The 144179-nt window shown below is 44.6% G+C and overlaps 1 protein-coding gene across 1 annotated transcript; it reads right to left on the bottom strand.

The window, feature by feature from the left end:
• Window positions 1-554: 554 nt before the first annotated feature.
• STT3B (STT3 oligosaccharyltransferase complex catalytic subunit B) lies at window positions 555-94603 on the bottom strand. Its single transcript, XM_074984397.1, has 16 exons — window positions 94039-94603; window positions 49454-49562; window positions 46090-46377; window positions 43363-43428; window positions 35941-36040; window positions 23346-23444; window positions 22432-22578; window positions 19216-19264; window positions 14663-14817; window positions 13717-13928; window positions 10906-11093; window positions 10160-10331; window positions 7093-7266; window positions 5766-5879; window positions 4768-4980; window positions 555-2235 (listed from the first exon to the last, which is right to left on the bottom strand). Exons 1-16 carry the CDS (start codon window positions 94323-94325, stop codon window positions 2155-2157), a joined length of 2454 nt encoding a protein of 817 aa, XP_074840498.1. The 5' UTR covers window positions 94326-94603; the 3' UTR covers window positions 555-2154.
• Window positions 94604-144179: the final 49576 nt, after the last annotated feature.

Consider the following 144179-nt stretch of genomic DNA (forward strand, 5'->3'; position numbering starts at 1 on the left):
AAGCTCATGACCTCAAATTATTTTGTTAGTCTTTAGAGTGCTACGTGACTGCTGGTGGTTTTTTTTTTTCCATTGAAGCAGTAATAGCATTTCTGGCAGTCCTCCCATCAAACCAACAACTTTGCACTTCTGGAATTGGAGTAGTTTGTGACCAAGGTATGTAGAACAACCCTTGGAGAACAAAGGCTTCAGAGCATTGTACAAGCAGGCCCAAGCGTAACCTGTTTGCTTTTCCAAGTTCACTAACAGAGGCAAAAACTAAGTATAGAATTTTTATATCAAGCAGACATCTTATGTTTCATAATGGTCAAAATTTTCCTTTGATATCCTCTAGTGAACTCAATGCAGACACTATCATTCTACGTGATGTTATACTGTGATCTCAAATGTATAATTTCACTAAAGGGATTAAATTACTGGAAGCCTCTTTTTAAAATGTAGGATTGTTATAGATTTGATCAAGCCATAAACTACATTTTTAATCTCACCTAGTCTGAGCACCCCTTGAAAGTCAATTTGGTACATACTAGTAGAAAAGCTTCAATTTTTCAAGTTCCTTTTAAGAGTAAAAATGACAAGACATCTTAACACAAAACTTGAATTAACTTTATTTTCCCTATAGTCAACAACTGGTCTGCATTGAGCTTTAAAGCAACAAAGTAAATGAGATCTCAAAGGGTCAAATCCAGAAATTTTAGTTTTGTGAAAATGTTACAGCTGTAGTACTGGTCTGTAAAAACCATTAAGCTCAAAACAAGTTTATAAATCAAAAATATTCTACATCTTGGGAAAAAATCAGCAGTAACATTCTCACTGAATATTGTAAAATTTACATTTTCTTCATGAAAGGTACATACTATTCTGCATTTTACACCAAGACTTTGGTGTAAATTTAATTTGCTTATACATAAACGACTTGCATCCGGTGGCAGCAAAACCAACAGCAAAAACCCTCGCTTTCACTTTTTATTAAAAGAATGAAAGAAAATGTTCAAGTCTGTATAACGTTTCCTATAGCTGGAAAGTGAACATGTTCAATCTCCATTTATATTTTAGTGCATTTAATTTGACAATTGTCACTTTTAAAAAATATAAAAGAAAGCAAATAGCACTAAAGTAGAAGTTTCATCAACTGATTAAAGCACCCCAAATAAAAATGCAGAGAAAAAACACAATCCTCCTCCCCTCCCCCGAAACCCTCACCTGCCCTCACAAAAAAAGGCAGGCCAGGGTTTATAAACACTCTACCTTTCCTAACAGCCACAGAAAGGGATTTTTGTATACTTGTCAACTTTTTTAATTTAAGAAAAGCTCCATTTGTTTGACTGTGTAAACATTTCACTTAACTAATTTATATCTGAAACATCAGCTCCTACGGTGCTCAGTAGCATTCATTAATGTTGCTTTAGATTTTCAGAAGGATGCAAATTTAGCCCTTATATCTACATTATTACAAGACTTGTGCTGTGTAAGGCAGCAAGACTGTAATTGTCTTTTAAACAGAAGCAGCTTCTTCAATTTAAACTGCATTATCCAATTACTGTAATATGTCCAACTATCTGTGAAAATGTAGCTTGCCTCTTATAGTCCAGACAAAAAAACCTTAAAGCAATAGAAAAAGTACGTTTAATGAAACCCATGTAAATAAATACAAGAAGGGAAAGTACTCTGAGTTTTCTAATAGCTGAATTACAAAGATCTAACATAGTCTCGTTTTTAAAAAGTCAACATGTTGAAAGAAACTAGGCATTGTAGAGACATCACCATTCCAGTTTACATATTGCTTATTCAGCTGAAGTACTTTAAAAAAATTGACAAGTATGCATGTGCCAAGGACCAAATTAGAGGGTTCTTTGGTGCAATCAGTCCAAATTCTCAACAGATTTGAAGGATAATATGTACCAATAAAAAAAAAAAAAATCTGCTGCTAGACTTGGACAGCAGGTCTGTCTTGCTTCACATTACAAATCTATAACAGCTGTTCTCAACAAGCCAACATTTTTTAAATCAGACATTGCCTGAAAATTTTGTACAATAATCTGGACCAATGATGGTTCTGTACCCTCATGTTGTTGTGAAACATGACTTGAGCTAAAGGCAAAGACTGGTTATCTCAAGGACAACTGCTTCGTATTAGCACTCAGAACAGTGTATTTAAACTGTCTTCCTGTTGGGTCTCTTGCCTTTCTTTAAAATTAGTTTATTCTTAATGTAGCCCCGCTTCCTTTTGGTAGTCTAAAAAGAAAAACAAAATACATTGTATTAGTTAATTATAATTCTCTAGTATTTATACCTTCATGCTGTGCTTTTCAGTGTTTGATCTTTGGACTTTTTTTTTTTTTTTTAAGTTAAGTTTAGCTAGTGGACCTAAACTACTTCATGTTGTCCTTTTATTTTAAGATTGCTAAACATGGCAGACTAGCATCAGGGTACTATCTTAATAAAACCCAGACAAACCCAACATCCTCCCTCTGATACAGTTATAGGAAAAGCCACTAGTTGCAAGACCCACAAGTCCATCATGCATAACTCTGTCTCCACAGCTGTAGTGATGCCAGGAAGAGCAAAGTTGCTATTCAGCTTGATTAGGGACACAAGAAGCAGAAGTGACACACACACCAGTGAAAAATATTAGTCTCAAGCTTGGTAATGAAAACTTTCCAGAGACCTGAGCATTGGTAATAGTTTTCATTGTGAAGGGGATGACACAGTTAAATAACAATGTATCACCCACAGAATTGCAGTTTGGTGTAAACAGAATATACAAACTTATGTCCTATATTACTTCTGTACTGTATTAAAACAAATGATGCTGTCTGTATACTTTCAAAGAATAAATTAACATGAACATTTAAGAGCAGAGTAAGAGTTCTAGCCTTTCTGTCCCCCTCAATCAATTATGGAGCCTGAGTTGAGTCCTACAATGACTATAACTGAGCAAAGAGAGCTACTTTAACTTAAACAGTTTTCAACTACAATTTGAAAGTAGTTAAATTCAACTATTATTGAATAGTTTAATTCAACTATTTGATGTTCCAAATGTTAGGCTTATTTAAATGAAGGGACAATATAGTAAGAGTTAATTTCACTGTATTTATATCAGGTAGTTAACTCTATGGGGGAAGACAAACAGTGCGCATTTAATTTGATCCAAAGGGCAGAATACAAACTGCAGCTGTTCCTGCCCATTTTACGTGCAATTTGCTTGTCGGGCTCCCCTGCAGACCTCTCTCAAAGGGAAACAGAAGCTTACCCATTAAGAAGCTGAAAGGCAGAGATATTGACTGTAACATTTAGAGTGCACTTTCCATTTTACCAACTGATATGATATATACACATATTTATAAATAAATTCATCTACTACTGATGGCTGTGTCACTGCACAAAGTTTAGGACAGTATGAAATCTATGTTGAATTTACAGGGATTTATGCGGAGAGAAAAATTTGCAAGTTGGAGGCTAGTCAGTAAGATACTGCTTACGTAGTTGCAAAAGGTCCTTTATGTCTCTGTTTTAGATTCTATCTAAAGACACTCACAGCATTATGCTGCCCCACCATCCTACTGGAGTCATTTCCACAGGATGCAGAAATTACATATCTCACTCAAATACTGACTGGGCTTCTTTATCCTGTCATAGCTTGACTGTGAATGGGTTGCTCAGAGCTTAAAGGAATACAGCTGACAGAAGTATGGTCAGATTTATCAACAGAGGACATGAGAAGCTGTCAGATAAGAACACTGTCAAAACTACAACTTAAATGTCAGTTATGCAGAGTGCAAACTGCAACTGGCACTTTATAATAAAGTTTAAGCTGAAAATCCTAGAGGTTCTAGGGCCATTGGCAATAAGGCTAATTCAAAATACCTTAGCCTTAATTATGATTTCAACTCTAAAGGCAAGTTACCAATTATATTACAAGTGAAATGGTTCAAAACAATCCTCTCTACCAATCCAATTAGTCTAATTGGACTGTGCGTGGACAAAGCATGTTATAGGCATTGGTAAAAATATGTGCAAACTCTTTATCCATAATGTATCTTTAATAATCATATATTACACACTAATTTAAGACTAGTACTATCATTCAGTTGACAAGACTTGCGACTATTACCTGAGATAAACCTCTGCATTTTTAAGAAATAATCACAGGACTTTCACTTTTTTACCCTCCCAAACACTCCACTATGAACACACAATACACAAAGACCAAAATGTGAAATGTGTGGGGTGTTTTTTTTTTTGTTTTTTTAATAAAAAGGAACGTTTTAAGTGAGATGTTTTCAAAGAGTAAGAAGCCAGACACTTAAGTTCCATCAAACAGTTCAGATTTAATTTATTTCATACAAAAATGTCATTTTGAAATTTCTAGGCATCACTATTTACAAGCAGGGTCAGAAAGCAGCCTTCACATTACTTTTTACTTGGTGAGCCAGCTACTGAAACATGACTGATGTACTTTGGAGAGTATACTTCAATTTACATGAAGCTGTTTAAGATTTGTAACAGCCAGTGATGCAACCTATTGCCAATTTAGCAGCACTGCCAAAAAAAAAAAAAAAAAAAAAGCCTTGTCTTCACATGCTCACAGGTTAAGTAGACAGTAAGTTAACAATTACCAGCAGGCAGGTCTGATATTGGAGAGTAATATGAAAGGTATTCATAAAAAGATCAGGTTTGCAGAAATTTATAATTTACCAGCTATGTGATTTATTGTTAAAAACAAAATATTATGTTGCCTCTTGAGTTACTTCACTGGGAACCCACCTTCTTTGACAAATACTTCTGTTTTGGTAAAATGTTGGTTACTCTAGGTTTGTGGTCCAATGTCTCTCTGTTGTCTAGTTCTTTCACTTTGTATATTCTTACAAGCCAGTGTTCTGATGTAAAGGCTTCCTCCAAATGTTTAAATTTTATGTCCTTGTTGCCAATCTCAGCATTGCGTGTGCGATCAAATCCTGGAGGTGTCCGAAAATCCAGCTATAAAGAATGTTACACATCAGTTTGAAAAAATATGAAATACATTGTTGCTAACTGAACTGTGATCCACATGTAACCATTTCCTCTGTTAGACCTAAAAAAAATCAAGGTGACAAGAGTTTTCTTGGCCTTGTGTCAAAACTCAAAATTAAATAAAAGGGGATCTTAGTAATAGCACAACCTCTTTTCTCAATATATTTGCAGTCTCATGAAATCAAGTTTCATCTGAAGTGATTCAATTCTATACTTCAAATTACTATTCTGTATTATATTGGATAATTAAGAAATCCCAGCGCAAATCAACAAATGGCAGATTGAGATTTTTATAAATACTGGTGATGAACAACTCCTTCCAAAGTTGATGTGATCTCATCTCCCAGGGAAATGTATTCATTAGTGGTAGAAACTGGAGACTAACCAACAGAGGCATGCATCTGATGTACAAGTTCATTTTAGCCCAATCAAAATATATGGTTCTGAAAAGCAATTCTGCAACTCTCTACCCCACATGGCCGTAACAGACAGTGTAAAGGGTGTCAAAAATAACAAACAAGAGTTTTTTCTACACGCAAAATGTTTTCAGTATGATTTAAAGTAAGTGTAAAGAGCTATCAGGATCCTATGCACTTAGGCCATGACAAACACTATTGAGGTTTTAATAAGTGATGGATAAATGACAGAGTGACTCGTGCTGACTGTTGAGCAAGCAAACTATATATGTCTGACAAGAGTTGAAAAATTCTTGCAATTTGTAATTAAGTGAAAAAGTTTCAGATACCACTAACCTGCATTTCTCCAAATCGGTAATAGGACATTTTATACATGAGGCAATTCAGCAACGTTGGAGAACCTGCCTTGTCTACACGAAATTCTCCCTGTGGAGTGAAGTAATCACTTTCCTAAAGGGGAAAAGAACAAAAAACGAACAACCAAGGAAGTCTTAGCTCTTCCAACAAGGCCCAAACTGATGGGATTTGATGTCTCTTCTGTATTTTAAACAAATACAAGTCCAATTTTAAACAAAGTAATGCTCCACTTTAACAGAAGCATAATAGCTGTGTAACTTGAGGCAAGGTGGTTGTGTAAATAAGTTTTACTGAACAAATTTACCACCCCCTTGTGTTTGCCAACCCAGTTCTTTTATGCAGATGTGTAAGCTTCTTGTTTTTGCAAGTATTTCCATAATAAACAGTTCTTGGAGAATGCCAATATTCCAATATGTTCATCATAATAAGGTGTATAATTTAATCAAGCATCTACCAAAATTTCTACTAATAATTATTCTGGAATAACAATTAGGTGTGTATAGTTTTGTGATATAAGTACAAACTATATATGCTGTATATACAACACTTCAAACATTTAGGAAATGGAATTATTGATTATGTACAATAATAAACATCAAGCAAAGGCCTGCATTTACTGTCCCTGGATGCAGGTGTGAATTTTAATTAACCAAGCAGATTTCTCCCTTACATTGGCTCACTTTTCAACATTTTAGCATTTCCTTTTTCTACAAAGACTGGTGCTTGACTCCTGCAGTATTCAAGCACTGCAGAGCTTGAATCTTGATTTAGCAAATGTGGTTATTCTATAAGCTACAGTAAAAGTAATATTCCTTTACACTTTTATTAGTCTGTGGTAATAGAAATTCATTTCTTGGAACTGTAGCATCAATATGGAAACACCAGCTCCCTAATAGTATCTATTTTAAAACTTTCAGAACATCCCTTTGGCCATTCAGTTTAAAGCTAAATGGTCACAATGTAGCCCACACAGGCTATTACAGTAGATATCTTGTGCTTTCAGTAATGGTCTTTAGACCAATAGCTTAATCATGCTAAAACATGTGAAGTTTTAAAAATGACTGACTCTTTCAAGAGCACATATACTAAAAGACACTGGACTATAACTCATTGTCATCCAAATGTAAAAGAACCCAATAAAAAGTAAAATATATAGATTTCCCCCCTTGTGGTACAGTCACACCAGAAGAGTGACATTTTAGTTAATGATGGGATTCAAGATGAGACTTTACCATAAAAATGGTCCCAAAAATACTATTATCTAGCAGGGAACATTCTTAGATTTGTTGTTCATATTTCTACTTACCCTGATATCTTTCGGATGTTCTCCCTCTGCTATTCTCACCATCCACAAGAACTTGTTGATATCATCACCAGAGTAGCCAATCACACCACCAAAAATAATTAAAACATAATCCACATCCAGACTCCTCATGATTTCATATGCTGCTGTCTCATTTGATGACATTGCCTTTCCTACCTGTAATATTATAGGCACAAATATCTTAGTATCTGCACAATTACTTACCAGCAACCTTGAAGACCAGTCCTCATGTGATGTAAATAGCTGTAGCTCTACTGAAGTCCATGGTACTACACCACTTCACAACAAGCTGGATTTCTCATCCATAACATGTATTTAGCATTCACAGGCCTTGTTCATATCATTGCATATACGGAAAACTCACTACTCTTCCATTTATTTGCCAAAGGAAGAATCCAATCCCCATAAAAATATTTTATTCTTCACAGGAAAAATCAGTGCCAGCTAGGTCAAGCTTTACAATATATAGGACAGTTATTATACACATTTTTTTGCTCACCTAATGATTCTTCAAGCTACAGTTGAACTGCCAACAGAAAAAGGAGATGCTGTTTGGCAGGATGGTCCAGTGCACAATATAAAACAATTTAAAATGAGCTGTGGTAAAAATTCTCTTGATTTTTAAGTTAACACACAACTTAATTTCCCATGTTCACTTTCAACGTAGTCAACATGTTCAAATCGTCAAAAGGCAAATGTTGCAGGAGAGAAAGTGTGCGTGTATGCGTTTCTCCCTGTTTTCCATTCGCCACCATTAGATTTACAAGGTGGAGCTGTTTAGGTTTAAAAAAAATCATAAAAGCAAGCTCTTAAAGATAAAACACTACAGATAAGATTTTAGACAAAAGATAAAATATGGGGGAGAAAATAAAGTTTATTAAAACAGAGCCAGAGTCTCACATAAGTTATTTTCCAGCAAATTTAGAAAAACAGGATGGAGATATACAGAAGATTCACTTACGAGGTCAACACCCACACCACTTCAATTTACTGCTGAGCTTCCTAAATGTAAAGTATAGCAATACATCTCTATAATAGACATTATGGCTATCTCTACACTTGCAGGCCTCTTTCAAAAGAGGCATGCAAATGAGGCACAAACTTGCATATCTGACAACTAAATTTGCATATTGTTTCAAAATAGCTTCTTTCAAAAGAAGAAAACCAGTACAGACACTGCTCTTTCCAAAGTAAACCCTATCTTGCAAAGAATCCTTCTCCCCACCCCCCTTTTTTTTAAATGGGAAGGATTCTTTTGAAGGTGGGTTTACTTTCGAAAGAGCAGTCTCTACACTGGTTTTCTTCTTTCAAAATAAGCTATTTCAAAATAATATGCAAATGAGGTGGCAGATACGCACATTTGTACCTCATGTGCATTTTTGATGTACCTCATTTGCCTACCTCTTTCAAAAGAGGAATGCAAGTGTAGACCCAGTAACTGTTCTACGGGCAAATTCCTTATGTTAAAATTTAGAGAATGTTATGATTGTAAAGTCAATCACTTAAAAGTCAGGAAATGCCAGAATTAAGGTGACCACACATTACTTTGGCTTCCAGATGCCTATACATTATGATACAATCTTTAATTACATAGTCACACACTACCCCTTGTTCAGTTAATGGTCAGTTATCTACTCTGTGGACCCAAGCCTTCTCCCTCTCTCCACAAGTGTTCAAACTCTGTACTGAATACAAAATGATTAATTTCCATATAGCCATTTCTATAGTGCTCTCACCATCATATCTGATTTCTTCACAAAAAGTGAGTTTGTCTTCACAACACCCTTGTGAAACTGGGCAGTATTATCTCCATTTTACAGGAGGAAACTGAGGCACAGAATGATTACAGCCAAAAATGAGTGTAACAGATTAAGAACTGTCTAACCTTTTGGAACTCAAGAACAGTCATCAATGGGGAACCATATAGTGTGGATGTTTCCATCTTCCTCACAGAAATTGATATTAGGTCTGATGCTAGTAAACATTTTAATCAACTATCTGTAGTAAATATAAACTTACTGCTGATAAAATTTGTGAATGACAAGGACTATCAGACTGGTAAAGAATGCTAACGGCATAAACAGTCATATGAAGTGATATAGATTGCTTAGTAAAATGTGTTTTAATACAGTTAAGGGCAAAACAGATACCCAAGAACAAGGAATGCAGGCCACACCTACAGAAAGGAAGATTGTGGTAGTGACTTTGAAAAGGATTGCCAGTCTGGTCCCATGTGTCTCACACTGGACATCCAGAAAATGAGGAACATGTAATTAGTTGTCAACTATGAACATTTTTATTCAGTGACATTTCTTGCATCACATGGGCGCTACATGGTAGACACAAGGATAGAATCCACATGGTACATACAAGGATAGACTCCACATTCTCTACAGTAGCAGGAAACTTCCATAATCATAAAGTTATTCTTCCTTTTCCTGCAATCCCATGCCTCATTCACTCCATACCAACTACTGCAATAAATGTCTCTTGGATTACTGCCTCAGCCTCCTTTACTACATAATCCTGATACATACTCTTATTTGTCCATATGCTGTATAGTCAGTGAAGCAGGGGTCCAATGGGGAAAACCAGCATGTGATAATTTAAAGATTGTATCATAATGCATGACATCTGAGTTGGAAAATCTGAGCCCAAAACAGTTAAAAGTGAAAATAAGATCTTATAATGGGAAATGTCAGGCAACCTTAAGTATAAACAGTACTACCCTTTCCACCTGTAATCACAGGGTTTAAGAATTCTGCTCACCTGAGACACAGAAAATTTATATTAAAACATTCTAATTATTTAATTTAAATTATTATTTAATAATCTAATTATTAATCTAAATTATTTAATTTAGAAAGCAATCTTTCACACTGGGGTTGTAACGTATGCCAAATTTTTTTTTGGTCTCTTCCTTCTCCTATTCTATAGCAATTATCTTAAAAGTACACTATACATAAATAACTTACAAATTGTTTTTAGAGTAAAAGTCAGTCAGATATTTTGATGTTTTTAACTCAGACTATAAAACCACCTTTCTTACCAGGGCTATGTGGCTGTTGTTCCAGGTATTGTTATCAACTAAAGTAGTACGATTGGCCATTCCTGCTATCTGATAGCCATAGTCCCACCAAGACATTACTCTGGCATGTTCATCTGTATTTTGTCGTAGCCAATAGTATGCTTCTCTGAAATCATCCAGGATGTTCCGAGTGCTGAAAAAGAAACATCAGTTTAGCCTAGAGTCAAATTAACATGAGCAACAATTTAACAACTAGGTGACCACTGCTTTGTGGAGATCTTGTGTGTCATTTTGAATCTATCTGCACGCACAGACAATATTTCTGAAGCAAGTTTGCTGAAGACAAGCACTCAGATTAATTAACCAGACAACAGCTGGCTAATCAGAAAACAAAACTTCTGAAGGGGTGACAAAACTGTATTTTGAATAGCATATTTAAGTTCAGCATTTACACACTTGGATGAACTATGTGCATTGTTTACATTATCTGTAAACACAACTTATCTTACAAATCGTTTTTAAATTAAAAACACAGTACTTTAATGTTTTTACCCCCGAGTACACAAAAATAGTTTACCACAGTTTTTTGGGGGCTGGGGGACTAGAAATTAAACATTTAAGTCACATCTGAGATTACAGAATTAGAATAAGGGAAGCAGACCGTGAAGACAAAATAACTCAAGATACCAGTCCCAAGAGCCCATCAACTTTTCTCTTTAAAAATGTATCTTTAAAAAATTGCTTTCAAATATGGAGTATTTTCTTACCCATCATGATTGTATGAGGCCAGGACAACACTAGGGCTGGAGTATGCATTGCTAGTTACCCAAGTACAGTGGACAGCAAACATCATCAGTAACATCAGCATCAGCATAGTAACAATACTCTTAATGTTGGGGCCCAGTCCTTCTTCTGTTTTCTCCTGTTCAGATACATGTTTCCTCACTTTACCCGCCTAAATTAATAGAAATAAACTGTTATAATAGCTTAGATATAAAGTTGGCAATGGACCAGATCACTTTCTCTACCTGCCAACTCACAATTTCATGTAAATAAAAAGATCAATGATGTTCTCCGAACCTGAATATGTAAAAGGAGATTTTTACATTCAGTGCCATCTAAAAATGGATTTGTCATCTAAAATCTTGCTTAATAGCATAAAATGCTCACATCAGATAAATAAGTTAGAACTTTGCTGAGGTGACAGTTGAGTATAGGGCAAAGAGGTGAAAACAGGCCCTCTATAACTGAGAAGAGCTACAAAATACAATTGTCTGCCATTGGTAAGGGTAGTAGAAGATATTCCTTGCAGTTAATAGCATGGGTTTCTGAACTATGCCTCAGAAAAACAGGAACCTCTCTGGTGTGTTCTGGTTTGTTTTAGATGTGGGAAAAAAAGGAAAGAAGACACCTAGATACTTTTTGGGATGGGGTAAAGTAAAGAAGTGGGTAGATCTGCTGCCAGGAAAAAAAAGTAAAAGTAAGATAACCAAGTCTCCTGTGTTAGAATACACAGGAAATTTATGTATTTTTGAAGTTTGTTCCAGGTAAATAACTCCTGTGAGGAAACAGACTGAGCAGTAGGAGATTAGAAGAGCAACCTTAACTACAGAGTCACTCTCACTCTGGGGACAACTTATACGTTCAAGCCAGCAGCTTTACTATATGCACCTTCATGGCCCCACTGTATTCCAACATTTTTATGGCTGACCTACAATAACATTTCCTCAGCTCCTCTCCCCTAGAACCCCTTCTCTACTTACTCCACACTGATGACATATTCATAATATGGACCTATGGTTTGGAGACTCTTGAAAAGTTCCACAATGATTTCAACCATTTTCAATCCACCATCAACCTCAGCCTGGACCCAACCACTGAAGAGATCCACTTCCTGGACCCTACAGTACAAATCAACGATGGTCACACAAACACCACTCTATACCGGAAACTGACAATTATGCTTACCTACATGCCTCCAGTTTCCATCCAGGACACATCCACACAACCCATTGTCTATAGCCAAGCCGTAAGACACAACTGTATCTGCTCCAATCCCACCAATAGAGACAAGAGCTTTATCAAGCATTCTTAAAATGTAATTACCCACCTGGGGAAGTAAAGAAACAAACTGACAGGGCCAGATGAGTACCCAGAAGTCACCTACTTCATGATAGGCCCAATAAGGAAAACAACAGAATACGACGTGTCATCAGGTATAGTCCCCAGTTTCAATTGCCCCCAGTGCATCAAGGACAACCTACAACCTATGCTAGAATACACTCCCTTGCTCTCACAGACCTTGGGTGACAGGCCAGTTCTCTCCTACAGAAAGCTACCCAACCTCAAGATACTACTCACCAGCAACCACACATCGCCTACAGAAATGCTAAACCAGGAACCTACCCCTGCAACAAGTCCCATTGTCAACTCTGTCCACATATCTATACAAGGGACACCATCACAGGACCTAACCACATCAGCCATGCCCTCAGGGGCTTACATATCTGCACATCCACTAATGTGATATATGCCATCATGGGCCAGCAAGGCCTCTCTGCCACGTACATTGGACAAACCGAACTGTCTCTGCACCAAAGGATGAATGGACATAAATCTGACATCAGGAATTAGAATGCACATAAATCTAGAGAAGAACACTAACCTCCCTGGACATTCAATAATGGATTTTAAAGTAGCCATTCTTCTACAAAAGAATTTTACTGCAAGATTACAGAGGAAGACATCTGAAATGGAATTCATTTACAAATCTGACATGTATAACCAGGGCCTGAACAGAGATCTTAACTATCTCATGCATTACAAGGGCAATTTCCCCACCTCTGAAATTCACATGAATGGGACACATCCTACCTACTTTGCTTCGTTTACTCGCTCTGCTACTAGTGACAAGTAACCCTCTTTATTCCTCCCTATCCCCCCACTATATAAACCCTAAATTCTGTTTTTCCATTTTTTTTTCTTTTTCATTGGAGTACTAGTGATGAGCAAAGTAGAAGATGTAAATGAGGTGCAGATTAAAATATCGGGTGCCTCATTTGCATATTCTAGAGAGATCTTGCTTCCAAAAGGAAACCACTCTTTTAGAAGACCCTTCTGCTGCAAGAGACCCAGTCAGCAGCCTTCTGCTTTTTCCAGTGCTGTGCCTCCCAGCACAAGTTTATAGTTTTATCAAACTGTTAAGACTGATGTCAGTGTATTTGTTAAGTCCAAATCTCTCGGTACTTTGCCAGGTATCAGAGTTAAAAGTACATGAAACTGAAAACAGACTGAAATCCAGTAAAAAGCATTCAGAGTATCTTAAATTAATAAGAATACTTCACACATGTACAGGACTTCTTACCCAAGAATCAGCAGTCCTGCAAGGGCCTGTATTCATTTCATAATGCCTTATTAGACTGCAACAATCCTTGAGGAAGAAATGAAGCCTATCAAAGCTGCCCACCTCAGATGATAATGCCCCTTCTGAAGAGGACCAATGAAAGATCTGTAATGCTTACTATAATAGAGCATCATATAATAGATGCATCATTAATGCCTCAATCTCCATTGCTCACCTTGTCATACAGGTTGCCTGGGTTTCTTTTGTCATCCTCATCGCTGCTGTCTTCTACTGGTGGATTTTCCCTCTTCATATCATCACCCAAGTAGTGCTCAAACACATTGGAGAAAGCAATTGCTGACAGCATACAGACTACTGGAGTCAAAGTCAACATCAGACGAACCATCACACCAGCAAAGTAAACAGCACTGATTGCATACAGAGCGACTGCAGAGACAAAAGTCCACTAATGATATTCATAAAATAACTATCAGCTATCCTCAGAAGAAATCATTAGGTCATTAAATTGGCCTCAGAAATACAGCTAATACCCCCTAATTTGAAGCAAATATCACCAAACCACTTCAACATTGTTTTGCCAGCACTGATATAATATAAATCCCAACTCCCATCCCAACACAGTTATCATCATAGAATACTTTTACAACAGCAAGAGCACTTTTCACAAAAAACCTGTCATTATGCACGTCATAAATATTAACACTTCATTGTTTATGGAAAAGGAGATCTACAAGGGAAATTATTCGAGAACTTCACTAGTTTAGTTTGGAAAGATTGAGATTCACTAATTACATGAATTAAGTATTAGCTAAAAAGTGAGGTTCCCCACCCCATACTTTGGCCCCTTCTATGTTGGATCAAAGCTGCAACAGCAGTAAAGGGTCCTGAAAGCCCAGGTTTTGGCAGGTACATAGTACCGTATTAAGAACGTACTGCCCTCTTGGAAAACATTTTATGGTCTCCAGTAAATCAAATTGCTATAAACTGTGTTCAAAATAACTTAATAGGAAACTTCGCAACTGCCTTTAGCCATCATTTTTTAAAATTTCTTCTAATGCAAAATGCATACCAGCTTTATTATGGGATTCAAAGCACACCAAATGAAGCAGAACTTCAATGAAGACAAGACTCTAGAAAATAATTTTTGAGTATCTTCTTACCAAAGACTCTTTCATCATTGATGTTTTTGATACAAAACCACAGCCCTGCTGGGAAAGTACACACGAGAATATGCAGATCAAAAAAGAAGGAAACCCATGTTGTAGGCTGATGCTCAGACACAGAAGCAATGATCGGGATGTGAATTTTCGCATACCTTGTTTAAAAAAAAATTCAGTTCAATTTATTTTGAAATGATGAAGTTGTCAAAATTGCATAAATAAGAATTTTAAAGCAAGTATAAATGTAAGTGTTTTAATTTAAAATATTAAGACTTTATTCAGAAGAAATTTGAGGTACCCTTTCAACACATAATGGTTCTCTATCTTATTATATACAGGAGAGAGACAGCTTAGGGTTAAAAACAATTATGTGCCCAATACTAAGGAGTATTTCTGTGGTATAAAATGTTTTGTTCTGTCCTCTGGCTAACTGCTAAATTAAATTCAAGAGAATCACAAACTCATGCTGCTGAAGAAGTTATATTTAGTCTTGGAAATTCATAATTCAACTGACCAATTGATTGACTTGCTGCATGTCCCCTCAAATCCTTGATACTGATGGTTTCAGAGATCTCCCCTTCCCGTTTTCCCAGTGCCTTAAGTTATGTTAGCAACCAATATTAGCCTTTACACAAATAAGCCATGTAGTTGCTGGGGCCCTACACCCATTTGGGCACTGAAGCTCTGGCCTTGTCTACATTTAGAAATTACATATGATAAATATTCAGTGCAGATTAGGTAAAATTGCATTTAATATTACATCTGGTAATTGTGGTCCACGCTAGTGTTAAACACTACGACTATGTCTACAATAGAGCAATGTCGACAGAAATGTTACACTTCTGTCGACAGAGAGCAGCCAGAATGGCGGGTTACTCTATCGACAGAACAGCCAGCCGGAAGCACAGCAGACAGGGATTCCCAGTGTTCTGGAAGCCCTGTCTGTCAACAGAGGACACCCCGGAATGTCCAGATCAGCTCTCTGTTGACAGCAACTGTCGACAGAGGTGTTCTGACTCATGGGGGAGTGGCAGAACACTGTCAAGAGAAGCGCTGCGCTCTGTTGATTTACTGTCAACACAACACCTTGGGCATGTGGACACTCCATGGGTTTTGTTGACAAAACGCTAGTTTTGTCGACAAAACTCCCTACCAGATGACATGATGCTGAAAAGTCTGTCTACAAAGATAAGTCGTGTTTAATATTGTGTTAGTGTGTCTGAACAGTATAGTTTTCAAATGTGGACATGTCTTCCCGTTGTCAGCTTGACGCTATACAGCTTGCTTCATTTGAGGGCACCAAAGAAAGCACGACTGTTCTTTATATATGCTTGAGTCTATGTTCTAGCTGTACCAAGGGCATAAATTCAATAGACTGTTCTAGCTGTACCAAGGGCATAAATTCAATAGACTCAGTGCTCCGCAACCTGTGTGCCATGGAACACTGGCGTGCTGTGAAGCGGCACTTTGTGTGCTTCAGAGGTGACAGCCAGGAGGGCTGTCCACTGCTCTGTGCATACGCCCCACTGCTTGGTGGGAGAAGTGTGTGGCTGAGGCTTTGGGGTGACTGTAGCGGCAGCCGCTTTGATGAGTCACTGACACCGAGTTAAGAGTCGGGGGGAAGCTGGGGGTGCCTGGTTCTGGAGGAGGGGAGGAGCACTGGGTTAGAGGGGGAATCTGGGGGTGCCGTGAAATTATAAGGAGTGTTGAAGTGTGCCACGAGGTGATAAATGTTGCTGAGCACTGAGTCAGAGTACAGCAGTTAAAATGTGGCACAAGTTATGATTGTGGAAGAGCCCACGTTGCTGGTAGCTTGAGCTATTGTGCTCCACCCTGCAACACCTCAGAACGTAAAGCCTTTGTTCTACAGAGGCCCATGTGAGAGTAAGTATGTAGTGTGTATGTTATCCTATAACTGAGGAGTGTAACCTCAGAATCTGATCATGCCAACTGCAATCAGATTGAGTGCATACACCCACCATGATTAATAAAATAGGTCACCAATAATTAAGGGTTAATTTGGACAAGCAGGGCTTTTGGAAGCACAGTCAAGTACAGCAGGCAGGCTTGCACTCTGCTAATTGGAATGGGGGCGGGGGATGAGAGTTGTCAAATTATGAGATAAAGAAAATAGGTGGATGGAGGCCTTAAATTTAATATAGAATAAGGGTGCCCAACCTTTTCCCTCATCAGGGGCCACACAGCAATTGTGTGTGTGTTCTGGGGAGCCCAAAAGAAAATAGCCCCAAGCCACGCCTGCAGGCTTAAGCCACCTCAGCCCCAAACTGCCCTCAACCTTATACCCCCCTGCAGTCCCAAACTGTACACTGCCCACCCCCAGGCTTAACCCCCCTAGCAGTCCCAAACCGCTCTGCTGCTGGCCCAGTGCCCCAGCTGGGGCTCATCCCCACAGGGCCAGAGGTGGCTTGGTGCTCCAGCAGCTGGGGCTCTGCCATTGGCTCTGTACTGCAGCTGCTGGAGCTCTGCCACTGGGGCCAGCAGTGGCTCCCTACCCCAGCTGCTGTGGATCTGTGACAGCCAGCCCTGGGGAAATGGGTCCTACCATGGCAGCTGGCCCTGATCAAGCTGGTGCTGTCACGGTAGCTGGCTCTGTGGGCTGGATTCTGGTCTGTGGGCCGCCTGTTGGACACCCTGGTATAGAAGCTTATTATGGCTAAGACGGGAATGTTTTGCTGGTAAGTAGTTGATTGAACAGTGACCCAGCAGGGGTCATTATAAGCCAGATGTAGGGAACCTATGGCTTGCAGGTCCAATCCATTTCCAGCTTACTTGAATCCACCTTATGGAAGGAACATCCTTAGGATTTAGGGGGTGCCATGCAGTGCTATTAAACTGGTGCCCCTATGCCCAAAGGCAGCCAGAGGGTTGGGGAGTGACAATTTTTTAGAAATGCTGAAGATTATCACAACACATTTTTAAAGCAAATTTTAAACTAAAGTATTTTAGATTAACACAGCCAATTCAAAAACTGATAGTATATACCTGTTAAATGGCTTCATTACCACTTAACTGGCTCTTTCACAGGTTCCGTGTTCTGCTGCTAAGAGATCTGGCACACTTTTTCACTTTCAAGTTAACTAGATCCTTTCTGAAGAAAGCAGAGCCACAGAACAGGAATAGGAAGAGGGGGGATGGGCAGACACTAAGACCCAGTGGTGCCCTTCACCACTGTGTATGGATAAGGCCAGCCCCGCCCCTTAGCGAGGCTTGGGGATTCAGCCTGTGGTGGGATGAGCTGGTGGACACAATCCAGCTCTGGGGCCAGTCTTTGAGCCTTGTTGCCTAACCCTACACCACAGGGGCTGGACCACAATTACCGCCTCACCCCACTCACAGGGAAAGCCCTGAGGTTGCTGGGAAGGAGGTCAATGAGTTTTGGTTTGTTTGGAGGTTTTTGTTTTTTTTTCCTTGCTTCTCACTTGTGTGTGGTCCCTGACTGATTTTTCTGAGTCAGTGATCCCCAACCAAAAAAAGATTCCCCACCCTGCTTTAAGTATGGTGTTTTCCAAAAATCAGTTATAAAAAGACTTGATAATAGAGTGAACTTAGAACAGTTCTCTAAAGCTACCCTAAGAGATGTCTTCCTGACATTCTCCCTGGCAGGGAAGCAACCAGTCATCCCTGATCTAATGTTGATTACACGATAACATCTCATATTTTAGGTAATTATTTGGGATGTCCCCTAGATCTACTGCTCATGTACATTTGTGCTCAAATCTAAAACAGTAGTTTTAGATAAGTCCATGATTCTTTGTATCAATCTTTTGACAGTTGGAAGTGCTGCGCTGCCTGTGATTTATTCTGACACCACCTGGAGTGAAAGAGTTATATTACCATTGCTTTGGCTCTGAAAACCCTGGATAACGTGTATAAAATATTTTTTCACAAGTTTTACTCAGATTTACCATTGGTTTAAGTGATTGTAATTATTTCATATAACATTTTCAAGCACTGAGTCTTAAAAATTTTAAAATACACACATATGCACAAACAGAATTATTCACACAGATCAGACATATGCATATAGAAAAGCAGGTGACTGCAAAAACCTGTGTGTGGTGAGAGAACTCATTAAAAATTTACGTACATTTTCCGCAAAGTCTGCTTAATCTGTACATATAGCACAGGTGTAACTTAAAGGTGTTCCGTTTTTTAAAAAATCTGTCTGCAAATATTAATGGAACATTCTTAATACCACCATATGTTGCAAACTCATCTCACAAATTTCAGCTGCAGAATTTTTTGGTTTGTTAAAAAGGGAAGAAAGAATCTTGATAGTTCTAAAATCATTGTCAGCCATCTACAATCATCTAAAAGAGGGGAACATGTTGAAGAACACCCTCTCAATTGTCAAGAAGGGAAATACTCAGCAAAACGTCAATCTTTGGAACTACATTGGGCACACTATCATGACTGCCACATACTTTGTAGAAAATTCATTTCATGAGCCTTTATTTGCGTATAGTGGATTGAGGCGTTTGTTTTATATTTCAACAGGGTATCTAATGCATAAGTCCTTGATCCCTACTTACCCAGTGTCCCACAGTGAATAAAACCTGCCACTCCATGGAGCAATGTAACCTGAAAAAGTCAATGAAAAACTGCTCTGCTTAAATATTTAATGATAATGATTTGGCTTTTTCTTCAGATGTCTACAAACATTTTTTAAACCAAATATTTAAAAAAATATATGTGTATTTTCAGGACAGTTTTAATCCACAGAATTATTTCAGTGTGAAACAAACTTAGCTATGATAAACAGTCTATATGTATAACTCGCATAATGTATAATTCTCCTCCTAAGGAACTAAGAATTCTTAGCCTTGCATGAATTAACACTGAACTTATACAGTATAGTGTTTCATCACTTACATGGCTCAACAAGTAAACAAGAAGTGGGAGCAGGGGGTTAAGATACATTTTCCAAAAATAAAGCAGTCAATTTCCAGTATATGGAGGAGGGAGCCAATCAAAATAAAACCAGAACAGATTACCTAAACACTTTCTTTTTTTCAGTATCTCAAACTGAAACTTGCAAATTACTGCTGTTCATAAACCACCAAAATTTCACCTAAAATTTGGATTTCTGTAATGCCAGCACCGAAGTATCTACATGTAACAGTGAAGGCAAAGCTACTCGAACCCTCCAATAAACCTTTCTGAACACGACTTTACAAAAAACAACCAAGGATACTGTAAATCTCTAAGTTAAAAGAACTTTAAAAGGTTCTATTTTATTTTTTCTTTCACGTCATGTTTTAATATTTCATGTAATGAAATCAGATAAGTATTAAACTGAAACATTAAAAAACAGAATATCATATTTTTAATCCATGTACGCACAGAGTAGCAAGAAGTTCTCTCAAGTCGGCACTTCAACTAAACATACCCAATTTGAAATTTTAATCTCTTATTCTAGAACAGGAGTGGTGAGGGTAAATCTGTTATTTTCTCCTAACCACATCTTTTATTTAATAGTATATTTACATAGTTACCCTATCTTTTCAATATTTAATATACAGAGATGATCTAGTTTTACTATTATACTGAAATATACTGTAGCTTCCCACAGATACCCCTTTTCTCTCTGCAATTTAGAGATACAATTTAGAAACAAAACTTCAAAACTGAATACTCCCGAATGCTTTGAATGTTAAGATCTAGGCCCCACAGCTCATGCACATCTCTTCTACTTTCTATTATAACTAATACTCTAAACATTTTACTTTCAAACACCAGAGGCCAAATTTTGTTATTGTATATTGGCCTAAAAATTTCCACTGAGGTAAGTGGGAACTGTCCATGTTTTGGAAGCATCTGATAACATCTATATTTGTTCTTTTTTTAAACTTTTTATCTCAATAGCAAAACAAAAAGATTGCTGCTATAACTTTGAACACTAAAGTCAACAACATTTTAAAACTATAATATAAACTCACACAGAAGTTTTACAAGAGAACAATACGAAAATCAACCACAGAAGCAAGAATGCGGTTACCCTAATGAGGTTTTGAGTCTTAAGGAAAAATGCATTTCAAAGAATAGTGTGAGGCTGGCTTTTAAGGTCAAAGATACAGATCCTTGAGGTTTTTTATATGTTCAGTGAAACCAGGATGATAAGGGACTTGCTGCCATATTTTTCAGAATTTAAACGCTTACCGAAAAAAATTAAAAAGTAACTGGCAGTTATGGTTGCTGACAGAGCCTCAAAAACATAAATGGAGTCTAAAAGATGCTATGCGTGACTTTGTAGAAGCTGAAAAAATAGCATCAGAGATGCCCAACTGTACATTCATGCCACTGAGTGCTACCTCAGATATTCAACAATATTTCAGCCTAAATAAGCAGGCTTGGGAGACACTGCCTACCTCCCTCTCTCTCTATTAATAAGATATGCCCAAGGATCATAGCTGGGCACCTCAGGCACCCCCAAAATGGGAGCAGAGCTCAACAAACCTAGTGGAAGTCAAACACAAAGCACCTATCAGAGTCCATAAGTATATGGACTCCAAGGAGAGGGAGTCAATCCCAAAGATCTCTGAAGGTCTGCATGACCATATTTTGAAGATCTGTACAACAGATTGTGAGCTGCATCACTTGTGAGTGGATCTTATTTTTTGGGTAGGGCCCAGCAGAGGACCACGCTGTTCTGACAGACATTATCAAGTGGACCCTCATTTTTCAACTATACAGTACATCACCTCTCTTCCACTCTTTCTTCCCCAAAATGATTTTTTTATCTGTTCCTTTTCCATTACTTGAGATAGTTTACAAAGGCAAAGCATAATTCACAGTATAAAACTAGATTTTGACTTTCCTTATACAAATCTGAACTTCTATCTTCAGTGCAATGTGAAGTGAAAAACACACAGCCTTCACAGAGTGCAGGTACTTGCTCGCCTCATTTAACATCTTCCAGAAGTGTAACAGAAATGATGAATTAAAACTTTTTCTATTAAAAGCAAGACAACATATCTAACACCCACTATAGTCTAAACAGACTTCCATTGATCAATTGTAATTTCATCATGCTAATAGTCTCTTTAGGCCTTAGTTATCTATTTTAGGTTCAAATCTGATTGAGGTCACAAGTGAATTTGGTGATCTTATCCTAGCCTATATCAGACATTTGGTCACATCACAAAACATCCTGCACAGGAGTCCCACCCCAAACTTGGAACAACCTTCTTTCTTCTTCTTTTTTTTTTTTTTTTTAAAAACAGGAGAGGCACACAGTTCAGTGGCACGCCTCTAGTAAGAAACACCTGTTCACACAGGCTGTGTCTACACTAGCATTCCTTCTTCAAAAGAGGCATGCAAATGAGGAAAATTGAAACATGCAAATTTACATACCAGGCACCTCATTTGCATAGTCTTCTTTCAAAAGAAAAACAGTATAGATGCAACACTTTCGAAAGTAAATCCATCTTCAAAAGAACCCTTCTTCCCATTTTTAATTAAAAATGGGAAGAAGGGTTCCTTCGAAGATGGGGCTTTCTTTTGAAAGAGCCACTTCTACACTCCTTTTCTTCTTTTGAAAGCAGACTATGCAAATAAGGCACCTGATATGTAAATCTGCACCTCATCTGCATGCCTCTTTCAAAAGAAGAATGCAAGTGTAGACAAAGCCATGCTGTTCAGTTTTACTCAGACAAGAATTACCCCTACCCACTCCAATTTAAAAAAGATTCATCACCTTTTATCTTCTCTTTGAAGTACACACTCAGTTCTCATCTGAGGTCTCTTACCTGTATATGTCAAATAGATGACACTCAGGAATACAACACCAGCAGCTAGTGACACACCCAAGAAGAACAAGGTCTGGAATTCTTGCTTCGTTAGTCTGTCTCTCAAATACTGTAAAAAGGCATACGCTTGCAGCAGTGCAAAAACACCTGGTTAAAGAAAGAGGAATATTCTTGTTTAAATTCTCCAGGAGAGCAAGTAATAGCCTTGGTCAAAGGATTCCACAGCTATGTCTACATTAATACTTTTATCAGTTTAAAAAAAAAATGGTCAGGATGGCAAAAAAAGATCACACCCCAGACTGACAAGCTTTATGGACAAAAGTGCTGCTATGTTGGTAGGAAATGCTCTCCTATCAACACAGAGAAACTATGTGGGAGACCTTGCAGTGGCACAGCTAACTCTGGTCTCCTGAAATCAGAATCCTAGGTGGTCTGTATCTTGAGACAAATGAAAGAAAATTTTCATACAAGAGGAGCTGAATGAAAAATTTAAACTATGAATACGAAAATGTAAAATTCCCTCACCTAGACTGGATCGCACTACTTCAGAATAAAAATTTTTAAATTTATAAGTTCTATTCAGGAGAAATATCCCACCTGCCAAACACTCCAAATGCATCACTGCTCGATGCTTAAAAGCCACATTACATTCTAAATTGCACTTGATCTAGTAGTAAACACAACTGTCAGATTGAGAAATGATCTAATTCAATTAACTCACACACAATAGAACATAATTTAAACTATTAAAAAGGCATCTCCTTGCTATGTACTAAACTGGAACATATCTCATCCTTATTTCTTCTTAATGTCATACATAGTACAAGACAGTTAAACTTTTCTACTACAAATTTATGGTATTTGTTGATGCATGAAATGTTTTGGAGATATTAAAGGATTTTTAGTTTTCCTACCTGCAGCTGCCATGTGCTCACTTGTTCTAATTGGCTGAAAGCCCACAAAAGGTATCTGCATGGATAATATTAGGCCCACAATGTAGAAAGTGCTATATGCTATAGAAGAGAAAAGGGGAAGAGTCTGAATTACTATACAGCACATCCAAAAGCCCTCAATACATCTCAAAAATAATTTCAGTTTTCCCTTTATTCCCATCTGTAAAGTCATATAATATAGTTCAACTACAGCATTAAGGTATCTGCAGTATTGGATTTATATTACATGCTAAAGATTTTTTTTTGTATTTACCCTGAAGATATATTAGCAAATTTCACAACAGAAACAACAAACATTGGTTAACAATGGTTAAGGAAAAAACAAGGAGACCACTGTTACCAATTGCATCATTGTGTTTCTGCAAAGGAGGAAAGTCAGAGTGAATTTTAATCCTTTAGTATGAGAGGTAAATTAAATTAACAGTTCATCTACCCAAAATATGCTATAATTTTCTTCTTGTCTGCCCTGCCTGCAACAAAGAACTGCTATCTGCAGGGTAAGTGGCATTAGAAGCAACAGAAGATGCATTCCACATGAAGAGAATGGAATAAAGGGGACAAATTAAGTACATATAAAAATGAATGGCACATTTAATGTAAATCAGCATATACATTTGCCCCTCTCTTACTACAAGAGCAAGGGACATTCAAGTAACTTGAAATGTAACCAAAAAAGAGCACGACACCCCCACACCTCATGCAGGTGCACTGTTTATTAGCTTTGAAACTCATTAAATTATGACGTACTGGAAGTTCAGAATTCAGTAGGATGGGGGTGGGGGAAATTAGCACTTGCATGGGCAAAAACATCCAAAGTAAAATTATATATGAAGGGAATTCATGACATCATGCTTCAGGATGTGAGCCAACTACTGACTGAAGAGATTTGGGAGAAATTATGAGCCAGTTACTTCATCACTGTTCACTATAATAAGGCTTCTTACATGTTTCCATGTAGCATATAGTACTGGCCAACGTCAGAGCAGTAACTCTGAAATAGCTGTATTACAGGCCAGATGTGGTATGACAATTTCTAAGTAGGACTAAGCTCCTGCTTTTAAGAGCCTACTGGAATGTGAAAGGATTATAGATTTCATGATCCTAGAATATGGCATTCACTGTAGATGCTATGAACCTACTGCAATATTAAAAAGCAGGATCATAGAGCTATTTTTAGTTTATAGCAGCCTAAAATTTACAGAAAAAAATATATGCAATTGTAGAACAATTAGCACAACAGGGCCTCAATTTTAGCTGGGCTCTCTAGATGCTCCATTGATACAAAGAAATATCATTGTCAAAGATGAAACATCAAACGTAGCAGAGAATAAAAAGCGGTTAAAACCCCATTTACCTGAAAACAATAGCTAAAACACTTGGCAAAAACTACATTAAGAAACAGGTAAGACTGAAAATACACATTTGTAATATAGGGTAAAAAACACTCAAGATACATTGTACCTAACAAGGGACATGATAGTTTTTAAATACATGAAAAGCTGTTATAAGGAGAAAGAGCAAACAATTGTTCTTGTTAACATGTGGAAATAGGACAAGAAATAATGGGCTTAAACTGCATCAAGGGTAATTTAGGCTGGACATTAAGAAAAACTTCCCAACTGTCCGGTAGTTAAGCACTGGAGCCTTGGGAGGCTGGTGAATCTCTGCCACAGGAGGTTTTTAAGAACAATATAAACAAACACCTGTCAGGAATGGTCTAATTATTACACAGTCCTGCCATGAGTACAGGAAACTGGACAAGATGACTTCTCAAGGTGCTTTGCAGACCTACATACGTGTATCTCCAGAAGTAGGTAAGTACGAACTGCTTACAAATCATTCTTTTTTCCCTAAATTAATTCTCCCTGCCCTTCCCAAAGTAACTGAACATATTTCACTATTAAAGTGTCCATAACTGAGCACAGCACTCTAAAAGTACAATCCCACCAGAGTCATATGAAAATGGACCATAGGGCTCATTTCCTTTACCTATGGTAGCAATGCCTCTAGATATGCAGCAGAAAAATTGCAGAGATTAGAACCTCGGAGCCAATTTATTATGCATTTGTTACGTGTCAAAATTTCTAGTCCTCAAGGTACCCTTGTCTATTTCTGCCTTTTCTAGTACATGCACTACTTCAGTTACATAATACAGTAAACCCTCAAAATGTGTGATTTCAAGTTGTGCTTAACTCACATTAACGTGAGTTAAGCACAACTCTAAATCCTACTCCCCCCAGTCCCAGTTCAATGCACCTGGCCCAGCTCAACTCCCTGCTCTGGTTCCAACCCCCCACAAGTGGCTCCAGTTCAACCCCCCAACCCTGGTTCAACGCCCCTCCCCAGGTGGCCCCAGTTCAAACCTCCCATGGCCCATCTCACCACCCTGGCAGATCTCTGGCTCAACATTCCCGTCCCCACTGGCATGGCTCCAGCTGAACTCCATCCCTGCCCTCTCCCCCACTCCGCAGCCCTAACCCACCCCTGGCTTAACTCTGTCTCCCTCCCACAGTTCCAACCCACCACTAGGCTTAACCATCCCCAACTGCCCCTCCTACCCCCAAACACCAGGACTTACCTTTCAAAAGGAGCTCCAGGTACTCCTGCTGTTTCCCTGCCTGCAGAACGAGTGTTCTGCCAAGGAAAAAAGCCCCCAACGTACATGAAATTCGAGTTATGCGAGGATGCATGGGAATGCAACCCTTGCCTAACTCAAGGCACTATTGTAGATACATTTTTTCTGTATTTCTTCTTTCATTGACCCATTTAATGGAAGTCACATGTAAGCTGCGTCTACACGTGCACGCTACTTCGAAGTAGCGGCACCAACTTCGACGTTAGGTGGTGAGACGTCGAAGTCGCTAACCTCATGAGGAGATAGGAATAGCACCCTACTTCGACGTTCAACATCGAAGTAAGGACCGTGTAGACGATCCGCGTCCCGCAACGTCGAAATTGCTGGGTCCTCCATGGCGGCCATCAGCTGGGGGGTTGAGAGATGCTCTCTCTCCAGCCCCTGCGGGGCTCTATGGTCACCGTGGGCAGCAGCCCTTAGCCCAGGGCTTTTGGCTGCTTCTGCGGCAGCTGGGGATCTATGCTGCAGGCACAGGGTCTGCAACCAGTTGTCAGCTCTGTGTATCTTGTGTTGTTCAGTGCAACTGTGTCTGGGAGGGGCCCTTTAAGGGAGCGGCTTGCTGTTGAGTCCGCCCTGTGACCCTGTCTGCAGCTGTGCCTGGCATCCCTATTTCGATGTGTGCTACTTTGACGTGTAGACGTTCCCTCGCTGCGCCTATTTCGATGTTGGGCTGAGCAACGTCGAAGTTGAACATCGACGTTGCTGGCCCTGGAGGACGTGTAGACGTTATTCATCGAAATAGACTATTTCGATGTCGCAACATCGAAATAAGCTATTTCGATGTTGGCTGCACGTGTAGACGTAGCCGTAATGAGTTAATTGCTTTTTCTTTCAAAAATATACTTACCAGATTAACTTTTTCTGGGACCCTAGTTCCTGTTGCATTCTCTAAGACTTTTCAATCATCACCATTCGGGTAATTTAATAGTTGTTTAACATGTAATTTTCTTGCGCTGCACCTGATAAGTTAGGCCATGGATAAATGCCCTTTTGGATGCATTTTTGAAGCATAATACTGTCCTCTAACTTAAAAGTCAAATTTCACTATGTTCCCTTATACCAGAGCAGTTAAAGGCCCCATACTATATATCTTCAGTCATTTCCAATTTCATAATAACCTGTCCAGGAATTTTTCTGCAGATCAGATTTACAGGAGATGCATTAATTTTTCCTCATATGTCCAAGGTGACCATCTGTCCTGTTTTCAATGGGACGGTCCCGCATTTGGCACGCCAAAAAGGTGTCTCAACTTATTTTATAAAATGGACTAATTGTCCTGTATTTGCTGTGCAGGTGCAGCTGCCTGCCAGAGAGCATATACTGTACATCAGTACATGCTCTCCAGAACAGAGGCAGCCAGCAGCTTAGCTACTTTCCCCTTCCCCGAGGCTCGGGGGTGAGGGAGCGCACCAGCTGCTCCAGCCTGGCCACTTCCCCAAAGCTCAGGGAAGGGGCAGAGGGAGCAACCTGGCCTCTCCATCCTGGCTGCTTCCGCAAGGCTTGGGGAAGAGGCAGAGGAAGTGAACCGGCTTCTCCATCCCGGCCACTCCCCAGATCCTCAGGCATGGGGGTGGGGAAGCGCTCACCCCCCATCCCGAATGTGGCATGGGAGATACGGTCACCCTACATGTGTCCTAACCTGAAGTATTCTGTCACTACAGTCTTCAATACACGCTTGTACCTCATTGGCTTGTCAAATCCTTGCGACATTCTTTTGCTCTGCCTTCTTCCTTTTCTATCTCTCATAAGACAGAACCCATAGCATAAACATTCCATCTGTGAGACTTCACCTTAAGTTTCAGCTATGCTCATCATGAAGTTCTTGTCATAACTGTCACTTTTAGCCCACCTTGCTTCCCCCACCTTCAAGTGTACAGACCTTTAAATACATTCTGGAACACCTCTATTGTTGATAATCAAAACTGGAAATAAATGCTCGTGAAAGTTCAGTTCCTACTCTCTTCTTTGTCTTAGTAGAAAGCTATGTCTCCTGGTTCTGAAACTTGGAAATTGGCACCTTAAGGGAAAATGGTGAAATAACAGCCACCTAGCTGGTCAGAGAATGTTCCATATGCATTGCTCTCCAATATGGGTTGCTAACTTTATTCTGCATCAAGGGGTTCTCCAATGCAATTTGCTGCTTCAACCCTGGCTTCAATTCTCTAGATGTTCCTGAAGTAATTTTTGATTAGAAACACTCTTTGTATTATCTGGGTGGTTGGCAGTAAATTGAAGTTTCTGTGAAATTTTCAAGATAGGAGAAGAAATGACATGAAATTTAAAGTCTGACAACTTGGGGGCAGCACTCTGCCCATCACTTCCACAATATTCTGAATCATGTTCTTTGCTATTGCTACAGTCCCAATACTGCAATAAGCTCAGCAAGGACAGATTTCTAAGCCAACACAAAGCTCTACTGAGTTAAATGAGGTTTCAGCCATGTACAGCTCACAGCAGGATCAGGTCCTACATTTAATACCAGTATTTCAGTAGCTCCTAAGAGTCCTGCTCATGAACTGATTTCTCACTATACAACGCACTGGACAGAAAATTAGCTACAAGAACCAGATGCAAAAATCAAGATTACTTAACAACCTTTTATTTCTAGTGGCTTCCTATAAGCATGTTTTTGAGCTGTTGGCCTGGCTACTATCTGCTAGATCAAGGGAATATATTTTTTTCCCTTTAATGCTCAATTTTCAAGGAACTGTGATAAATCATTCATTATTCCATGAAAATTGTAGCAACGCTGCCATCCTGTGGAACAAAAGTAACTGATGCTCATCAGTGCATTTTATATTTGTGTGTTTAACTCAATATAAACAGTATAATTTTTAAGCCTGCTCCTATACTGTTACATTTTCTGTGTAATTGTTTTTCTCCCATTTTGTTTATCTCCCCAGTAGCTCCCTCACCAAAAAAAAAAAAAAAAAAAATTGGAATGGGCAAAAAAAGTGTGACCATCGCAGTCAGATTCTCAGTTTCCCAGAAGTGCATAAGAATTCTAGAAAGAGAAAGGAAAAATCCAACACACAGTTTATCATATTCTAGTTTGATACTTTACTTCTGTGGTGTCCAGCTTCTGCTGTCCGTTTGTTTTATGTGGCGAACTGGACAGCGCGATGCAGTGAAGCAGCTTGGTAAAGCCACACATGCAGAGCGTCCTCTGTGCACGCACACACCACTTGGTGGGACAAGCACATGGCGGCGGCAGTGGAGGCAGTTCCTCATGCGGTGGCTCGGGGAAGTACAACAGCTCTGGTGAGTCACCAGAAGCTTGCATGGGTGTGTGTGTGTGTGAGGGTGTGCACCTGGTTGCAGGGTTTGGGGTAGGGTTCCTGGCTGGGTCTGTGGGGGATGGCTGTGGTGATTGCTGAATTCTATTTTGGACACCACTGGTTTAGTTCATACTATTAAATTCCTACAAGTCCCTTTATGCTCTGAGGATCCCACACCCAATTTTTAATTCTAACTTTATTTAATCTTTGAGTTCCAGAATGGAGACACTACATACTCTTGTTTAATCTGGAAGTGACAGTTACTTCCCTATACCAAAGTCATGGTTTGATCCAGATACACATGAACCCTATAAACTCTGGGATCTTAAATACATAATTTATATATTAAAATTGCAAGATTAGACACCTTCTCATTATGCTTATGCCCTACACAGCTACAAGTATTTAAAATGTATACCTACCAATCTTCTTGTGTAATAGGGTTACCTTGGATCTCTCTAGGCAAGTAAAGCATTTTTAAAAGATCAACAGATCAGACTTTCATCTTCCCTCCCTGACCCATAGCCAATGGCGATCTTGGGATGGCAAAGGACAGGTGCCACCATGGCATCTCAACCACTGGACTGGAGACTTGGAAAGCATGGTAGAGGTATACAGCTAGATCAGGGATGGGCATGGCTTTCTTGCCCAACGGCCACATCTTCTAGTAAAATTGTATGTATGGTATTGTATGGTGGGCCATAGGCACATGGCTGAAGTGGACAAGGGCCTAGGAGGGTGTGCAGACTCAGGCTTGGCAAGTCTTACCTCAATGGCTCCAGGTTGGCAATGCAGCAGGGTTAACCCTGCCTGCCACAATTCTGTTCCCAGCCAATAGGATCGGTGGGGGTGGTGACTACTGGCCAGAGCAGGCACACAGAACCCCTGCCTATAGAGTCTGCAAATCATATTTTTCTAAGAAGTGATGTGGCATTACTCTTATTTTCTTATAAAAGGAGTCTTATTAAAGTACTTTTTCGGGCAGGCCTTTGGGAAACAACAGCAATGAACTGAAAGTCGTACAGTCAATGCTCAAGAACCAGGATTTTGGATTTTTGCTCAACTTGCATTAATGCGAGTTAAGTGCAAATCAAAACATGCCCCCCCACCCCCTCCCCAGCTTGCACACAGCTGCTTCCTGTGCAGTTTCTCCCAGCTGGGAGAAACAAAGCCACAAGCAGCTGTGTGCCCCCCAGCTGGGAGAAGCTGGGTGATGTATGTGTAGCCAGACAGAGCCCCCCCGCCCCCCCGACCTTTTGCTATACTCCATCTTGCTTTCCTTAGGTGCTTCAGGCATGAAAGGGTTAAAAGGAACGGCCCTGTCTTGGAGTGCATGAGAGTGCAGATGTGCTTATCTCTTAGCACGAGTCTTTGATACTCTGGAGCAAGAGCCAGACTGACCCTGAATGGGCCGAAACCAGACAACAAAGAACAACAGACTAACAGACCGCCAGGGCCTCAGGCTGCCCTTGACTGGTACCGGTGATACTGGTGATTAATACGCCCACTTGGTCCCAGACAGAGAAATCTTCGGCCCCTTAAGAAAAAATGCCCTAAATTGTTAAATTAACTCTACTTCACAGGTGCTAACTAAGCCCTTGAACTCCCCATGAGAACCAGCATCACGGGACGATTTAATTCAATTGGCGCCCTTTTAGATAAGGAAGCAGCGTACGTGACCCAAGAGGTATAAGAGGAGGGTCTGGCAGACCCCTTTTTGAGCTCCAATTACCTTTGCCTGCTGGACAGGAGGGTTATTGTTTCCCGAGGTCCCAGGGGACGCCCGCTTCCTCGAAAAAAGGGAAGACGACTTCTTCCCAAGGGATTGAGAGAAGACTCTGGCCACGTCACATTGGTAATGCAGGGGTGAGAATAAGACCTGCTAGGTATTTTACCTCTTGCTTTTGTGCGCATTTAACAAGTACAGATCTATGAATTAAAGTGTGTGCTAGCTACTTGTAATCAAAGTATAAACCTTGCAACCCCAAAAGCTTAACTCGTTAGTTAAATAAACAAAGTAATTGATTAAGTGGTAACCTGACTCCTCCTGTTACTGTGGAAACCAAAACACAAAACAAAGAGCCCAGCTGCTTTTCAGCTGTAACAACCTGGTCACCGGTGAAACGTGCTGAGAGCCAAGCGTTGAGTCGTGCTCCCTCCACGGAGCAGGCTCTTGGGGCACCCGTCAGCCAACCCTGGCTGCCCGCTGAGAAGGGATTTTATCCTAGCAGTTGAAGTCTCGGGTGCAGGAGGCTCTCAGTGCAACCTTGGGGCACCCGTCAGCCAACCCTGGCTGCCCACTGCGAAGGAACTCTGTTCTAGCAGTAAAAGACTCGGGTGTTTAGGACCCTGGGGCATCCGTCAGCCTGCCCGGGCTGCCCACTGCAAAGGGACTCTGTCCTAGCAGTTGAAATCTCGGACGAAAACAAGGGCATAGTTGGTATCTCACTTGACCATTGGCTAACAGCGTGGCGGCCCCCCCCCCCGGCCCACTTCTCTGAGCTGGGGAAGCCAGCAGCTGGAGCCGGCAGCTGCACCCCTTCTCACAGCCACGGCAAGTGGGCAGCTGGAATGGCAGCAGAGCACTGGAGAATTCCAGGGATCTCCCCAACCTCTCCCCACCCAATTTACACAATTTGATTTCCAGGGAGGTTGCCCAGGATGCCACCTCCGCGTAAATCTTGGGATTATTGTAGTTAGATTCTTAGCTTTGGCCATATCTATATTATGGTACCATAGTGCTGATGGTGCAGAAATTTAGCATACATGCAAAATGCAGAGCACTATCCTGTTACTGCAGTAAGTTCCACCTCCCTAGGTCACACGGTTTCTAGGTCAATGGAGGAGTTCTTCAGTCCAGACATATGTGTACAGGGCGTTTAGACTGGTACAGCTCGCGTGCTATAGCTATGTGAACCCAAGATTTACGGCACTACCCAACAGGTCTTTTTCTCCTCCTGCCTCAGCATCTTTGGTGACCTCCCACTACATACAGTATGCCAGCCTTCTACTAAAACATTTACATTTGTAATACAACAACTTCCTTTATGAAAAAGATGTGAAAAAAAACTATAGAAAAAAATTTCACATCTGAAATACAAATGACAATTCTCATTTCTAATGGCATACACGCAATACTCTAAAAAGACGTCATTAGTTATTCTATTCACAAATCTGTACATTTTTTAATCATGACACCAGTAGCCTAAGCTGAAAAGTAAAAGGTGTGGCCAAATGAAAGCTTCTAATACTATAATGCAAACGTTTCCAATCATTTTTAGCAATTAACCACAAAACCAGCATATACATGGATCAAAAAATGCAGCCCTTAACTAATGCTGTTTATCCTGAAAAAAATGCCCCATTAAAATTATGTTGTCATGAAAAATGAGATATTACATAAAACTTGGAGTAGGGAGGAATCAATACTTTCTCTTATTACTTTTCTTACCAGGAATTTTTACAAATTAAATGAAGTTTACACCGTTCAGTGTTTTAACATTTAAAACTACGTTGCAAAGAGACAACTACCCAGAAAGATCACCTCTATTTTAAAAAGTTCTCTCATTTTGTTAATGGGACGAGCGGTTTTGCTAATTGCTGCAAAGCCAAAGATACCAGATGAGAAACAGAACTGAGTAAAAACATGCAATAAATTTACTAAACTGAATATAATTCTAAAAATACACTCTCTTCTAAAACTATTGTCAGTTTACAAATTACACTCTAGATCATGGTGAAGACAGTAATACTAGACAGCTTTACAGCAGATAAAGAGACTATGCCCCAAGTTAGCTGAAAATTGATTGTTTTAATAACTTAAATTAAATACATTTTTAAAATATAAACGTATCTAATGAATCATTCAAACAAAATAAAAATATTCAATCAGAACATGGATGGTGATTCAGTTCAAGTTTTAAAAAGGGAAACCACTGAATATATAAATGCACATGGAATCAATTTGATGAAGTGCTAAACCAGCTTCTGATAGTAGCAGCTTCTTCTGCAGGTGCAGAGAGAATATTTTAATTTCAGTTTACTCAACAACTGTTCAATGATTAGATTTTATACAAAGCTCAGATACAGACTTGGGGAAAAAATCTGGTTTTCCTCTTCAAATCTATGAGCAGAAATGTGGTGAGAAAGATATATATATATATACATACATACATACACACACACACACACTAGTTCAAAAATTGTGAAAGATTTGCTGACTAGAAACAATGAGTTCAATCCACTAACAAATGTTACTGTCTTTCTTGAATAAATCAGTTAGTATTTAAATTTAATTTTCTTCCCTTATGTATCTTGCCCATTTAATGCAATTCAATGAAAAAAATTTAAAATGCAGTTTTTGTGCATTTTAACTGAATTCCAAGGTTTATCCAAATGTACCTTGACACAAACAAGGTGTAAAAAAGGTATCTAGTAAGTAGAAAATGACAAATGACTCATTTTAATATAATTAAGTATGTAAAAATTAAAAAGCTACATAAATATATGTTAAGCTTAACTTAATGTGCAAAAACAGCATATCTTCCTGATCAGCAAAAAGTACCATCAAATTATAGCAGCTAATGAGAATAAGTTATCTAAATCAAGATTTCCTGCTTGGATTGATTTAAAATCAATCCATCTTGCTATACCCATGAATATAGCAGTATAAAAAATTCAAGATATACAGGACACGCTTTTTTTAGTTCATCACTAAAATGTATTGATTCTTATGCTGGTAGCACACAGAGTGCTAGAAATTGCCAGGAGGGAGAACCCCTGCTCCAAGCAACAGACAAGCCTACAATCCTCCAGCTAAATTTTAAATCAAAATTTTAATATTTATTGCTCAATGACAAACCATGAAAACACCCATTAAGACCAATACATATAAATTTGTTACTACTGTCAGATGATTTACATAAAATCATAAAACAGATTGAAGCTCTCTTACCTGGCACCCTCAGGTCCTGACTGGTACCAGATGAGAGAGTTAGATGGAAGGTCAATATTTTCTAGCACATTATCAACACTTCCCCTGATTACTGGGCTCTTAGAAAACATTCAGGGGTAAATTACAGCTAAACAACAGCACAGAAGTCTGAGAGCTAGGACTGGTGGCTGTAAACAAACTTTATAGGACCGTGGGAAACTTGGCCACAACCATGCTACATGGTTGTCCAGCTAACTAAAATCATGCTGGATTATGAAGTTTGCCAGATGAGAGTTCCAGATTAGAGAGGTTCAACCTGTATAAGTGCCAAACCAATCAATGAAATACTCTCTAAACACTAGTTACACATACTTGAAAATGGTGGCAAGGTTCTCCTCTCAATCCAGTGCCTTTTGAAGGATTCCTTTGGATTTGACTGACTCCAAACCAGTGGCAGTGGAGGGATGAATCTATTTTTGCGAACCCTCCATGTTTTTCACGCCCAGAGATCAGGAGCCAGCTTTGCTCCACCTCTATGCACATGAGTGGCAAAAGAGCTGGAGAGAAACCCACAAGAGCAGGACCTGGAAGAAGGGCTAGAGGCCACTGAGGATATTGCATGAGATTATGTTGGCTGCTGAGAACCAGGTATGACTCCCTGGTCCAAATCACTCCTTCCTTTCCTGGGGAGACTGGAAAAGGACTAGGTGACCAGCATCCAGTGGGGAGCATCAATGCACCAGCCACTTGGGGTAGGACAGAGACAAGGCATATGTGGAGCACAGCACTCAGTGGGCAATGAAGTTCCATAGGAATAGCAGTAGGAACTACCAGGATACTCCTTCTGAGCCTGGAGCTGGCTGTTTCCCCACAGTCTCAGAAGTTCTCCTTTCTCTCCCTCCACCCCACCCACACTGGGATCATTCTACCCTTCATGTTTATGCTCATCTGTTCTTTAGATCTTAAATTTACTGCTAAACTAAAATTATCCATTTTTTGGGAGACCTCAGAAACCTTCAACTGAGAATTTTCTCTGAAAAATGGTGTTTATCTGAAGCCTGCATACAAGGCAGTGCATCCATTTCTGTTCCTTTTCTACGGCCAGTCTGAGCCACACTAAAGGTCCTGCTTTTCAGAGAGGAGATGCTCAATATTGAAAACTGGGATCTTTTCAGGAGTCTTAAATTGTGCAGCTAAAAACTTTAGTCGCTTTTTCAAAGTCTGGGCAATAACCAAGATTTTATTTAAGTACAAATTGTGTGGAATGCTGCTGTCTCTTGTGAGACACAGCATATTGTAATAGATTGGTTTTCACTTTTTTTCCTGGATAGCTTTAATAAAGCCATAATTAAATGATACAGGAAGTACAGACACATGAAGCCTCTAAAAGTACTATGTAACTCAGTGATTTTCCCCTTCCCACATGGAGTTTGGAAGGGAACAAAATCTAGCAAGGAAATACACACTTGAGAGTTTTGAAATATTAACTACATATAGCATCCTTTTTTTTTTTTTTAATTTTGTAAGCAAGCTAATGGATACACAGTCCACAGCCAATATAAGACTACTTCATATGGATTTTTTAACTTCCTATTTAGTGTAAAATATATTAAGGTCAATTTCACTTAAGGCCTGCCAAACAGAACAGATGTTAGTAAGAATGGAACAGAAATCACTTCTCAAATAATTGATTTTAGACAGGCAGCTCACCTATGTAGACCCTCCTACTGTATCTCTGCATCAAGAGCAGCACAAACACATGCAGTGGAATAAGGTTGATGATGAAAACATAGCCACCCCATGCAGAGACCTATGGAAAAAGAAACTGTAAATTAGATTAACTATAACTTGAGAAAGAGTGGAAAACTAACAGATTCCATTTATATACTACTTATTAACACTATATCATTAGATTCCTAACAATTTTTCATTATTAAATACAGGCTTTATATGAGACTTGTTAGGTGATAACTGGTGTGGGATGAAGAGAGACTGTGTGTATTAGTGAAGATCACAATGGCTATAAAGGTTTGCAGGCGCTGCTAGAGAAGCTCTCTCAATCAGCTCACCCCTATATAACTTGCTAAGATGGTTATAAGTCCAAATCTGTCAAATTAAGATCTCTTTGCTCAAGTATCAGAGAGGTAGCAGAGTTACTCAGTATCTTCAAAAACAACAAGAAGTCCTGCGGCACCTCATAGGCTAACAGATATTTTGGAGCATAAGCTTTTGTGGGCAAAGACCCGCTTCATCAGATGCGGTCTCTCTCAGCTACTTAAATCCTGGATTCCACAGGAAGAAGGAAAGCATGCCCAATTAAGATTTTTTCAGTGCAATACTTTGTATTTAAAAACAAGGTAATCATTCTGGAAAGGTAGGTATCCTAAGCTATAGTGATAAGTATCAAATAAATACTACTAATAAATGGAAATAACAATAATGGAGCTTGAGAGTAAGAATTAAATTTACTTTTTGAAAGGTAATTCTTAGGGTCAAATTAACATTGAGCTAGTCATTATATGCACTCTAATTGAGATAAATATTGCCAAATAGTCAGTTTGAAAAAATTTGCATAACTTTTCAGTCAATGCTGTCGCTATTCCTCTTTTCAAATGAACTATTTCCTCAATTTTCGCAATGCAGACTGAAGTTTACTACCCCCCACAATAGAAATTTTTTACCATTTCATTATCAGCTGATAGTTTAAAGAACACTGATTTAATCAGTAAGATAATATTATGGTGAGGGTACATTTATGTCCAGTCCTGAAGACCGGATCTGGAGAACAGTGCATATGAGGAGCTTGATTAAAACCTCAGAAGCAGTTTAAGTTTCATTACTTCTTCCACAAAAGGAACAGCTACAATAAACTCTTTCAGATCCAACATTTTATTATCCGGAACACACAAAACGAACAACAATTTAACTATAAGTAAATTTTAGTTACGTTTTCCATAAGTTCAGCATAATAAAAGTAAATACAAATAAATACAGTAAATACACTATGCTCATCCCTCATGTAACAAGTACTTTACTTACGAGTACTCGTTAAAACGAGGGAGACACACACCTACCAATGTTCACTAGACAAGTGAACTTCCCCCGCTCATACAAGTCAGCAGCCCCACAGCTGGCTCCCCGCCAGCCACTGGGTCCCTGGTGGGGAGTGGGGAGGAGTCCAGCAGCCCCATGGCATTTCCCCAGCCCACAGCTCCCCACACCACACACCCAGGCTGCTCCCAACACCCACCCCATCCTGTTCCTTTCCAACCCCCCCGCACCCCACCCCAGGTACCTCTGGTGCAGCCAGGAGGAACAAGCTGCCACCTCCTCCACCCAAGCCGCCTACAGGTTTTAACTCACCCTCCCACTCACTCATGGCCCCAAACTGCCCCCAGCCTTCAACCTACTCCCAACCCCAGGTTCACTTACTTTTCAAAAGCAGTGCCACCTGCTGCCACTCCAAGCACTTGGAACCAATCACAGTCTTTTACAAGTATTTTAATAGGAATTTAGCGTTCCTCTTAGAGCTTTTGCTTATGAGCAAAAATTTAGGAACCAATTGTGCTCGTATAGCGAGGGATGAGTATAAACGTTTACCGTGTACAATACAATGGTTGCTGTTAAATAAAGTACTCTGCAGACATATTTGTTTTTTTCTTAACATCTAATCTTGCTTTTCTTTAGTGTTATGCATTGCAAGGTCTACCTCTCTGCTATCCAGAATATTTGAATGTCTGGCAACAATTCTGGTCACGTGGCTGCTGGACATGAAAATTTATATTGCAAAGAATCACCACAAGGGATAATGCAAGTACATTTCCATAAAATTAAAGAGTTTGTACTTACTAATAATTTTAAACCCTGGCCAAATTTTAGCCTGCAACTAGTTTAGTAGGTCTCTTAAAGGAAAAATATGCAATATACCTTCTCGTTCAACTCCAGCATTGTAACCTCAAAATTTTACAGTGCCTTTGAAACAACATATTTCTAATATCAGCCATACATATCCTTGGACACTTATGTGACATTCATAGGTAGATATAGCCAGAGATTTTGCTGCCCTAATCACACTGAAGTGTCTTACTTTGCATACTACCACTTTTCCACCCTAACGCAGGGGTGGGCAAAATGGGTGCAGGCATGAAATTTCATAAGTGGTGCACAGCACGATCAGCTGCTGCGGCTCAGGCTCATCCATCTAATTAAAAATATTGAAATATGTTACTGTTTTTATGTATGTGCATTCACATTTATATACCAATTAAAGTTTTTACAATATACATACTTATTTTCTCATACCTGCCCCAAATTTTTTTTCATGGGAACATAACCAAAATTTCCATTGGTTTGGCTTACATTACACCGGTGTGTTTCTGGTGGGGGGCAGAGGGGTGTGCTAACTGCCGGGATCAAATGTGGGCCCTGCCGTAAAAAGTTTGCTTATCCTTGCTATAACGTGTGTTTAATCCAAAGATGCTACTCAACAAAGAACAGCGGCAGAATCTGTCACTCATGATTTACAGCAGCAAAAATGTGTTACCAGTCTTTCTGTTATTTGATTGAATTTTACCATCATTTAAAGAAAAAAAAATCTTCAATTAGGCTATCTGAGTATGGTAAGAAAACTATCCTATACTAGCATAACTAACCCAGGCCAAATTCATACCTGATTTTATATCAAATGGAAACATGTACACACACCCGGTTTCACGATCAGGTTACCATAATATGAAATAAACGTGCTTTAGAGACAACTGGCCTCTGAAAGAGGAAGTTTATAGCCAATATTTGATTTTAGACCATCTAAAAGCATCTAATGCTGAAGTTTAAAGGGGGTTTAGGCTGCTCTCTACCCTCCTGGGGGAATTCTGCACCAGTGCACAATACAGAAATTAATGTGTGCACAGAATTTCCTTCCCCCCACAAAAACGGGCTGCAGTTCTGCTGGCTGCTACATACAGAAGACACTGCTGAGGGATGTGGGGAGTTACAGGATTCTGGCAGCTGCAGTTTCCAGCACCCCCTGAAGGAAGGAGAGGGATATGTTCTTGAGAAAGATGGTACTACAGGACATAGCCCAGGAAAAATGGACTGTGACTGCACCTGGAAGCTCCTTTTGCTGAAGCGCATAACAAGAGCGAATACACATAGATATCCATTTGGACAACTGTTGAGATGAAACAGGCAGACTCTTGGACTGCTCTGTGAAGGACATGAAGATCCTAGGAGACTTGCACCAAAGCTTGTGCGACTGATGTAGAAAGCCAATGCCCAACGAACGTCCAGAGTGCGCCACACCATACGCGCAGGATCAGAGTGCAGCTTCATGGAGAATGCAAGAAAGAGGATAGGTTCCTTGATGTAAAATGGAGAGGAAACCATAGGAAGAAACCTCATATGAGGACAAACAGACTCTGTCCTTGGTAAACACAGTATAAGGAGGTTCTGCCATGAGAGTGGCAAGCTCTCCTGGCCGATGTGATGGCAACTAAAACCAAGACCTTCATCGACAGATGGAACCAGGAACACGTCACCAGTGGGTTCAAAGGGCAGTTTCATGAGGCAGTTGGGTACATAGTTAAGCTCCCAGATAGAGACTGGAGGATGTACTGACAGGAAGGCGTTTGGTGATAGATGAGGAAGGCAACCCCATCCTCCGCTTGGTGGAACACTGACAATGCCATGGCATGCAGCTGGATAGTACTGAGGGGTAGGCCTGACTCAGATGCAGCAGGTAGCCAAGGAGGACAGGAAGGGGTGCATTGTGAGGAGGAATGGGATGAGTGGCCCTGACGGTGATAGCGTTTACGTGAGCACCAATGAACTCTCAGGACTGCAAGGGTTGACGTGTGGGACTTCTCGTAGTTTATGTAAAAGCACAGACAGAGCAAAAGGTCTGTGGTGGCCATCACCATGCAAAGAGTCTTTGGGAATTATGGCCATTTTATGAGACAATCGACCAGACAGGGAAAGATGATGACCCCGTGACAACGCAGGTGGGTGGCCATGATTGCCAGAGTTTGAGAGAACACCCTGTCCTGTGTTGTCTGATGAAGACGAGGAATGGTGCAGCGAGGAATCTATCCTTACCTCTGAAAGGGAATCCTCAGCCCCAGAGTGCTGCAATGGTGGATATGTTGCCAACATGGTGGGCTGTGGTGACATGTGGTGGTTCATAGACACCATGGATGATGCCAGCGGAGCATGGGAGCAGAGGCAACTGCACCTCCCAAGGTGACCGGGCATACAGGAGCTGGTTCTTGAGAGTGCAGGTAGTAGAGTGCAAACCATGGTGGTGGTGGTGGTGGGCCTTTGGTAAGCCATTGTAGGAGGTACGTCTTCCCAGTTGGGGCGTACAGAGCTGGAGTGCAGTGTTAACACAACATTCCTGTGGTCAGAACCATCACCTCAGGTAGGTGGTTTGGCCCCCGAGCTGTGGGAGAACCCTGTGCATCTAGATGAACGTGGGTACATGGGCAGCACTAGGGATAAGGTACGGCAAGTGGGGTGGTGCCGGGGCCATGTGAGTTCTTGGTGGCGAGACTCCACTATGCCATTTAGATGATGTATTGTGCTCTGGTGCCAGGGGCTTTGGTGAAGTGGTGTCTTGGTGCTGCTTCAGTGCCATCTAAACTGCCACATGCGTAGTGGACTTGCGTAGTGCCAAGTCCGGTGCCTCGTGGGAGTCGCACAGAGGCTTGGAACAGTGTTGCTTGCACTCAAAGTCCGGCACCAAGGGTGGCGTCTTAGTTTTTGAGGACCTCTTATGCCCAGGGTAGCAGCAGCTGAAGCCAGTGGTGCCGATGGCGTAGGAGATGCTGAATGTCGGCAGCTCCACTTTGAGTGCACTCACTTCAGCTGTGACAGTGCGGCGAACATTGCGGCAGTCTTTTCAACTGGTACAACCTGTGAGGACAGTGTCTGAGGTCAGGAACGCTACAGAGAAGGGCCCACCTTCACTGATGGAGTGCTAGCTGAGGTAGAAGGATAAGCAGCGTCCATACCATTGGTCTTCCATGCTGGTTTCTCAGCGGAGGGACACTCTGGGGCCGGTAGCTGGAGGCACTTTTTGTATAGATAAGTCTTGAGCATTTTGGCTCAGTCCCTCCTGGCTCTCACAATGAGGCTGGAGCAATGGATGCAGGACTGGGTTTAGTCACCCTCACCCAAGCACTTGATATAGGAGGCATGGCCGTCAGAGGCTGACACGGCTTCTCCGTATGTTGCGCTTCGCTTAAAGCAGGGGTAGTCCAGCATGGCGATGACAAAGCAACTTTTTTGTTATTAGAACATCTAAGAGGAGAAGTAACTTGGATAAAGGTAGATGAACACTAAGCTAACTCACTCTTTTTGTCTTTCAGAGAGAGAAAGAAAAGCTCCATCTGCAGCTGACAGTGGCAGAGAAGGAAGTGAGGGGCCCATGCCCCGGGCCTATCAGATAGCATGAGGAGACATTACTGCGCATGCGTGTTGCAGGAAGCACAGGTGTACAGTGCAGGGCTGGAGTCCCCTTTAGCCCCAGAGCCTCCCTCCCCTCGAAGCCTCCTCCACAGGGCCAGGGCTGGAGCCCTGCCTTGGCATTAGGCCAGAGCATGAAGCCCCCTCTGTGGGACTGGGGTCAGAGCCTCCTCCCTGTGAGCCTCCTCCACAGGTCCGGAGCCATGCCTTGGGGCCTGGCCTGAGGGCCAGATACCTCCACTGCATGGGGCTACAACATGTGACTGGTGCCAGGGCTGGGGCTGGAGTTCCCCATTCCTCCCCTGAACCCTCTCTGTGGTGCAGGGCCAGAGCCCCCCTACCTTCTGAGCCTCCTCCATGGGGCCATAGGCCCTGCCCCCCCAACTCCCAGCTATGGAGCCACAGCTCACTTCCCCCAACCCTGGGTGCCCCTTCTGCAGGGTCAGGGCCAAAGCTCCCCTCCCTCTGAGCCTCCTCTGTGAGGCTGCAGTCAGTGCTCCACCATGGAGTCGGCTGTGAAGTTGGGGCTGCAGCTCCCCTCCCAGGAACCCCCTCTGCAGCATGGGGCTGGAGCCAGAGCCCACCTCCCTGAAGCCCTCCCTGTAGCACAGGGCAGGGATCGGAGACCCTGGACCGCTCCCACGCTGTAAGCAGGACAATTAGTGACTTTAAAAAAATATCACCAGCACTCAGGCTATACGCAGAGGTCAAAAGGTCAAATTTCAACACACTGCTTCAGAAAGGTTGTCGACCCCTGCTCTATTCTACCTGAAAAGATTTTTCCACCCTGCAAGAAACCCTTCTCACCACAGCATCTGGTCCCACTCGAGTCAACCCATTTCCTTAAAAGGACAGTCTCTACTACAAAAGAACTGCTAGCCTTTTTGCTGACAGACTTTCTCCTCTGCCTTCCTCCCAATCTTGCAGAAATTCCCATTTTCATAGAGTCTCAGATTTTTAAATCCAAAAAGTAGCATGATGATACTTTCATCAGACTTCTTTCATAACACAGCTCACTAAATTTCACCCAATAATACTTGCACTGAATCAGCAAACTGTATTTGAACTGGAGCACTGCTTTTAGATTCAGTTTTAAAGACTTCAATGGAAAGCTGTGCTAGACTAATGGCTAATAATTCTTACTTAAAAATTCATACTTTACTTCCAATTTAATTTTTTTTTTAATTTCAACTTTCAGCCATTAGATCCTGTTACACATCTTGGTTACATTAATTACTCTCCTAGTAGGAGTTACCTTCTTCCAGTGTACAAACTTGCAGGTGGTGATCCAGTCAGCTCTTGCATTTCTTTGACAGATTAGATACATTTATCTCACATTTGTTAAGGCCATCCACCCAATATCTATTAATTTACTCTAATTGAGATAACCTCTTCTACTGTCAATCGGAGCCTCCACCAACACTGCCACCAAAGGAACCTGTCTGCCCCTCATTTGAAAATTCTTGGCGCGCACGCACACACACACGGGGAAAAATTATTTCCCAGAGAAAACAAATCTTTACAAAAGGCCCTGAATAGAAAAGGAAACATTAGCCCTCTTTGTTGAGTTAAACAGACCAGAAGCAGCAGCTGTCAGGTTAAAAACAAACCTGTTTTCACTCAATTGACTGAAAAGAAACAGATCAGTTTATGTACAAATTAAGGGCTTACCATATAAAAGTACGATAGACAGCAGCATATTGTCCAAAAGACTGACCCAGTTTTCACAGACTTCACCTTTAAAAAAAATCAAGTATTCAAACATTACAAGCTGCAATATTAGACAAACCAGTTAAAAATAGCATTACAAAATTCTGTGATCCCTGCCAAAAATGTAGCTTTTAATGAAAAGCCTGGGTTAAAGCAAAAAACCTCCCCCAGTCAGTTTGTTTTAATAACTTAATTGCCCACATTGAAATTCATTGAGGCAGTTCAGAAAGACAATGCCTGTAGAAAAGTGCAATTTGGTTCACCTGCATAGGACCAAACAACCTTAACAGTCTATATGCAACACTTCACTCAAATTGGTGCTAGGATGTGACACAGTAGATTAGTGGTTCTTAACTTATTTACCACTGTGGGTTGTGCATGCCGCCCTCTGTATGTTATGTGGGCCGCATCCAACTTTATACTCACTGCCTTTATGGCCCTGAAGATGTCAGGTTGGCTCCCACATGGCCCATGGGCTGCAGGCTGAGAAATGCTGCACTGAACGCTTCAACCTCTGAGGCAGAAAAGTAGTTGCAGTATCTCTGTGCTACTTACAGTTTGGTGTAAACATAGACCCCTGGATGATGACCATCAACTCTTACCACAGCTGCTCTAAGAGTCCTTGTATCATATTAGGAGGGTAAATACCATTCTAGTCTAAAAAATAACTGAAATCCCACATAGAGCTAGTGGATAAATGCAGGTATCACTGATGGCATAAGCTGAAGACAATGGGTTTCCACAGATGCTGACAATATGATCTGACTTGGAGATGGTGTGCTAGATGGAAAGAACCCATTTTTGCCTGAGAGCACCCATGGCAGTTTGTTGGGCTGTGCTTGAACAAAATATTCTTTAATATAAAATTTGAATCTATGGCAATTATTGGTAGATTCTTTCAGGGGTTGGTGATGTACCACGGCTGCGTATCCTTTATAATACATTAAGCCTCAGTTGTGGACTACTACTGCTTTACCAGTTCAGTAGTTAGTTACTTTGATAAGTAAGTACATATTTTTTAGTGCATCCAAATTTAAGATTGTCAGCATTCTGTGGATTTTCATTGTGATGAACTACTACACTGCTGAAGGTGCTGGGGAAAGCTAGAAGTCTTGACAGAATAGGGTACAGCTGGAGTTTTGGCTTGTGAAGATTCGAGAAACGGTTTTGTGCTTTAGTACTCCACCCACTCTTACCTGCTCCCCTTGTGGTAAGAGTAGAGATTGATTTTAAGTTTGGGGAGAGGTGAATGAACTTCTTGTTCCTTATTCAGCAATGTTTGGAAACAAACAGGTCCTCACTGCAACCTGACAATATTTAATATTTCAACAATAACAAAAAATGGTCAGCCTATTGATTGTACTAAGATCAGCAGCAATGACTTAGGTCTTGTCTGCTTGGGGAAATTTCTCAACATAGCTATCGCAGAATAATTATTTCACAATAGTTAATGCAGGTAAGTGCCACTGTGTGGACTATTTTAAAACTTTTCTTCAAGAGAGAAAGTAATCAACTAGTTTAAGCATAGAAGAGTAATTATTTTGCGATGGCTATGCCAGGAAATTCTACCATGAAGACAAATCCTCACTGTTGACATTTACATGGTAATAGGCTTCAAAACTAATAGAATCAATTTATATCTCACATAAATACTTTTCTGGATGTCTGCATACTCAGGCAAACATCGTTGCTACCATTTTCTACCCTGCCTCTCTTCCCCCACATACAGCTGGGAGCTTGCTCAATGCCAATGGTTTAATCAAAAGACCAGCTAATGCTACCCACCACCACAAAAATGGTAAAGCTCTGCCTCTTTAATGAAGCTGTTGTAAGTAGGACTATTAGTGACTTTAAAAAGCATCACCAACACTTGGACTATAGAGGTCAAATGGTAAAAATTCTGCACTCCACCTCAGAAAAGTTGCTGATCCCTGCTCTAGCTGCTTCAGTTATACTATTTGAGCTGCCATCCATTTAGGAAAGACACTAGGTTTGTATCAAGATGTACATATTAAGTTATAAAATGATGGAATGGCAGAACTTTATACTGGTGATGGTCAGCTCGGACACTGCTTTATAAAATACAGTGATGCTTTTGTTTAATTCTATATGAGACCTGAATATTTATACTGTTTTAAAAGCACACCGCTATCAATTTTTGACCGTTTTTCTGGCTCTGCTCCCTTATTGTCTAATTTGTGTTCAAAGGTATTTGCTGTGCACAACTTCTTACATTATTTACACTAGCCTAGGAAAATCTAGTGGGTTAATCCTGCCTATGACTCTTTTTGTCATGTAATGGTACAGGAATGTGTTCAATCCGTGCTAACAAGCAGGCTGTTTGAAAAATGCTACCAGTTTTCGTCACTTCACATATAGCAGCAGAATGAAATACAAGAAAACCTCAATTTGTCCTAAAAATGTAAACCTTTTATTGTTAGAGAACACCCTTCATAAAAGTAGCATGAGAAGCTTATTTATACTGAGGAACAACACTGCAGCAGACATTCATATTTGACTTTTGTTAGAGACTATCAAATCTCTAACACTATTCTAGAAGGTAATGAGAATTACAGAAGGAAGCAAAAAATTCTAAGGAACCAAGATTGGGTCCTAATGCAATGACCATGAGCAAGGTCAGGAAAACAGGCCGGGGGTGGGGGACAATAAATCTGAGCAATTACTTACCCACAAATAGTACGTGAACTGCAGTGCAAAAATAGCTATGCCTTCATTATCAAAGGATCCTGCTACTGATCGAGATATGTAACCTGGTACTATAGCAATAAAACAGGCAGCTAGAAGCCCAGCTCCTTGGTTCCACAGTTCTCTTGTAAGCAGAAAAGTAGAAATAGATGTAAGGCCGCTAAAAACTGGTGCTAGGAATACACATACATCTCTTATGTGGACTGTTATATTTAGCATATTTAAAATCCAATGTATAAGGCCTGCTGTCACCATCAACCCTGGGTAGACCTAAAAGAAAAAATCAAATTATAGTATTTCAGGATTGCAGAAAGGTTCGACTATAAATCTATTTGCATACAAATCAGCAAAAGATACTTATTGATTAAAAATAAAGAAAAAAATAAAATTACTTTGATTGCTTTGAACATGTCTGATACCATAACTCAAGGCAGTTTGCCACACTTTGGCTACGTCTACACGTGCACCCAACTTCGAAATAGCTTATTTCGATGTTGCGACATCGAAATAGTCTATTTCGATGAATAACGTCTACACGTCCTCCAGGGCTGGCAACGTCGATGTTCAACTTCGACGTTGCTCAGCCCAACATCGAAATAGGCACAGCGAGGGAACGTCTACACGCCAAAGTAGCACACATCGAAATAAGGGAGCCAGGCACAGCTGCAGACAGGGTCACGGGGCGGACTCAACAGCAAGTCGCTCCCTTAAAGGGCCCCTCCCAGACACACTTTCATTAAACAGTGCAAGATACACAGAGCCAACAACTAGTTGCAGACCCTGTATATGCAGCACGGACCCCCAGCTGCAGCAGCAGCAGCCAGAAGCCCTGGGCTAAGGGCTGCTGCCCACGGTGACCACAGAGCCCCGCAAGGGCTGGAGAGAGAGTATCTCTCAACCCCCCAGCTGATGGCCGCCATGGAGGACCCCGCTATTTCGATGTTGCGGGACGCGGAACGTCTACACGTCCCTACTTCGATGTTGAACGTCGAAGTAGGGCGCTATTCCCATCCGCTCATGGGGTTAGCGACTTCGACGTCTCGCCGCCTAACGTCGATTTCAACTTCGAAATAGCGCCCAACACGTGTAGACGTGACGGGCGCTATTTCGAAGTTACTGCCGCTACTTCGAAGTAGCGTGCACGTGTAGACGCAGCCTCAGGGTGCATCTACACTAGGAACTAACTTCCGAGTTACACATTACATCGAACTAGCCAGCAGAGAGTCTACACACATTTTCCCTTACTTCAAAGTTATTTTTGTAGTGTAGACACAGCCTTTATGTCAATAATCATTTGATAACGTGGCAGAAACCATTTTGTCCAGTTATATGATGAAGCAAACACATACAGGTTCAAATTTTCTCTGTCTTAGAAGTTGTGAGAAAGAAGATGATCGTGTAGATCAAGCATAAGACCAACACACATTAGTTCTATTTCTAGTAAACCTAGTCTTAAAATTTCAAGTAATCTGAAAGTCATGCAAAATTGAAACATTTCCTAGAAACTTATGTACAGTTTTAATTTATCATTTTTCCTAGTTACACCATTGGCTTCCTATATGACATCTGCCAAATTGCTTAATCTTGCTGTGCTTCCATTTCCTATACCTGTAAAGTGGGAGATATTAATCTACGTATCAGAATTTTGTGACCATTAAGTCACCGCTGGTAAACAAACAACCCACACACCCCCTCGGATGGATACTTCTTAAATATGTAAGTGCAAACTACTTCAGACAGCAGGCAACTTTGGCTATGAAATATTTGAAAGAATTTAGAAAGGAGTTAAGATAAGCTCCACTGAAGTATGTTAGATTTGCATAAGTCTACTGAATCTGATAACTATATCAACTACAGGTTGAACCTCTTTAGCCTACACCCTCAAGACCTGTCTGGTGACAAATGAGAGAATTTGCTAGACCATACGAGGTCAGTATTATCTAGCAGCATTATGAACACTTTCCCTGCTTACCAGGCCTTTAGAAGGCACTTAGAGGTGAATTACAGCTAAACAACAGCACAGAACACTGACAGCCAAGACTGGTGGCTGTAAACAAACTTTATGAGACTACAGGAAACTTGGGTATACCCATGATAAAAGTAGTCATCTGGCTAACTAAAATCATGCTGGATTACGGATGTTGCCAGACTAGAAAGGTTCAATCTACACGTGATTTCAAACAATGTTAAAACATTCTAAGTGACAGTTTTATTCTGCAATATTAAGAGCTCAGTGAAACAATGGTGCCTATGTACTAGAATATTAAAAAAATTTCAGATGTCTTAACTGCCCTGAAAAAACAATGTAAGACATTTATGTTGAATTGAACTTTAATATGGGTATTCCCAGAAATGTCTCCAACCTAGTTTCAGAGGTGAAAATCTGAGATGAAAAAACCCACTAAATATGTTAAAAGAACCTCTGAAATAGGACAGGAATTAAAAATAAATTGCATATTTTTATTTTAATACTTGTCAAAAAGGACTTCAAAATGTTATATAAAACTGGTTTATTAAAATTGTTTAAAATTAAAATAATGTGATTCAATTTATTGCATAACCATTTAAACAAATACAAATGGTATTTAGTCTCTTATTACTGAAGAAAAGGTGCTTTTATGGGGTTTTCAGCACATGTGCTTGCCATTTGGTCTCTTTACACTCTTCTAATGTCAGTCTTACATGAATCAGCATTTCATTGGGCTACAATTTGATGTAATTTAATTTCTTCTTCTATCCTTCCTGTTTACTACTTCAGATCCAAATTCATTTTCTCATTTATTTTTGATATTCCTTAGAAAAATCTTTATTTCCCCTATTTTTAATCTAAATATATTATTTTGCTGGTGCAGTCCAACATAATTTTCTATACGCTCATAAATACCCACATTTTATATATATATATATATATATATATATATATATATATATATATATATATATATATATATAATAAATCTAAACTTTAGCCATTAACATGAAAAAAGCCTTACATTACTCTTGGCATCAACTGAAAAATGCACAGTGAACCATATCATCACAGGTAGTAATGGTGCATTTTACCACAAGATAACAGGAAGGTTAAGAAGTCATAATAGTCTGAACTACTGATATTGAAAGTTGACACGTAAGCATTTACTTTTAGCTACTGATATGCAGTAATTCTTCTTACTCAAGAGGCATAAAACTACCTTTGTAGTATTAGTAACTGAAATCCATTTTATAGCTATTATGAAAATTAAAAGTCAATCACATTGTTTCTCTTTTAACCCATGCGATAATTTTACTTGTAGTTGTACTTTTGAATTTTTAAAAGTCACCATAAAGTGATTATTCGCATACTTACAGTCCCACCTACTATTCTTCCCAGTGGATACCATGCTCTTTCATCAAACCAATTTAAAAATTCATAAAACCCATGGGATGCAAGGTGATGAGTTGATCTATAGTTAAACCTAAAAAAGGAAGAGATTTTCAATATTAACTTCAATTATTCCGGAGCAGCCACTGCTAATCTCCTCTTTCCATAAACTAAGAAACAGTAAATTATAAATCAAACAGCTGAGTCAAGTGCCAAGGCTTAAGTTTAGAAGAAATAAATACATACAACGTTCAATTTTGGGACTAAATAAAAGTTTGGAATCAACTTGCCCAAAGTTATATTCTTCCCATTTATCCACCATAAAATTGCTTGCAGACTTAAAACTGATATTTAGAGAGACCATTCAAAACGTACCCCTCCTTTTATAAGCTTATTTTAATATTGGTCAGACATTCTCTCATTTTCTAAACAAAAAAGCAGTCCAGTAGCACTTTAAAGACTAACAAAATAATTTATTAGGTGATGAGCTTTCATGGGACAGACCCACTTCTTCAGATCATAGCCATATCAGAACAACTTTCCTTTAACCTCTGCATCATGCAAATCAAATCTTTAAATGTAATAAATTGAATCAACAGATAACTCAGTCAGATCATTTATGATACTGACAAAAATAGGCTTCAGATTGTGGCAGAATTTCTTCATCAAGTATACAAGTAGTACGTATTTTACTGCCACCTTTCAACACACAGGATCAAGATGAAGTACCAAAACAGACAAAACCAGCACAACAGCATTCTGCATGTCAGTAGCCATGTTGCAATTCAGTGGACTCAAGTTACACCCCATGTTAATAAATATAAAATAAAATTCTAAAACCAAGTTTCTGGAACACATTTTCTGTAATCAAAATCAATTACCTTCAAAGCTTAAGAAAAAAGAATCTTCTCTTACGTAAGTGTCTACCTATTCAGTTTAACATTTCACACCACATATCCCAGAGTTTTAAAAGAATGAGAGTAGCATGTTATCCAGATAGCGCAAGTGCAACCAAGCTCCTGAATACCTGAAAACAATTTTAGTATCCAAAAAGACATTTAAACATATCTTTATCGGTAATTTTAATTGACAAAACAAAAAAGCACGAGAAACTGAAATTCAGTTAGAGACCAGAAGATTGCAAGTTCATTTGACTGATGAGTTGGTTCAGTAAAAATGAAGTTGAAATTGTATTTTTAGTGTACAATTTTCAATATACACACCTTTGCAATGAATAAGATACTGTACTGAATAGGCTCCCTGATAACATACTGTGTACTGTAAGAATAAACCAATTATGGTTATATTAGTACTGGGGGAATTCTGCAATTGTGCATTTGGAACCATACTAAAATTGCACAATTCCCCCCAGGACTGTTATATAAGAAAATTCATAAACATCTTTCAAACATAGCAAGTTTCAATCATATCAAACTGCAACGTTCCATTAATATCTAATAAGCTTGCTACTATTCCCATTTGACTACATTGCTAAATATAAATTCTTCATTTCTGAACTGTCAACAGTAATATGAGCAGTTAAACACCACGCCTGTAAAACCTACGGTCTTATCTAAGCATAGCAAAGATTTATCATTAATTTGATTGGCACCAATAGTATGAACCAAAGGAAGGCACAGTCCCAGCCTCAAGAAACTTACAATCTACACAGCTGACACAAAATGCATAGAACAACCCTGTGGCTGATGGAGTTCTAGACCGAGAGCATGACTTTGGTTTGTTCCATTTTCTTAAATGAGTTGGTGATAACATTTACTGACATCATTTAATTTAGACATCCTTTAACAAATCTCAACTAGATGCTAAAAGAAGACAGCTAGTATTTATTCTGACACTATTCCAAGACTGTTTAAATCAGGGATGCCCAGCCCGCGGAGTCTTTTTAATCGGGCCCACAATGCCACGATTTTTAAAAGGCAGGTGAGTAGCTCTGAGTCGCACATGGCTTTTTAAGAAGCCATTTGTGGCTCACATTATCGCTGCCTGACTCCTGCCTGCCACGCTGAAAGCATAGCACTCAATTTAATTGGTTTAATGGCCAGTAAGTGCTATTGTTCAGCGTGGCAGGGTGCTGAAAGCTCTCTCTACCAGGTAGCTCTTTGAGCAATAAAATGCTCAGAGACACAGGAGTGTTGTGCTCCGCTCCACGCATGTGTCCCTCCCCAGTGCTTGGAAGGTGAAGTGCAAGGCAGCAGCAATGGTGGCACCTGTGGCAGCTCTGGTGAGTTGCCAGCATGGGATTATAGTGGGGAGGAGGGATGCTTAGCTCTGGAGAGGGAGATGGGTTATAGCAGGAAGATTGGGGGTACCTGGCTCTAGGTGATAGGAGAATTGGGTTAAAGTGAGGAGCTGGGGGTGCCTAGTTCTGGAGGAAAGGAGGGGGAAATTGGAAGTTTTATATGTCTGAAAATTGGGGGGTACCTTTTTCCCCCCCTCTTCCTGAAAAAAGGTACTTTTTTTTGTTTAAAATAAAGGTTGAGAAACACTAGTAGACCTCTAATTGGTTTAACAGCTTGCAGGAGGGATCTGGCTGTTAAACCAATTAAATTGAGTCGTATTCTTTCAGCATGGCAGGGAGCTGCCCTTGCAACAATGTTCAGGAGTAATTTGGGGCTGCAGGGGGCTTAAGGTTGGGGGCGTGGGAGGTCTAAAGCTGGATGGAGTGGGGATGGTTTGGGGGCTACTTTGTGTTCAGCCCCCAGAACATATAAAAAATTGCCATGTGGCCCCCGATTCAAAAAGGTTGCACACTCCTGGTTCAAATGAGTGAAGAAAAAACATACCCATATACCTTTTCCTTGTGCTGTAAACTACAGGTTGACCCACTCTAGTCCAGCACACTCTCATCCGACAACATCCATGATCTGGCATGATTTTAGTTAGCTGGATCACCACTTATCATAAATGTGGCCAAGTTTCCTGTGGTCCCATAAAGTTGTTGACAGCCACCAGTACTAGTTCTCGGTATTCCATGCTGTTATTTAGCTGTACTTTACCCCTAAATATTTAAGAGCCCAGTAAGCAGTGCAAGTGTTGATAATGCTGCTAGACAATATTAACCTTCCATGGTCTGGCAAATTCCCTCATTCAGCAGAGATCAGGTCCCGAGGATGCCAGACTACAGAGGTTCAACCTGTACTGTTTAATTTCCTAGTTTGATAGCATAATCTTAAATCTTTAATGAATCCTGTCAATTGCCAGTGAATATTAGTGAAGAAATTCCTTTTTATTTATATCATGATGGAAGAATTTTACTTTACACCTCTCCATAGTACACTTTTGATGGCCCACCTTGGAAAGCTGGAGTTAGTTCACTGTCTGGAAATCACTACACAAGGTACAAACAGTGATTTGCGGAAAAGTTTTGTCCCAAAGAGGTAATACACGGAACATGGCAAATCAACTGTGCCTTTCAAGCTCTTGGAGGGAGGAGTTGGGGGGGGTGAAGCATGAATCAGCCAAATGATGGTGCTCTGAAGCACTGAGAGCAGGAGGAATAGAAAGTGCAGGGCTACAGTGTCCCAGTGTGCAAGAGTCAGGGAGGAAGAGGAAGGCAGAGGATGCAGGTGGAACCCCAGTGAATCACTGGTTGCCACTCCTGCCAATAATGCGGCTCACTGAGACAAATGAGGGTTTCATGCAGCACACTCATTAGTCATTTATGGTGTAGATAGTGCTTGGTGCTGTCATGAATGCAGAGGACTGTACTTGATGACTTCTCAAAGTTCCTCCCAGTTCTATTATTCTATCATATTACCCCAAGAGTGAAAGCCTCACTTCTGTATAAGTTACTACAGCTTGCACCTTCCTACTCCAGCATGGCTGGGACCTGAAGGGTCCCAAACAAGAGAATTTGCCAGACCAGGGGAGGTCCAGGAGACTGCACAGACCCAACCTCCCAATTTCCCTGGAGCAGGCTGTGGACTCTGGCTCTGACATGCCCGCTACTCTGAGGCAGGCAGGGGCACTCCTGCCAGGCTGCCACTCCAGCCCCAGCCTATGCCCTGCAGACACTGCTCTGGCCCTATCCTCTGGACTGTCTGGGCCTGGAACATCATGGCCAAAAAGAGAATACTAGGTTTAAGAGGTGTGATTTGCAGACACTGGAGTTAAATTTCTAACAACTCTGCAGGCTGCATGTGCAAGTGAGCTGGGTGAATTGGGTTAAACGTGCCTCTGAGATACTGACAGTTGGAGACAAAAGGAAAACTGGAATAGAGACCACTATGTATGCAAAGCAGAAGTGAGGAGAGAGAAGTAAGAGAAAGAAGAGAATAAAAACACAAGACAACAGAGCATAACATTTTCAGTTCTACAAAAGAAAAAAGAAAGAACCCAGGAACGGAAATAAGGTCTAAACTATTAGTGGGTTTGTTTCCTTTAATTAATTAAATAAAAGTTAATGTACAATTTTACACCTACACATTCTTCATCAGTATATGACATAATGGAGCAAATAACTAAACAATGAAGATCTAAGCAGTTGAAGTAAGGTGATAAATAACAGTCAACATGGATTTTCCAAGAACAAATTACATCAAACCAATCTACTATACTTTTTTGACAGTGTAACAAGCCTTGCGGAGAACAGAAATGTAGATGTGATATAGCTTGACATTATTAAGGTTTTCGACACTGTCACAGAAGAGTGACGCATAAAACAAGCTAGGGAAATAAAGCCCAGATGAATCTATTATAAGGTAGATACACAACTGATTAGAAAAGCATATTCAGAGTAGCTATAAATGTTCAAGCAAGCTGGAAGGGTTTTCATGGATCTGTGGTTGGTCTGGATCTATTCAATATCTTCATGAAAGAGCTGGATAATGGCAGAAAGGGCATCATCATATATATTTTTGCTGCGTCCATCTGTCTCTCTGTTTGGGCAAGGTTTACTATGTTTCTCCCCTCCTCAGGCACGGTACTGGCCCCAACCCCTCCCCTGGCCAACACAGGGTCTGGCTATCCAACAGACAATGCCCCCACCCGCCCCAGCCACTTCCCCAGGCAGCATAGGGCCGGGCCTGGCATAGCCCCCAATGGAGTCTCTCCCCTGGCCAGCACGGGGCTGGGGACAGTGCAGGGCTGAGGCCCCTCCCCGCGCACTGAGCCAGCCCCAGACTCTCCTGTGGCCAGCGCATGGCCCAGCCCAGCCCCCAGTGGAGCTCCCCACATCCAGCATGGGCCTGGCCCATACCCTTTGAATGTGTATTACAGTAAGTTTCTGTTGAGAACTTTCTTCCACTCCAACTTCAGCTTGAAAGTGGAGCTGCAACAGGGCCTCTAGTTCTAATAAAGTGTGCAGATGACACCTAACTGGGAGGAGTGGCAAGCATGTTCAGAAATGTAATATGATCTTAACTCAAGAAATGGTTTGAAATCAACAAGATGAAACTCAATACGGTCAAAGTGCTACATCTGGGGATATATTAGTAAGAATGTTGTGAACAAGATACAAGTAGTAATTCTGTCACTCTTCACAACAATGATAAAGGTTTCAAGGACAGGGGAGTGCTATGTTCAGTTCTGGTCACCGCTATTCAGGAAACCTGCCGACAAACTGGAAAAAGTCCAGAGGACAGCAGCAAAAATGATGAAAGGTTTAGAAAATGTCACCTATGAGGAAAGACGGGGGAAAAATGTGTATGTGTATTCTGGAGAAGAAAAAGTGTGTGGGTGACTGATAACTATTTTCCTTAACCAAGGACAAGTAACAGGCTTAAACGGCAGCAAGCATGCTTTATGTTAGACATTAGACTGTTAGGGTGGTTAAGCACTGGAACAAATTATCTAGAGCAGTTGGGAAATCTCCATCATTGATACTTTTTAAGGACAGGTTAGACCAGGGGTCTGCAACCAAAATAGTGAGAACCACCATTTTTTTTTTCAAATTCCATTACGAAAATCAATACTTGAAGAGCCACAATAAATGTGAATATAAGACCGTCCTGAATAACGTCAAATTGTACTTTTTGTCACCCCTATTTTAAGAACAGTGCACACACAATGATTTGTACCAGTTAGAAAGTTGTTATCCCCATCTCCAGGCATTACCCACCTCAGCCCCCAAATCCGACGTTTCATCCCCAAGCTTTACTCCACCATCCCACAAACCTGCCCCATCCCCAGGTGTATCCCCTCTCAGCCCCAAACTGCCCCCCTCCCATCCCCAGACTTAATCCCTTAGTCCCACCCCCCATCTTTACCCACCCCAGCCTCCAAATTCGCCCACCCCACCCCCAGGATTAACCTGCTTCAGCCAACAAGCTCCTCCAGTTACATGCGCTGCTGCTGCTCTTAAGTGGCCACCACCTCCCTCTTGCTGCTCCTCCCTCTGCCTCCTTCTCAGCAGGGCTGCGCAGCTCCATCGGGGCAGACTCAACCATCCCCACGCTCACCCCCCAGCTCTCCTGCTCACTTCCCCCACCTGCAGTGTTGGATCCCTGCCAGCCGGCCGTTAATTAAATTTAGTTCCGTCATTTTAGTGAGGAAGGGCAGGGAGCTGCAAGAGGAGTCACAGCATACAGAGCTGCAAGTAACCCCAGAGCCACAGATTGCCAACCCTTGGATTAGACAAATACCTGTCAAGGACTCTTCTACTCCTCCATTTATATAATTTTCTCCTTGAAAAACTACAGAGGAGTCTGATCTGACAGAATTTCAGAGACACAGTCTTTTCATACTTGCCAGTAAGCTTCAATTTGTGGATCAACACGTAAATTTTTTAAGCCTACGCAATGGTGTTCGGGTACTCTACAGGTATGTAGTCCTTGCTTTTGACATAATATGGGGATTTGAAGGACAATCTGAACTGCGTCTACCAAGTCTCCTATACATTCTATTTTACTACAGCAAATCTCTCAGAAACAAACTAACTAGTACCTTTGAGTAGATTCAGATTAAGACTAACAATGGGTAGGCAAAATCTGTCCCATAGGCCAAATCCAGAATGCTAAACATTTTAATACTGGCCTGCTGTGACCCAGAAGGATGCTTTGGCAGGCTCCCTATCTGCCACAACCCTACAAGTGTGTCTCTCCGCACCCTGTACCTCCTGGGATGGACGGGGGTCTCCATGTGCTGCCTCTACACTCAGCAGAATCCTTGCAGCTCTCATTGGCTGGAAACTGGCCAACTGAAGCTGTGGGGCAGTGCTTACAAGTGTGTGCAGCATGTAGAGACCCAACACCTCTTTCCCCGCACAGGGCATGTCGCATAGAGAAGCGCGCTGACCCTGGCAGCTGGAGAACCTGCCCAATGGTCCTACTGTGGGGCTAGCCAGTAGTTGCATACAGTGAGCACATCTCAGCAAGAGCCTGCATGGGGCAACCCCATCACCTCCCACATTCCAACATCATGCCCCAAGTCATAACCACCTTCTGCATCCAAATCCTGTGCCCCTGCCCCGACTCCTGCATCCCAACTCCCTCCCAGAAGCTGCAACCCCTCCTAAATCCCTCCTCCATATCAGAATCCTCTCCTGTACCCAAACCCCTTCCCAGACCCTGCACCTCTTCCTACATCCCAATTCCCTGTCCCAGGTCCCAACACCCTCCTTCCCCCAAACTCCCTCCCAGACCCCCCCCACTCTTCTATATCCCATAATCCCCTACCCCAAGCTGCCTTCTGCACCCAACCTCCATCCCAGACCCCACACTCTCTCCCTTAATAAAGTGGAAGAGGGCAACCCATGAAAAAGAGAAGTTACTCACCGTAGTAACGGTGGTTCTTCGAGATGTGTCCCCGTGGGTGCTCCACAATAGGTGACGGCTTGGCCGGCACGCGCCGCTCCCTGGCGCGCTCCTGGCCATGTGCGCAATCCGGTCCCCGCCAGTTCCTCGACCAACCGCCTCGGGTGCCCCTGCAAAACACTAACAGAGATCCGAAGCGGGGAGGATGGGCGGGAAGTGGAGCACCCACGGGGACACATCTCGAAGAACCACCGTTACTACGGTGAGTAACTTCTCTTTCTTCTTCGAGTGTCCCCGTGGGTGCTCCACAATAGGTGACTACCCAGCAGTAACCCAAGATAGGTGGTGGGTAATCGGATTAAGTGCAGCTGGTCCCCGAGAGGACCGCTGCGGAGAGACGGGTATCCTCTTGGAATACCCTGTGAAGGGCGTAATGTTTGGCGAAGGTGTCATAGGATGACCAGGTTGCCGCTCTGCAAATGTCTTTCAATGCAACGCCCTTGAAAAAGGCTGTTGATGCTGCCACCGCCCTGGTGGAATGAGCCCTGGGAGTGGCCGACAAAGGAGTCTTTTTGAGCTCGTAGCACATTTTTATGCAGGATACAATGTGCTGTGAAATTCTCTGCGATGAGAGACCTTCTCCTTTCGATTTGGGAGCGAGGGAGACTAGGAGTCTATCCGTTTTCCGGAAGGACTTGGTCCTGTCTACGTAGAAGGCTAGCGCCCTCCTCACGTCCAGGAGGTGTAGGCGCGCCTCTTCGCTGGAGGTATGAGGCTTTGGATAAAACGAGGGTAGAACAATAGGTTCATTGATGTGAAACTCGGAAGAAACTTTGGGAACAAAGGCTGGATGCAGCCGTATGGTTACCGCCTCCTTGGAAAAAACAGTGCAGGGTGGCGTTGCCATGACTGCCGCAAGCTCGCTCACCCGACGAGCTGACGTAATTGCAAGAAGAAAGGTCGTCTTTATTGTAAGGAGGCGAAGGGGAACCGTGGCCAAGGGCTCGAACGGTGGTCCCATGAGTGTGGTAAGCACCAGGTCCAAGCTCCACGAGGGTGGAATCGGTTTCCGAGGGGGGTAGAGGTTTACCAACCCTTTGAGGAACCTGGTAACCATAGGGTGGGCGAACACCGTGTGCCCCCCATCCTCATGTCTGAATGCCGAGATGGCGGCAAGGTGGACCTTTAACGAGGATAGCGAGAGTCCTGCTCTCTTGAGGTCCAGTAAGTACTCTAGAATTGTAGGTATAGGCACCGAAAGGGGGGCCAGCTGCTTGGTAGAACACCAAGCCATGAAGCGAGTCCATTTTTGTTTGTAGGTTTTCCTAGTGGAAGTCCTCCTGCTACTTTCTAGGACTTGCTGTACTTCCACTGTGCATGTGCTCTCTAGGGAGCTGAGCCATGGATTAGCCACGCTTGCAGTCGCAGGCTTTGGGGGTGCGGATGCACTATGGACCCCTGGGCTTGCGTGAGCAGATCCGGCGCCACCGGAAGAGGCATCGGTGGGCGGTCCGACATGCGCAGGAGTAGGGGGAACCATTGTTGGCGATCCCACGTTGGGACTATCAGGATCATCCGAGCCTTTTCTCTCCTGGCTTTTTGCACAACCTTGTGGATCAGCACTGCGGGGGGAAACGCGTAAAGCAGGGGGCCCCCCCACGGGATCACAAACGCGTCCCCCAGGGTCCCCCGGCCCAGCCCTGCTCTGGAGGAGAATCGTGGGCACTGTTTGTTGTGCTGAGTGGCAAACAGATCTATTTGGGGAAACCCCCATGCGTGGAAAATTGGCCGTAGTAGATCGGGATGGATCTGCCACTCGTGGGTGAGCGCAAAACGCCTGCTCAACTGGTCTGCCTTCACGTTGTGCGCGCCCGGCAAGTATGAGGCTCTCAGGATTATATCGTGGGCGATGCACCAGTTCCATAGGCGGATTGCTTCCGCGCATAAGGTACGGGATCGAGCTCCTCCTTGCCTGTTTATGTAAAACATGGTGGAGGTATTGTCCGTACTGATCCCGACGACTTTGCCTCGTATACGGTCTCGAAAGTGTTTGCAGGCGTTGAACACTGCTCTGAGCTCTAGAACATTGATATGTAGAGACTGTTCCGTGGGTGACCACAGTCCTTGAGCCACCTCTTCGCCCATGTGCGCTCCCCACCCTATGAGGGAGGCATCCGTAGTGAGGAAAACCGATATTTGCGGCTGATGGAAGGGTACCCCTGTTAGCAAGTTCCCGGGGTTTACCCACCATTGCAGGGATTCGCGCACCCCAGGTGAGGGCGACACCACCCTGTGAACGGTGTGTACTGCCGGCTTGTATACACTTGCCAGCCAGTGTTGCATGCTGCGCATGTGCAACCTGGCGTTCTGTACCACAAACGTCGCCGCTGCCATGTGGCCCAGCAGCTGCAAGCACGTCAAGACTGGCACTGTAGGGCTGAAGGTGATGACCTGCACGAGGGAACCGATGGCTCGAAAGCGAGCCTCTGGTAGGTATACTCTCGCCGAGACCGAGTTTATGCGAGCCCCTATGAACTCTATGTCCTGTGAGGGGTCTATCTTTGATTTTGCCAGATTGATAGCCAGGCCAAGTGAGGAGAACGTGTTTGCTGTGACGCGTATCATGCGGAGGACCTCCCTTTTCGAGGTCCCTTTGAGCAGGCAGTCATCCAGATACGGGAAGATAAACACCCCCTGTCTGTGCAGGTAGGCTGACACCACTGCCAAGGTCTTGGTGAAGACTCTGGGGGCCGAGGAAAGGCCAAACGGTAGGACCTTGTATTGGAAGTGTTCGTTGCCCACCATGAACCGGAGAAAACGCCGGTGAGCCGGATGGATGGTTATGTGGAAGTACGCATCTTGTAGATCGAGGGCTGCGAACCAGTCTCCATCGTCCAGTGCTGTAAGGATGGAGGCAATCGTGATCATCCGAAAACGTTGCTTGCGTAGATACCTGTTGAGGCCACGAAGGTCTAAGATGGGCCTCCAGCCTCCTGTCTTTTTCTCCGTCAGGAAATACCGAGAGTAGAACCCTTTCCCTTGCAGTTGCTCCGGCACCTTCTCCACCGCCCCTAAGAACTCGAGGTGGGCCACCTCCTGCCTGAGCCTGGCTACATGGGAGGCCTCCTGAGGGTGGGGCTTGGGCGGGGGTCGCGGCGGCGGGAGCGACTGGAAGGGGATGGCGTACTCCGTGGCTATGATCTCCAGCACCCATTTGTCTGTGGTGATCCTTTGCCACTGGTCGTAGAATGGTCGGAGGCGATGGTGAAAAAGTCGTTTCAGATGATCTTGTGCAATGGTGGTGATGGTGCAGCCCTGGATCTGTATGTGAAACTTGTGGCCATTGGCCCCGCCCCGAGGACGGACGGCCCTGTTGTGAGCGTCGCCTGGGGGTTCTGTACTGCTGGTGCTGCTGATGCCGCCCTTGCTCGTAACCCCTGTGATACTGGGGGCGCTGTTGCTGGTACTGGTACCGCCTTTGCTGTGGGTAGTACCTTTTCTTTGAGTATGGAGGGGTGTAAATCCCCAGGGTCCTGAGTGTGGCTCTTGAATCTTTACTGGAATGAAGGACCGAGTCAGTTGATTCAGCAAACAGCTTCTGCAAGTCGAAGGGAAGGTCGACTATCTTCGCTTGCAGATCTCTCGGTATACCCGAGGTCTGGAGCCAGGACTCCCGTCGCATCACCACTGCAGTTGCTATGGAACGTGCTGCCGTGTCCGCAACGTCCAAAGCAATCTGAACTTCCATCCTCGCAGCCGCGTAGCCCTCTTGCACTATGGCCTTGAGGACCAGCTTTTTGTCCTCTGGAAGCGAGTCCATGAGGGAAGTTAATCTGGCATAGTTGTCGAAATTATGGTTCGCTAAGTGCGCTGCGTAATTTGCCATGCGCAACGTTAAGGTGGAGGAGGAGTAGACCTTTCTGCCGAACAGCTCTAGCTTCTTGGCATCTCTGTCCGTTCCCCCTGTTTTAAATTGAGATGTTTTTAATCTTTGTTGCGAGGACTCCACCACCAAGGAGTTTGGCTGGGGGTGGCTAAACAAGAACTCCATGCCCTTCGCCGGCACGAAGTATTTCTTATCCGCTCTCTTTTGAACAGGTGGAATAGTTGCAGGGGTCTGCCATATGGTAGTGGCGGACTCCAAGATCGCCTCATCAAGCGGTATTGCTACTCTGGAGGAGGCCGGGGAGCTCAAATTTTTAAGGAGCTTATGATGTTTCTCTTGCACTTGTGCTGTCTGGATGCCTTGCGTGAAAGCTACCCTCTTAAACAGCTCCTGAAACTGTTTGAGATCGTCCTTAGGATGGACGTCCCCTAAGGCCGTGGCCTCATCCGGGGAGGAAAACGAGGAACCGCTGGGGTACATTTCTTTGGACCCTTCCGGTTCTTGATGGTGATGGTGCGCCCTCTCGCTGGAGGTTTGCGAGGGAAAATCTCGTGAGTCTACAGCCAGTCCCCCCTGGGATGCTTGAGTCTCTGTCCCCGATCGCGATTGCCCTCGGGGGTACGAGGTAGTATGTGGGGATCTTTCCCTGGTAGATTGCCGATGGTGTCCATGCCCCGCGTGGTAGGGACGACCATGGCAGTATAGGCACTGTTCCTGGGAAGGTGACCTTGACCATTCCCTTTGCACGTACCCTCTGTGTCTGGGAGAGGGGGATCGTCGAGACACTGGAGAGAGCGATTTTGCATAATAGTCCAGCGTTTCAAATCCCAGGAAGGGTGAGGGTGGTGCCAGCCATGGGGAGGCTGATTGCAGGAAAGGCGAAGGGGGCTCCGGGTAGGCTAGGGGGGACCCCTGCCTCCTGGTTGGAGTCTGCAACATGAGCGGAGGGCTGTGAGAAAAGAGCTCCACAGCCCTGTCTGGAGAGGGGCTGCAGTGCCTCCTCTTGTGTGCAGCCTTTCCCCTCCCTAAGGGAGGTAACTCCACCCCCTGATGGGCGGGGGATCCCGGCCCCGTCGGCACCGTGCTAGGCACGCTCGAAGGCGGTGCCGCACGTGTGGAGTCCTTCTGCGCCTGCAGGCTACGTGCCTGCGCGCTCTGCACCGCCGGTTCCCCGGGGATCGGTGCCGCTGCCTGCGGTGCCGCCGGTACCGGCGCTTGCTTAGCCGCCGCCCTGCCTGCGGTGCGGGGCGGCTGGCTGATCATCGGAGGCTGAGCCGCTTCCACGTGGCTCTCCGTGCCGCCGCCGATCAGCTGTTGCTGCGGCTGGGGGCTGCGTGCTCCTCCCGTCCCGCTCACCGTTGCTGCCGGCAGGGATTGGGTTGGAGAAACTCTCCTCCGTTTTTGCGCTGATGGAGTGAGGGAGGCAGCTTTTCTTCTAAGGGCCCCGGAGGGTCCCTCCTGCTGCGGCCGCTCCGGCACGTCTGGCTGGAGGGCCTTGTCAAGAAGCAGCAGTTTAATCCTCATCTCCCTGTCTCTCCGTGCTCTTGTTGTTAATTTTGCACAGAAGGCGCATTTTTGTGCCACATGGGACTCCCCCAGGCACCTTATGCAGAGACTGTGCCCATCGGACACTGGCATCGCCTCTCGGCAGGACTCACATTTTTTAAAGCCTGAGGAGGACATTGTTGGTGAGTCTTTGAGTTTGTTTATGGGTACTTAGCACCCTCTTTGTGCTGTTTCCCCGTCCGATGGCCTGCCTCAGCAGGAGGGCTGATGGCCCTAGCTCCCGGCCTCCGGCGCTTGTTACCGGGACTGGCTTGAGCTGTCCCTCCGTAGCTTGTTTTTTTTTTTTTTTTTTACAAAATAACAACCGGCTACTTATGGTAGCCTAAATAACTGAAAACTTTAAAGAGAAAACAATTAAAGTCGTTGAATATGCTATGTGGCTTTAGCCTAGTCGGATTCCGTCTGCAGCCGACGGCGGTTAAGAGGAACTGGCGGGGACCGGATCGCGCACATGGCCAGGAGCGCGCCAGGGAGCAGCGCGCGCCGGCGCATGCGCGGTCCGGCAGAAACTGCTTGGAAGATCCGATCTGCGGCGCCAGCCAAGCCGTCACCTATTGTGGAGCACCCACGGGGACACTCGAAGAAGAACTTACTCAATTCTTGGAATGGCTCCCCATCAAAAATTAGTACCCACCCCATCAATTAACTTTTGCTCCCACAAGTGGTGAACAGGACATGTTTGTTGAAATCCTTCCAAAAATGCTGTCCTTGGCAAGCCAAATACAAACTCTTTCTTTTGTGTGAGCAGGCAAAAGCACACATGTATGCCAGAGCATATAAAAAAACCTGTTAACTCTCATTCCTCCCTCTCATTAATGTTGCTCTTATTTGTAGTATTACCTCTAAAACTTGATTTAAAGCTCTTCGAAGCAGGGACCATGCCTTTCTGCTAGCACTATAAATGACAGCATGTTTTTGGTCACTGTAAAAGTAGATAATGAAAAACATAACTATAGGTTAGATAGAACCTAATAATGTGCACCTACCTTGATATTACAGTGGTGTTTTAAGGTCCTATCTACATAGCTTTCAACCATACTGCAATAGGACTACAGGACTGCCATAATGTAAATCTGTACATTGGTACGATTTTAGATGTCAAACAGCCAGGTCTGTAAATTTAAAAGTTAGTAGTCATGAACATATTTTAAATTAAATCAAAAAGTGCAGGGAAACACTGAAGTGAAATAGCAGAGAAGCAGTACAAACAATCATAATAATTGGATTTTTGCAGTGACATGAATTTTGATAGGCTTATAAAATGAGGATTGGGAAATTCAGGAACCTAATTAACATTGCTATTAATATACTAGAAAACATCAACACTCATTTTTCTCTTGATTAGCATTTCAATTTTAGCTCTGATTTTTATTCAGCCCTCATAGCCGTTCTTCCATGACACAGCGTGACACGAAGATGACTGGGTAGCACCGGTCTGCAGCAATTCAGCGCCATATTAATTACTTCTATATTTATAAGCAGATGTCTTTCGCTTTGACAATTAGTACTAAGATTTGCACTTCCTCGACAAAAGCACTGTTTAAACGAAATTCTGAAAAAGATATATTGCTTACTCTATTAGGCCAAGTCTACATTAGACCAAAAAGTTGATCTAAGATGCCCAATTCCAACTACAATAATTGTGTAGCTACAGTCAATCAATTTTTCTGGCCATTCCCACAGCAGGAAGTCAACAGGAGAAACTGTCCTTTCCACCTCCCATACTCCTTGCAACTATGAGAACGAGAGCCAACTGTAGAGCCCTGATGATTCGATATAGTGTATCCCCACTAGGTGCGCTAAATCAAACGCTGGAAGATTGACCTTGAAAGAGTTGATCTTATATAAAGTGTAGACATACTGTTAGTAAAACATACATACAAAACAGTAGCAAAGCAAAATAATAGTGCAACAACTTCCTTTGGAGATTACCACCACTAAAGATGGAAAGAACTGACAGTTACAGAATGTATTTGACCTTTCCATTACAACTGATTACAGAGCTTAAAAAATTTACAATAGATTTTCTAGATGGAACTAAATATATCAAACTTAGATACAAAATACAGGTTAAGGGTAAGGAAGGCCCATTAGCAGTAACCAAATAAGAAGTATAGTTCCCATCATTAACTGCATGAAACAGATAAGATTCCTGACAATATCGTTAATGTTCAGAGATCTGAATAACAAGCAGCAAAACCAATTAAAATCTTGGTAATTCCCCTCTGCCCCTAAACCTTTAGCAGCAGCAGCAGGGGAATGGGTCATTATGCCTGCAGGCTCAGAAAAATTAAACATAGTTTATACAACTCAAAATTCCAATACCTGCAGTTGTAAAAGGTAGATTTTTTTTAAATAAAACAAATTTACATATGATTACAAAGTTTGAAAAATTTAAACACTTTTTCTAGCCAGGTCACTAAACTAAACAGGAGTCCGGAAGCTAAAAAATACAGGAGAAAGGAAAGAGCAGTATATCAATCTGTTTTATCTAGTGAAGAGGTAATAGTTGCAAGGACATGAACGAAGTTCTTGATGAATTCATTTAGATCCACTGTTTCCCAAATGCTGTTTCATGGAACCCAGGGGTTCCACAAAGTGAAAATAAGGGCTCTAAAAAAAATTCCATTACAGTAACATTTTATGATTTAAAAAATTAAGATTTAAGCATTTATGAATTTTATTAAAAACAATTTTAATTTGTATTTGCTACAGTAAGCATCCTTGTGTAATGCTAGCTTAGCCAGAGAGTGGAGACGATGATGGCTGTTACATACCACCATAAATACCACCGTAAATCCCTGTGCTCACTCTCAGGGAGGGCAGATCACGTGGGTGACTGAAAACGAATAGTTGCATGATTTCTTGTATTTAAAAATTAACTGGGACAAATATAAATTGACTATGACTGGGGTCAGCAACCTGTGACTATGGAGTCGCTTGTGGCCCTTTAAGGAGTCATTTGCAGCTCCAGAGACTGCAGGTGCTGACTCCTTTGCAGCTCCCTGCCCTGCTGTCACTGAAAACAGTGGAGGCAAATTTAACTGGTGAACAGGTGGCAGGGAGACAGGAGGGAACCAGTGGAATTTGGTTCCATTATTTCAGTAGTGGCAGGGCGCTCCAGAGACCTCCTCACTTGCAAAGTACCCAGTGCGTGCACAATGTGGGGGAGAGGGCAAGGGGGGTGTCAATGGCTATCTGGAAGGGGATCCAGCATCATCCTCACTTTTAGTTCGCTGTGACTGGCCTCTCGCATTGCCATAGGGTGGCCAATGAAATTAGGCCCTTGGGACGAGTTGGAGGAACAGCAGTGGCTAAGGTAGTTTCATCTGTCATGTTGGATGAAGTAAAGGGAGGAGGTAACTCGGCCAGAGTTTGTTCAGGTGGGTTTAGGCTGGGGGGGCCTCTATGGGTGGATGGGATAGACCTGGGGGCTGTGTCAGGTTAATCCTAGGGATAAAGGGGCAGGTCTGGTGCTTAGCATTTGTTTATTATCATCCTTACTTACTTGTGGTCTACTTTTTCAGCTCCATAGATAAGACTGCTATTAGGAGTTCTGCAAAATACTTTTGAATTTAAAAGGGATCCCATGGCCAAATAAAATTCAGAAACACTTTTTCAGATTATGAAAATCCCGATTTGGCATGAGACAACCTACTGTTTTGGAAATTAGGAAGCAATGGGAGTATAACCTGATGCCCCAGTACCGAAGGGGCACTGCTATGACTCCCAAAGAACACAGACTATCAGAACTGATTTATGAAGAGTTATCTTTAGCACTCACTTGCAGGGGGTAATTAATGGGCACATACTTAGGAAATATGACAATATGCTTCCAAAGGAGGGATAGAGAGAAAGACAGACTATGATCTGCATTATTTTGTATGCTGTCCTTGACAGAAATCATATGAGCTGTTCAGAAGTGTATGAATATGTGGATGAGGAAGTATCAGAAGTGGGAGGGGGAGATCACCTCCTTTGCTGCTTGTTCTGATCCTGGTGTCTAGGAAAAACAGATACCTGTCCCTGATGTGACCCCTCCTCAAGCAATTTCGGCAATAGTTACACCACTTAAGGTAAGGTATAAAGCCTAGGGACCTAAGCAAGGCCTTCACCACTAACAGGTGTACCAAGTACCACTTAAAAAAAAAAACACACATGATCTTCACATTCACAGAGGAAAACCTGAAAGCAAACTATGACCACCAATGCTAAGACACAACTTAAGGGGCAGAAACTTTGCAACCCTTAGCTTGGAAAAGAGAAGATTGAGGGGGGACATGATAGCGGTTTTCAGATATCTTAAAGGGTGTCGTAAGGAGGAGGGAGAAAACTTGTTCTTCTTGGCCTCTGAGGAGAGAACAAGAGGCAATGGACTTAAGCTGCAGCAAGGGAAGTTTAGGTTGGACATTAGGAAAAAGTTCCTAACTGTCAGGGTGGTCAAGTACTGGAATAAGTTGCCAAGGGAGGTTGTGGAATCTCCCTCGCTGGAGATATTTAAGAACAGATTAGATAGATATCTATCAGGGATGGTGTAGATAGTGGTTGGTCCTGCCGTCGGGGCAGGGGACTGGACTCGATGGCCTCTCGGGGCCCCTTCCAGTCCTAGTGTTCTATGATTCTATGATTCATTATACCCTTGATATGGAGTAACAGGGACCAGGTGTGATCACTCATTGGGTCCTGCCAGAAATAGTTCCTTGAAACCAGCATATAAGATGCACTCAAACCTAGTATAATGGACATCTAATCACTTGAAAAATTACCGAAGCACACTATGAAGATTGCGCTTTACTCTTCCTCAGTTCATCCAAGAACAGCTTCCACAGTGGGAGCTGCAGCTGTTGTGACAGCAGCACAATCAAAGCCGGAAGCAATGGCAAAGTAAATCTAGGAGATGGCCTCTGTACCATACCAGTTTTTAGGGAGCTAGGCAGGAAGGTCTGAAATTGCCTCCCAGATTGTTTCAGAATAAGACACTATCAACAGGGTCAGGTCTCCTCCTGGTTGGAATGCTAGTAGGTTCTGTAATATCATTAATAGAGCTAACTTCATACTTTCCTCCTTGGTTTAGCTGGACACTCTTCAGATCCCTTTGCTCCCTGCCCCACGTTACATTACATCTGGGCATCTTGCTTTCTCTCCACTGTTAGCTTTGCTAAAGTTTATGATACAAAAGCTATGCTACAACTATCAGTGAATAACTTATTTCTATGTATGCTTCATTTTCACCATAACATGGAGTTACTTAAATGTTTAGCAGAGCTTATTCTACTGACTTCTATAGCATATGCTGTATTTAAATACAAACAGAAAAGATACTTGATCAAAACAAAGAAAAAGGCAATGTATAGTCAACTAGGCATCACAATGCCATGCAATTTCCAGCTATCTGTGATTTCCTAGTTACTTAGCGTTGCTGGAATCTTGTTCTCCAGAACATGCAGTCCGGGCTTTCACCTTCTTCCTAGACGAAGTTCACAATATTATTATTTATCTATAAAGCTTTTATTTAGGTCTTGGACACTGCCTACTCTCATGTTTTACTTCTCCAGAAGACATCACCTGGGAAACAATCTCAAATATTCTAGCTGTGTATGGTTGGTATAAGAGGGCAGCACATTCTCAAAAGTCCCTACCACTGGAATGATCTACATTCTTACACATTTACATGGGTGGTGAGTGGGACTGAGAGAAAGTGAACCACGGCTGTGCAGGGGCTGGAGGGGTTAAGCCAGGGCTGCGGGGAGGGAGCAGGATTTTAAGTTGTACTTAACTCATATTAATGTAAGTGAAGTGCATCTCAAAATTGTGTATTTTGAGGGTTTACTGTATATAAACATGATTATACACACACTAAAACAATAACATAATTCAACATTTTTAATGGATGAGCCTGAGACCCAGCAGCCTATCATGCTGCACCCATCCTTATGAAATTTCACAAAACCCCACAGGGGCTAACCCCTACTTTGCAACCCCTGGACTAGAGGATGGGTGAGATGTGCTTGTTAAGGGGACTGAATTCCTTGTTGTGTTGACACTGTGCCAACTGGTACTTTGTACTGTACATGTGACTTGAGCATTGTATAGGCAACATTTAAAAAAATAAAGATCACTGCATATCTGCCTGCTCAGAGTCAAGACACCTTGCCCTAATTCCCCAAAAATAGCATAAAATGGATAGCATTACTCAATTACAACCAAACATCTTCCAATAACAAATAACATTCACAACTAATTTCTTTATACTTCCTGTTTAAAAGACGAGAATATAACATTTGTATGTCCACATTTTTTATGAATTTAAAAAATGGATAGTCTTTATAAATTACTAAAATTCAAACTAGTTTTTAGTCATTCAGTCCACTGAAAACCTGGCTTTACATCAAGAATCTTTAAACAAACCAAACCAAACAAAGCACAAGTGAGAGGACATGTAACGTTTAACTTGACTCTTCACATGTGAAACTATAACTTTCAAAAACTGAAACCTAATAAAAATAAACCCTTGAAATCAACGCATTTGCCTTTTTTAAGTGTAAGAAGACAAAATGCAAAGAATAAGACTGACGAGAAAGTTTCTTTCACATTTCTAAGTATTTCTTAATCTTGAGTCTGATTTTCTTTAAGTACTCGTGCAACTGGAAATCTGACATACAGGGGGCTGGACTAGATGACTTCCTGAGGTCCCTTCCAACCCCAGAATTCTACGGTTCTGTGATTTTTTGGTAACCTCATTGCATTTTCAAGTAAAAATTATTACTGTGAGGAAAAGCATTGGTCTTCTTTGTGCTACAAACATTATGTCTCTGCAGACTTTACAAAGAGAAACTCTGACAGCTATTAGTCATTGATTGAAATATTTGGTTGGCCTCTTAATACATAAAGTCATTCTGATTTCAGGCCTCAAGGCCACCAATCTGCTAGGGATTTCTTATCGCCAACTGTTACACAGTGTTTTAAGAAATGGTACCTCTATTTAAAATATTTTAATGTAACTTTAAAATGAACTGGGAACCCCTAAGTTACACCATCAAAATAGCTAACGGCACCTGCAGTTATAGAAAAGGACAGACGGTATAGCAATACTAGAGTGATAACATTTAACAGGGAAAATTTATTCACTCATGAAAAAAATTGGCTGAAATCCCTCCTCAACTACAACAATGCTGGAATTAGCAGCACACTAAAATTATGCCACTAGGGACCTGAAAGTAAGAAAGCAAAGAACAGAACATATAAAACCCGACTCCACCTCCTGTAGGTTTTCTGCTTTTGAATTACTAGTGAAAGATGAAAGAGTACAGCAAGGCAGAGCTGGGGAAGATCAGCTCTTCACCAGTGAGTAATTTTATCATTTTACTCATCTCCCCTCTTCTGTCCTACCAGACACATCAGAATAGCTGTCAGAGACAGTAAGCACTATTGTTAGCAAGGAAACAGACTCATTTGAAAGGTAGCTTAGAGTATCTGCTGTCCGAAGTCCACCCCTGAAAAAGACTGGGTCTACAATTAAAGACTAACATTTAAAACCAAGTATCGGAGGGGTAGCCGTGTTAGTCTGGATCTGTAACAGCAACAAACAGGTCCTATGGCACCTTAGAGACTAAGAGAAAAGTTTTGAGCATGAGCTTTCGTGAGCACAGACTCACTTCATCAGATGCTGGTCTTGGAAATCTGCAGGGCCAGGTATAAATAAGCCAGAGCAAGGGTGGGGATAACAAGGTTAGCTCAGTCAGCAAGGGTGAGGCTTACTACCAGCAGTTGAGCTGGAGGTGTGAACACCAAGGGAGGGGAAGCTGCTTCTGCATTTAGCCAGCCATTCGCAGTCTTTGTTTAAGCCTGAGCTGAGGGCGTCGAATTTGCAGATGAATTGTAGCTCAGAAATTTCTCTTTGGAGTCTGGTCCTGAAATTTCTTTGCTGTAGGATAGCTACTTTTAAGTCTGCTACTGTGTGGCCTGGGAGACTGAAGTGCTCTCCTACGGGTTTTTGTATATTGCCATTTCTGATATCTGATTTGTGTGCGTTTATTCTTTTATGTAGAGACTGTCCAGTTTGTCTGATGTATATAGCAGAGGGGCATTGCTGGCACATGATGGCATAAATTATATTGGTAGATGTGCAGCTGAATGAATCCACGATGGTGTGGCTGATCTGGTTAGATCCTGTAATGGTGTTGCTGGTGTAGATACATGGGCAGAGCTGACAACCAGGTTTGTTGCATGGATGGGTCCCTGAGTTAGAGTGACTGTGGTGCGGTGTATAGTTGCTGGTTAGGATTTGCTTCAGGTTGGCAGGTTGTCTGTGGGCAAGGACTGGTCTGTCTCCCAAAGCCTGTGAAAGTGGGGGATCATTGTCCAGGATGGGTTGTAAATCCCTGATGATGCGCTGTAGAGGTTTTAGCTGAGGACTGTAGGTGATGGCTAGTGGTGTTCTGTTGGTTTCTCTCGTGGCAGCTTCTTCCACCAACAAAGCAGAAAAGATTCAGTGGAATGTCTTTTACCAGTTACTTAGACCAAGTTGGCTCCCATTCACAGAATAGGTCAATAGTTAAATATGTAGGACAAAAAAAAAAGTAAGGTGACTTCAGAGATTTCATTTTAAAAAAATCCCTCTTTCAAAATAACTAATATTCATTGTTCTCAATGGGACTGAGGCTACAGGCTGCCCTAAAACAAGAGTCTCACTGTCTCTACTATTTTGGGGGAAATTATAGGCCAAAACAATAAAAATTCTGTGCACAATATTTTAAAATTCTGCAAATTTTATTTTGCAAAGCAACAATATAATCTTGCTGATTTTAATTATTTCAGTAATTTTTTTCAAAATACCTGTGTACAAGTACACCTGTTACTAGGCATGTTAACACAGAATAATTCATTCCACCTACAACACAGAAACACATTCCCTGAATCCCCTTCAGCAGCACTACAAAGATTTGGAGGAGCTGAGGAAGAAGCCAGGAAGACAACATAAAACATGGTTGGATGTGGGTGAGAAGCATGGGAGCAGTGTCTAGGGGTGGGGTGGGTGGTTAGAGAGTTGGGGAGCCTCACCCATGGAAACCCTGCCTGAGTCTCTTCCATTCAGACACATATGCCCCTCTCTGTGTGTTTCTGCTGCCCCTCACCAGCTCTTCACCAGTGGCCTCCCACCCCCACTCAATTCTGGCTTAGTGCTGTCACCCCAGTAGCTCCTGAGCCCACAGCTTTATATTTTGGAAGCAAGCAGCACAGAAGCAAAACTAATCTTTGGCTATATCTACATTACCCTGGAAGATCAACCCACTCAGGGTCAATCTTCCAGGGTTTGATATCACGCATCTGGTAGGGATGCGCAAAACTGACCCATCGGGGTCGGCATAGACCGCTCTACTCTTTGCAAGATGCAAGGAGTAAAGAAGATCAGCGGGCAAACTCTCCCGTCATCCTTCTTCAGTGAGGACGGCCAGATAAGTCAATTGTAGACAACATTGATTTTAGCTACACAATCTAGAAATATGTAACGCCAATCAACTTTGAATCAACGACTAATAATTCTCAGAGCTCCTCTTTTGGATGCCCTCTTTGAACCCCAGTGGCCATGTCTACACTAGCCCCAAACTTCAAAATGGCCAAGTTTACTAATGAAGCGCTGAAATACATATTCAGCGCCTCATTAGCATGCGGGCAGCCGTGGCACTTCGAAATTGATGTGCCTCGCCGCCGCGCAGCTCATCCCGATGGGGCTCCTTTTTGAAAGGACCCCACCTACTTCGAAGTCCCCTTACTCCCATCTGCTCATGGGAATAAGGGGACTTCAAAGCAGGCAGGGTCCTTTCGAAAAGGAGCCCCGTCGGGACGAGCCGTGTGGCACCGAGGCGCGTCAATTTCGAAGTGCCGTGGCCGCCCGCATGCTAATGAGGCGCTGAATATGTATTTCAGCGCTTCATTAGTAAACTTCAAAATGGCCATTTGCATGGCAATTTCGAAGTTTGGGGCTAGTGTAGACACGGCCAGTCTGTGACAACTCTCCCACCCAGCAGCTTACATGGCCCATTCTGCCTCTTAACCTGGCTTCACCAGAGGCTGCTGTGACTGATGGCTGCTAGATGTTAGTCAGCTGGCTATTCTGGAGCCAGAGTGGACTCTAGTGGGAGAAAGGTAGCACTGCAGCACCTCTTTGGCAGAATACTCTGCACGCATTTCACATTTCTGTGTAGTTCTTCTCAAACTAGTTGTCCCCAGGCTGGCTCTACATTCCCAGTGTGTCCTCCTCTCAGCTATCTGCTGGGGAGGAGGGCGGGAAGGGCGGGACCTGGCCTACTCACAGGTTAACCACAGGATTCTCCTTCTCCCCTGCCGCCCTCCTCCTTTTGGAGAAGTCACAGAATATAATCTTCTCTCCTGCAACAGAGAGGTAAGCTGATCCATCAAATCCTAGCTCCGCTTAAAGGGCTAGACACCCTGTAACTGATATATAAAGAATTTTCATTAAGCGGTGCTCTCTATAAAATACAGTAAGGTTATAATGCTTGAAGACAGGTATTTCCAAAATACTAAAGCCAATGTTCCCTCTATTTTTTTCACCCATGTGTAGAATGAACATCATTATGTGAATCAGACTGAGCTAATGTCCAGATGTGTTCTACCAGTAAAAACAAAAATTCCAGATATCTGTTATTTTTAAAACATTATCAGAGGGACAATTACTCCAGCCAGAACAGATAAGGCATTTTAGAATTCATTACTGAAGGATTATATTTTAGAGCAAGAAATAAATAATTTTGAAATGCATAGACCAGTCAAAAAATAAAATACTTGGAAAAAAGTATTGAGAAGTGACATGTTGAGAGGCGAGAGATGCACACAGTGAGCATGCATGTCAGAGACAGAAAGATGTTGTCTTTAAGTATGCTGTCCTTGAAGTAGATCAGCACTAACTAATCAGAAGCCTGCTTGTTCAGAGACAACAGCAGTGGACAGCAAGCTCCTGAGCTCTGTCATATTCCCCCACAAGTAGTTTGCAGAGATGGGGTACAAGAATGGGTAACACCCTGACATCAGCACCCCCTCTCAGCCACTCCCCTCTGCTATTTACAGCAAGCAGAAGGCTCCCAGGAACAGCTGACCAGGGGTTCCAAGGCATAGGGCAGACAGTGCAAGAGTGGGGGAGGGAGGGGGAGGCACCTGAAATGTGCAGCACTTGATAGACTGCTGGGTGGCCACATGACATAGAAGGAACTTAGATGCCATCCCACATCCACTCAAGCCATATTAGTGCTGAAGTGTATCTACATGAAGCTGGAGGGCACCATGAAGTGGCTGAAAGTGAGCAATGAGGGCAAAGATTTTACAAGCTAGTGCAATATTTACAATGAATTCCTAGCCAAACAAAAGGAACCAACTCAAGAGTGCATAAAATAGCTGATCAACCAGAACACAAGCTATGCATGGACTTTTATATCTGATTTCCTGATATAGACGTGATGAGTGATTTCTTATTCTAATCACTGGGAAATATGTCTTGCATGTAACAGCGGCCTGGATCACTCGATGTAAGCTTCCAGTTTACCCAACATGGAATTCCAGAGACTATAGAATATAGACTCCATTTGCCTGTCAGGAATAAATGGTGACTTACCTTACAGTAAAGGAGGTTCTTTCAGATGTTCAGCCAACTTGTATTTCAATCAGTATGCATATGTCTAATGTGTTCAACATTGGAATCTTGGGGCTACGTATGTAATGAGTGGCTTTATGCCTTCAGCAGTGGACATGCAGAGAGCAGTGAGTATACCTACTTCTCAGTTCCTTTGTCAATACAGCCCCCAGATGTTAAAGGGCTCCAGAGCAGTTAGGAGGAACAGTGGATCCACTCTTGGTGACATGAATGGCGTATTTGAATTCTACCTAAACAAAAACTGTAGTATAATTCTGAAAAGGAAGAATCAGCTCTCAGTGCTTTAATCAAGATTCAATGTTTTGGATAGGCTGAACTCCAAGTTGTTGCTCTGCCTATTTCTGACAAGGGTATGCCTTTCAAGGAAGCAGATACTACCTGAGCCCTAGTAGAATGAGCCCTAATTTGAGCTAATTAGCTATCCCAGGGCTGAAGCATGCAATTTAGCTTTGCAGGGATGTAGGGACCCAGGCAATGGCCCTGCCAGCCCTAAGTATTATTAATAATTTACTCAATGATAAGAGAGCTGATCACAATTTTTTCAAGCCTTAGTACAGTTAACCTTTTTTAAATCAACAAAAAGGGCTATTAGCATCAAAAGGTTGAAAAATATGACTTGAGTTGATTGTTTTTTTATTAGAAGAACAACAGCCTTAAAAGGTAAATCCTGACCTGATACACCTTTGGAGAGAAGCCAGAAGAGAATAATCAGAATGAGTGCCTCACAGTGACACCAGAGGCCATAGTGTGTGATGCAGAACTTACCATATTGAGACCCACCTGCAAAATCATTTTGGTGAATAATTTGCCCTCCTCCAGTAAAGACTTGGAAATCCCGCTTCTCCTTACCTGAGAGCTTGTATCTGAACTCAAACTATATCCCATAGGGCCAAATCACAGTGTCCCAGAAAAGCCTGATGTTTTGCAATATGAATTTGTAATCCACCTGTGGAATAAAGCTTCCTCCCAAATAAATCTAGCTTCTTGTTTTCTTTATTTTGGGGAGGTTGAGACCTGGGGCCACTGTCTTTTCCACTGGCTGCTGCTAACACAAGGCAACCTAGAGGAGGAGGATTACATATGGGTTTGAACCCCCTAGGAGAAAGGTCGACAACCTGAGGCTCATTAGAGTCATTTGTGGCTTGGGACTCTGCTGCCACCGACTCTTCTTGCATCTCCCTGCCCTGCCTGTGCTGAAACGAAAATAAATTTCATTGATTTAAGCGCTGGCAGGGTGGTGGGAGGGATCCAGCCATTAAGCCAGTTAAATTTAGTTCCATTATTTCAGAGGTGGAAGGGCAGGGAGACGAAGTGTTAAGCTGGCAGAAGAGCTGCGGGGAGGAGCATCTAAGCCTGCCTCTGCTGGAGAGGAGCAGCCCTGCTGAGGAGGAGGAAGAGGCAGGGACAAAGCGGTCGCCTTGGAAGAGCAGTGGCAGCATGTAGAGCTGGCCGAGCAGTACCATCTCCTGCTGGCTGAGCACAAGCGCATGTGCCAGTACAATGGGCACCTGCAATTCACACTGTATGAGAAGGGCGAGGAGCCGCCCTACACACACCTGAAGGAGCTTGTTGGCTGAGGAGAATGAATCCTGGAGTGGGGGGAGTGGGTTTGGGGCTGACAGGGGTTAAGCCTGGAGATGGAGTGGTGGGTTTGTAAGATGGAGGTAAAGCTTGGGGATGGGAGGTGGGTTGGTTTGAGGGCTAAAACAGGTAAAACCTGGAGACGGGACAGGTTTGTGGGCCAAGAGGAGTAGAGCCTGGGAATGGGGTATGGGCAGAAAGTTGATGTGAACATTGCTTCTTCCTGCTTAAAAGCCTATCCCCAGGCACAGAGTCTTCCTTGTCCTCATTCGCTCTGCAATCCAGGGGAAAGTTAAGTTTAAGTTAAAGTTAAACTTTCTAACCGGTACAAATCATTGTGTGCGCACTGCTCTTAATATAGGGGTTACAAAAGCTATGGTTTGATATTATTTATTAAGGACTGTCTTGTATTCATCTACACTGTGGCTCTTGAAGTAGTGGGTTTTTTAACTGAAATTGAAAAAAATGTATCTTCTTGCTATTTTGGCTGAAGACCAGAATAGGCTGCTCTAGGAGGAGCTATAGTTCCAAGTCTCCTCTCCTTTTGAAGTGACAGAGGGAGAAGCTGAGCTATGCCAAAAAGGATCTTGACAGGCTCTACAGTAGCCTCTTTTGATGGTATAGGTATTGTAGACAGAGTTGTAGATGTTAGAGTATTCACCAACTCATGTGATTTTTCCTGGCCCTCCTGTGGTGGGAATATTAGGGCCATAGCCATCCTCCTCAACAAATCCTGTTAAGTCTTTTAATCATCTGAAGATGAAGAAATAAGCTCTGCTACAATTGCCTCATTCAGTGAAGAGGAAGGGAGGTGCTAATGGTACCAGGGACCAGTCAACTGCTTGCTCCTCACACAGCTGTTCATGAGAAGTATCCTGATTTGGCTTGGTGATGCTCTCAGCATGAACACTATGATTTTTATGGAGATGAAGTCCTGACAACAAGTATCTTGACTCAGCTACAATGGCTGTGATGATGCTTTTCATTGGGAAGGAGGCCTCGAGTTCCAAAAGAAACACTGTTATGGAAATGATTCCCAACTATGCAAAGCCCAAGGGTTCACCCTATAAAGTCTGCGCTGGTACTGAAACATAAACTTGGGGCGGGGGGGAAGGAACATATCCCTCACTGTTGTGACCGTTTAAGCTGGGATACAAAGGATCCCACACTTCTGTGTTTGATAAGGAAGAAGATTATTTTTGAGACTAAACACCATGTCATGTCAGTGTAGGTTATGAAAATTCAGACTGAAGAAAGGGGCATCTGGGAAGTCATCTGCACATTTCTTCTGAATGGTACTAGCCTAACTGTGACACTTAGAGGGTAGTCAGGTTCGGTTCGTCTGTATCCACAAAAACAACGAGCAGTCCTGTGGCACTTTACAGACTAAGATTTTTTTTGGAGCCTAAGCTTTCTTGGGCAAAGACCTGCTTCATCAGATGCATTTGATATGCATCTGATGAAGTGGGTCTTTGTCCACAAAAGCTTAGGCTCCAAAAAATCTGTTAGTCTGTAAGGTGCCACAGGACTTCTCATTGGTTTTACTAGTCTTACTGGTATCTTAATGGCCATATCCAATGGAGCTGTTCAGAGTGCAAATGAAGATAATGGAGTTGGCTCCATGGGTGTCAGTGTTAGTCAAGTCTCTTGAACTGATGGTGACAATGAAGGCAGAATTTGGTCTATGTATTAATTACTAGTGACAAGACCCAATTCAGAAAGGATGCTAATTGACTCTAAGAACACCAAGATTGAATTTTCTTGGCTGTTACTTTCAAAAAACCTACCCTTTATCAAACTTCCTGCTTGTAGGGGTTACATAGCAAACTGTTCAAATATAATGTCATTTTTAAAAAATTTCTTTATCCTCAGAAAAATAACTTATTAGATGAAGTGCTGTACTCAACTAATTCACAAGTTTTTAACTATGAAAGACATTGCACATCAGCTATACTGCAGACCCAAAGGTTTTTAAAATGTTTGATTAGCAAGCTTTCAAATAAAGATTGAAGATATTCCAAATGAAGACAAATAAGTAAATAAAGCAAGTTAAAAAGAGATTCTTGTTTCTTGAAGTATGGTAACTGAACACTCAGTGGTGTACGGTACAGGAAGGTATCATCATTCACAGGGATTATGTTCCAGATAAAGCTGTGAATGGTAAAGACCATAAAGAGCAGGAGCTGGGAGGAGGAGGTGGTGGTGGTTGAGACACTGAAACAACTCAGTGTACACAGAGAACATTTTATTGCCTGCTGCTTAACAAGCAACAAGCAAGTTTAACTTAAAAGCAGTAAATTAATAGCCAAACTGGAATACAAAGATAATGCAATCAAATTCAGTTATAATTGCCCAAAACAATTCATTGAACTCTGCCTGGGAATCTTACTGTTCTTCTGGCAGGCAAGGTTAACATGGGTGGGGTTTCAAAGGAACATTGTGATGGGAAACTGTTTAGTCTTTTTTCTTTAAGGCCTTTAAAACTTCCTGCTATGGCAGCATTACAGCAACACTATCCCTTATGTCTTGCTCCTTTAATATAATGCACAGTAATTTTGTTAATGCTGTACACTCTAGCCACTGAGTCTGCAGTGTGACCACTTGCCAGCTTATCTCATCATTCGACTTTCTGGCTTAATGTCATGCTATTTTTCCCCCTTCTTAGCCTGTTGACCACTGTCTACATCATTCACTTTTCTTTTTGGTGCCATAATTAGGGCTGAGTGTTCCATTAGCAGCCTTAATGTGTTTGAAAGAGCGCTCTGAGAAAATGTGAGCAAAGTCCTTGGGACAGGGCAGGACGGTATGGCATAGTACAACAGACTGCGGTGTGGTGAACCACAAATAAGTGAAACTGCAAACCTACAGAAGGTGAGGCCTTTCTGTACATAAATAATCACACATCAGACCACCTGTAAGAAAAAGAAAAATACTTTAAGGGACAACTGAAATATCAACTGGTAATTAATGGACCTTAGAAAAATTTGGAGGGAAAAAGAAAAAAAAGTTTATTTACCAATAACACCAGTATTGATAATTACACATGTGCGATGCACCTGCAGATATCAGATAATTACCAATGAGCAGTACTACTTAGACGCCACATGACTGCCTTTTTGTATCTTAATCATTCTAGGCAACGTTATAAAATTGGCCTGTGGCCACCAATTGCCTACGTCAGGATTTCTCAACTGTGCTCTGTGGAACACTGGTGTTCTGCACAAGGTGAATAGGAGTCCTGTGAAAAAAATTTGGATGCTAGAGATATTTTTCCTTCTAAAACATTAAATATGAAGTTGTGTGTATAAAAATACCAAGGCATTTGAATAGTATTTAGATTGTAGGTATATTAATACCTATAATATATTCGCAACAGCGCAGTTATTATGCAACTTGTGCCAAAACAATCAATTTGGACTGTATCAGTGTAAGTTGTGTTCAGAGAAATCACATGATGCTGCACATGGTATGAGGATTCAACTCTCCAGCATCGCTCCTAATATTAAGCGGATTTGTGATCAAAAGATGCAAATACACTCTTCCCATCTAAAAAACTGTAAATATTACTTTTTATTTTCCAGTCATTTTCTGTAAAAATAAACTTATAAAAACACAAAATTTAAAAATATTTTCCATACCTAATTTGTTTTGCGTTTCTTTTTCATAAAAATGTTTTTTAATCTTTGATGAAAGACAGCCCTATTTTGAAATATGTTGCCCTTTGTATTTTTGTACAAAATAATGACACTAACCATCCTACTTTCACCTATTATTCTGATGCTTTGTTTTGGGTTTGTACTGAATTTTCATTTTATACTTAGAGGGTTGCTAACTGTCCTATCAGATGGACATTAGTTGTTCATTCACACGATTTTCCTTTATTTTACAAAGAGCAAAAAAACCTAATTCTTTTAAAGAAAGTTTTGAGCATTACGTACAGCAATTTCTCAGTATGAAACCCTCCATCCTCCCCTCACCACCCAACCAGCACATGTGTTCCATCAATATATTCCAAGCCCAGAAGTATTTCGTGGCCAAATTAGTTTGGAAAATGCTGGCCTAGATGTCACTGTCCTCCTTTGACAGTCAGATTTCCAAACAGGAGAAATCTGAAGAGATAAAAAGTGGTGAGGTAGTATGACTAGGTGAAGACAACATCTGAGCAAATTACAAATTAAATGAACACTGCTTAAAAGTATCCTCTAAATATTCTCATGTCCTGAAAGCTGGCTAGCAAGTGAATACCCCAGAAAAATGAGCTAAGTAAGGCATGGCTGGCCAAACTCACTGATACACTAGGATGCATATGACAATTGTCAGAAGTTCAAGAGTTGGGGCATGCCTGCTGGGGCTTGAGGCTTCAGCCCTGCAGGAGGTACCTGCCTATGGTTCACTGCTTTTGCTGCTTTCCCTCTCAGCTAAAGAAAAGGTCCATGGCTGCAGCACACAGCTATTTGCCACTGCCTCTCTACATGGGACTTGCAACTGAGAACTAAAGAGAAGGGAAAGGGGAGGAGTATGCCTGGGGGCATGAGATTCAAGCTGTTGGGAGGTCATCCTCAATAACCTAGGGCTCAGCGCCCGTTGGTGTCTGATGCCTCTCTCGCTATTTCCTTCAGTCTCTCCCTGTCCAGTATGGAGTAGCTTAGTTTTTGTAGACTAGCCCCACACCAATGTACTATATCACCTATCCATTCTCTGTGGGGTCTCCCTCTCCTATTCGAACCATCCATTATGCCGAATACCAGGGTCTTGATTTTTCGTTCGTTGTTCATTCTGCAAATATTCTCAAATAGTTGTAGCTTCCGTTTTATAACCTTCTGCAGCAGGTTCTCTTTAGGCTGTATCTTTCTATATAATTCCTCACTGGTGACACCTTCTGCATCCATCCTATTTTCAGAATCCTTCTATAACTCCTTTTGAACACCAATATTCTTCTTTTCAAATCTTTCATGATCACTCATGTCTCACATCCTTACAACATGCTGCTGAATACACGTTTTCCAAGACGCTCAGCATTGTTCTTAAGCTAATTGCTTTGCTTTTCCAGATCTTATCCATCGCCCTCAAACTTGCTCTTGCTTTCGCTATTCTAGTCACTATTTCCTTCTTACAGTCTAGATCAGACATTATGTTGCTTCCCCAATTATGTGAACTTTTCTACATTTTTTAGTTCATGACCAGACACTGATCTTCCTATTTCCTTATCTCCAAATACCACTGTTTTTGTTTTATTGATGTCCATAACCCGTTCATATGGCTTTCCTTCTTCGTTTAAACCGGCACTGTTTTTGCTAGCTTCTCCTCATCTTCATCTTCCTCAATACCTATATCATCCACAAACCTCAAGTTGCAAATTCTTTGCCCGTGCACAGATACCCCTTCTACCTCTTCCTTGATCTTGTCCATTGCTCTCTCCAGATGTGCGATGAAGGTACTTAGCGATATTGGGTCTCCTTGTCTCGTACCTCTACTTGTTTTAAACCAACTTCCCAACTCCCCACGTTCTCACCACTGCCTCCGCATTGTCATTGATATCCTTCAACCACCTTCACAGTCTGCTATGCACTCCATATGACTCCAACACCACCCAAGTCACTTTCTGATCTATACTGTCAAACGCCTTTTGAAAATTGACGAAGCAAGTGTATACATTCTTGTTCTTTCGTTGAGCTTTTTCCACTATCAGTCTTGTGCCAATATTTGCTGTATGATACTTCTATCTTTTCTGAACCCTGCTTGCTCGTCTGTTATATGTTCTTCTATCTGATCTTATTCTCTCAGTCAGTATCGTCATCAGCACCTTACCTAGATGACGCGTTAGGACAATCATTCTGTAGTTCTTGCACTTCAATGTACTTTCGTTGGGTACTATCACTTGCTTTTGGGAGGTGCAAACCCTTAAACTGTCCCCTATCTTAGCAGGCAACAACTATACGTGGCATAAGCCCATAGGCATACCACTTTGCTGAAGGCAGAAACTGAACTCCTGCTCATTCCCCAGTCTGTTAGGTGAAGAAAGATGGGGTGCACAGGGCTCCAGGAGCCACATTTTATTTGTACAAGAGTTGCAGGTGCTTCATGAACCATGGTTTGACTATCCTGAGCTAAGGAACTGTAGTTAAATAAAGACTGAGAAAAGGCTCTGCTTAAGCCAACATTCCCTCTGGATACCAATTATCTTTTTGCCCAGTGACACATGCTTGATCGCTCTCATCACCAAGACAGATGTGATAGCATTTCCTGCAGCAACTCCTTTTTGGGGAGGATAGCCATTTGCCCTGGATCACCCTATCTAGAAACTAGTACTGAAAATTTTGACAGACTTGCTGATGACCACCAATGAACGGGTCATGATCCGGACAAAAGGAAAAAAAGGTGAGCAGTAACATACAGACCCTTGATTTCAGGAGAGCAGACTTCAACTCCCTGAGAGAACGGATGAGCAGGATCGCTTGGGAAACTAAGATGAAGGGGGAAAGAGCTGAAGAAAACTGGCAGTACTTTAAAGAAGTGTTACTGAAGGCACAGGAACAAACCATCCTGTTGCATAGTAAGAAATGCAAACATGGTAGGCAACCAGCTTGGCTTAATGGGGAAATCCGTAGTCAGCTTAAATTAAAAAAGGATGCGTACAAGACATGAAAACGGGGACAGTTGACTTAGGAGGAGTATAAACATATGGCTGCAGAATGCTGGGCAGTAATCAGGAAAGTGAAAGCACAATGGGAACTGCAGCTGGCAAGGGATGTGAAGAGTAACAAGAAGGGTTTCTACAGGCATGTTAACAATAAACAGGTTATCAGAGAAGGTGTGGGGCCATTACTGGATGAAGAAGGTAACCTAGTGACAGATGATGCAGGAAAAGCTGAAGTACTCAATGCTTTTTTTGCCTCAGTCCTCATGGACAAAGTCAACTTCCACATGACAGTCCTAGACAATAAAGTATGGGGAGGTGGAGGGCAGCCATCTATAGGGAAGGAACAAGTTCTGAGCTATCTAGAAAAACTAGATCTGCACAAGTCCATGGGTCTGGATTTAATGCACCTGAGGGTATTAAGAGAATTGGCAGAGGTCATTGCTGAACCTTTGGCCATTATCCTTGAAGACTCTTGGCAATCAGGAGAGATCCTGGATGACTGGAAAAAGGCAAACGTAATGCCCATATTTAAAAAAGGAAAGCAGGGCAATCCAGGAAACTACAGACCCATCAGCCTTACCTCAATCCCTGGGAAAATAATGGAGGGGATCCTCAAGGAATCCATTTTGGAGCACTTGGAAGAGGAGAAAGTGATCAAAAATAGCCATCATGGATTTACCAGGGGCAAGTCCTGCCTGACCAATCTGATTAGCTTCTATGACAAGGTAAGTTCTGTGGACATGGGGAAGTCAGTGGATGTGATATACCTTGACTTCAGCAAATCTTTTGATACGGTCTCCCGCAACATTCTTGTCCATAAGTTAAGGAAACATGGATTGGATCTTTGGACTATAAGATGGATAGAAAGCTGGCTTGAGGGTCCGGCCCAACGTCTAATGGTCAATGGCTCAATATTTAGATGGTAACTGGTTTCAAGCAGAGTGCCGCAAGGCTCCGTTCTGGGGCCAGTGTTGTTCAACATCTTTATTAATGCCCTGGATGACGGACTGGACTGCACCCTCAGCAAGTTTGCAGATGACACAAAACTAGGGGGAGAGGTAGATACATTGGAGGGTAGAGAGAGACTCCAGAGTGCCCTGGATAAATTGGAGGACTGGGCCAAAAGAAATCTGATGTGGTTCAAACAAGGAGAAGTGTAGAGTCCTGCACCTGGGGTGGAAGAATCCCAAGTGTTATTACAGGCTATGGACTGACCAGCTCAGCAGCAGTACCATGGAAAGGGACCTAGGGGTTATGGTGGATGAAAGGCTGGATATGAGTAAACAGTGTGCCCTTGTAGCCAAGAAGGCTAACAGCATACTAGGGTGCATTAGGAGGAGCATTTCGAGCAGATCTAGATAAGTAGTTATTCCCCTCTATTCAGCACTGGTGAGGCTACCTCTGGAATATGGTGCCCAGTTTTGGGCCCCCCAGTATAAAAAAAGGATGTGGATTTGCTGGAGTAGGTTCAGCGGAGGCAAAAAAATTATTAAGGGGCTGTAGCACAAGACCTATGAGGATAGGCTGAGGGATTTGGGCTTGTTTAGTTTACAGAAGAGAAGACTTAGGGGTGATTTAATAGCAGCCTTCAACTTCCTGAAGGGGAGCTCTAAAGAGGAGGGTGAGAAACTGTTCTCAGTGGCGTCAGATGGCAGAACAAGGAGTAATGGTCTGAGGTGGAAGACGGAGAGGTGTAGGTTAGATATTAGGAAAAACTACTTCATCAGGTGGGTGGCGAAGCATTGGAATGTGTTGCCTAGAAAGGTGGTGGATTCTCCATCCCTTGAGGTTTTTAAGTCCCAACTGGACATGGTCCTGGCTGTGATGACTTATTGGTGGTTGACCCCGCTTGAAGCAGGGGGCTGGACCAGATGACCTCCTGAGGTCCCTTCCAGCCCTATGATTCTGTGTCATAAGACTTAGTGGAAACCTGAAGTTACTGTTCTGTCTTTGAGTACTGCAGCATAAGAACGGGACACCAGGAGGCCTCAGTACAATGCTGCCTGAGATCAGGTGCCTGCTGTCTTGGTTTCTTAAACACAGGCTTTCACCTCATGGGATGAGTTGGAGTTCAGTACACCACCTTCAGGTAGGCAAAACTTGGCAGACCCCTCAGCTCCAATGATGATGGGGTGCCCTTAAAGGGGAAGCTGACCCACACAGTTTAATGGGAATGGGGATGGTGTGGAAAAACATAACAATGAAGCCCCTTACAGTTTTCAGCATTACAAGTTTACTATTCAAAGCACTCTCACTTGGTCTCATACAGGAGTTTCTTTGAAGGTTATGCCAACTTTTTTATTAAAATGCATAAGTAGCATGTACAGGCATCACTGCTACATCACAATAATAGAAGGAAGAAGATAATATCACCAACTGTCCTAGATAAAGTTTTGCTGAACTAACATCTTTAAAGCTGCATAACACATGACAGTACTGTAGGAAGATTAATACAACATTTTGAACAGTTCATAAACCGCATTAGTTTTGATACCTCGTTTCATTGTTTAGCACTGCAGTGTCCAATATGGTCTTCACTCACTGCATGTAGTGAATGGAGCTCTTGGAGTGTGGGGCTGGGGCCAGAGCCCAAGCCCCTGCCACAGGGCCCCCATCAGCACGCAGGGCAAGAGCCCCTGCAGTGGATCCCCTGTCAGTAATAGGGGATGCGAGGCACAGGGGAAGGGAGGCCTAGGCAGTGGTTTGGAGGGTGTGGAAGTCAGGGCACAAGGGTGTATGGGGGACCATGCCGCCCAGCCACCCAAAGCCTGGGACCCACTGGGGTCCACTCTGCCCGCCTGCCCAAGCACTGGAGCTGGCTGGGGACCACAGCTGCCCAACTCTTTGAGCACCAGAATTGGAGCCTACATGTGCTGTGGCCATGCAGCACATGGTGCAGGCAAACATCCAGAGCCCCACCCCTAGCCAGCCAGCCTACTGTAAGTGTGCAACACCAGACACTGGCTTTCTTTCAACTTTGGACAAGAGGGAGACCCACACATATAAAATCCATTAACTCCACAAGTATTTGCCAGGGCTACTAGTGCAAATTAAGGAAGCATGGCTGCAAACAGATGTTTTGGCCACCTACAAACAGAGCTATACAATTTACTCGAATTGTGGCAAATGTGAATGTGAATATTGGTACAACTTTTCCTATGACTTTCATAAAAAAATTGGTCTCCACTTTGAAAATTCTTGCATTTACCTCTGGCAAACCAGAAAAAAAAAAAAAAACAGGTATGCATCCTATAGAAATGATTAACTTAAACGCTAAGTGGTAGAGCTCTGCCTATTTATTTATTTATTAATGAAGCTGTTGTAAGTAGGACTAGTGACTTTTAAAAGTATTACTGGCACTCGGACCATACATAGAGGCCAAAAGGTCAAATTTTGGCATTCCACCTCAGAAAGTTTGCTGACCCCTGCGCTAGGGGGCGCCTGTCTCTGGGGGGAGTGGCAAGGCATTTATTTACAGCAGGAGTGGGAGAGGATGTGGGGAATAAGGAAAAGAGGACAACCACAATGTGGTGACATTTGAATTCCTATTGGACACCACTGGTTTAGCAGAACAGATAGCTACCCATTAGCTTCTAATTTTGTCCAGCTCTCCTCACCCTTTCCCAATGTGCCCTCTCTACATAAAACTACAGTTGAAAAGAAATTGCATCTTTCATTTTCTTAATGAAAAAAATAGTTATAAAATTAAGACAGTCTAATACTGATAAAATTACACACTTTAAAATTCCTTTACTTATATGAGAATTGTAAGTATCTTCCAAAAAAACCTATCCTGTTTCACTCAGACATTTTTAAGATTTTTCCCAAAAGTACTTAAAAATAAACTGGAGTATGCATTAAACTATATATTGTAATATTACATTTTAGAACAGATGTGACAAAGGAATCAAGTTCAAAGCATACAGTAGAACTAAAGAAAGACGTGAAAGAGTAATAGTAAATTCATCTGTATCAAAGGAGGTATTATTGATCATTTGTCTTAACTATTCTAGCTCAACATCCTTCAGGTCAGGAAACATGAACTGTTAATTTTCCTAACTGACTGGTAAGCATACAGATGTTCCATCTCACATGCGATTTTCCCCAGACGCTCATATGCACCCTTGAAGAAATACATTGCAACACCTGGTTTTCCCCACCATCTGCCAATCATTGAGAAGGAAAGAGAATTTTAAAAACCTCCATAAACCCAAGTCCACACAAAAAACAAACCTCTTGGAATGTAAAGCAAAGACTGTTAAGTCAAGCACTCAAAATTTAAGAAATACCAGAACTGAGGTTCCCTATACAATATAATTAATTACCAAACTACTTTTTCCACCATACCCCTTCCTCATTTATCACACAGCTTAGATGGGGCCCAACGAATGGGAATAGTAAATAAGGCTGCTGCGCACATAACCACTGCTTCACGTATTGCAGAAGGTAAAAAGTTAGATCGCTAATAAGGCAGAGAACAGCACTGAGAGAAAGGAGGCATGAGGTAGTGGGACAAATGATGAAAAAAATGTTAACATGTACAATAGAAGTGGGGAGCCTTTTTTGAGTTGGAGCCAATGACCATAGAAAAATCAACTGGAAGCCACATAAGAAAGAAGCAAAAAATAAAATGCCAACCTCACTGATGTGGTTCCTGACTGAAAAGCCTCATTCCCCTAATACTACCACACCATGAGCAGGAATAGAGAAGAAGGGAACCAAGGTTCATGGTTTCCCCCAACCCAGAATAACTCTTTTAGGGGTTTGGGATGGGACCAAAAATCAGGGGTTCAGGGTAAGTGTGTAGGAGGGAGCTAAAGGGGAACAGGTGTGGGGTTTGGGTGGCAGGAAGGGAGAAGGAACAGGATGAAGGTAGAGGGTCTGGATGAAGAGGTGCAGGAGCAGGCTCAGAGTAGAAGGGGTCTGGACGGCAGTAGTCACAGGAGTGGATTACGGGTCAGAGGTCTGAATGAAATGGGGGTGCTCATCTGGCAAAGCTCCCTGCTACTCCCAGCTGTCCCACCTGCTCGCTACCCAACTGCTGCTAATCGGAGCAGTTAGGTGCTACCATTCCCCCAGCAGGGGGTGGGGGTGAAGCCGCAGCGCACGGACCTGCTTCCTGTCCCGTCCCCAACACCAGCAAGAGCCTGTGGGCCAGATCCAGTCTATCTCCCTGACTCTGGCCTGCAAAGCTTAGGGATACACACACCCTCCCCCTGCTACGGGTTGAATGCTGTGGAGGGGAGCCCTGAGCCTCAAGGGCTGGAGATGGACTGTAGGTTCATCACCCTGATGTAGAACAGTCCTGCCTGGGTTGTGAGCTGTGTACAAACCCAGGAGCTTCAACAGTACAACTTTAAAAAAAAAAATCTTTCATTTGAACTGGAAGAATAATTCCATTTGCTGACAACACTTGGCAACTTTACCCTGCAAAGACCGATCACTACAAAAGAATATCCATCACATGCAGAAACAGCCAGTTTTCAGCCAGCACACCGAAACATGTAGATTTGTCAGGCTGGAGAAGCAGTGTGGTACAGTGGATAGAAATTTGGGTCTTCTGTATTAAGGATCTGGATTCTACTCCCAGTTTTGCTATGAATGACCTAACAAAATCCTCAGATATCCTTTCTGTAGAACAGAGGACTGATACTTTCATCCTTACTCAGTTGTTTAACCTTGCTTAATAAAAAGGGTTGTGAAGTGCACAGAACTCTTTAATATCAGCAAGAAGAGGAGAGACTAGAATTAATGGTCCCCTGATTCCCTGAGTAAGGCACCTTCGCCTACACCAAAGCGTCTTTCAACAGGGAAAGAAAGCAGGAGGTAAAATTAAAAAGCTAATCTATTTTGTTCACATCCATGTCCCATACTTCAGTTTTGCAGGGCCTACGTCACAAACGTGCAGGAAACTCAGGGGCATGTTTAGTGTGGCCGAAATTTAAGAAAACTCTGGAACAAGCCTTCAGCAGCTTTGCCATCTATGTAAAATTGTGATTTTTATAGGATTGAAACTTGACCAAATACAGACATCATTTCATGGACAATAAAAACATCTAGTGATTTGTTAAATTATCTCCCTTCCTAATTTCAAGCTCCTATTCCAAACCTGGTAGACAGCGCAGTACACATTTAAAGAAAAAAAAAAAAAATCACAAAAATTATCAAGATTGGCCAAGCCACCTATGTTTCCTCATTAGCATTTTTTGTTCAAATGTATGAAAGTTTTGCATAAAGATAATGCAGTAAGTTTAATATACTTAGGTTCTGTAAGTCATTTGCTACAGTACCTCAAAATTTAACTGGCTTGTACCTATGTACTGTCACATGGACTGAAAACTATCATGAAGATTGTTGGAAAAAGGAAGTTGTTAGCAACAGTGTATTAAATGAGAGGACAAGCATCTCTTGACAAGATCAAAGTTTCAGTCTTGTCTTTGTTACAATCATTAGTTAGGTTGAAGAATTAACTTCACTACTGAAATGCACAAATGAAACTCAACTGGAAACAATTATAAAAACCAGCAAGGCACAGAAATACTAGTACAATACAACCTAGAGAGGTTAGAAGAAAGAACAAGAATGGTAGTTCTACCATCTTCCAGAAGAAGTGGTAAACTGCACAACTAATCATGACACCAGATTCACATACATCAAATACATAGGCTGATAAATGAAATCCCCATCCTGCAAATGACTGTCTTGCAGAACAAACCCTACACGTGGCACTGATTTTAATGGGACTCTACCCATACGAAGGCACTCTCAGGACTGAGGTCTAAGGTATTAATTATAAACAAACATAAGGGCAAAGAACGATTTACTTAGCAATAAAAAATGAAGAGCTAAATATTTGTGTTCAATTCAGATAAAGTATAATCTCTCTCTCTCTCTCTCACACACACACACAGTTCCACATGCCTATACCTGAAAAGAAAAAGGGAAAAGGAGGAAGCTCTCCATACCATGAAGAAACAGCAAAAATTCCCAACCATAAGAAATCATACGGTATCATAGCTGTGCCACTGTATCCTGTAGTACGGACACAATCTGTAATACCAGTATTTCTCAACCACAGTTACATGTACTGTTGGGGGTGCACTGAGGTCTTCATGTACTGTTGGGGGTGAACTGATGGGGAGTACATCAACCCATCTAGGTATTTCCCTAGTTTTACAATAGGCTACATAAAACACACCCTAATAAAGTCAGTACAATCTAAAAGTTCATTCAGACAACGATTTGTTTATACTGCTTCATATGCCTTATGCTGAAATGTAAATATAGTATTTCCATTCCAATTAATTTATTTGATAAGATGGTAGAAAGTTGGCGAGTTATCACAGAAGTCTACTACTGAAATTTTTGCCATGTTTTTGTAAGTACATTAAGTAGTGTTTAAGCGAGGTGTAATTCGTTGGTATGCAAAACAAATACGACTCCTGAAAAGGGTTCAGCAATCTGGAAAGGTTGAATGGCATTTGTTTCAAGACCTCATATTACCTTGGGACCATGTTTCTGGTGGTACGCATATCTTTAGAGGTAGGTGAGAGAAGTCTGTGGGATTTTTTTTTTTTTTTTTTTTTGGAAAAAGGGGTACTTTATACCAAAAAAAGTTGAGAAACACTGATCTATGCAACAGAAGGGGTTTTTCCACTGTTGTACGATCTCCACTTCCTAAAGCGATTGTAACAAGGGTATGTCTTCATTACCTCAAGATCAATGCTCCTGCTGCAGCAGTCAATCTTACAGAGTTTGATTTAAAACATTTGGTGGGAACCCACTAAATCAAACTCGCAGGGCTCCCTTATTGGCACCAGTACCACTGCTCCTCACAAGGAATAAGGGAAGTTGACAGGAGTGTTTGCAGAAGCTCAAATTAATATATGCCTATTCCAGCTACATAATTAATGTAGCTGGAGTTGAATATCTTAATCTGACCTTCCCTTTTACAGTGTAGGCCTAGCCTAAGTTAACAAAAGGATTCTTGCATTGACCTAGCTGCATATCTACACCAGGGTTAGGTCAGCATAGCTGCAATGCTCAGGGAAATGGATTTTTCATACCACTGAGCAGTGTTATGTTGATTTAAGGTTTAAATGTAGACAAGGACTCAGATAAAACTCAATTCTTCTCGTACTCTTGCAACTAACAGCCCGCAGCTCCCTCTCTTGGTCATAGAGTAAAGAGAGAATATGTTAATAGAATATAAATAAGTGGAGAACATTAGGTAAGGTGATTCAAAGCATTGTAAACAAACTTAATACCCCCCGCCCCAAAAAAAAAAAAAAAAAGCATCAGGGATGCCACAGCCACAGAGCAGCTGTTCCTATGGTAAATGCCAAATGATGAAGCATGTATCCTATAGAGCAGGGGTCAGCAACCTTTCCAATGAAGAGTGCAGCAATTTGACTTTCTGACCTTTACCTAAGGGCTGAGTGCCAGTGATCCGTTTTAAAGTCACTAACAGTCCTATTTACAACAGCTTTATTGAATAAATTAAAATGCAGAGCTTTACCATTTAGGTGGCGGTTGGTAGTACAGTAAACCCTTGACATAAGTGGCTTCTAGTTGTGCATAACTGGCTTTAAGGTGAGTTAAACACAACTTGACGCTGCTCTGCAGCCCCTTCTCCTTGCCTTCTCCCAGCCACACAGCTGTCAACCTGACAACTGTGCCACCGGAGGAAGGCGGGGTAAGGACCTTTTAAGCTTGCCTAGCTGCCCACAGCGAGCTAAAAGCCTTCCTCTTGCAGCATGGCTGTCAGGCAGGGAGAAGTAGCCAAAAAACTGACCAGCCCTTGTGGGCTGTTCAGTTTCCCATGTCCGCAATTGGAGGGGATCCGGGAACCAAGTGGCAGCCTGGTTCCTAGCTTCCCTCCCAATAAGTGTGAAAATCCAAGTTACGCAGGGTTTGCAGGAACACAACCCCCACGTAAGTCAAGGATTTACTGTATTAGCTGGTCTTTTGTTAAACCACAGGTAGCATTGCTTTGAGCAAGCTCCCAGCAGCACGGGGCAGGAGTGTGTGGCTGAACTCCTGCCTGGAATGCTGATGAAAACTGGCACACTTGCCATTCTTGGCACCCGTGCCAGGGACTGCTGACCCCTGCTATAGAGGAGCCCAGCTCACGAACACCAGCCACTAGGAAAGAAATAGGTAATGACATTTTTATTTGCGTGTGTTTCCTGGACTCTGCTTATGGATTTTTTCTGACCAGATTTTGATTAGCAGGAGTCTTATAAATTTGCTCTTCTATTTCTAACTGTTCTAAGGAGGAGAAACTCTGCCCTCTTAAACTAAAACAGCTGCAGTGCAGAAGGGTCTTCACTACTCTACCTTTCTTCCAGGTCTTCTATAGTGTAGGTCCTCTTCCCCACTAAATAGCTCTACTATGTATGACTACACTTCTGGCATGCAGCATAATGACATTAATATAATTCTTGACATTTTCACTGCTGCCTCAAGACTTACAGTTTGTTTGCTTTTAAACTTTATTCTACAGATGATTGGCAAAGTTACATACAGCAGATAAAACTACTTACAAATTCAGGAATATGATAGCACCTAACACACTGTTTACAAGCATAATATTACCACTGATGCCAAAGAAATGGAAACTTATTTTTCATTTTATCTTTTTAAGTTGACACTATAGCATGATTCCCATTCATCTGAGGAAAACAGACTTTGATAAGAGTAATGGGAAGAAATCAGAAGAAAATTTAGACCCTACCACCAGGAAAATCTTCCTGAGAGCAAAATCTTTGAAATAGTTTCCAACTGCAAGTCCCCTTTACTCAACATAGAAAAGCATAGAAAAAAATTCTGTAAGAGACAATACGTAAAGTAACAGAGGCAGATTTAATAAATCCCTCACTCTTTAATTTTTATAGATTTACATTAGCATTTCAATTTCACTTATTTACATTTTCACAATAAAACACTCTTACAAATGGCTAAAGCTTAAACTTCTGAGTATCGTCTACTCTTTCTTGCTCAGTACAGAGTTCGTAATAAAATAATTTAACCTAACCTTTAAGAACAAAACCTTCTGTAAGAGTTCACAGTGTTTTTTTACTTCACTGGATACTACCTCTGCCGTCCAGTACCATAATTTGTGAACTAAATAAGAAATAAAAATTGCATTCAAGATGAATATTAAAGTGTGCAAATTGAAAGGTACTCTTTACGACTTCAGTAACGCATTTTTCTAAATTTTGTAATATCAACTAAAGTATGAAGACTAAAAATTTCAAAACATACAGCTTGCCCTTCCCTCAAAATGATTAACAGGAAGAGACCACAGGCCTACAATTTTGGCTCGGTTGGGGGTGGGGGGAAGTGAAGCAAACAATGAAAAAAAACCTTAAAGCATTAAAGATAGGTCACCTTCCTTAGAATGGTCTCCATTAATGCAAGATGTTTTAATGCCACATTCTTCCAAAAACTCCCCAGACTCCTGCTTTCTTCCTCTTAACCACAAACCTGGCTGCAAGGACTAGAATTTTAACCCACTTGTTGTGTTTCTTGTTCTTTTGAATAACATGGTTCCATTTCCCCAACACACAAGAATCCAGCTTTTATACATAAGAAAACAATCTTGAGAAAAAAGCAAGATATTTGAGAAATAGCGATTTTAGTCTTAAAAAACCCTGAAACCCAGGGATCTCTGACATATCTAGCACTAAATCAGCGTTACCATTTTCCTGTAATTCTAACCAGTCACTTCTATGAAGATCAATTCCTGCTGTGCATTCCTTATCTTCCTTCCTGGCCAGAAAGGAATCCAAAGACGACAATGAAGTACTACCCCACAGGTCTGGAGACAATACGACAGAAGGACTAAATATGAAATTTGCTTTCTGGTTCATGTTCATTTCAAAAAGCATTGCCTAACTTCACCCTTCATGCTGATCGCAATTCCCCCAATGGAACTCAACAGCCCACCTACCTGCTGTAGCCACAACCTTCCCCACACCCCCTTGCCACGGACACTGAATGCCGTGACAACTGTTCTAGCTGCAGCATGCGAAATCCAGCTCACGGGGCAACACGGAAGGAGAAGGGCTAAACAATAAGGCCGCTGCACTGTGTCACCTCTCTGCCGCTCCCACCCACTTCCCCGTGCTCATGGGCCGCGCATTCCAGCGGCCGTGCCCTGCCTCCGGGTCCCGCTCAGGCTGCCTCGGCCCACGGCCCCCGCGCCTGGCGTGTCCCAGCACCTGATGTCCCTTCCCTGCTAGCCGCGCCGCACCGCGCCGTCCTCTCCCGGCCACGCTGCAGCTCGCGGCTCCCACCCCCCGGCAGCGGGAGGAACAGGCGCAGCTCAACTCCGCCCAAGTGGGCGAGCGGCTCCCGAACCTCGCTGGCCGGCCGGGATGAGCCTTTGGCGGGGGCGGAGTGGGGGGATTAAGGCGGGATGCGGGGCAACGGGGAAGAGGGGTTCATCGGCCGGCCCGGGGCAGCGCAGGGATAAGCCCACCCCACCCCCGACCGACGGCGGCGGCGGCGACTCACCACGGGTCGAACTCGTGGATGATGCTCTCGAAGCGGATGACGGCGAAGAGCCGCGAGCTGAACCCGGCCAGCCAGGCCAGGAAGAGGATAGTGAAGGAAAGCAGCGACTGCCAGCCCGCCGGCTGCGACAGCCCCCCCGACAGGCCGCCACCCCCCGCCGGGGGTCCGCCGGCCGCCGCCGCCGCCGAGGAACCGCTGCCTGCCCCGGGTCTGCTGTTCCCCAGCGCCAAAGGACCGGCGGAGTTGGCGGGCTTGTGCCTGTGGTCGGGGGCCGAGTGCTCCGCCATGTTGTACCCCGGGCGGCTCGCCGTCTCTCCGCCTCGCGCGCGGCCCGGAGAGGTGGCGGGGTGGGGGCGGGGGAGAGGAGGCGGGAGGGGCCGCCCGCTCCCTGCGCGCTACGGCCGGGGCTTTGGCTGCCTCACTGGCTCCCCCCGGCCGCCTCGCCGAGCCGGGACCTGCCTCCAGGCGCAGCCGCCAACATCCCAGTGCGGCGCGAGACGGGGCGCGAGCGACCGGAGCGGCTGCAGCAGCGCGCGCGAGCGGGAGGGCGAGGAGCGGAAAGGAGGGGGCAGGGCCTGAGCGAGGGGGAGGGAGGAGCCAGCGGGGGTGGTGCGAGAGAGGCTGCGCAGGAATGGATGGCGGAGGGTGGAGCGCGAGGTGGGGACTGGGGGGAGTGCCGCGCGCCGGCCAAACCGTACGGGGGGATGACGTGGGGAATACTGGGACGAGGCTGTCGGGGCCTCAAGTCGCGGGCGAATCGGAAGAGGTGCGAGGATAAATGAATGAGCGTCTCTTTTCCCCGCCCATCTGAAGAAATAGTAGAGGGGCGGGACATAGAAAGGAGGGAGCGTCTGAAGGAGGCACTAAGCTCCGCCTTACGCTGTCAAACAGGCACAACCTCTCACAGAGCGACAGGTACTTCTACAGGGCGGGGACAGAACCCTCGTCTCGGCCAATCCCAGCAGCTGTGGTAGGGGAAGCGGCTTCTTTACCAACCTCGACCAACGAAGAAAGGAGCAATGCGAAGTGGAAGAATGTGATTGGCGGCTGTTTCCTCCAATTATAATAAGTTGTGGAGGGGTGGCGGCCTCGACCGATCACAGGGTACAAGTGAGGCTGTTGGGGCTCAGGGATGGTTAGTAGGGGTAGACTCGTGCTGAAGTTACCGGCTTCATGCGCGGGAGGGGCGTAGTCTGAGCATCGCACCAAGAGGGAGCGTGCCGTGCCGTGCCGTGCCGTGCCGTGCCGGGAGTTGTAGGCTCGGCTCGGCTTGGCTTGGCTTAGGGGAGGGATCTGGTCGCGAGCTGGGTTCGCCCGGCCCGGGCCTGCTGCAGGGAGCGAGGTTTAAGAAGAGCGCGAGCGTGGGGTGAGGCTCATGTAGCCTGGTGTCTGCCCCACGTGGACGGTAGCCGGGAGCTGTTTCTTGCTGTGCTTAGTGGGGTAGGGGTGTGCCTCTAAGAGTAGGGCTCCCACCTCGGGGGACTGTGATGCTGGTAGGCCCCTTGCTGCAGATAGCAAGGGTTACTGGATGCAGCCTTGCCAAACCCAGGGTTGTGAGTTTAGTCTTGGGCTCTGTAGTGAATAAATTTTAAACAAAAATTTTGTGTGGGTGGTGATAGGCCCTGCTGTGAGTGCAGGGACTGGACTGAATGACCTCTTGAGGTCCTTTCCAGCTCTATGAGATAAGTACAACAGCTCATGCTCTGTCTGAGTCAGTCTCCACCCCAGCTGGCTGGGGTGCTGAAGCAATTTTCATACTGAGTGTCAGTACTGTAAGTCATTGAACCCAACTGTAAACCCTGTGTATCAGGGTGGGCAAACTTTATGCTGAGCCCCACTTTTTGTCACTGCAATTAGCAGGGCCCCCCACCAACCCATCTAATGTAATCCAAACCAAGGGAAACTTCAGTTATGGTCACATGGAGGAAAAAAAGCCCTTTTGGCATGTCAGAAAATAAGTATGAAAAATGTAAAATCTTTATTAATTGGTGTGTGTGTGTATATATATAAATATGAATACACAAACATAAAAACAGTAACATATATCAACATTTTTAATGAGATGAATGAGCCTGAGTTCCAGCAGCCAGTTGTGTTGTGCCCTGCCTTATGAAATTTTATACCCACCAGTTTGCACACCCTTGCTGTATGTAATGAAGACCCTTAGGCTGTGGCCACGTATCCAGCAACCGTACTTCCTGTGCAAATGGTAGCTGGGATATGCCTAACCTTTGTTGCCAGGAGGATTGCAGATGAGGCAACTCGAGGATTGCAGATGAGGCAACTCAAGGCTTGCAGCGTTGTTCTGTTGTGCATGGGTTTTTATACCAGGGTCTTCAACCTAGTGGTAGCTGGTGGGCTTCTAGCTGTGTATTAAGTAACCTGATGATGCAACTGTCATATGTTGTTTATCCTCTCCCTGAAGCAGAAGACAGTACTTGGGGGTAGGGGGAGGATCTGCCTCCAAAACGTTTTAAAATGTAGTTAGTTATGACTTGGCAATATTTAGTATCTTTCTTAAAGTCCCATTTCTTGAAGCCATGTAACTAACTGATAAGTTCAGCTTTCTCTTAATATATACATACACATGCACATACACATAAATAGTGGAGACAGATTGGAAGTAATTTCTAAAGAAAATGTTTATTTTAACATTTTTCACTTCACTTTCAGAGAAGCTGACTCATGACTGAGCATTTGGGATTGCCAGTACTGCTGCAAACTAGATAACCAGTCCTCTTCTGTGAGTTCAACCAAGTAAATGAAGCAGATTATCCCCAATTCTTTATATGAAGTGTAGTGTGACAGTAGGAGTTGTCCAGCAAAAGGTGTTTTTGTACTGCTTAATACCTGTATTTCTAATTCACTGTTGGTATCACTTAAGTGTAGTTTTCCAAAATGGTCACTCAGGCTTTTGGTGCCTCAGTTTTGGGCATTCAGTAACACAAAAGGCCTGATTTCCAGAGGTAATGAGTACTTGCATTTCTCCTTTCTGCTACTATTTATGCTCAGCACTTCTGAAAATAAGACCCTAGGTGTTTCAAGTGGTATGCTCAAAATTTGTTCTTGCCTTCTGTGTCTCATTTCCCCAGCTGTTAAGAGAAGAATGATTTTCTTTGTAGGTAATTTGAGATCTTTAACTGAAATGTGCTATGTAAGTAGAAGGCAGTATTCTTGCCCAGGAGGGACTTTAGATTACTTTTTCCTCAATATTTGAGTTATTTTACTGTTGTGCTTGATAGCAGTAAAAAGGTGAACATAAAGTGAGTAGCATCCAAATCTTGACACAGCACCTGCCCTCAATAGAACATGAGAATTTATCTAATTTGTGTGACAAATCAAACAATTAATTACTACTGTATAAATACCACAAAAAGAAAGGACAGCATAAAATATAGTGTGTATCAACAGAAGAGTAACTTACACAATAGGCACCCCCTTCCTGCAGGGTTGTATGCACAGGCAAAAGAGCCTACTCGCACAGATTTTGTTGTAGCTCAGTCATGGTTATTTTACTGTTTGGTATATGATGCTTTATGTAGCACAAATAAGTAGCTAATCTGTTAACCTCTTCATCTCACATAAGAATAGCCATACTTGGTCATACCAATAGTCTGGCTAGCCCAGTCTTCTGACAGTGGCCAAGGCCAGTTGCCTCAGGGGGAATGAACAGAACAGGTAATCATTAAGTGATCCATCCCCTGTTGCTCATTCTCATCTTCTGACAAACAGAGACTACAGACTCAGTCCTGGCTGATTGCACAGTTTGTTTAGAAGATAATGTTTTTTCAAACCTACTTTAAAATTAGTCCTAAACAGGTGCAGTTTCCACTTCAAATAGCCATTTAAAATCTCTAAAATTTAAAACTGTGTACATTTTTCTTAAGCATCACTTGTCCATGCTCTTGCTCTTGAAAGTTTATATGCAGTGAAGGATTTTCTATGAAGGTCCAGAGAGCTTTCAGAAAACTAGAAAATTCAATACCATTGAATGCGTACATGCCTTTAAAATTATTACAGCTTGAGTAAAATTTTATGTTGCTAGTTTTGTTCTAATAGGCTGGGGTCAGCAGTGCCGAAATTTGACCTTTTGACCAATAGGTACGGTATGAGTGCCTGTGGTATGTCTACGGTAGAGGCATCTGTCAGTAGAAGTTATTATCGACAGAGTTTTCCCAACAAAACCTGTGTTGACAGATTGCATCTACTCATAAAAGCATCTCAGAAAAGTGAACTGCTCTGTTCACAGAGTGCATCCACACAGCCAGGCCACTATGTCAACAGATGGGGACCCGGAAGCCTGCAGACAGGGTCACATGGCTGGCAAACCCTTCCAGGTCACCTGTCCCTACGTACCCTTAAAGGGTCCCTCCCTGACAGCCATCCCTGCAGGCCATAGCCTATGCAGTCCCAGGAGGGATGGTACAGGTCAGAGTAAAGAGAGCATGGGGCCTAATGCAGTCCCCAGCTCCGAGCACCGAGCCACAGCTCTGGACTAGGCACTGGACATGCTCTGGACTCTGGAATTGCTGCAGAGGCTGCTGCATATCCTGGGAGCAGCAGTCACCCACCTTTTTGGCAGCGTGCATGCCCTCCTACTGTCGGGGGCCCCAAGCATGGGCCAAGCATGGTGGTGCCCTCCCCCACCCTGGGCACTGGGTGGGTCTGGTGGTACCCGACCAGAGCCAACTGGTGGAACTGGATTGTCATGGACAAATGGGATAATTGGCACTGGGTTCAGAACTTTCATATATGCAAAGCCACATTCCTTGAGCTCTGTGCCTGGCTTGCCCCTGCTCTGTGCCGGGAGGACACACAGATGTGGCCCATCATCCCAGTTGAAAAACATGTGGCCATGGCCCTATGGAAGCTTGCTATGCCAGATTGTTACCGCTTGGTTGGGAACCGGTTTGGGGTGGGCAGGTCCACTGTCGGGGCCATGGTCAGCCAAGTAAGGGACCCTGGTTTCCCAGCTTTGCCCAGGGTATGCAGGAGTTGGGCACACTATGGGGGGACCCATGGTGGCAGTGGGGGAAGGGTGCGAGGCTGAGGGGGAAACCTGTCTCTGGGGGACCAGGCCATCCCACCCTGGCACACACAGTCTTGGGGAGGCAGGAGAGCTCTAGAGGGACAAGGGGCTGGCAGGGGCTGGAGAGCACTTCAGAAGATATGGGCTAGTCCCCTCAGGGCATCATGTGTGTGCCCAGTCTCTCACTTGTACAGGTTGTCAGGGCCATCAGTGACATCCTGCTGAGGAGGGTCATCCGGCTCAGGGATGTGGATGCGACTGTGGCTGGCTTTTCGACCTTGGGCTTCCCAAACTGCTTTGGCGCACTGGATAGGATGCACATCCCCATCTATGCCCAGGAACACAGTGCAGCCCAGTTTGTGAACCAGAAAGGGTACCACTCTGTCATCATGCAGGCCGTGGTAGACCACCAGGGACACTTCACAGATGTCCATGTTGGCTGGTTGGGGTGGACCCATGACACAAGGTTTTTTTAGGAAGTCAGCCTCTTCAGGAGGATGGATAAGAGGACCTATGCACCCCAATGGGAGATGCACATTGGAGATGTCACCATGCCATGCTGTATTGTTGTGGGTGCAGCATACCCCCTCCTTCCCTGACTCATGTGGCCATACACTGGTGCACCAGGACCCCTCTCAGGAATTATTGAATGCCTGCCTCAACTGGGCCCAGCTGCTGATGGAGTGTGTCTTCAGACTCTTGAAGGCTGGATTTAGCTGCCTTCTCACACAGATGGACATTGGGGAGCAGAATGTCCCTCAAGTCATGGATGCTTGCTGTGCTTTCTGCAACATAGTGGAGAGCAAAATTGAGCACTTCATCCAGGGGTGTCTGTCTAATGCCACCCCTGCATGTGAGGAGCTGGGCATAGCACCCAACCACCAGGCCCACCATGATGAGATAGAGATATGGAGGCCCTTGAGAGAGCTTCGCCCTTGGCCCCCATTGACTCTCCCCATGGCACACTCTCCTGGGTTCCTGGGCCCCAACATCCACACACTCCCCTCCTTGGCCCCTCCCACCCACGCATCACTCACTCCCCACACCAATGACAAAGGACATGGGGGTGTTAGAGAACACAATGGCTGGGTCTACATCTGCCCCCCACCTTGAAGGGGGCATGATAATCAGGGCCACAGAAGATTACTAATGAAGTGCTGCAGTGAATACACAGCGCTTCATTAGGCTAGTTTTCCCCAGCGTCAAACTTGGAACTGCTGACATGCATGTAGCCGTGGGCACTTCAAAGTCCCTTTACTCCATGTTGGAGCTGGGAAGGTGCCAGGAGGCATGGTGGGTGGGTTTGGTGGGCTCAGGTTTGGCAGGATGAGCAGGGGGGCTCAGAGGGCTGGGGAGGCCCCTGGTGGGATGGGGGGCAGCATTGGTGGGGGGGGCTGGGTGCCGATGGCAGACATTATCTAGCCCACCAGGTCAAGGACCACCTGTGGGAAGGACAACAGGGTGGGGGGGCAGAGGGGATGTAGGAGGGCAGGGAGCAGCAGTGGCAGGAACAGCAGGGACAGGAGGTGAAGGGGCTGGTCATGGGTGCCTCAGCTGCCCATCAGTGCAGTCAGGAGGCCCATGAGCTTTCCCCAGCAGCGTTTCCTCCATTCCATCTCCCACACATCTGTCTCCTGCTCATAAGCCCACCAAGCCTCCTCACCTCGCAGCCACCACTCAAGCAGCTTGTTTTGCTGCCTCACTGCAGCCACATATGCCCACAAGGCCTCTTTCTCCCTCCCTGCAGCAGGCCCTGTGGATGCGGGGCTGCCCTGGGGCTGGTGGCATTGGCAGCCCCTCTGGGGGTGCACTGGTGCTAGGAGGCACTGGTCCAGGCATTTGGCTGGCTGAGCCTGGTGGGCTCTGAGGTGGATTAGCTTGGGCCTCCAATGGTGCAGCTGTAGGGAGAAAGAGGAACATGGTGAGTCCCTCCTGCAACACGACCCCAAAGGCACATGCAACTACCCACTGTGAGTGGCAGCTCCTGCCCCCAGGAGGTGTGTGCCCTGTGGTTGGTGTCTGACCGCTGGGGGTCCCAGCATAGGTGGTGAGGTGGCATGGCACGTGGCGGCCCATCCCACCACACATACGTGTAGCCCAGGGTGCTGTCCCTGCAGCTGACCTGCACCCACCCACAGCATGGCCTCCTACCTGCCTTGGGTGTGCGCCCATGCACTATTCACCTGATCCCCTGAACAGGTCTTGGGGCACCCTGGAGGTTGCCCTGCAAGCAGGGCTGACCTCCAAGACAACTACCAGTGTCCCCTTGGTTGAGTCATCCAAGTCCCCCTGGGCAGTGGGCACCTGCTGGGACTTTGGGTTCTGCTCCTGCTTACTCTGGGATGAGGGGTCCACCTCCCCTGCATCCAGGGTTCCTTTGCAGGGGGAGCCATCATCGTTGCCCCCACACCAGGAGACAGTGGAGCGCCTCATAAAAAGGGCACAATGCTGTAGCTGCCCCCAAGTGCCGCCTCACGCCCTGAGTCTTCATATAACCCTGGCGGAGCTCGTTCACTTTTGCCCACACTGGTTCCAAAGTGTGGGCAGGGTGGCCGTGCTCTCTGCTAGGGCTTCGGCAGTGGGCGCATAGCCCAGTGCATTGTGCCGCCTGGCTGCAGCATCCATCAGCAGGGCCTCATCTCCCCACAGAGCCAACAAGTCTTTAATTTCTACCCTAGACCAGGAGGGTGCCCACAGTTTTTTGGCCCAGGGTGGGTGCAGCGACCCCTTGGCGAGGTTCCTGGAACGTTCAGGGAGGGGGGGTCCCTGGGTGCCTGTGCCATCACTCCAGCTCCTGCTCTCTAGTGCTGAGGTGTGACTGTAGACAGCTTGGAGACAGGGCAGCTTCCACACTGACTGCTTCCTGGAATGGGGCTCCCTGTGTCTTTAAGGGCCACCGTAGGCACAGACCATAGAGCCCTGTTTCTGTGGCAGAAGGTGCCTCCCAGCCTCTGGCTGGCTGGTGCCATGGAGGACCCCTTTCTGTTGACAAAGAGGGCCCAGAGCGTCTACACTGCATTTTTGTTGAGAGAACTCTGTCAACACAACCGTTATTCCTCAATGCGGAGAGAGAGAACGCTGTCAGGGCAAATGCTCTGTTTTGTTGTGACTCTGTCGACAAAATGCAATATGTGTGTTGACACTCCCTGAGTTTTGTTGACAAAAGCCCAGTTTTGTTGACAAAGCTCTGTAGTGTAGACATGGGCTAATAGTTTTAGCGACAACAGCTTCATTAATAAATAAAGATGCAGAGCATTACTGATTACCGTTTAGGTGGTGGTTGGTAGCTGGTCTTATGTTAATCCACAGGTGGCATGGCTTTGAGCAAGCTCCCAGCTTTATGGGGGAAGAGGGGCGAGGCTGAACTACCGCCGCACATGCCGCTGAAAGTTGGCTCGCATGATGCTCTTGGTGCTTGTGCCAAGGGTTGCTGACCCCTGTAACAGACTAGTGGGGGTGGGAAGAGGTGGTGCTTGGGGTAAAGTAGGGGTGAGGCAGGGCTGGGAAGATGCAGATCCTTCCCCAGGCAAGGATTGGTGTGGGGAGGAGTCACATGACCAGTATTCCATTTGTGTCCCTCCCCTGCAGTAGCGGCTGATGAGGGAGATAAAATTAAACATTTTGGCTATGTCTACACTAGCCCCAAACTTTGAAATGGCCATGCAAATGGCCATTTCGAAGTTTACTAATGAAGCGCTGAAATACATATTCAGCGCTTCATTAGCATGCGGGCGGCCGTGGCACTTTGAAATTGACGTGGCTCGCCGCCGCACAGCTTGTCCAGATGGGGCTCCTTTTTGAAAGGACCCGGGCTACTTCGAAGTCCCCTTATTCCTATCTGCTCATAAGAATAAGGGGACTTTGAAGTAGGCGGGGTCCTTTCAAAAAGGAGCCCCGTCTGAATGAGCCGTGCGGTGGTGAGCCACATCAATTTTGAAGTGCCGCGGCCGCACGCATTCTAATGAGGTGCTGAATATGTATTTCAGCGCTTCATTAGTAAACTTCGAAATGGCCATTTGCATGGCCATTTCAAAGTTTGGGGCTAGCATAGACACGGCCTTTGTCCCTGTTTCTTCCCCTATTTTTAAATTAACTGACATAGTGGTAATTCAAGTGAAGGGCTCTTTGAATTGGCTCACAAGCGAAGAGCAAATGTGTCTAAAAGTTTGCTAGTACCAAACTTTTTCTGATGTGGACTCAAATTTCTGAACCACTCTCATTCCATTCTTGGGGTGCCATGATTTGATATTAACAGTTACAGTCTTGCCTTTTGTCAGCAATATTTCTTGGTGGTGGTGGAGTAGATGTATTGCTTTAAAGGAATGATGGTGGTGGTGTGTAGGGGAGGTCTTTCTCAGCTCAGCCGCTCTCCACTGTGGAGATTCCGGAAAGGATTCCAAAGATTGAAATCAGCTTGGAAAAATACATGGAATATCAGAAACTTAGTTTACACAGTAACAGAGAGAAAGCCGTGCTAGTCTATATACTATCAAAATAAAAAAGCAGTCCAGTAGCACTTTAAAGACTAACAAAATAATGTATTAGGTGAGATTTCGTGGGACAGACCCACTTCTTCAGACCATAGCCATACCAGAACAGACTCAATATTTAAGGCACAGAGAACCAAAAATAGTAATCAAGGTTGACAAATCAGAAAAGAATTATCACGGTGAGCAAATCAGAGCGTAGAGGGGCAGAAGGGGGGTGAGTCAAGAATTAGATTAAGCCAAGTATGCAAAAGAGCCCCTATAATGACAGAGAAAATTCCCATCCTGGTTCAAACCACGTGTTAATGTGAACTCTCTTTTATATTCAAATTCAACACATTAACACGTGGTTCTTCCTCGAGTGTCCCCGTGGGTGCTCCACGATAGGTGTCGGGCTCGCCCTGGCGCCGCAGATCGGATCTTTCCAGCAGTTTCTGCTGGACCGCGCATGCACCAGCGCGCGCCGCTCCTGTGCGCGCTCCCAGCCACGTGCGCAATCCGGTCCCCGCCGGTTCCTTCTTAACTGCCATCGGCTGCAGACGGAATCTGCTCAGGCTGCGGCCAGAGTCAGCGTATTTAGAGTTTTTCAGAGTTTTAGAGTTTTCTTTCAGAGTTCTTAGTTAAATTGTTTGTTTCTTTATTGCAAAAAAAAAAAAAAAAAAATATATATACATATAAGTAGAAAGTCTTAGTAACGAGAAGGAGGAGCGGAGGCAACCCGGGGACGTGAAGGCCAGTAGGCCTCCTGCTGTGGCAGGCTGGAGTCCGTGAGAGGGGAACAGGCACAGAGAAGGTGCTAAGTACCCTATTAACAGCTCAAAGACTCACTGCAATGTCCTCTTCAGGATTCAAGAAGTGTGAGCCGTGCCACGAAGCTATGCCGGTCTCTGATGGGCGCAGTCAATGTATTAGGTGCCTGGGGGAATCACACATCACCCAGAAATGCTCCTTCTGTGCAAAGCTCACGGCCAGAGCCGGAAAGGATAGAGAAATGCGGCTGAAAATGCTGCTGTTTGATAAGGCCCTCCAGCCAGACGTGCCGGAGAGGCCTCAACCGGAGGGACCCACAGGGCTCCATAAAAGGAAGGTGGTGTCCCTCACCCCCTCAGTGCAGAAACGGAGGAAGCTCTCTCCAGCCCGATCCCTGCTGGCGGTCACAGCGAGCGGGACAGGCGTAGCACACAGCCCCCAGATGCAGTCACAAGCAAGCGGCAGCGCAGCAGCGCACGTGGCAGAGGCTGAGCCTCCGATTACTAAACAGCCGGCACGCGCATTCAGAGTGGCAGCCAGGCAAGCGCCAGAACCGGCGGCACCGCCTCAAGCGGCACAGACCCCCATGGCACCAACGGTGCAGGGCCAACAGGCACGTAGCCTGCAGGCACCGGAGGAGACCACCCGCGCGGCACCGCAGATGAGCGTGCCGAGCGCGGCGCCGACAGCGGGGCCGAGATCCCTGGCACGGGGAGGGGCGGAGCCAGCCCCGCAGGGGAGGGGAAAGGCAGCAGCGAAAACCCGGCACCGCAGCCCTTCTCTGGACAGGGCTGCAGGGCTGCTCTCAACAAGTCCTCCCCTTATGCTATGTACACCAACGAGGAGACATGGGTCTCCCCCAGCCTACCCAGAGCCTCCTTCTCCATTCCTCCAACCAGTGTCACCATGGCTCGGGCCACCCTCACCTTTTCTGGGATTTGACCCTCTGGAGTACTACCACAAACCAGTTTCACCATTGTCTCAATCGTCCAGACGATCTCGCTCCCCCAGACATCGGGGGTATGCGCCTCAAGAGTGGTCCAGGTCTCCATCCCAGGAACCATGCCCGTGCTGCCACGGTCGTCCTTATCATGCTGGGCATAGACACAGGCATACACCCAGGGGCAGGTCCCCCTCGACCGCCCAGTTCCCTCGCAAGCCTCTAGTGAGAGGGTGTACCACCGGCAGCAGGACCCTGAGAGTTCAAGGGAGGTCTACGCTAGTGGTTCCTCCTTGTCCTCCCCCGACGAGGCTACGGCCCCTGGGGATGTTGCCCCCCTGGATGATCTCAAACAGTTTCAGGAGCTGTTTAAAAGGGTGGCTTTCACGCAAGGCATCCAAACAGCAGAGGTGCAGGAGAAGCACCACAAGCTCCTCAAAAACCTGAGGCCTCCGGCCTTGTCCAAAATCGCTATCCCGCTCGACGAAGCAATCATGGAGTCTGCTACTACCATATGGCAGACCCCGGCTTCCGCTCCACCTATAAACAAGAGGGCGGATAAGAAATACTTCGTCCCGGCGAAGGGCATAGAGTTCCTGTTTAGTCACCCACAACCAAATTCTCTGGTGGTAGAATCGTCTCAGCAGAGATCGAAGACTTCCCAGTACAAAGCGGGGGGAACGGATAGAGATGCCAAGAAGCTAGAGCTATTTGGCAGAAAGGTATACTCCTCCTCCACCCTGCTGCTGAGAATGGCTAATTATGCAGCACATCTAGCGAACCACAATTTCGACAATTACTCCAGGCTTACTTCTCTCATGGATTCACTTCCAGAAGATAAGAAGCCGGTGCTGAAGGCCATTGTGCAAGAGGGCTATGCAGCTTCAAGGACGGGAGTCCAGATCACCCTGGACGTAGCGGACACGGCGGCACGCTCAACGGCTACGGCAGTGGTCATGCGCAGGGAATCCTGGCTCCAGACATCAGGTATCCTGAGGGATCTGCAGGCAAAAATTGTCGATCTCCCTTTCGATACGCAGAAGTTGTTTGCAGAGTCAACTGATTCGGTCCTTCATTCCAGTAAAGACTCAAGAGCCACACTCAGAACCCTGGGTATTTATACCCCTCCATACAGAAAGAAAAAGTATTACCCTCAACAACGGCGATACCCGTACCAACCTCAGTGTGCTCAGTACCAACGGGGCTACGACCAAGGGCAGCATCAACAGCAACAATAGTATAGAACTCCTAGGCGACGTTCCCAACAAGGCCGTGCATCCCCGGGGCAGGCCCAAAGGCAACAAGTTTGACGGACAGGTTGAGGGCTGCACTATTACTACCATCGTGCAATGTCATCCACAATTAATGTTCCATCATCGCCTCCGACCGTTCCACTCACAATGGCAAAAGATCACCACAGACAAGTGGGTACTAGAGATCATAGCCACGAGTTACGTGATCCCCTTTCAGTCGCTCCCACCGCCAAGACCTCCGCCCAGGCCTCATCTCAGGGATGCCTCCCACGAGGCGAAACTCAAGCACGAGGTGGACCACCTGATGCTTATAGGGGCGGTGGAAAGAGTGCCAGAGCAACTTCAGGGGAAAGGGTTTTATTCACGCTACTTCCTCACAGAGAAGAAAACAGGAGGCTGGAGGCCCATCTTAGATCTTCGAGGCCTCAACCGGTACTTGTGCAAACAACACTTTCTGATGATCACAGTCGCCTCTATACTCACGGCACTGGACGATGGAGATTGGTTTGCAGCCCTTGACTTACAAGATGCGTATTTTCATATAACGATCCAACCGGCTCACAGATGTTTTCTCCGGTTTATGGTCGGCAAAGAACATGTCCAATACAAGGTTCTGCCATTCGGCCTCTCCTCAGCCCCCAGAGTCTTTACCAAGACCCTGGCAGTGGTGTCAGCCTACCTGCATAGACGGGGGTATTTATATTCCCATATCTGGATGACTGCCTACTGAAAGGGGCCTCGAAGGCGGAAGTACTACGCATGATACACGTAACAGCAAACACGTTTTCTTCGCTGGGCCTGGTCATCAACCTTGCGAAGTCAAAGATCGACCCCACACAGGACATAGAGTTCATAGGGGCACGCACAAGTTCTATCACAGCAAGGGTTTATCTACCCGACGCTCGCTTTCGTGCCATCGGTTCCCTGGTACAAGTCATTACATACAGCCCCACGGTGCCGGTTTTAATGTGCTTGCAGCTGCTCGGCCACATGGCAGCATCAACGTTCGTGGTACAGAACGCCAGATTGCATATGCGCAACCTACAACATTGGCTGGCGAGCGTTTACAAGCCAGCATCCCATACCATCCGCAGGGTGGTGTCGCCCATGACAGAGGTGCGCAGATCCCTGCAATGGTGGGTAAACCCCAAGAACATGCTAACAGGTACCCTTCCACCAACCACAAGTATCAGTTTTTCTCACCACCGACGCCTCCCACATAGGGTGGGGAGCACATATTGGCGAAAAGGTGATGCAAGGACTGTGGTCCCCTACGGAACAGTCACTGCATATAAATATACTGGAGCTCAGAGCGGTGTTCAACGCCTGCAAACACTTTCAAGACCACATGCAAGGCAAGGTAGTCGGGATCAATACAGACAATATCTCCACCATGTTTTATATAAATGGACAAGGTGGAGCTCGATCCCGTGCCTTATGTGCGGAAGCAGTCCGGCTGTGGAACTGGTGCATCGCCAACAATATAACGTTGAAAGCCTCGTACTTACCAGGCGCTCACAACGTGAAGGCAGACCAGCTGAGCAGGCACTTCGCACTCACACACGAGTGGCAGATCCGCTCCGATCTGCTACAACCAATTTTTCATGCATGGGGGTTTCCCCAGATAGACCTGTTTGCCACTCAGCACAACAAGAAGTACCCCCAATACTGCTCCAGGGCAGGACTGGGGCGGGGGTCCCTGGGGGACGCATTCACGATTTTGTGGAAGGGCCTACTGCTTTACGCGTTCCCCCCCATGGTGCTCATCCACAAGGTCCTGCAGAAAGCCAGGAGGGAGAGAGCCCGCATGATCCTAGTGGTCCCCATGTGGGATCGACAGCAATGGTTCCCCTTGCTTCTCCGCATGTCGGATCGTCCACTGTTTCCCCTTCCGGTAGCGCCGGACCTGCTCACGCAGGCCCAGGGCTCCATAGTGCATCCACTCCCCCGAGGCCTGCGCCTACAAGCATGGTTAATCCATGGCTCAGCTCCCTAGAAAGTACATGTATGGAGGGAGTACAACAAGTCCTGGAAAGTAGCTAAAGGATCTCCACCAGGAAGACCTACAAACAGAAATGGACTCGATTCACTGCTTGGTGTTCCACCAAGCAGTTAGCTCCCCTTGAAGTGCCTATACCTGTCATACTAGAATACTTACTGGACCTCAAGAGAGGCGGGCTCTCCCTCTCCTTGTTGAAGGTCCATCTCACTGCTATATCGGATTTTCGGCATGAAGAGGAAGGGCCCACGGTGTTTGCCCATCCTATTGTTACCAGGTTCCTGAAGGGGCTGGTAAACCTGTACCCCCCTCGGAAACCGCTTCCACCAACATGGAGCTTGGACCTGGTGCTCAGCGCACTAACGGGACCACCCTTTGAACCCTTAGCCATGGTTTCCCTCCATCTCCTTACGATAAAGACAACCTTCCTTCTTGCAATCACGTCAGCTCGCAGGGTCAGTGAGCTCGCAGGAGTTATGACAACGCCACCCTGCATGGTATTCTCAAAGGAGGCGGTAACCTTACGGCTGCACCCAGCCTTTGTTCCCAAAGTTTCTTCAGAGTTCCATCTTAACGAACCTATAGTTTTACCCTCGTTTTACCTGAAGCCTCATAGCTCCAACAAGGAGGCACGCCTGCACCTCCTGGACATGAGGAGGGCGTTGGCCTTCTACATAGACAGAACTAAGTCCTTCCGGAAAACGGACAGACTCTTAGTCTCTCTCGCTCCCAGATCAAAAGGAGAGGGTCTCTCTTCACAGAGAATCTCAAAGCACATTGTGTCCTGCATAAAGATGTGCTACGAACTTCGAAAGACTCCTTCACTGGCCCCGCCTAGGGCTCATTCCACCCGGGCGGTGGCGGCATCAACAGCCTTTTTCAAGGGCATCGCGCTAAAAGACATCTGCAGAGCGGCGACCTGGTCATCCTATGACACCTTCGCCAAGCATTATGCCCTACATCGGGTATTCCAAGAGGATACCTGCCTCTCGACAGCGGTCCTTTCGGGGGCAAGCTGCACATAACCCGATTACCCACCTCCTTTCTTGGGTTACTGCTGGGTAGTCACCTATCGTGGAGCACCCACGGGGACACTCGAGGAAGAAAGAGAAGTTTCTCACCGTAGTAACGATGGTTCTTCGAGATGTGTCCCCGTGGGTGCTCCACCACCCGCCCATCCTCCCCGCTTCAGATGTCTGTTTGGTGTTTTTTAGGAGCATCCGAGGCGGTTGGTCAAGGAACTGGCGGGGACCGGATCGCGCACGTGGCCGGGAGCGCGCAGGGGAGCGGTGCACGGTGGCGCATGCGCGGTCCGGCAGAAACTGCTGGAAAGATCTGATCTGCGGCGCCGGGGCAAGCCCGACACCTATCGTGGAGCACCCACAGGGACACATCTCGAAGAACCATCGTTACTACGGTGAGTAACTTCTCTTTTGAACCAGGATGGGAATTTTCTCTGTCATTATAGGGGCTCTTTTGCATACTTGGCTTAATCTAATTTTTGACTGTCCTGCCCCCTCTGCCCCTCTACTCTCTGATTTGCTCACCTTGATAATTTTTTTCTGATTTGTCAACTTTGATTACTATTTTTGGTTCTCTGTGCTTTAAATACTGAGTCTGTTCTGGTATGGCTATGGTCTGGGGAAGTGGGTCTGTCCCACAAAAGCTCACCTAATACATTATTTTGTTAGTCTTTAAAGTGCTACTTGACTGTTTTTTGATGTTTTAGTTTACACAGTTTTTGTTTTGATTTCATTATTTGCTTAGGTGTACTATTCTTAAATTAAAACAGTTATGTTGACACAAATCCTAATATGGGCCTAATTATATTAGTAATACTTATCCTTTTAAACTTATGGGAATAAAGAATACCAGTATCAGCATATTTATATCTGTATTAACTGCAGTCACACTAGCTGTATCAGTATAGTTAAGGCTATACAATTTTTTGCATGTGGGTAAGCCCACAGAACTTCATTCATTTGAATGCTGACACAAGGTAAAGTGTCTTCACATCCTTGGTAATAAATTACTCTATTTTGAGCCACTCAGAAGTCTGGACCTCTGAGTATCTCAGAACTCAATCAATGAATTTCTTTGGCAATAAAAGCATATTTCTATTACAGGCTCTCATTACTTTGTCTGTAGCTTGCTATATAGTTGAATTGCTCTGTTCATGTTGGAGCGTGAAATAAGGGTATTAGTCTTCATAGTAAGGCAGATCAAACCACGGTGGAGATGGAAGATCTACAAAATCATAGGATCTAGAAATGGAAAATAGTGTGTCCTCTGCCAGTGCAGTGTATAGTTCTCCATAAAAAGAACATAATACAGTTCCCCAGTAGAGGGTGTATCTTGTTGGGGAGACTGATTTACTTTTCTAATCACTAAGTACCAAAGATAGTATCTTCTCCTGCCTTCACATACACCCCCTCCCCATCTCTTTCCAAATGCTTTCCATGGGTATTTCAGGGTTTCGTTATAACCAGTTCTCTGCTAAGGATTAAGAACATTTCGTTCTTTCTTTGCCCTATGACCATTTAAAACTTTGCATGCAGAAGAGCAATAGTCTGCTCAGGATTCAGAATACCCACATACCAACCCCCCACCCCGTTCCCTGAGGAAAAGTTAAATTTTTTATGTGTTTTTAAAATCTTCACCTTTTACCTTTTAAGGGTAGAATTATAATACTCTGATGGCTCTGTTTTTAGGTAACGAACCATACAATCATGGGACTGTAAGGAACTGTAGAGATTATGTAGTCCAGTCACCTTGTACTCATGGAAGGACTAAATACTAGATAAACCATCCCTGAGAGGTGTTTGTCTAATCTGCACTTAAAAATCTCCAGTGATGGAGATTTCACAGTCTCCCTAGGCAATTTATGCTAGTGCTTAACTACCCTGACCAGGCCTACCCATGTGGGGGAGGGCATGGAGGCAATTGCCGAGGGGCCAGAGAAATTTAAAAGTGTCTGGGGGCCACACAGAATGCTGTAGGGCTAAGGCAGGTTCATGTCCGCCTTGGCAGTCGCTCAGCCCTGCTCCCAGAAGCAACCAGCAAATCCCTGCAGCCTCCGGGAGGGTTGTGTGGTCTCTGTGCACTGCCTCCTCTTCAAGTGCCAACTTTACCTCCCATTGACCAAGAACTGTGGTGAATGGGAACTGCAGGAGCAGTACCTGTGGGCAGCAGCACAGGGAGATCTCCCCCCACCAGCCTTCCCACCGAGGAGCTGCTGTGCTTGGGTTGTACTGATTGATTTTGGAACCTACCCAAAGTACGCACTGCGTCCTGCAACTCAATACCTGCCCTGGCTCAGAGCCTCCACTCCTTCCTAGGGCCCTCACCCTTCCTGCACTCCTACCGCAACCTAGAGCCTGCAAATCCCTGCCAGAAGTTTCACCCCTCCTGCACTCAAGCTCCCTCACGGATCCTGCACCCCAATCCTCTGCCCCAGCCTGGTGAAGGTGAGTGAAGAAGAGGGGGAGCAAGCAATGGAGGGAAGGAGAATGGATTGAACAGGAGGGGGGCCCTTGAAGGAAGAGTGAGGTGGGCATGACCTCAGGGAAGGGGTGGGGCCAGGGTGTTTGGATTTGCCCAACTGGACAGTTTGCAACCCTAAGAGGGAAGCATGTAGGAGCCCTGGGCATGCTGGAAGAATGTGCCCAGCAGCACAGCCAGCAGCTAGTTGTGCATTAGCCAGCACTGCCCTGAATGTTAAGTGGACAACCTTTGCGTGAGTACAGCTTCTGTGTGTATGTGGGCCCATTGACTGTTCTACCGAGGCCTGGAACTGTTGATGGTCGACCTGACCCTGACCCTGACCCTGACAGAAAATTTTTCATCACATCCAACCTGAACCTTCCTTGCTGCAATTTAAAGCCACTGTTTCTTGTCCCATCTTCAGCAGTCAAGAAGAGCAATCTTTTATATTCGTGAAAACTTTTATGTCCCCTTCTAGTCTTCTCTTTTCCAGTCTAAACAAACCCAATGTTTTTAATCTTCCCTCGTAATTCATATTTTCTAGACAATCATTTTTATTGCTCTTCTCTGCACTTCTTCCAATCTGTCCACATCTTTTCTGATATGTGGCACAATATGGACACAATAATCCAGTTGGGGACTAACCTACATGTAGTATAAAGGAAGAATTACTTCTCACATCTTACAACATGCCTGTTAATACATCCCAGAATGTTGTTTGCGTCTTTATTTTTAGTGGGTTTGTTGGTTTTTTTGCACAACAGTGTTACACCGTTGATTCATATTTACCTTACGGTCCGCTATGCATTAGGCCTGTGCCCTAATTCCTTTCTGTATTACTTCTTCCTTGACAGTCATTTCCCATTTTTTATGTGTGCAACTATTTGTTTCTTCCTAAGTGGCCTACTTTGCGTTTGTTCTCATTGAATATCAATCCTGTATACTTGAGACCATTTCTCCAGTTTCTCCGTATCATTTTGAATTCTAATCCTATCCTGCAAAGCGCTCAAAACCCTCTTTGCCATTATCTAAATTATCAATGCAGATACAAGAACCAGACCCAGAATTGTTCTCTGCAGAACCCCACTCATTATGCCTTTTCAGCATGACTGTGAACCATTCATAACTACTCTCTGAGAATGGTTTGCCAAGCAGTTATGCACCCACCTTATAATAGTTCAAGATTTTTCAAAAAAGATTGTAGTAGTTCCATTTAGATTGTATTTCCTTTATTTGTTTTTGACAAGGTCATACAAGACAGTATCAAAAGCCTTATTAAAGTCAAGATATACCACAAATACTGCATCTACTCCAATACACATAACTTGATACCCTGTCAAAGAAAGCTTTCAAGTTTATTTGACGCAATTTAGTCTTGAAAAATCCATGTAAGCTGTCACTTAGGACCTTATTATCTTCTAGATGTTTGCAAATTGATTGCTTAAGTACTTGCTTCATTATCTTTTCCCATACAAAAGTTAAACTGAGTGGTCTGTAATTCCCTGGTTGTCTTTATATCTGTTTTTATACATCGGCACTATATTTGTCATTTTCTAATCTCTTGGAATCTCTCCTAGAGCATGTTGCCATTGGTATCATGACAGGGTTGGTAAAGTTGGAGAATCTCATAGCATGTATTTCTGCAGTCAGGAAAATGTAAAATCAGAATTTATTCTCCAGCTAATTAATAGTGCATCTGGGACACTGAGCTCTCTGGTGAGAGAATGGCAAACAAAATTCATCTTGGAGAAAGTGGACAAGCAGGTTTTCCTTTGCAATTTTAAATTATCACATTCAAACCCAACAAGCAAATTAGGCTATTTAGAGTAGAAGATGTTATAGTCTAATAAGCTATATGGTCAAAGAGCAGTTCGGATTTGATCTGTGTAAGATGGATGTTTTAAAAAGATGCCCAGAATTCCACTTTTCCTGTAAGAGAACACTTTAGTAGTCTTAGGTTTACAATCTTACACTTCAAAAGGTTTTTTAAAGGTGACTAGAACACTTTGGATGCAGAAAAAAATTACAGTGTACTGACTATTATGGTGCTAGATAAAGGAACTCAGCAAAAAGGGACTTGTGCCATGGTGAAGAGCTCATCTGAGTAACCAGATAAAATTATATTTGTTTTTTTAAAATGTATAGTGCTATTTAAAGCACAAAAATGCAAAACTTGAAATTCCCAGGGAAAATTATGTGTAAAAGTAGCATGGATTTAGAGAAAGAAATCCATGCGTATTAGGCTTTGAATGTGCATGCACACACTGCATTGATGTGACAAAAATTGATTTTCAAATATATTTCATCTCATGCCAATTTATGCAGATACGCTTCAATCCAAACTAATTGATATGTCATCTGTAAACTGATACAACACTATCAACAAAGGAATATGCACCGATTTAATGTTTTTAATTTGATTTTGTTAAATGTGGGCAATTTTTTTTTAGAAAAAGCATTAATCTACCATTAGTCTCATCTATACTAGCAAGTCCATTCAGAAAATCCAGCCCTCTTTCAAAAGAACGCGTGGAGCATCTACACACAAAATGCACTCTCTTGAAAGATTGTTGAGAGAATGTGGTGCTGCTTTAGAAAGCACCCCTCCAGTCCCATAATAGGAAGAGCACCCTCTTTTGAAAGATTCTTTCAAAAGAAAATGTGTGTACATGCTCCACGGGCCGTTCTTTTGAAGGAGGAGTGTGCCATCGCGTCGGCCACCTGGGGCTTGGAGATGCCCTGGCCAGCGGCAGCGGACCTCTATGCTCCCTGTGTCCAGCTGCCCTTAAAGCTGCATGGACCCAGAAACCCCATGGCAGGAAGCTGAGAGCGTGTTGGCAGCAAAGGCACGAGCTGCTTGCAGCACACCCTCACGGACACCCCCTAACAGCGACAACCAGACATGGCCAGCAGCCAGCCACCTCAGGAGCCCCAGACCCCTCCCTCAGAGCCCTCAGAGGACTCCCACGAGTCTGGGCAGCCTTCTCACCGGAGCTTGAACTGTGGGACCTCCTGGGACTGTGGAAGAAGTAGGAAGCCCTGCGGGAGGTGGGCAGCAAGTGCCATAACGTGGCCGCCTTTGCTTGCCTTGTTACTGGACTGGCCATCTGGGGACATCCTGCCTGCACCCCAGACCAGGTGAGAAGCAATATGAAGGAGCTCTGGCAGGGCTACGCCCTGGCCTGGGATGAAGCTGGCCACTTAGGAGCAGGTCACACAACCTGCCCCTACTACTCGGAGCTCCTAAGCCTCCAGGGGCCCCAGGACTCCTCACCACTGCCCATCATCCTGGACACCAGGATGGACGGGCTGCACCCCACGACCCAGGAGGAGCTAGGACCCCATGGCAGACCCCCCCCACTGAGCAATGAGCTGGAGCTGCCCTCTGCGGACTCCAGCAATGGGGACCTGGTAATTGACCTGCCATCATGGTTGTCTAGCCGCACAACAACCAGCTGGGTGACACCGGCCCTCAGTGACAGACCCTCCAGTAAGTATCCAGGGGACGCACACTCCGGCTTGTGGAGTGGGGGCACCACAGCAGCTAGTGAGCCATCCACATGCTCAGGAGACCCAGGCCTGACACATCCAGCTGGCTGTGGCTTCTAGCATACTGCATCCGCCACCAGCAGCACTCAGCACCAGCCCCTGTGGACAGTGCTAGGAGCTGCACGTGTGGGGGAGGGGTGAGAGTAGGGCCTGGCCTCATCTGGAGCCCATGATACCCCATGGCCCCCATGCCATTGGATGGGAGGGCAGGGGGCTGCTGCTCCCCCATGGGTGGTCGGGGGCATGACGCTCAGGGAGCTAGTGCGGGACTGTTGTGCTGTCCATTGCTCCCTGTCTATCCATGCAGCTGCACCATCGAGGGTGAGGAGAGTCCCTTCCCCTCTGTTGTTCTGGACAGCCAGGCGGCGGAGGAGGGGGACTGGTCACCACTCCCAACAGCACCATGAGGGGCCCACAGCAGGAGGGCATGGTGGTGGGCTGTCACTGCTGCCACCATCCGCTGGCCAGCAGAGGTGATGGAGCAGCAACTCTGCATGGATGAGGCCCACCATGCCTGGTGGAGGGTGGCATGGGAGGACCTAATGTCCCGCCTGTGGGACGTGACAGTGGTCCTGTGGGAGCACTTGGGGCTCAGCAGCATCCTTTCCCACCCCACTCTCACCCCCCACTGAGCCTGACCCTTTTAGAGCCCCCCACCACAGCCCTACCTCCCCATGCTTCCTGCCCCTTCTCAGCCCTGCTGGGGGCCCCAGACCAAGAGTGGGAGGGGATTCTGGGTCTGATGGGGCTAATGGCCATCCACTCCCATCCTAGAGTAGTGCTCCTCTGCCTTCACCTGGTTGAGGTCCACCCCCGGCCTTGGCTCCCCATGTATATAGTTCGTCCCCTGTTCCCCACCGTATATAGTTCCATTCAACATTTGTTAAAAACACAGAAGTTATATTTTTGGTTAAACAGTTTATTTTTGCACCATCTCTGTGTCCCGTGCTTATGGTTGGGGGATGGTGAGGGGTGTGCGTGTGTGGGGGTTGTGGTGGGGGGACAGTGAGGGGTGCATGCGTGGGGTGGCTATGGGGGAGGTCACTGGGACCGATGAGAAAAGGTCTTCCTGAAGGCCTCCCTGATGCAGACCCCATCCCAGTGTGCCTCAGCTGCCCACCCCTGCATGAAGGCCTCACCCTTGCCCTCCACTATATTGTAGAGGATGCAGCAGGCACCCACACCTGGGGGATGTTGTGCAGGCTGACCTCCAGGTGTGTGAGGAGGTACTGCCACTGGCCCTTCCGGTGCCTGAAGGCCCACTCCGCCACATTTCAGGCCTGGTTTAGGTGGGAGTTAAATGCCTCCTGGGTTGGATCAGGGTGCCCTGTGTAGGGCCACATCAGCCAGGGCTGCAGGGGATGGGCAGTGTCCACCACCATGCACAGGGGCATGGTGACATCCCCAACCTGGCACTCCCACTGGGGGATGTATGTCCCAGTCTCCATATGGCGGCAGAGCCTGGAGTTCCAGAACACGTAGGCATCATGAGCCCCCTAATAATTGGACTATTGGACTTTCTGCTGTGGTCTCTGATTTTGACCAGAAATACCATCCTGGAACTAAGAAACCTTTCAACCCTTCAACAAGTTTTATTGAAATTATTACATTTCTATGAAAGATTTTAATTTAGATGAGTCACTAATTTAAAAAAAAATAGTAAAAAAATTCTGACCAATTCTATTTCTACAATGTCCCATGTGCTGCTGAGTGCTTCTGTAGGATTCATCCCAGGTATGGGCCTTATATTTACCCTATGACTACTTTGTGCCAGCTCAGCCAGGGAAAAAGTGTTTTCCTTCTCCCAGAGTATTCAGCTTTCTTGCTTTTTCCTACTCTGTCTCTGCCTTGATTTTTCTCTTATTTGCAATGGTCCCATTGCCTGCCAGAAAGGCAAAGGTATATGGCTTATACGAGGCAGATTTTTTTTTAAAGATACCGTTCTCAACATGTATGTGCATGGGCCCCCCTCTGACCTGCAGACCTCTATGTAGCCATCTTGAATAGCTGTGGTAGCTTGTCATCAGGGTGGTTAGTGAGTATTTTAATCATTAACTTGATTGTCTTTATTAAAGGCTTTAGAAAAGTGTTATTGCATAATGTTCAGATTGTTTAATGTTGTTAAGGAAGGAGGGCTTCTTCAAAGTAATGAGCTCATACAAATATGTAAATTCCACTTACTATAGCAATATTTACAAAATATCTCGATCAAGAAAGTGAATGGTAATGTTTAGCATATTGTTATAAATTGTATTTACTATTAGGTTCTTTGAAGTTGTGGTTCCCTCCTAGAGGAATTCTGAAGGATTAAGATAGCCTACGGGGTAATGAAATAAGATTTTTTTTTAAAAAAATATAGGATTCTGAGAATACTCACCTGAAATTAGCAGGTTTTTTTTCCCACAAATTCCAGTGGGAGCAGGATCAGGCCCGTGGTGCAGGAGACATACCAGTGTCTTTCTCTGATAGCTTGTGACATCATAGCAAACAGCATGCTGGGGTATCAGAACAACAATGCCCAGCAACTTTTCTGTCCTTGAAAGGAGCTGAGGGGTACAAAGAGACATTGAAGAAATGATCCAGAGCTTGCTGAAGTCATTGGGCATCTTCAATGACTTCAATAGGCTTTGGACTAAGCCTTCAGTTGTTTAAGGACTAAATGTTCTTCCACCCCCTAATCATAATTAATGGGTACATTCCTCACAATTGTTGAAGTGAATGATTTTTTTTTTTTTATGTGCAGGTCATCTGTAAATTATGGACATACTTGATCAAAGTCCAACAGTTCTGAATTTATTTTGGCTAATAAATTTTGGCAAATTATTTAACTCAGGAAAGTACTACCATAGTAATAAAGTTATTTCCTTTAGTGCATTAACTAATTCACATGGAAGAATTCTGACGATTATGCAGTATAATGTCAGCGAAGAATTCCACTTGCTTGAAAAATTACCTTTCCAAGCTCTGTGCAGCTTCGTCCTTAAGCAGGGTTACAGCCTAAACATATCTAGCCTTTTGTCTGTCTTCAGAATATTTCTGTTACTAAAAATTCAACCTATATAGTGTCATCTTTATTTGTATTTTCTAAGTTCCTTTCTGATATTTTACTAAACAACTGCTGCACAGAACTAATTCACTGAATGCAGCAGAATTGGAAAAGAATGTATGTGATTTTTGTTGTTTGTACCTACAAGGAACCACAATATAATACAAAGCAAGGCTTATGGGTACTTGAAGGATGGTGTAATTTCATCTTGTTGTCATAAATAGATGTGAAGTGTCACTTTTGAATTCAGCAATGACTTTAATTTATTGATGTGAGTTTTCTGTACACTGAAATAGTATCAACTGATTTTAAGGGCTCATATCATAAAAATCAAGTTACATCATGACGGTTACTAAGGCATGTATATTGACTTCAATCTGCTCCTTGAGTGATGGTGGTGAATGACTCTAAAATACTCTGTAGTGCCTGGTAGATGGCTCCTCAGTTTTTAGGAGCCCCTTATATGAAGGATACTTTTCATCTTAGATCTCAAAATTACAGCTATTCTACAGTAACCTGCTGTTATTTGAGCTTTTACTGTTGTAAATTATTTATCTCAGAAAAGTTAAATCTTTATTATAAGTCTTGCCTTGAGCAAATTAATCCCACAATGTTTAAAGTTTGCCACTATATCTATCATTTTGTTCTTCTTGGGGCGTTCTGTACTTGAACTTTCAGAGATTGAGTTACAAACCAGTAAATGTCACTTACTTCTTTGAAATTGTGAAAGCTCATCTAATACCTTGCATTAGTTTACTAGTCTCATTCCCAAAAGAAAACAGCCACACAATTTGGAGAGACAGAAAAGTTTATTCCTTTTCTAGTGTACCTTCTTATTATAACTAGATCCAGAAATGTTGCGCAAATGAGAACATGGCCAGAGGACAGATTCTAAACCCAAGGCAGTTAGGCTGCTGCATGAGAGAGGAGAGAGGGACAAATAGACATGACTTATATGATGTTACTTTTGGGTAGTTTATTTCTTTCCCTGAAGTTGCCATCAGCCAATCCAAGGTAAGATGTTAATAAGCTCAGACCATGTAACAAAACAATCTTGTAACTCAAGCCTAGGGCGACCATATCTCCCTGTCCCAAATAGAGGACAGGGAGATATAGGTCGAGGGGTGGCTCCTCCCAGCTCCAATAAGCCCTGGGGAGCTGGGAAGGAGGTGGCAGCTGCCGGCCCTCCCTGAAAGTGGCAGCTGCTGGCCCTCCCCAGAAGCCCAGACGAAGTGGTGGGGCTGCAGCAGCCACCCACACTCCCCCCCGTTTCCCCAAGGCTCAGGGTTGTGACTCCCGCCATCGGCTGCTCCTGCGCAGCTGCTGGCAGAAAAGGTCAGCAGGGAGGGCCCAAAGACAGGACAATTAGTCCCTTTTAAAAAGTAAGTCAGAACACATAAGAACATAAGAACATAAGAATGGCCATACTGGGTCAGACCAAAGGTCCATCCAGCCCAGTATCCCGTCTGCCGACAGTGGCCAATGCCAGGTTTCCCAGAGAAGGAGAACAGAAGACAATGATCACGTGATTTATCTCCTGCCCTTGTACTGAAGGCTAGGGCACCATACTTTACCCCTGGCTAATAGCCATTTATGGACCTAACCTGCAAAAATTTATCAAGCTCTTTTTTAAACCCTAATAGAGTCCTGGCCTTCACAGCCTCCTCCGGCAAGGAGTTCCACAGGTTGACTGTGCGCTGTGTGAAGAAAAATTTCCTTTTATTAGTTTTGAACCTACTACCCATCAATTTCATTTGGTGTCCCCTAGTTCTTGCATTATGGGAAAAGAGAAATAATTTTTCTATATTCACTTTCTCCACACTATTCATGATTTTATATACCTCTATCATATCGCCCCTCAATCGCCTCTTTTCCAGACTGAAAAGTCCCAGTCTCTCTAGCCTCTCCCCATATGGGACCCGTTCCAAACCCCTAATCATCTTAGTCGCCCTTTTCTGAACCTTTTCTAATGTCAATATATCTTTTTTGAGGTGAGGAGACCACATCTGCACGCAGTACTCAAGATGTGGGCGTACCATAGTTTTATATAGGGGAAGTATGATATCTTTTGTCTTATTATCTATCCCTCTTTTAATAATTCCTAACATCTTATTTGCTTTACTAACTGCCGCTGCACACTGCGTGGATGTCTTCAGAGAACTATCCACTATAACTCCAATATCCCTTTCCTTTTTGGTATCCCAAATATGGCACCATCCCTCCTAATATTGGACAGATGGTCACCTTATTCAAGCCACCCTTTCTGATGAACTTAACTATGCATTATACGCTAGAGAAATTATCACATCTAAGATTAGCAGATTCACCTGGCATTGTGTGGTCCTTACCTCAATTAATTTTTTTAAATAAAAGGAAAATATACGTTTAATCTAAATGACTGTATTTTTCAACAGTGCAGTGTTGTTTTTATGAAGTTAATTTTTATTTTAGATTACTTTAAAAAGGGTTAAAACTTTCAGTTTAAATTATTTTAGTAATTTTTTTATGTGGAAACTCTATCAAGTGTATTTTTTCTTCATCCCTGCAAATGCTTCCCAATCACTATGTTTTAACAAAAAAGGAATATAGGTTTCCCATAACAACATCTTCAAATTTTCAAACCTTAAGCGTACTCCAGGTTTCTCCATCTTCTCTTTTTTCTCTAAGGTTTATTGAGAAGCAATCCTGTTCCAGGTTCTATTTGGTTCAGACTCTTTCCGCATTTTCTCAGTTATGTCAGTTTTGAGGACTGTATTTGATTTGGTGATTCTGTCTCTTGTCTGTTTGGTCTTATAAGAAGCAATCCCAGTCCTGGCACAGCCCATTTTCCTGCCAAAAGCAAACCCTTATGCTGCTTTAAGTTATAATACAAAGAAGCTGTATACCAAATTTGGTGATCCTCGCTCTTACTATTTAAGAAGAGCTCATGATCAACCAGACAAACTCTCTAAAATATATAATAGATTTTCTCCTTTTGTGGTATTGTAAGAGTGTGAGAGGGAGGCCAGGCAGGGCAGGGGTTAAACGTGGCCTGTTGGCCCAATCAGCCCCACCCCGGTTCACCTGCAGCCAGTGTCAGGCCTGGAGGGGTATAAAGGGAGGGAAGCCAGCCCAGTTGGAGGCTGACCAGCCGAGAGACAGGATCTGGCTCTGAGGCAGCAGGGCCTGAGCCCTAGCTGCCACCTGGTTGTCTGCCAGAGGGCACAGCCTAGGACCCTCCCCCCAGGGACAGAGGGGTGTGGGGAGCCCCTTCCAGGGAACCCATCTCCTGTCAAAGGGGGAACCAGGTTCTTGGGACCATGCCCCAAACTTATCCCATAGACTCTTGGGTGGTGCTGAAGACCCAGGCTGGGGGCCTAACCACTAGAGCACCCTTTCCCAGGTGGAAACTGCTCACAGGCATATATACTTCTTCATTTAATAATTATATACGGGTGTCTTTCATCTGAGGCTTTATAAGTACTTTGTGTCACTAGTTATTTCTCACAGATAAGCTATTATCCTCATTTTATGCATAAGGACCCTCAAGTGCAAAGTTGTGCAAGATCATTCAAAGCTGCTCCAGTTGTGTGCTTTAACGCTAAACCATATTGCTTCTCTATGAGATGGAGTGGTGTAATGGATTAATCAGCACTTACTGGGGATATGTGTATTTAGAGTGTATGTGTTTATTTAATTACTCTTCCAAGTATATCATATGACATTAGCATGGCTATTTTTTTCTTATACGTTTGCTGACAGCAGTTTTACCAGTTTAGAGGTGAAAGCTCAGAGATTTTTGTTACCTTTCTAAATGTAAAAAATGTTCAGTGTAACCAAATCATAAAAGAAAAAAAATCTTTGGACAGTAAAGTATCTGTAGTATATTTGAAAATGGGTGAAATTTTCAGCCCATGTTACTTGCTAATTTTAGTGTTCAAGGTCTTTAGCTTCCTTCTGATGCTTACTCAATAAAGACCTGATCCTGCAAGGTACTGAGGCTGTCTTGCAACTTCGCTGTGAGTTGATGATTTTCAGAACTGCCCAGGAAGTGCTTGGTATGGTGCAGGCTAGAGCAGATGCGTGTAATTGGCCCCTCTGTCATAGGAGGCTTTTATAACTTGTCAGAGAAAAGGCTTGCATTTGATAGGTCTTTAAACTGTGTTGAGAACAACACCCAGAAAATGTGGTGAGTGTCACAGTGAGCAAACTGTAGTCGCAAGGGCTAATTGTGACTCTTGATTGAAACAAAATTGCAACTCTGTATTGAATTGCCATTATAGGAAAGCCTTATATCAAGAGCCTCACTTCCATTACTTATCTATTTTAATTTGCAAACTTGAGTAGTCTCTATTTTCCTTGAAGATTTGAGAAGCATTCCTGAGCTGGAAATGAGACATCAATAAAGATGGCTGGCGTGCTGGCTATTCAAAACTAGTGTACAGTTTATAAATCACAAGGAAATATGCACCACATCTCTACTTAGCCATTTATGAATGTTTGAAAAATACCTGTTCCTAGTCCTAACACGCTGGACACTTTTCGCTGACAGAATTCTTTCTCTCTCAGTAGCAAGGGTTGTTCTGAGCAACCTCATTGTGCACATGCACACTGCATCCCTTGGTTCAGCTCAGGATCATCTAGCTACCATGTTATCCATAGAACTGTCCCAGGTTGCAATCATTGGACTGTGCCTCTGGCTACACTATGCTGTTGTTATTTTGGCTGTGCTAGAGCTAAAATCTAGGGGCACTTATGTCCATGTTATGAACAGATCTTTACACTCTCCATGACAAGGCTGGAGTGCATCTTACCTTTGGGGTAGATCTTTTGTTGTGTGACTTGGAAGCTAATAGAATCTGTTAGGTTTCAAAGTGCTCTGGAAGGCAATGCTTTCTCACTAACAAATCACTGGTTTGGTGGGAGATTATAATGAGTTTCTGTCCCTGACCATAAATACCAAATGGCTCTTAAATGTCCTCTATTACATGTGACTCCTTGTAGATTCCCGTGGTATTCTGATAACTTGTGGCAAATGAAGTGGGAAGGAATAAAGACTCTAATGGAAATCTTGCTTTAATTTGATTAGGATAAAACTTTTGAAATCTTATGCTGTGGCTGTGAAGGAATTGAAGAAAAGTGTTTTTGATTCTACCATAGAACACGAGACTTCCCCTTGCTGGTGTGTAACCATGTGATCAATCAAGGCTATTTGCACCCAGTAACAGAGTAAAGGGTTTCTTGCTGTGAGGCATTTTCAAATCCTTTTGTGCAAAGATTGCTTGGATTTAAGACTGTCTCTTAAGAATTTAAGAGCTGTCACCTGACAATAGACAAGATAAAAGCACCCATCTACCATCTGCAAGATAGCTTGGTGAAACATTTGAACCAGGCTCAAGAGGATGAAAAATTTTGTCACCATGGACCCTAAGACTAGGATCAACTGTTGCTGCCATTGTGCCGTTACTCTTTGCTAGTCTGAAGGTTCCCCTAGCCACCATGGGTCAACAGTCCCAGGACACATTTGATTTATTGCGTGAGTCCTGGAGGAGCCAGGGACCTCAAGCAGAAAACCTAATCTGATATGTCATTTAGTTGCGCAAGCTGCTTAAAATGTTGGGAGCCCTCACCTGCAAAAACCTACAGGAAGCCTAACGATGTCAGGCAGTGATGTACAATCATGGAGTCCACTTATGAGAATTCAAGCTGACAGACCAAGTTCTTTTGTTGTTGCTTGTAGTGAGTCAGTATGGCCTCCTGCAGACCCGGAGGCAGGGGAGACTATGCAGAGGCCCTGGTGGGTGGGGCCGGAGCCAGGAGACCAGAGGCCCGCCCCTCAGAGGGCGGGGCCAAGGGCTAGAAGAGCCAAAGGCGGGACTCAGGACCCAGGCGGGCCTGGGCCTCCGGGCAGGGAGGACGTGCCTGCCTGAGCTCCTCGGCACCAAAGGGGGAGGGCCTGCGGCCGCCCGGCCAGGCCAGAGGAGCAGGCCCCCAGAGGCTCCAAGCAATCCCGGGTTCATATGCCCCAAGGGGACTACCCGGACTTCCCAGACCTACCAGGACCTTCCCGCCGACGGAGACCCCCCCGCCTTGGAAGAGGCCCCGGGAGCGGGCTGCCCCAGAGTCCCGGCGGATCCTTACAGCACCCAGACCCAGGATCGCCTTGCGTCTCCTGTATTACCGCCGCCCGACTACCCTAACGACATTGTTATGGACGACTGGCCGGAGCCCCCGAAGGTGGATGACCCGGAGGAGACCGACCTAGGGGGACCCCTTGACCAGATGGACTGGGACTTTCCGCCAGCAGAGGGTGAGGTAGGAAGTGGCCCAGGGAACGACGCTCACGAACCAATGGCAGTGTGTTGCGGTCTGGATCCTCACTGCCGGGGTTGCGTGTGAGCGACCCCCAGGGCCCCGGGCCGGGTCACAGTGGAGTGGGAGGGCCTGCGACCCCCTCCCCTCCCCCCTTCCTTGACAGGGCCAGCCTGTGCTGGGCCTTTGTTTAAACCCTTGGGTTGCTGCCCCGCCCCAAACTGAGGGCTGGGCTTGTGGATAAACCTTGGGTTGCTGCCCCGCCCCAAACTGAGGGCTGGGCCCAGAACTGCGCTAGTACTTGGGGACTGCTGCCCTACCCTGAACTGAGGGCCGGGCCTAGAACTGTACTATCACCCGTGAACTGCTGCCCTGCCCTGGACTGAGGGCTGGGCCCAGAACTATACTACTCTTGTGAACTGCGGCCCCGCCCCAGGTTGAGGGCTGGGGCCTGTATGGTGTTGTAGCGGTGAGCCGCTGACCACCCGAACTGAGTACGGGCTGGTGCTCTAACCCCTTTTTGCTGCCGCCCGCCCTAGGCCAAGGGGCTGGGCGTCTTGGACGTGTTACATTGCTGAACACATAGACCATGGGTGGCAGATGACAAAAATCCCCAGGCAGGCCAAACCCTCTGGACCCTGGCTGCTGCCATGTCCATGGTCCACCTAGAGACCCTGCTCTCCTTCTAATCTACTCTGAAGCCATCAGAGGCTCAGAATAATATGGAGGAGGACTCTAAAAGGGAAGAAATTGTAGTCAGTGATGGGAGGTGGGATGATTGTCTTTGTCACTAGACTGCAGGAGTGTCTCCTGATGCTCTAAAGCGAACTCCTGTGCGGGAGACCCCCACTCCAACTCTGAGGAACATGCAGTGGTCTCCTAGGATAAGACAAACAAGCTGAGCCTGTCACCGAGATTCAGCCACAGCTATTTCCCCAAACCCATTACCATGGAACCGGATTGTTGCTAGTACTTCAGACTCAGCCCATCTCACCCCATTTTTCGGAGACCCCAGCGAGAAAGTATCCCTGCAAGCATGGGCTGTTAGTGCAGGGCCATCCTTAGGATTTGGGGGGCCCTATGCACTACTGTTAAAACAGTGCCCTTATGCCTGACAGCAGCCAACGTGCTGACAATGATTTTTACAGATGTGATTTTATAGTGCTCAATAACACACTACTGATATATTTTAAAGCAAATTTAAACTCCAGTCCGGTAGACTCAGGGTATGTCCACACTTGCCAGGAGATCAGCCTGGCAGGGTTGATCTTCCGGGGTTTGATTTTGCATTCCTATTGGGGATGCACAAAATCGAACTATCAGGACTCAACAGGCAACCCCTGAACTCCTCTTTATACGCGGAGTAAGGGAGGTTGATGGGAGAGTTTCTCCCATCGACCTCCATCTGGGAGGATGGTCACATAAGTTGATCCTAGATGTAATTGTCGTAGCTGGAATTGCTTATCGAGGATCGACTTGCATGTCTAGTGGGTACTTGACATAACACTGTAAATTCAGAGACCTTTCTTGTAGTTCGATTAGATAATATACCCTTGTCATATGTGCAGTCTTATTTTGTTTAGCAGTTCTATAGTATTAAGCTTGTACAAGGTCCTTTGTAGTTCTGTCAGTGTAAAGGCCAGATTGTGCCCTGCCCTGTACAGATGTACAAGCAGGAAAGAATTTACCCTGTGAGTGCAAAGGCAACACGAGTCCACTGGTGGAGCTTGATTACCTAAGAAGCTTGTGTGGAGCAAGGTTGAGGCTTAGGCTCACCGTAGTATCACGCTGCTTTGTGGGTGTGGGAAGTACGTGTTGTACCCTTTCAAAAGATGTCATAATGGCCACTGTACACTTGTGTTCCTGGAGACCATGTGTCCTGTCTAGAGCACAATATTTCTTAGAGTTCTCACTGGGACATGTACCTACCCATGCACCTCACCCTGGCTGGTAGCTTTACAGATGCATTTTGGACCTATGTGTACATTCTATACGCTTAGTTGATAAGTATCACTTTTTAGTTTCATATTACTTTGAGAACACAACAGGCTGCGTTGGACTAGAGTCCAAATGTGAATGTCAGAAAGCACACTGCTTAGAAGTGTAAGTATGAAACATTTTGTGAACTGGCATTTAAATCTGAATCACTGGTTTTTATATTGTTGCAATTTTAGAAACATTACTTGACTTGTCAGATTACTCAGCCTTGTCGCCTAGTATAAAGAAGCAGCATTTTCTAAAGATGCTGCTGTCAAGGAATGCTTTGTTTTATTATAAACAAGTCATTGGTCTCCATTGTGTACTTCATGACTCATAAAACTTAGAGATGGAGAAGGCCCGTTAGGTCATGTAGTTCATCTCCCTGCCACTGCAGAATAATTCCCTATAGTATATTTCATAGTCTTCTAGCTAATCTAGGTTTAAACCTCTCCTCTTGTAATGGAAATTTGACCACATCCCTCAGGAAATCATTGAACAGTGCAGTAAGAATTATCTTCATGATGTTTTCACAGAATAAATTTATTTATTTGTGAAAAGAACACCACCAACTTGAAATCATGTCTGTTTTTAAAGCGGAGTTAAATGTAGTTGCAAATGCTACATCTGTCCAAGTCCCCTTACCAATTTTTGTGGTTTTACAGTCTTATTCCCCTATATTTAAACAATGGTTTGCTTTCCCCATTAAAGTCCCATGCAAGGAACCAGTGCTAGTCCATTGGAGGCCCTAAGCAGGCATATTTTTGTCCCCCACTCCTAGAAAAAGCACATTCTTATAATGAATAGGGCTCCCTCTCAAGCTGCTTGGACCCTAAGCAATTCCTTCATCTGCTTTTTCATGCCTCTGGGAAGAGAGAAAATTGACTATCCTGAAAAAACCCATGAAAATGACATTTGAAAAAGCACCATCAAATGCCCTGAGCAAATAAATAGGAAAGAGAGAGAGAAGAATGAAGATTTCCCCCCTCCCCAATCTCCTTATGTTCTGGCCATTTAAAATTTCACTTGTAGCAACAATAGGTAAATAAAACCTGATTTTTAAGCTGACATCTTTAATTTCATAGGTTGTGTCTATGCAGCCCCCTCCCTTCCAGAAGGGGCCGGGTAATGAGCAAAGGGGAATATTCAAATGAGGTATAGATTTAAATGTCTTGTGCTGCATTTGCATAGCCCCATGAGATTTCGCTTCTGGAAGAGGCCTTTCTGGAAGCTACAGAGCTGAGTAGACAGGGCCCTTCCGGACGGAATCCTCCTTTCTGAAAGCCCTGAGGAATAAGGGGGCTCTCAGAAGCAGGGGTTCCTTCCGGAAGTGTGCTGTCTACATAGCTCTGTAGCTTCCTAAAGTGGCTCTTCTGGAAGCGAAATCTTGTGGGACTAAGTAAATGAGGTGTGAGATTTAAATACATGCCTCATTTGAGTATTCCCCTTTGCTCATTACCATGCTCCCTCCAGAAGAAAGTAGCTGTGTAGACACGGCCATGGGGTATGCCTTCATGGCAGCCTTATTTTGAAATAAGCTGTTCTGGAAGAGCTATTCCAAAAGAGCTTATTTCAAATAATGCTGCTACACACAACAACACATTTCGAAATAGCACTTAGACTCTTTGGCTATGTCTACACTTAGTAAAAACTTCCAAATGGCCATACTAATGGCCAAATCGAAGAATACTAATGAGGCACTGAGATACATATTCAGTCCCTCATTAGCATGCTGGCAGCTGCAGTACTTCAAAAGTGCCACGGTTTGCTCCCGCGCGGCTCGTCTACACTGGGGTCTTTTTCGAAAGGACCCCACCACCATCAACATCCTCTTATTCCAGGACCCCACCAACACAGACATCCCTTTATTCGTATGAGCCCATAGAAATAAGAGGATGTCGATATTGGTGGGGTTCTTTTGAAATGGACCCCGGTGTAGATGAGCTGCACAGGAGTGAACCATGGCACTTTTGAAGTGCTGCAGCCGCTGGCATGCTAATGAGGCACTGAAAGAGCCCCAGCACATTAGAATATGCTTTTCAGCGCCTCATTAGTATTCTTTGATTTGGCCATTAGCATGGCCATTTCAAAGTTTTACTAAGCATAGACACGGCCTGTGCGTAGATGTTTTGAAATAGCTATTTCAAAACAGAGTCATTTGACGCACTATGGCTTATTTCGAAACCGGCTCTATTCCCAGTCTTTGAAACAGGCACTATTCCTTGTAGAATGAGGTTTACTGATTTCAAAATAAGCCAATCACTATTTTGAAATAATGGTTGTGTTGTGTAGATGCTAGGATAGTTATTTTGAAATAACAGCTGTTAGTTTGAAATAACTTTGCTGTGTAGACCCACCCATAGTCCTAGTCCTACTCCTACATACCCCTGTAATACTTGACACTCTGTACCTCAGAAAAACAGCCTTTACCCCCCATATTCACCACTGTCCTATGATTATGCATTTTGTACAAAGCATGCCTTGGGAGGTATCGTTTAAGAATGGTATGTACTGTCACTGTATGCAAAATTATGAAGTATTGCTATATGTGTTACTGAACTATGTTGAGAGGCTGAGGGACACTTATAGCTGGCCTTTCAACAGAGACAAAGGAGCAGCTATCACTGTCCAGACAGGCGTGGATGGCTCATCAAGAATAATCTGCTCTCTGAAGCAATGTCTACACTGCAGGTTTTTTCAATGTTACTTATTTAGACTAAATAAGTAATATTGGAAAATCACATTCACACAGCCACAGCATTGCAAAAGGAGCCTTCACATGTGCCAATAGCAGTGCTTTGTTCAGACACATTCCTTTTTGACCTTGAAAGGAGGGGTGAGGAGTTGGCAAAAGTGATTCCTCTCTTCTGCTGCCTGAACGCCTGGAAGATTATCTAGAATATTGAACTAGGACACCAGTCCCAGCCTGGGAGGGAGTGAATGCAGTCTTAGTATGGAAGAACTGAGCTGCCTGTAACATCTGAGTGAGACTGCTTGGCTGCGTCTACTCTAGCCCTCTTCTTTTGGAAGGGGTATGGTAGTGAGGGATTTTGGCAGATGCTAATGAGGTACCTCATTAACATAATAGTGGCCAAGTGCAATTCAAAAGCGCCACTCTCGAAGCACACGCTGCCCATGTAGCTGGGAGCCTTTCAAAAGGACCCCTGACTTCGAAAGCCCCTTCTCAAAACCACATGGAAGAAGGGGCTTTTGAAATTAGGGAGTCCTTTTGAAAGGTCCCTGGCTACTTGGGTGGTGTGCATTTCGAAAGTGGCACTTTTGAAGCACACGCAGTTGCCATTATGCTAATGAGGTGCTGCATATTCATGAAAGTGTCCATTACCATGCCACCTTTGAGGGGGCTAGTGCAACCGTAGCCCTTGATTTCAAATCTTAATTACTTTGTTAAAGTTAAAATTTAGTCTGTTTTGTTGTTTATTTCTTTGGTAAGTAACTTTGATCTCTATGCCTGCTACTTATAGTCACTTACATTTTGTCTTTCTGTAGTAAATGTTTTATTTTACTTTACAGCGTGTTTCGATTGAAATACTTGGGGAATCTCAGCTCAGATTACCAAGGTGAGCAGGTGCATGTCCACTGTCCTTTGAAGAACTGGCAAACTTCTAGTGAGCTAGCACTGTCCAAGGGCCTATTTGTAAGATGGTGTATTTCTGGGGTGCCAGGCTGAGAGCTGGGTGATTAGCTGGTGCCTCTTGGACTGCCTCAGGGAGCATTCATGCAGTTTAGCTGGGAGTGGGGCTCCACATGTTGATGGCAGTGCCTCATTAGCATCTTCCAACCTCACTCATTACCATGCCCCTTTCAAAAGGAAGGGGCTAGTGTAGATGCAGCTTTTGAGGAGTATTGCTGTTTGTCACTGGTATAGCTCTGTGAGAGCTGGGCCAGGAGACAGTGTTTAGAGGGCACACTGGTCCTGCAGTCCCCAGGTTGTACCCTTTGGATCCTGTCACAACTACCCTAAATAGTTTTTCTCCTTCCATCAGATGGATACCCTGGAAGTGCTTATAGTCAGTCACTTCTTATGTATCAAAGGAGTTGTTATTTAGACAAGCTGTATGTGCTTTTCAGTAATTTTTATATGAAAGGTCAAATATAAAGGAATATGCAAAAGATGCAAGACTCTTCGCATCCTATTTCATTTCTGCTCTTGGCTCTTATTAAACTGTTGTTCCTGCTCAACAGTGCAACAGCAATCGTTATTAGAAGCTGTAGAGTGCATTTTAACTCATTTACTTGCCCATAGATGCTATTATCCATCTCCTCTCAGTGGGAAAGTTAGGGGATAATGATTTGCAGTGTCCTCTTAAGACTACATGCATTAGAAAAATGATTACTACTAATCTCCAAAACAAAAAACAAATTAGTTTAATTAAACAAGCAACAAAACAATAGAACAAATATTTATGGCAAAATAAGGTAAAATTACACTTTCCCCAGCCCTTATCTTATGTTGTTTTTTGTTTGTTTTTTTTTAAACAGGCATTAAATGTATTATCTTCTTTCTTAGGCTGTGTCTACACTACAAGATAAATTCGAATTTCAAGGTTATAGCTCAATATTAAAATGTGACTCTCTTCACATGTAATATTATTAACTTGATTTATTGAGCCATAATGCCGATTACAGAAGGTCAAAGTTAATGGGTATAGCGTCTATTTCAAATTTAAAATCTCGAATCAAGGCTGATGTGGAAGCACCATGTCCTTAATTTGAATTTGTTAGCCTCCATAAGTGTCCCGTATATACCCCACAAAGTTACCCAGTGACCCTACAAATACGGCCACTTCATTGTGCACTGCTGTGAGGTGTGCAGGAAGAAGGCCAAAGTAAGGCCGTGAAGTTTGGATTGAATTTGAATTGAAATTTAAATTGGAATTTAGCAGCCCAGCCCTGCCAATAGAAAGGGCGTTCATTATGAAAAAATCCTTTTGCCCATCGTGTCGCACTGCATCGGTAGCCATTGCACTGCATCAGTAGCAATTTTCAGTAGCGCCGTACTGTATTCATGAGCACTTGAGGTAGTGATCTGACAAGCACTTGTGAGGCTCACAGGGGAGCCCCAACTTGGACCCACCAAGAGATTCTTGATCTCGTTGCCATTTGGGGAGACCAATCAGTGGCAAAAAGACTTTGCATGGCCAAGAGAAATGTGGCCATCTATGATCAAATGGCATGCAAGATGGCCTCCTGGACTCTATGCAGTGGCATGTGATGGTTAAAGAACTCCAGCAGGCCTATCAAAAAGTCCATGAAGCCAACCAGCAATCAGGGGCGGCTCCACAGACCTGCAGCTATTATCAACAGCTCCGCATGCTTATGGGGAGCAACTCCACCATGTCTGGATTGAGTTACAACACTTGTGGAGGCCCTGGTATGGCATTCGGGGTGAGCCCAGAGGAGCAGGGTGGCCTGGAGAAAGAGGGCACTGGAGAGGAGGAAAGGAGCAACGAGCAGGGGACAGAAGAAGTTGTTCTGGACAGCTTGGAGCTCTTCACCATAGACATGGAACTGGTCCCTTCCACGGCATTCCCCTCCATGTCTGTCTCCTCCACGCCAAACTCCAAAGCCTCTGGAGCAAGCAGTTCTGGTGAGTCTTGGGGGAAGGTATAGCTGTAGGGTTTTGTATGAGTACAGGTTTGCTAGCTGTGATTCTGTGCCCCTCAGAAAAGGATGTTAATGTTTCTTAGGATGGAGCACTTCTCCTCTTTGGAGATCTCCTTGAAGGCTCATCCAGGCACTCTTGTATTCTTTTATCATGAGATTCTTGGGCAGGCCTGACTTGTTGCAGCTTCCATGGTAGCACATCTTGCCACACCAGGCAACCAGATAGCGATCTTGTGTCATGGCACCACAGAGCATTTTAGCAAATTTTCCAGGCTTTTGATCACGCAGCAGGAGTAGCTGTTCTTTCTCCATATCTGTTAGTTTTACGAGGGTGATGTCTTCTTTGGCAACCTGCAGAACCAAAACAATATGCATCTATTTTTTTTTTTAACATGCTTCCTGCTCCTCTGTGTTGGCCTGCAGCAGCCAGCGGGCGCTCTGTTCCCCACCCCACAATGTGGTTTCCAACCAGCATTTCTTCTCATTTTTCATGCCCCCCTGTCCCAATGCAATGCTGCTGCTGGGCTCTGCCTGGCGTTTCCCCTCCCAATCCCCCTTCCCCCAGTGTTTCTTCTGAGTTTTGCAGGACTCCTGAGTGCCACGTGGCTGCTGGACTTTGCAGGGCGTTTCTCCTCTCATGTCCCTCTCCAAGCACCATTTGTCTTCAGTTCTCAGGAATTCCCCTGCACCACACAGGTTTTCCGCTGCTGTGCTTTACCTCTCCCCTGTCTCTTTACGTCCAGCCTTTCTTTGGCTATTTTTTCTTTACATTATTTTTATTGTGCATTGTAGTCCCACCCACACGCAGCCATCCCTTTGTCACTGCCACAGGGCACCCAGCCAGGATACCCGGCGGCTGCCCCTGCTTTGCAGACCTTCCCGTTCCCACCAGAAGAGGACAGTTGCTTATAACTTACCATGTTCGCAAAGCAATGTACTGGAGAAGTGATGGCAAGTGAAGTATGCTTTTGAAATGTGTGCTTACTGTCCCATCCTTAATAACCCACGTGTCCTTCAAAAGTATACTTTCAGTGATAGTACACAGAAAGACCTATTCATTGCACTTCAAAACATTATGGCCGTTTCCACACAGGCCACTTCCTTCAGAAGTGGCATGCTAATACACGGAGCGACATATGCTAATGAGGTGCAGATGCAAATTCCCCGTGCCTCATTAGCATAACATTGCATGATTTGGAGTCCAGAAGACCATTCTTCGTGACTCCAAAATGCTGTGTAGAAGCACAGCCCCTGGGGGGGCTTCCGGAAGGACGTGCTTCTTCCGGAGGTCTCTTCTTCCCAAAAATTTTTGGGAAGAAGGGGCCTATGGAAGAAGGACTTGCTTCCGGAAGCCCCCCTTGGGGGTCACGTTTCTACACAGCATTTTGGAGTCCAGAAGACCGTTCTTGCAGACTCCAAATCACGTGACATTATGCTAATGAGGTGCGGGGAATTTGCATCTGTGCCTCATTAGTATTTTTCTGGAACTTTTTTCCCAGATCAGAAAATCAAGATTGGTGACGTGGAGATGTCCACTGTTATATTGGGTCACCCTGCTTACCCTCTGCTTCCCTGCCTGATGAAACCCTACACAGGTGATTTGGACCCAGCAAGGAAAACTTTAATCACAGACTGAGCAGGTGCAGAATGATCATGGAATGCCCCTTTGGACATTTAAAAGCAAGGTTCAGATATTTATTGACCTGATTGGACATTTCTGAAGCTAATGTCCACACCGTTAGTACAGCGTGTGCTATTTTGCACAACATACTTGAATCAAGGCAGGAGACTTTCATGTCTATTTGGAATTCTGATGCAGAGGCAATAGGCAGGGCTTACTCGCAGCCGTCTACGATGCCACCCACCAGTAGCCACGCCCAGGCTGCAGCAATAAGGGACTCTTTAAGAAACAGCTTTGTCTGATCTGTAACACACATGGTACCTATGTATGTCTCTGCCGTAATGCCAATAAATCAATTGTGTCATAACGAATTAATGCTTTTAGTTGGTGGAAGGGAGTTAAGTTGCAGTACATAGAATGCATGTCGTGAGCAGCTGTGCCTTCAGCACTCCTCCCCCCACCCCCCACTCACCTAGTTCCCTCATCTCGTGTCTGCTGCAGACCAGGCAGTATCACTGGACAGCTGTGCCTTCACCAGCACCCCCTCTTCCCCTCCACCTGCCTGTTTGGATTTGTGTTCCCCCCACCCACCCACCCCTGCAGGACAAGAAATCACACCAAGCTCAAAGGAATGATTTTAGTTTGCGGGGAAGAGAGGTGTAAGTGGCAGGAAAAAGAAGCCTTCTCAAGGGTGCTTGAATAGCCTTATGCATTAGCCCTTGGGGCTGAAGTGGCAGGGTAGTCTCGCCCTCTCTCCCTGCATGTGGGGAACCTGACTATAGGGGGTAGGTGACCTCTCCTCAGGGACCTCCAGCCAGTGGGTATCAGCTGCTGCTCTGCTGTGTTGGGAGTGCCTCTGCAGCGGAAGCAGGGAGCGCAGGACCTCTGTCCACTCAGCTTTGCTGCAACCTCAGTCCGCTTTGCCGTGACCTTGGTCTGCTGTGACGTTTGCTGTTGCTGTAGGTCAAGCATTCTCTCATTAATCTGTACTTGAGTCTGATGCCACTCAGCTATGCTGTGACATCACTGAGCAGTGTCCTTTGTCAGGATCGTGTGCTCTGCCTCTATTTTCCATATGCTGCAGGCTCAGATCTTTTTTTCATTTATTCTGTCTTCTGGTTTTCTCTGGAACGCTGGGCACTGGGTCTGGAAAATGAAGTTCAAAATTAAGATACAATTGACATAATGTGCTTTGAAGTGCAATGAATGGGTCTTTCTGTGCACTATCACTGAAATTATACTTTTGAAGGACACATGGGTTATTAAGGATGAGGCAGTTAGAGTGCATTTCACAATACCTCACTTGCCATCACTTCTCCAGCACAGTGCTTTGTGGGCATGGTAAGTTATAAGCAATTGTCCTCTTTTGGCGGGAATGGGAAGTTCTTCATTGAGTGTCCCCGTGGGTGCTCCACAATAGGTGTTGGGCTCGCCTGGTGCCTCAGATCGGAATTCTTCCAGCAGTTTCTCCTGGATCGTGCATGTGCCGGCGCGCGCCGCTCCCTTGCGCATCCCCAGCCACGTGCGCAATCCCGTCCCCGCCAGTTCCTTCTCAACCGCCATCGGCTGCAGACGGAATCCGCTCAGGCTACGGCCAGAGTCAGATTAGACGGTGTTTCTACATGTAAATTGTTGTTTCTTTTTTTCAAAAAAAAAAAAAAAGAGAGGACAAAGAGAATATTAAAAAAAAAAAAAGGAGAGAGAGGAGCGGAGAAGAAGAGTGGACGTGAAGGCCAGTAGGCTGCCCGCTGCCCTGCACGCCGGGGTCCGTGATTCGGGGAAACAGGCACAGATAAGGTGCTAAGTACCCTATTAACAGTAAAAGGCTCACCGAGATGGCTTCTTCAGGCTTTAAAAAGTGTGAGTCCTGCCGTGAAGCTATGCCGGCCTCCGATGGGCATAGTGAATGCATCCGATGCCTGGGGGAATCACACGTTACCCAGAAGTGTTCCCACTGTGCTAAGCTCACAGCCAGGGCAAGGAAAGACTGAGAAATGCGTCTTAAAATGCTCTTGTTTGATAAGGCCCTCCAGCCAGACGTGCTGGAGAGGCAATCAGAAGGGCCCTCTGGGTTCCACAAAAGGAAGGCAGCTTCTCTGACCCCCTCGGTGCAAAAACAGAGGAAGCTCTCCCCAGCTCGATCCCTGCTGGCGGTCTCAGCAAGCGGGACGGGCGGAGCACACAGCCCCCAGCTGCATACTCAGGCAAGCGGCACCGGGGCAGCGCACGTGGCAGAGGCTGAGCCTCCGATTACAAAACAGCCGGCACGTGCAGCACCTAGCGTGGCGGCCAGGCCAGCGCAGGAACCGGGGGCACCGCCACAGGCGGCACCAACCCCCGTGGCACCAACAGTGCAGGGCCAGCAGGCACGGAGCCCGCAGGCACCGGAGGACGTTATCCGCATGGCACCGCAGCTGAGCGGGCAGAGCGCGGCGCCGACAGCAGGGCTGAGATCCCCGGCGCAGAAGGGGGCGGTGCCAGCCCCGCAGGGGAGGGGAAAGGCAAGAGCAAAAACCCGGCACCGCAGCCCTTCTCTGGACAGGGCTGCGCTGCTGCTAACAACAAGCTCTCCCCCTGTGCTACACACGCCGCCCAAAAGACCTGGGTCTCCACTGGCCTATCCAGAACCTCCTCCGTTCCTCCAACCAATGTCACCATGGCTTGGGCCACCTTCACCCTTTCTGGGATTGGATCCACTGGAGTACTATCACAAACCAGTGTCACCGCTATCTGTGTCATCGCGGAGGTCTCGCTCTCCCAGACATCGGGGGTGCACACCCCGAGAGTGGTCCAGGTCTCCGTCCCTGGACCCGTGCCCGTGCTGCCATGGTCGTTCCTATCATGCTGGACACAGACACCCCAGGCTTATGCCCAGGGGCAGGTCCCCCCCGGCCAGCCAATACCCCCGTGGACACTCCCGGGTGGGGATGGAAACTCAGTTATCTCAAGGGGAGTTAATTTTAGAACCCCCAGACTTTCCTTCGCAATCCTCCATCGAGCAGGTATACCATGAGCCGCAGGAACCTGAGACTTCGAGGGAGGTTTACCCTAGTGGTTCCTCCTCATCCTCCCCAGATGAGGCCATGGTCCCCGGGGATGTTGCTCCCCCGGATGACCTCAAACAGTTTCAGAAGCTGTTTAAAAGGGTGACTTTCACGCAAGGCATTCAAATGGCAGAAGTGCAGGAGAAACATCACAAACTCCTGAAAAATTTGAGACCCCCAGCTTCATCCAAAATTGCTATCCTGCTGGACGAAGCCATGATGGAGTCAGCCACTATCATATGGCAGACTCCAGCCTCTGTTCCGCCTATGAACAAAAGAGCGGATAAGAAGTACTTTATCCCGGCAAAGGGCATGGAGTTCCTCTTCAGTCACCCACAACCGAACTCACTGGTGGTCGAATTGTCCCAGCAGAGGTCAAAGACTTCTCAGTACAAATCGGGGGGATCAGACAAAGATGCCAAGAAGCTCGGGCTGTTTGGCAGGAAGGTATATTCCTCTTCCACCCTGCTATTGAGAGTGGCAAATTATGCGGCACACCTAGCAAACCATAACTTCGATAATTACTCCAGGCTTACTTCTCTCATGGATTCACTTCCGGAAGATAAGAAGCCGGTGTTAAAGGCAATTGTGTAAGAGGGCTACGCAGCTTCGAGGACGGGAGTCCAGATTGCCCTGGATGTGGCAGATAGGGCGGCACGCTCAATGGCTACAGCAGTGGTCATGCGTAGAGAATCCTGGCTCCAGACATCGGGCATCCCGAGGGATCTACAGGCAAAGATCGTGGATCTTCCCTTTGACACGCAAAAGTTGTTTGCAGACTCAACCAACTCGGTCCTCCACTCCAGTGAGGACTCAAGAGCTACACTTAGAACCCTGGGTATTTATACCCCTCCATATAGGAAGAAAAAATATTACCCTCAGCAAAGACGCTACCCGTAACAACCACAGCGTGCGCAGTATCAACAGGGCTATGACCAAGGGCGACATCAACAGCAGCAACAATACAGAACTCCCAGGCGACATTCCCAACAAAGCCGTACACCCTTGTGACAGGCCCAAAGGCAACAAGTTTGACGGGCATGTCGAGGGCTGCACTATCACTACTATCGCGCAATGCCACTCTCATCTCATGTTCCATCATCGCCTCAGACCGTTTCACTCCCAATGGCAAAAGATCACCGCAGACAAATGGGTGCTGAAGATCATAGCCATGGGTTACGCGATCCCCTTCCAGTCGCTCCCACCGACGAAGGCTCCCTCCAGGCCCCACCTCCGGGACGCTGCCCACGAGGCGAGGCTCAAACAGGAGGTGGGCCACCTTATGTTCATAGGGGCGGTGGAAAGAGTGCCAGAACAATTCCAGGGGAAAGGGTTTTATTCACGCTACTTCCTCAGAGAGAAGAAAACAGGAGGCTGGAGGCCCATCTTAGATCTTCGGGGCCTCAGCCGCTACTTGCGCAAGCAACGGTTTCGGATGATTACAGTCACCTCCATACTCACGGCACTGGACAATGGAGATTGCTTTGCAGCCCTCGACTTACAAGATGCTTACTTTCATATAACGATCCACCCGGCACACAGGTGCTTCCTCCGCTTAATGGTCGGCAGGGAACACTTCCAGTACAGGGTTCTTCCGTTCGGCCTCTCCTCGGCCCCCAGAGTCTTTACCAAAACCTTGGCAGTGGTGTCAGCCTACCTGCACCGACAGGGGGTATTCATATTTCCATACCTGGACGACTGCCTACTGAAAGGAGCCTCGAAGGCAGAGGTCCTACGCATGATACACGTCACAGCGGACACGTTGTCTTCGCTGGGCCTGGTCATCAACCTCACGAAGTCAAAGACCGACCCCACACAGGACATAGAGTTCATAGGGGCACGCATAAACTCTATTACAGCAAGGGTGTATCTACCCGACGCCCACTTTCGCGCCATCAGTACGCTGGTGCAAGTCATTACATACAGCCCCATGGTGCCGGTCTTAACGTGCTTACAGTGCTGGGCCATATGGCGGCAGCAACATTTGTGGTACAGAATGCCAGATTGCACATGCGAAGCCTGCAGCATTGGCTGGCGAGCGTCTACAAGCCAGCATCCCACACTGTTCACAGGGTAGTGTCGCCCATGACAGAGGTGCGCAGATCCCTGGCGTGGTGGGTAAACCCCAAGAACTTGCTAGCAGGGGGTGCCCTTTCACCAACCACAAATTTCTATTTCTCTTACTACCAACGCCTCCCACATAGGATGGGGAGCGCACATCGGTGACAAGGTGACGCAAGGGCGATGGTCCCCTGCGGAACAGTCACTGCACATAAACATACTGGAGCTCAGAGCAGTGTTCAATGCCTGCAAGCATTTCCGAGACCACATATGTGGCAAAGTAGTCGGGATCAATACAGACAATACCTCCACTATGTTTTACATAAATCGACAAGGAGGAGCCCGATCTCGTTCCCTATGTGCGGAAGCAGTCCGACTGTGGAACTGGTGCATCGCCAACAACATTACGTTGAAAGCCTCGTACCTGCTGGGCGCTCACAATGTGAAAGCAGATCAGCTGAGCAGGTGGTTTGCACTCGCACGAATGGCAGATCCGTGCCGATCTGCTACGACTGATCTTTCATACATGGGGGTTTCCCCAGATCGATCTGTTTGCCACACAGTACAACAAGAAGTGGCTCCAGTATGCTCCAGGGCAGGATTGGGGCGGGGGTCCCTGGGGGACGCATTCATGATTCCATGGAAGGGCCCCCTACTTTACGCATTCCCCCCCACAGCGCTTATCCACAAGGTCTTGCAGAAAGCCAGAAGGGAGAGAGCTCACATGATACTAGTATTCCCAATGTGGGATCGACAGCAATGGTTTCCCTTGCTTCTGCGCATGTCGGACCGCCCAGCTCTCCCCCTACCGGTGGCGCCGGACCTACTCACGCAGGCCCAGGGGTCCATAGTGCACCCGAACCCTCAGAGCCTGCGCCTACAAGCATGGCTAGTCCATGGCTTAGCTCCTTAGAAAGTACATGCACGGAGGGAGTACAACAAGTCCTGGAAAGTAGCCAAAGGACCTCCACCAGGAAGACTTATAAGCAGAAGTGGACTCGATTCACAGCCTGGTGTTCCGCCAAGCAGTTAGCTCCTCTTGACGTTCCTATACCAGTAATACTTGAATACTTATTGGACCTCAAGAGGGGCGGACTTTCCTTATCCTCGCTAAAAGTCCACCTCGCCGCTATATCAGCCTTTCAGCATACAGAGGAGGGGCCCAAGGTATTTGCCCATCCTATCGTTACCAGGTTCTTGAAGGGGTTGGTAAACCTGTACCCCCCTCGGAAACCGCTTCCGCCATCGTGGAACCTGGACCTGGTGCTCAGCACGCTCACAGGTCCACCTTTTGAACCATTAGCCACGGTTCCCCTACATCTCCTTACGATAAAAACAACCTTCCTGCTTGCAATTACGTCAGCTCGCAGGGTCAGTGAGCTTGCAGCAGTTATGGCAACGCCGCCCTGCACAGTATTCTCAAAGGAGGCGGTAACCTTACGGCTGCACCCAGCCTTTGTTCCAAAAGTTTCTTCAGAATTCCATCTTAACGAACCAATAGTTTTACCCTCGTTTTACCCGAAGCCTCACAGCTCCAGCAAGGAGGCACGCCTGCATCTCCTGGATGTGAGAAGGGCGTTGGCCTTCTACATAGACAGAACTAAGTCCTTCCGGAAAACGGACAGACTCTTAGTCTCTCTCGCTCCCAGGTTGAAAGGAGAAGGTCTCTCTTCACAGAGAATCTCAAAGCACATTGTGTCCTGTATAAAAATTTGCTACGAGCTTCGAAAGACTCCTTTGCTGGCTCCGCCTAGGGCTCACTCCACCAGGGTGGTGGCGGCGTCAACAGCCTTCTTTAAGGGCATTGCGTTGAAGGACGTCTGTAGAGCGGCGATCTGGTCATCCTGTGACACCTTCGCGAAGCATTATGCCCGACATCGGTTATTCCAAGAGGATACCCGCCTCTTGACAGCAGTCCTTTCGGGGGCAAGCTGCACATAAACTGATTACCCACCTCCTTATTTGGGTTACTGTTGGGTAGTCACCTATCGTGGAGCACCCCCGGGGACACTCGATGAAGAAAGAGAAGTTACTCACCGTAGTAACGATGGTTCTTCGAGATGTGTCCCCGTGGGTGCTCCACCACCCGCCCATCCTCCCCACTTTGGATCTCTGTGTAGTGTCTTTCAGGAGCATCCGAGGCGGTTGGTCAAGAAACTGGCGGGGACCGGATCGCGCACGTGGCCGGGGATGCGCAAGGGAGCAGCGTGCGCCGGCGCATGCACGATCCAGGAGAAACTGCTGGAAGAATTCTGATCTGCGGCACCAGGCGAGCCCGACACCTATTGTGGAGCACCCACGGGGACACATCTCGAAGAACCATCGTTACTATGGTGAGTAACTTCCCTGTCTGCAAAGCAGGGGCAGCCGCCAGGTGTCCTGGCTGCGTGTCCTATGTCAGTGAAAAATGGACAGCTGCGTGTGGGGGGTTCAATGTACAATAGAAATAATGTAAAGGGAAAAAATTATTCAAAGAGAGGCTGGATGTAAAGGGACATGGGAGGGCAAAAGCACAGCACAGGAATCTCCCACGAGGCATGGGGGATTTCTGAAAACTGAAAACAAATGATGCTTGGAAAGGGACGTGGTAAGGGAAATGCCCAGCAGAGCACGACAGCTGTATGGTGCCAGAGAGTCCTGGACAATGCAGTGAAATAGTGGAAAAGAAATGCTGGGAGAAAGAGACATGGAATGGGAAAAGCACAGCAGAGCCTGGCGGCAACAGGCATGGGGGAATCATGAAAAATGGAGAGAAATGCTGGTTAGAAAAGGACATGTGGGAGGTGGGAGAACCACCACAGAGCCTGCAAACCACATTGTGGGGTGGGGAATGGAGTGCCCACTGGCTGCTGCAGGCAAATGTAAAGGAGCAGGAATCATATTTTTAAAAAAAAAATAAATGTGAATTCCTCTGCTTCTGCAGGTTGCCAAAAAAGACATCACCCTCCTAAAACTAACAGATATGGAGAAAGAACAGCTCCTCCTGCTGTGTGAGCAAAAGCCTGGAAAATCTGCTAAAATGCTGCGTGGTACCATGGCATGAGATCACTATCTGGTTGCCTGGCATGGCAAGGTGTGCTACTGTGGAAGCCATAACAAGTCAGGCCTGCCCAAGAACTACGTAAAAGAAATATAAGAGTGCCTAGATAAGGCCTTCGAGGATAATCTCCAAAAAGAAGTGCTCCATCCCAAGAAATATTAACATGGTGTTCAGAGGGGCACGGAAGCACAGCTAGCAAACCTGTACCTATGCCCAACCCCAACCTGCTTCTAGCATGCAGAATAAATACTCACCTGAACTGCTTGCTCCTGGGGGTTCTGGGACCAGCATGGAGGGAACTGCAATGGAGGGTCCCAGTGTGGAGGTCAATGCCATGGAGGGGACTGGTTCTAGGTTGATGGCGAAGAGCTCTGGTCTGTCTGGAACAACTTCCTCTGTCCCCTGCTTCCTCCTCTCCATTGCCCTCATCCTCCAGGCCACCCTGCTCCTCTGGGCTCACCCCGAACTCCATACCAGGACCTCCACAAGTGTTGTATCTCAGTCCGGGCTCCATGGCAGAGTTGCCCTCCATAAGCACGTGGAGCTGTTGATAATAGCTGCAGGTCCATGGAGCCACCCCAACCGCTGGTTGGCTTCATGGGCTTTTTGATAGGCCTGCCAGTGTTCTTTAGCCTTCACCCAGCACTGCATAGAGTCCCGGGAGTAACCTCAAGCGGCCATCTTGTGTGTCATTTGATCATAAATGGCCGCATTTCTCTTGGCCACCCAAAGTCTCTTCGCCACCAGTTGGACTCCCGAAATGGCAATGAGATCAAGAATCTCGTGGTGGGTCCAAGCTGGGGCTCCCTTGTGAGCTTGGGAAGTGCTAGTCAGATCACTACCCTGAGTGCTCACAAATGCAGTACAGGGCCACTGAAAATTGCTACCGATGCAGTGCAACACGATGGGCAAAGGGATTTTTTCATAATGGATGCCCTTTATATTGGCAGGGCTGGGCTGCTAAATTCCAATTCAAATTTTAATTCAAATTCAATCCAAACTTTGCGGCCTTACTTTGACCTTCTTCTTGCACACCTGACAGCAGTGCACACCAAAGCGGTCGTACTTGGAGGGTCACCGCACAGCTTTGTTGGATGCGTACGGGACACTTCTGGAGGCTAACAAATTTGAATTCAGGACATGGTGCTTCCACACTTGATTGGAGATTTGAAATTCAAAATTGATGCTAATCCCATCCCATAACAGTGATATTTTGTAATCAGTATTACGGCTCAATAAATCAAGTTAACGGTATTACTTGTGAAGACAGTTACATTTTACTATCAAGGCAGTGCTTTGAAATTTGGATTTATCTCGTAGTGTAGATGCAGCCTATGTGTATGTACATCTGTAGTCAGGAGAATGAGCAAAGGAATGTAATTCACAAAGGCCGTGTCTACACAGGCAGCTTCTGTTGATGGAAACCTCAGCAGTACCTCTGTCGACAGTGTCTACACACAAAAGCAGGTTGAAAGAGCAAGCTGCTGTGTCGACAGAGAGCAGCCAGACTGCCCCGTCCTCTCTCGAGAGAACGGCTGATCAGAAGTTCTGCAAACAGGGCTGCCCAGGGAACTGGAAGCCCTCTGACAGAAGTGTCTACATGGTAGGGTGACCATGTTTCCTTGTTCTGTATTTGGGACAGGGAGGTATGGGGGGGTGGAGGGGTCGCTCCTGGCTGCACCAAGCCCTCGGGAGCTGGTGCTCTCCCACTTCTTTAGCCCTGGAGAAGTGGCAGCCACGGGCACTCCCTGCCCCTACTCCCAAGGACCTAAATACAGGACAATTTGTCCCTTTTGTAAAATATTTGGGATGCTCAAAAGGCATCTTGACTTACAAGACCATCCTGCCCAATACGGTAGGATGGTCACCCTATCACATGGGCACTCTGTCAACAAAACACTGTTGACAGAGACATTATACCTGATCAGGAACAGGGATAACGCTGC

This window comes from Carettochelys insculpta, chromosome 2, assembly GCF_033958435.1.
Source record: "Carettochelys insculpta isolate YL-2023 chromosome 2, ASM3395843v1, whole genome shotgun sequence".
Lineage (NCBI taxonomy): Eukaryota > Metazoa > Chordata > Testudines > Carettochelyidae > Carettochelys > Carettochelys insculpta.

Bases quoted from the DNA above. Each gene is read 5' to 3' on its own strand.
- STT3B (XM_074984397.1), bottom strand. From the start codon at position 94,325: ATGGCGGAGCACTCGGCCCCCGACCACAGGCACAAGCCCGCCAACTCC. The intron at 19,265-22,431 runs GTAAGAGACCTC...TGACTTTTTCAG, and splicing joins CATCTATTTGACATATACAG to GTTACATTGCTCCATGGAGT. The intron at 4,981-5,765 runs GTTAGTGGTATC...CATTCTTTATAG, and splicing joins ACCGATTTGGAGAAATGCAG to CTGGATTTTCGGACACCTCC.